The sequence below is a fragment of the Nelumbo lutea genome, chromosome 2 (assembly GCF_056320005.1).
Source record: "Nelumbo lutea isolate HS-2025 chromosome 2, American lotus-T2T, whole genome shotgun sequence".
Lineage (NCBI taxonomy): Eukaryota > Viridiplantae > Streptophyta > Magnoliopsida > Proteales > Nelumbonaceae > Nelumbo > Nelumbo lutea.
In genome coordinates, this window is record NC_142685.1 from 53,565,861 (window position 1) to 53,710,039 (window position 144,179).

At 40.2% G+C, this 144,179-nt stretch overlaps 4 protein-coding genes, 1 long non-coding RNA gene, 1 other non-coding gene and 1 pseudogene across 8 annotated transcripts; 2 read left to right on the forward strand and 5 right to left on the reverse strand.

Moving 5' to 3' along the window:
- Positions 1–1,034: 1,034 nt before the first annotated feature.
- LOC148870742 (protein GRAVITROPIC IN THE LIGHT 1-like) lies at positions 1,035–17,235 on the reverse strand. 2 transcript variants are annotated; one of them, XM_088970250.1, is made up of 4 exons: positions 17,041–17,235; positions 3,470–3,601; positions 2,495–3,168; positions 1,035–2,092 (listed from the first exon to the last, which is right to left on the reverse strand). In XM_088970250.1, the coding sequence occupies exons 1-4, from the start codon at positions 17,091–17,093 to the stop codon at positions 1,323–1,325; spliced, it is 1,629 nt and encodes a 542-aa protein (XP_088826376.1). In that variant the 5' UTR covers positions 17,094–17,235; the 3' UTR covers positions 1,035–1,322. The 2 variants fall into 2 exon arrangements, with proteins under 2 accessions (XP_088826376.1, XP_088826375.1); XM_088970249.1 differs by lacking the exon at positions 17,041–17,235 and adding an exon at positions 10,339–10,547.
- Positions 17,236–39,519: 22,284 nt separating this feature from the next.
- On the reverse strand, positions 39,520–50,174 carry LOC148870743 (protein GRAVITROPIC IN THE LIGHT 1-like). The gene is made up of 4 exons (XM_088970251.1): positions 50,012–50,174; positions 43,510–43,641; positions 41,102–41,763; positions 39,520–40,626 (listed from the first exon to the last, which is right to left on the reverse strand). Exons 1-4 carry the CDS (start codon positions 50,068–50,070, stop codon positions 39,872–39,874), a joined length of 1,608 nt encoding a protein of 535 aa, XP_088826377.1. The 5' UTR covers positions 50,071–50,174; the 3' UTR covers positions 39,520–39,871.
- Positions 50,175–82,818: 32,644 nt separating this feature from the next.
- On the reverse strand, positions 82,819–83,307 carry LOC148870744 (uncharacterized). Its single transcript, XR_016107392.1, has 3 exons — positions 83,263–83,307; positions 83,091–83,181; positions 82,819–82,853 (listed from the first exon to the last, which is right to left on the reverse strand). It is a non-coding gene; the product is annotated as an uncharacterized LOC148870744 (long non-coding RNA).
- Positions 83,308–83,956: 649 nt separating this feature from the next.
- LOC148870745 (tubby-like F-box protein 5) lies at positions 83,957–85,519 on the reverse strand (annotated as a pseudogene).
- Positions 85,520–93,207: 7,688 nt separating this feature from the next.
- LOC148870746 (acetyl-coenzyme A carboxylase carboxyl transferase subunit alpha, chloroplastic-like) lies at positions 93,208–113,839 on the forward strand. 2 transcript variants are annotated; one of them, XM_088968280.1, is made up of 12 exons: positions 93,208–93,950; positions 94,095–94,503; positions 94,608–94,682; positions 95,270–95,377; positions 95,498–95,658; positions 95,852–95,966; positions 96,056–96,210; positions 96,723–96,774; positions 96,869–96,937; positions 97,380–97,457; positions 97,545–98,724; positions 113,299–113,839. In XM_088968280.1, the coding sequence occupies exons 2-11, from the start codon at positions 94,174–94,176 to the stop codon at positions 98,721–98,723; spliced, it is 2,322 nt and encodes a 773-aa protein (XP_088824406.1). In that variant the 5' UTR covers positions 93,208–93,950; positions 94,095–94,173; the 3' UTR covers position 98,724; positions 113,299–113,839. The 2 variants fall into 2 exon arrangements, with proteins under 2 accessions (XP_088824406.1, XP_088824407.1); XM_088968281.1 differs by having other exon boundaries at positions 113,314–113,839.
- A 5,657-nt stretch (positions 113,840–119,496) lies between these two features.
- DET2 (3-oxo-5-alpha-steroid 4-dehydrogenase family protein) lies at positions 119,497–120,379 on the reverse strand. Its single transcript, XM_088967889.1, has one exon. The coding sequence runs from the start codon at positions 120,336–120,338 to the stop codon at positions 119,526–119,528; it is 813 nt and encodes a 270-aa protein (XP_088824015.1). The 5' UTR covers positions 120,339–120,379; the 3' UTR covers positions 119,497–119,525.
- A 191-nt stretch (positions 120,380–120,570) lies between these two features.
- On the forward strand, positions 120,571–120,642 carry TRNAT-CGU (transfer RNA threonine (anticodon CGU)). The gene has a single exon. It is a non-coding gene; the product is annotated as a tRNA-Thr (tRNA).
- Positions 120,643–144,179: the final 23,537 nt, after the last annotated feature.

The following is a 144,179-nucleotide window of genomic DNA, read 5'->3' on the forward strand; positions in this document are numbered from 1 at the left end:
TATATATACATCATATATTATATAAAATTTATGGGGGATTTTGATTAATTAAAACCCTTCTGGTACCTATCTTCCGGACAGCATAAGTTTTTCTTTATGTATATGCATTTTTATATATCTGTATTTCGGGCTGGACCGCTGGACCAGACCAGGGTTCTAGGCCAGCTTACAAATAATCACCCATACCAAAAGTGATGGTTTGGAGAGGGCAATTTCTAATCTAGAATTTGTAAACAATTACCATGGCATAGGCCGTAGTACGACCATATATATAATTATACAGGAAAAGTACACTGCAGTATTCATCTCAACAGAATTGGGCAATAAGATCCTCCGATCATAGTTTACAACGTCCTTTTATTGGGAAAATCTCGAGAATTTAACGGGGGATTTGATTTTTATTAGGAAAAGGAATGCCACTAAGGGTTTGCCACATATCCAACATGTACAAACTACATCCCATCATGGATTTCCTCACGACCACAAGGTTTTGGGTTTGATTGACGTGCTCGAGTGTCCATCCGATCGCCTTTGGGGTGCCTCATCTCAGATTGTTGTGACTAAAAAAGACTTCAATCATCTATAAATAGGTGTCGTTGATACCGGGGTCTTACTATTTGTTACAACATGATTTATTATTTTGTGTCCATCGCAAGGTAATAATAATATATTAGATTTATCTCAGTTGGTCGGCGATGTCATTTTATGTCCGTCGCGAGTCTTAAGCAACACTCATTGCTCATCGCAAGTATATATGTGACTCTATTAAGATACCTTCATAAGGACCACGTGTACTTACAACATGGTAACCCGCAAAGTCATGCCATACCAGTCCCATAGGCCCAATTTACACCTCTACATCATATGGTCCGCCCAGCCCAATGTTGGCGGTACGATACAACAATCCGGGTTGTCCCGTGGCAGAAAAATATCTGGTTAACAATTAATCAGGAACCGGCAGAAATGGGTCCGGATCGACCATTTTCAATCCAGATAATCTGTGTTTTTAAACACTGTTACTCTGGTACTACTAATTAAGTAGTGAATATAAATAAGATTCCGATTCAAACATATGTTCAAAGTTCAAGTATCAAACCCCAGTTCACAATAGATACATAGAACCATAGAAGACGACGAAGCAACGACCAAACTCATACTGTACGACAAAACTATGTCTGTCTTAAATGTCTATTACACACCGTACACTTAGTTTCAACAACAGTCGTCATACGGATGAGGGATGCCCCGGCAGCGAAAGGAACGAGTGCGCCATGAGTATGGGCACACTGACCACCTCACCTCCCAAGTCCCAATCTCAACTCTCAAGCCCTGGGGACGAGATAAACCCTGGCCTTGATAACCGAACCATTGCCAAGCTTGAACCCAGGAGTAACCGGAAATCCCACCACTGAATCCACCGGCACTCGTCCGCCGGTAAATTTTATTACACTCTCCATGTACTGAGGGTGATACTCAGATCCTCCCGTTGCCTGAAAATGACATGGTGGCGGCTCCAGTGCGAAGGCCAGCAGGTGAAGTAGCCAAACCGCCTTTGCCAGGCCCAAGAACTCTCCATAAAACTCACTCCTCGGGTGGTTTCCGGCAATGATCAAACGACGCTGCTCTAAGTCTCCGAAAAGAGATTCCTCCATCTTGGGGTGAACGATGGAGAGGTACTTCTTGGAGCAGAATTTACCGAATGGGCAAGTTGGCAAGATGCCTAGGAGCTCCGTCGGGTCCATAGCCTTCATGTCACGAAACTGAGCGAAGCAGTCTCGCCGGAACTGCTCGGGGTGGATAAGCGATGAGAGGCTGCCGTCCATGTAGAAGGTCTCGTGGTCGAATCCGTGGAAGATTTTCCGGCACACGTAGGACTCGAGCGCGTACTTGGCGTGATGGGCTTCGACAATGGCGGTGGTGTGGTCTTCGATGGCGTTGGGGTTGGTGGCAACTTCGATAGATCGGACGGCGGCGGCGATGTCCCAGTGAGCAGACCGCATGAGCGACATGAGGAGAGCCGTAAAGGATTTACATGTCTCTTTCACCTGGCTCATTGTTGATTCGAACAGCTCCGGCCCGGGCGCTGTTGCAACTGCAATCAGTGGTCGGAGAAAAAGGTCCGTCAGTCATTTGGAAATGACCAAAATACCCTCGAGGAGCATCTATGTAGGGGGAGGGCAACAACAACAGGCTGTCTGCTTCCAGCTTCATAGTCTTACACGTGGTTCACGCACGTGGCATGTCCAGCAATCATGATGCTTGGCCTTTATCACAACCGTCCGAAAAGATGACAAGACAGATGGTCAATGTGACCAACGGGGATGAGGAAAGGTAGGGCATACCACATCAAACTGGTTTGCCACGTGGTAATTTTAAGCTCAGGGAGAAGTAAATTTCATCCTACTGACTTTACTGGGGTCACACACGACTGACAACAAAGATGAGGTTATTTTCGTGATTTTATAAATCGAGAGGGAGAGATTGTGGGGTTTACCTTGACCTTGACTGCAACTGACTTTCCTCTTGGACTGAAATGAGTGAAACCTCCCTTTCTTCCCGCTACCAGTCGTAGCGACGTTTCGGAGCTTCTCCTTCAAGTTCTCCACCTCCACCTCTTTGGCCTTCACCTCTTTCTTAAGCTCCTCCACTGCAGCCTCGTACGGCGCCACCGCATCCCTCAGCGAAACCAGCCCCAGCGGTCCTCCTTTTCCGCCTCCTCTTACCCTCCTCCGGAACTTCTCTTTCAGACCGACGAGTCTCCTCAGCTCCGCCACCACCGCCACGTCTGCCACCCTCATCTTCTCCGGATCCCAAGGACAATGCGCCTCCTGCAAGCTAACATAAGCCCTCTTTACAGCCGACACCGCTTCGAATACCTCCCCCATTAGCATCTCCATCTCCGTCACCTTCTCCAAGCTCACCACCTTACTCTTCTCATCCCAGACCTTATATCCTTCTTCTTCCTCTTCTTCCTCCACATCTTCTTCGCCGAACGGTTCGACCTCACCGTCTTCATATTCACTCTGATCGTCCAGGTCTTCTACTACGTCCCGCCCTCGGGCTAGTGGATGGAGCAAACAAGAAGCCGCCACTCGTTGAATCAGATCAGAGAAATTGGAGACCTTAGTCGCCATTTCAGGTTTTTTCTTCACTTTGATCTCTTCGTTTCTGTAAAAAGAGTTGGGAAAAAAGAGGAATATGATATGAAAAAGGATTTTTATTCAGTTTCAACTTTCAATTAATAAATGTTCAGACCAAAACCAAATTGTCAGTACTCAGGAACGTTGTGGGCACTGGGCGGTGGGCACGCAGAGGATAATAAATTAATAAGATCTCCAACTCCAAGAGGGGTTTAAGTAATCCAAAAAATAAAGGTGAAAAGCCCATCATGTTTCTTTTTAAAATAAATTTGCAATTAAGCTGGAGTTCTGACTTTGTATTCTAATGGAGAAAGGGTGGAGGAGCTGACCTTAGCTTGCTCTCAGACCGTAATGAGAATCTTGGAGGGTTTTCCGTCGACTTCCTGTTAAACGGAATGGACTGTGGGGCCTGTGGGTCTTTGGTTTCCTTTTCGATGCTCCTGCGCTCCACCTTCTTCTGCCTGGAGAACCAGAAAACCGCTGTTACTTTATTGCTTGAATCCGACAGTTTCGTGTCGGGAAACCGCTGTTGTACCAGTACTGGCTACTGATACTGAGAACGGAAAACCACTTTGTATGTGTGGATTTCAACTTTCTACATTCAACGTCCGATCAAGTGGGCTTTATTTTACCGTATAAAGAAGAGACTCAGGACCTCAGAGTTTGGGGAGTGAATTAAAAAAGTTCAACATTTATTGGAAAGCTCATCCATTACCAATCACGTGGCAAACCGCAAATCATGCATATTGGGGAGAGAGAGAGAGAGAGAGAGAGAAGGCACCGGTTTTGTATGTCGGGCATACTCAGATATCCAAGCATGGATCTGGGCCCACAGAAGTCCTTACGTACGCAAAAAGTCCACGGACTTTGGTGGTCTAGCCCATGGATCCATTGGTGTGGAAGTAGGAGTCTGAAGGGACAAAGAATGGCCCACCAGCACTTTGGCCATGTTGTTAATATTCCGTGAGTTTTTTTTTTTGAATGTATATTCCGTGAGTTAACTAATTACAAACTGCGTAATTAAACATTTCTAAAATCCAAATTGCCCTTATCATTTTTTAGAAAATTAATAAAATTAAAAAGAAAGGAAAATAAAAAAAGAAGTTTGAGAAAAAAGTCAAAAACAAGAAATACAACAACAAAAAAGAAAAAGAGAAAAATAAAATAAAATAAATTATAAACGTACAGTAAATTGTAAAAAATATATATAACAAAAAATAGAGGAAAATACAAAATTCCAAAAAAGGCAACAAAAAACTGTGGATAAAGAAAAAACGATAAAAGCACAGAAAAATAGAAAAAAAATACAGAACTTCAAAATTCAAATGGGCAATTTCGCAATTTTATCTATACCATCAAGCCCTTCAAGTTTCAACGACAGTGACAGTCTATAATTTACCTAAAAATAAGGGAAATTTACAAGTGATATCCAAGCATGGACTACGCCCACGGCCCACACGCTAGTTCTTACAAATGCAAAAGGTCAAAGACTTTGGTCTAGCCCTTGGATCCATTGGTGTGGAACAAAGAATGGGAACGGACCACGAATGGCCCACCAACACCAATAATAATATGGAACAAGTAGAGGAGAAATGGGCATCAACAATTAATAGAAATCGTACTATTCCAAACATTAGGTATAGCCAAACTATTTAGGTTATCAAATGTCATCTAACTTCCAAGATAAACATACGTGTCCAGCCAAAATATTTGGTAAAAAGAAGTAACTCTAGTGGACCTTTTCGTCAGAGCATATGTGAAGACGAGGGTACTAGAGTCCAGAAAAGCGACTTTGTGCTTTCTTGCTTGGTCTCGTTAAGTAAGTAGTGTGGCCGTTTTCTCATGAAACAAATCAACAATGTTATGCCACTGTTATATATTGGCTATCACGCTTTACAGGTTGATTGGTCTTTTTTTTTTTTTTTTTTTTTTTTCTGTTTGGTACCATGTCTTTTCTTTTCTTTTTTTTTTTTTTTGGAAAGAAGTACTATGTCTTTTCGGTATCATAGTTTTGAGCAATTTCTTATTTGGTGGCAATGATTCAAGTAAACGTGGTTGTATTAATTTACCGTGGTTTATTTGAAAGTAACTTCTGGAATCGGGTGAAAACAACTTTCTTATATTTATTGTTCTTAGAGGTTTTTTTTTTGGGAGAAGTACCAATCAGCTCAGATAAGAATTTACTAGGCCCAAAGTACAGGGGAATGCATCCTGACCGTATGCCAAATTTATGGGCAGGATGTGGTTTATAGGGGGTAGAGGGCTAATTGGGGGGGGGGGGGGGGGCTGGAATTCAGAATTCTGTATCATGTGTTTTCCTACTTTTCCCGTTTTTTTTTAATCTCTTTGGTCCTATGCAGTAACTAACGGTCTTTTAAGTGTATTTAAGACTCAGTTTGAAACGATTATAAATATAAATATATGCACTGCAAATAAATACAAAATAATACAAGATATAAGGTTTTGCAATCTACAAATTTGTATCGGTATTCCTTTCAAATTGAGCCTTTGCAGTGTACATATTTATATTTGTACTCATTCCAAATTGAGCCTAAACAAAATAAACAAATCTGCATTGAGGCTGTGCACAATTGACCTATCCTTTTGATTTTTCAAGGTAAAAACATTGCCTATCAAACATTGTCTAAGATGTCTCAAGTGATGCCATTCGAGTTATTTATTTATTTATTTTTGTTTTGATTTCTCTTGAAGGGCTATGGCATGTAACCCATTCCTCAACTCATAACCCCTCAACCCAGGTATAGGTGAGATTCGACTCAAGTTTCCACTACTACCAACAGAAGACCTTCCCAACCAGCTGGTTGGTATCATTCCAGTTTCCATAACAATGGAGATATTGAGGCATGCAAAATGATTTTTCTTTTCTCATAGGAAGACATGAAGAAAGGTTAGAAGATTCAAATAAAGTCTACAAATCCAAAATACAATTCCATCGATATGGTCATGATCATGGGATTCTCCAAGGAAGGCTATGACATAGATTTAGTAGTTGTAAGTCCGAGTTATGGTGTTTCATGTTTAACCAAACCACACTGTCCCTGAAAATAATAGTGTGTACGTAGTAGCATTAGGTTGGAGCTAGACTTCCAAGAATGAGAACGGTTCATTGGATGTACAAATAAAGAGAGATTATATTATATCTGCACTTGTCTCTTTATAAAATGTTTTTTTTTTTCAAATTGAAATATTTTCAATTATTATTTCCTTCTTTTTTATGGTAAAACTTTTGTTTATCGTCTTGTATTCTATAAAACAGTTATAAGGCCAGTTAGTTATGTCGTATGGAGCAATGTGATGTGTAATTAAAAAGCAATATGCCTAAAAACTGAGTGACATAAATGCATATATTAAGATGGATGAATAGAAAAATTACAAAGGATAGGATAAAAATTGAAATCATTTGAAGGAACTTAGGAGTAATTCCCAATAAGAAATAAAATGAGAGAAAGTAGGCTAAAATGATTTTGTTATGTGCATAGAAAACCTTTAACAACATTTATATGAAGAAGTGGTCTGATGTAAATTGAAGGGGCTAGAAGTGGGGTTGTCAATGGATTGCACAACCTGTACTAGTCCCATCTTGATTCTTTAATCGAGACAAAACCATGCATATACCCAAAATCATCCCAATTAATAATTAGGATAATTGGATTTGATCTGATTAGACCCAATTATATCGACAACTATAATTAATTAAATAAAGAGAAACTAAAACTTGATTTGATAATATAATCTTAATAAAAATGACTGTAAAATAATAAATTATATTAATAATTCATGTGTTTTAATAAAAATATCTTTCTTATCTATCTAATTTACACTTTTACACAAAATATAATAAAAGTTACAAAAGAACTAGGGAGCCTTTATATATTGTTAACAAAACAATTGGTTCAGAACAAGCAAAAACAAGAATCCATCAAATTATTAATAGGACAAAGTCATTGATATAATTACTTAAGATGGTTTGGGTCTATCAGATAGAACTAACTCGTTGATATCCGTAGGGTAGGGGTAAAAAAAGGGCATGGGCCAAAGTAATAAATAATTACTTTAAGTGTTAATATTTTAGTGAATGATACATTAAATATAATAGAACGGTGAAACAAGATTCATATAGTCTGATAAGTTGGGACAAGGCTTGGATGATGATGATGATGATAATATTGTATAATTTGTTTTGATTTTATATGGCAAGGGAAATAAAAACCATACAATATATGAAATATGACTTACATATTTCATCTAAAACAATTCCATCCATCTTACATGGAAACAACTATAGACATAATGTAGAAAAAAGAAACAAAAGCACTCTGCCATATTATTCTACCATGTTGTAGCAAAAAATTGGCATACCTTTAATATTATATATTCATTATATTGACAAAAATAAATTTGATGAATAAGAATTATATTTTATTAAGGATGAAAAAGGCTAAAAATGCAAAAACAAAAAGAGCTAATTTTAGACTCATGAATTATATTAATTATTTAATAAAAACTAATAGTATAATACAAAAAAGAAACTATTAACAATTTAAAACAAATAATAAATAAAAAATTTAATTAATTAAAAATAATCAATGTTTAATTAAATAATTAAAAATAATCAATGTTTAATTAAATAATTAAAAATAATCGATGTTTAATTAAATAATTAATTATAAAGTAGTTAATAAAACAATTACTAGTAAAATATTATTAACTATTAATTAATTAATTAAAATATTAATTAAGGATTATTAGTTAATTAATTAATAATTGTTATTGGGGCTAATGTTTCCACTATTTTCCCTATTGCAAACAAACTGGAATTTGAAAATTTTCCATGCATTTCCCTTTTTCATCCCAACCCATTATTTCCCATCCCACCAAAATCTTCCCTCAAACTAAATGTATCCTTAGGCAAGCTTACTACTTACTAGACAGCTCCACTAATTCCTGCTACATGTTGAAGTCTTGTGGCCAATCTAGAACGTCCATAAGAGGCCCTCTAGATTGGCCATGGGTTCACTTGATTAGTGGTCCACATCAGTCCTATACCTTATAGTCAAGATGCGTACGTTATAAAAGCCATTCAACACTTTTTTTTTTTTTAACTTAAAAATGTTCATAATACCATTGACATGTGGTATTTTTTTGTCCTCAAATTTAGGATGAAAACGGGTAGGTTCGGGGAAGGTTTTGTAAATTCTAGATCATACCCACCTCCCTAAACCTCCCAACCCGTATCCATCCCAAAACCCATAACGGGTTGAATTTTGAGAATCCAAACCGTCCCCGAATATGAAAATGCAAAACCTTCTCTAATCCTACCCTTCTCGTATTCAAGGACAGGGGTAGGTTGGGTTTGTCATATATAAGCAATTAATAAATAAATAAAATAATACAAATAAACAACAAAATTTTCAACAATTTGATTAATACATGTGGAAAACACATAAATTATCAATTATCCTTCATATAAAATTCAAAATATTATTAAATTCCACACCTAGTACATAAAATTTATATGCATCCCAACAATATGTGGACTAGAGAGGGTCGGGTTTAGCCTAATACCGTACCCTATCCATACCTGTACTGGTTGTAGAATCCCAAAACCTGTCCTTTTGCCCCAAAGCCCATCCTTCAAGTTGAAAACCCACCATGTCGGGAGGGTACCCACTGGATAGGGTAGAAATGCCATCCTACTCAAATTATTCGAAGGGATCAAGGGTAGAAAGTAAAAGCAGCAACTTGAGAGGGCCCTTTTGGCGTGCAACACAAGTTCTGATCTAGAAGATTATTCATCGGTTGTTTAGACAAGCTCACTAAAATAACTGACTAACAGATCTGTGCAAAGGGATCTCCTGCCCACAAAAACTCTGCCACACTCTGGAAGCGTGGGCATCCAGCCACACATTGCGAACATCTCCCCCATGAATATAACATATACGTATGGGAGATATTCCCAACCTGCTGCTGGATGCCATGTGGGCAGAGTTTTTGTTGGCGGGAAATCCAGCTTAGCAGATCCATCCCAAAAAGGGAAATTAAATGAAACCAATATTTAAATTTGATAAAATCCCTTGTTTTTTGGTTTTAGAATGAAGAGAACAATGTCTTCCCTTCCTTTCCCTTTCTTTCCTTCAGTTTTTTTGTTGAAGAAAATCTGAGATGCCTAATATCCAACTCCATAATTCCCACAAGGAAAATGGTAAAACTTTCTACAAAATAGACCTTTGAGAAGTAGAGCTTTGATTTCAAAGAGAGAACTCTGATTTTCAAATAAATTGCTCTAATTATATCTGTATACATGTGGATAATATTTATGCACAAGACAGTTTAGCCTTTTGATCTACTTAATTCATCCCAACATCTAATTGAGGGTTGGACTATGATGCGAGAAAGATATTATACTGGAAAAATTTATAATTAATCAATTAACAGGCATCGCAAATAATCAATCAGGTGGGTTTTCATCAAAATTCATTGGGATTTGATTGGTCAAAATCTTTTCTTTCTAGCATCATATATATATATATATATATATATATATATATAGTATTTCCCCTAATTGGGCTAGCAACATGGCATAAATACATACTAACATATTCATGCAAACAGACATATTGTATATGAAAATGGGACTTATACATCAAGTCATGGTAATATTTCACAGTAAATAATCCTTCACCCTCCTCCCCCAACCCCTCTTTCATAAACATGCTAATGCCTTGGGTTCAGGTTACCCCCAAGGCATTAACCCTAAGCCAACCCAACTTTATATAAGGTTGGCCTCTTTAAACCCTAACAGATAGCTAAAGGACAGGTCAGTGCACAAAACTCCCACAATGGGGATCTGTGGAGTGGAGGGACAGATGTACTCAGGCTTACCCCTTAAGATAGACATTAGATGTAATTTCCAAATAGTTAATCCCACCAAATCCAACCTGAAAAAACATCAAGTTAGGTTGGGTGAGTGATGGCCCAACCCAAAATTGTACCTCTAAAAAAAAGGACTGAATTTCCATGGTGGTAGGCTGTGAAACCCAACCTACGTGTCATGTGAAAGAGGGTGACACTAGGGCTGTATGTACTAAAATGCAGACTAAAATAAACCAAATCTGCATGTAAAAGCACAACAGAAGCATAAAGAAACAGTAGAAGAACGTTCTTTAGCGTAGCTTACCTCGATCTGCTCAGGAGAAGCTTGTCCACTTGAACACACACGAAGGGTGGCATTTCCATTAACGTAGTTTAATACATCAATTGTTTCTCTTTCTGATGTCCAGTATCGATCGATCGATCGATCGATCAATTTATCTTCCTGAGGAAAATGACCTATGATATCTGCTAATAAATTGGAATCTGAGTTCTGAGTTCCAGGTTTGCAATCTGGATAAGATTTGAGAGTAGACCCCGCGACACCATAAGCTGTATTTCTGTTGCCTTTCTCTTGGCGGTTGGTAGCAAAAGAAGGTCCATTTCGTCTGGAGCTGGATGAATATACTTTGAAAGAGAATGTTCACTCTGAGCTTTTTAGCGTAAAATTCTTTCTGAGAGTTGCCACTGGAAAGAAAGGATCCAGGGAGAAAAAGCTCGAGGTTTCCTTGTCGAACCGCTAATAATTGAATACTCAAAAGCGATACGAGTGGTGGTGAATGGTGATCAAGAAAAGGAAGCTTAGGTTGAGGGTTGGGTAGAATTCATCATTTCTTCGAGTTTGGCATGGGCGTTTGGAGTTTTGAATGGAGTCTGTGAGAAGATGGTTGGATCCTTAAATTCCTTACAAAAAACAGTGCCTGAAGGAGTCCAGATGAGCTGCACTTAATGGTTGTGTGAAGGCATTTTGACCAATAATAATGCCCCACGTTAGCCATGCACACGAAAGTGTGATTTTAGTGGTTGTAGGGTATTACACTTAGGTGGATGACGTGGGACATTGCTATTGGCTAAATAATCCTTAATCCCTAACCAAAGTTCTAACATCCCAACAAGTGTGTAGAGTTCACATATGCGCCCCACACCTCATCCCAAACATCTCCCATTGACAACTTCGGGAAGTGTGGGGCGTGCTTCCGTGGGGTGTCGATTTGAATTCAAGGGTGAATCGGGTGTTTCGACCTCACACTTTTTTTTTCAAAAACTGGTGACCTCATGGTGTCAATCAAAGGCCTTGCTACCCGATGAAACAGCCCCTAACATATAGTATATGTCTGGCACCAATACTGCAGATACAGCACCAGAAAACGGTGCTGCTGATATGTGGGTTGGAAGTATCGTTTTTTTATAGAATGTTGTCTTTTTTTTTTTTTTTTGTTTAGAAACGTTGCCGTTAGGTAGGATATTTTCTGAAACAACAACATTTTCTATTTGGTATCAATGTTATAAGAAACGTTTTCAGTACTTGTACTTATTATCCAATGCCACATCGTGTCCTTATCACTGCAACCTAATGCCCCTGTTGGTAGCAATAAGCTGCTTCTCCTTGTATTTCAGATTTCTAAGACATGATTTGGAGCATAATATTTTATAGAAAAACGGTTCCAAACAAATAAATGTTTCCTGGAACACTATTTTTTTCGACGTAACGCTGATGTGTCACTGTTTTATGGAGCAATGGCATCGATGCCAAACAAACCCATAATCATCAAGTGCAGCTCGCCTAGACTCAATATCGAATTCAAGACATCAATCGAGTGCTGACATGTTCTTTCAAACTGATTCAACCATGACAAACCACTGATTTTCTTTTTGAAATCGGTCCACGGGGTCTACTCATATTCATAAAAATAGTTGCAACTCTCAAAAGATGTTTGTTGATAGAAGGGTGCAACACGGCAAAAGAATCTAGAGAAGGAAATAAAAGCCCGGTGGATCTTAAGACAATGCAGTCCCGATGAGTTGGAGATAAAATTATACAATCTATCACGATTGAACACACTAATGTTTACTGTGAGCCCCATTTAGGACCCAATTGTACCGAACAAGCCCATTGGCTTATTCAGGAGCATTCTCTCCAAAGATAAGTTATAATGGTGTGGTGGCAGGTTGAATCTTCATTTCAGTTTAGCTTGATCCAACCGTCCAGTGAGTTTAGAGGCTGTTGGCCTGTTGCCAAATTGAAAAGCTTATTTCTTTGTAAAACGGCGAGGAAATAAGTCATTCAGTTAGCATATTCACCCATTATTGTTCAAGCACCCGTTAACGATACCAAGTAGCGGAAAAAATTGACTGTCTAACTTAAGTTCATATGAATTCCATACAACAGCAAAGAGCCGAAGACATGGGTATGTGAACCAACAAATCAAGAATACACACAATATAACACAGCTGCAACATGGGCTGGGTTAGTTCGAACCCGATCCAAAGTGTTAGGGTTGACCTCGACCCAACCCTAATCTTGCTCGAATCAAGACACACACAAAATACAACACTGGGCTCCAAACTCGGGTGGGTTAGTTCGAACCCAGTCCAAAGTTTTAGGGTTGGGGGTTTCAACAACTTGAATTGGGTTAGGGTTGACATCAACCCTACTTAACCTAGTTCGACTTGCACCCCTAAGTGCAGACACAAAACACACAAGTTCACTCTCCTTCTCCCTCACTCTCGGTCTTGTTCTTTGATTTTTACTCTCAGGGTTGTGTACAGGATTTTTACTTTTCAGAGATGTCATATTGGCTGTTGAGGACATTATTCAATTCTTTTAGACTTCTCTAGACCCTTCAAAGTGCAATTCTAAAACTCCTTGGATTATACAATCCAATTTTAAACAAGCATAGTAGGGTAGTCATGGAACGGGCATAGCGCCTATATATGGTAAGGGCTATATAGCCCAGGCCCTGCCCGGCCTGGAACCTGGGCCTGAATTATGAACCCAGGGCTAGGCCTACGTGGGCCTGGATCGGGTTCCAGGCCTACAATTTTAGATTATAATATGAAATGTATATCATAATACACATATATTTGTGGGCAGGGCTGCAAAATGATCATCACTAAAGCTTAGTTCATAAGTATAGATATATAAATACAGAATAAAAATAAGAAAATGCATTATTATCTATTTAATCAGAATCTTTGTCAAATTATTGTATGCTTTATGAAATAAAATATTAGAAGTACCAGACAAAAAAAAATTGTTTTTGAAAATCCAAAATTTTCAGAACATGTCTGTGGTTCCGTTTTGATAAATAAAAAATGGTATACAGCCAAGAAAATCTATTCTGCGATTTTGTTTTAAGAAACTATTGTTTTCAAACCAAAACCACAGTGCCCAATTTTCTTGAAATCATAAAAAATAAAACAGTACAGATTGGAGAACATCCCCTCAGTTTCGGTTTTAATTGATAGCAAAGTAGGCTAAATAGCAATAGTTACTCAGTTAGGAATTATGACACCACAGGTCACCATGTTTCTGCCTGCATTTGTGTATAGACATGCACATTAATAAATTGGAACCACTTGAGGACAAGGGACTGAGGATGTATAACTTGGGCAGTTTGGGCATGATTTAAAGCCAACCCAAACCCATCTCTAAGATGAGGACAATGGGCTTAAACCCTGAGTGTGCCAACTATGGCCCAACCCAAACTAAACCCAACAAAATTGGGACTGAGCTCGGGCTTAAGGGAGTTCATTTGGATTTGGGCATGGGTTGAAAACCATCTCTTATATACGAAAAGGAATATGTGTATTACAAACACTAAAAAATAGATATTATAGCATAGTTTTTTGGGCATGTAAAGTGGGCCCCAGATAAGGACGTAAATATTATTACACTCTAAAATATACATAATAGCGTAAATATGTTTTAATGCATACATAACATGAATACACTATATACATTCATGTATGGAATAAATATAGAAAACAAGGTCAAGCCCGAGTTTTCAGATCAGGTCCAACCCAAAGCCAAAAAATTTGATCCCAGACCATGCCAAAAATGGATGACTTTAGACAGTCAGACTAAGGGTCATTATTTATAGGGGGGGGGGGGTCAGCGGTCAGCCCCAGCCTAGAAATTTCTCTGCTTCACCCTAGATTTTATGCCGAGCCCACTGAACCCAGACCGACCAATACTTATTACACCTATAATACATATTACATATTTCATATTTTATATTTAAAGTCATAGGCCTGGAACCAGGCCCCTGGCCTGGGCCTGGATTATAACTCTTACCATAGGTGCTAAGCCCGGCCTATTATTATTTATTACCCCTGCTTCAGGCCATCATTGGATGAAATTGATCGTAAGAACTTACAACAATACCACCAAAAGACTTTAGGTCACTTAATCTTTTAGCCATCATCAGATCTATGGATATTTCTTTCAGCTTTGTAAAAGCTTCATTGATTTTCTTCTTCAATCGTCTCCTTGGAAAAAAATGGATAAACAAACACTAATCTATCATTTCCAATTTTATTTTCGTTTGGCTAAAGTACCTTTATAATGGCCGGTCACTCGGTCTGGGCTCTTCACCCTCTAGGGGTGCAACTCGGGCCAGCCCCAGTTGGCATTTTACACTATTTTGGGCTCTGACCTCTAAGTCAGGTCCATTCAAATTTTGATAAATGCCCAACCTGTGACTATCCAATTGCACTCCTACCCATTAAGGACAAATTGCAACTCATAGAGTAGTACGGCCCAAGACTGATTTAGACTCTTTTGCCCCAAATTCCAAGCTTTTACCCCAAACCATACAACATTTGATAACATCACACAGTTTTACAAAGGGTGAAGGAACACAGTATATGTGAAATCCACTTTGGGCTGTCTTTTGACTTTAGCCATGGTAGAGAAACCTAGTCCTATCCCTGCCCATTTTAGTGATTGGACTGGCAGAACTGCTGATGATCTTATATTCTTATGAGAAGTGTCCACATTCTCCTAAAGAAATCATATACCTACTAATTATAGATTCTTTTCCATGTGTTTAGTAAGAGTGCAAACGCTAATGAAAGTGAATTTATATTTTAGTTCAGTTTTTCAGCATAAGAATATGTTTTTGTACTGAAAATTATTTTTTTCTAACATATTTGCATTCAAAATAGGAGCAAAGTTGGCGGATAAAAGTTTAAATTTCAATTATGGAATTGGTGTTTGTGCCCATCACAATCAAATTTGTTTGGTAAGAATATAAAATTTATCAATGCAAAATTAAATTAAGTTTATATTTCATGAACGGTATATATTTGTATTAGTGTAAATACATGGAATTCTTATTTATTTGTGAGAATTAAAATGAATGGGTCCCCACCTTGGAGGTAGGAAGATGATTATTTGTTTGGGAGTGGTAGGAAGATGATGTGATCCCTACATTATATGAGAGAGAATTGAGATGGGAGGAAAGTTGTGCAAATTTTGCACTATCAATGAGTGCAAATGCAACAAAAAGTTTACTTTTTGTATCAGACAAGAGTGCAAATTATAATTACAAAATAAATGGGTGTAATATTGAACCACGTACAAAATTTATATTTGGTTCAGACACTTTAGACAAAAAAGGCCTTGGCTCCAGAACCTACTTAGAGCTCCACAACATGCATGATTAATAACTTACTCTTATTTTATTATAGTTCTAAAATCAAGAGGAATTGCCTATCTTGGCGTTGAGGGAAAATTTTCAAGGATTTCTGTGGAATTCCAAACACAGCCTTAGAGTTTTATGGGTAGAGGACAGTGGAAAGAGTTCAAACCATCCATGGTGACTGACCCCACATGTCAGATTTAGAGATGTCAAATTGTCTGGCCAGACCAATATGGTTAAATGGTTAAACCTGCCTTAATCTGATCCTATAAATGGTAATGGTTTTTTTTCTTTTTCGTTGTACAATAAAAATTGGGTTCAGGTCAGAGTCTCAATCATTGTCAGTTTGGGTATGGGGAGGGTAAAACCGACCCATATCAAGTTCAAGTTCGATACTGTGTCACAGCCATTGTGATTTGTGAATTTGTAATGTTACTCTGCTGATAGATATCACGAGAATTCTATGAAAGTTTGGTATTGACATTGAAAAATTTGTGATCACTGGGTGAGTTAGATACTCTGTATGTATATTATTCTATAATACTTCTCACCAGTAGAGCCTCAGCTGAGCATGAAGTTACTCTGCAGAAGAGAGTCATTCATCGGCTTAGACCCACTTGACAAGAACCCGTGGAGTGATTGGAGGAGGAGAGTCTCAGTTGTGATCCTAAGATTGAAGCTATTGGATTAGGATATAGCTTGGATTTCACTTTGGCTCCATTGACGTGAAGTTAAAACTTCATGGCTGCATTGGGAGGAGGAACACTCCGGCCCTCAGAGCTCAGACCGACGGGACAGGTTCACATGACATGACATGAGCTCCGTCTCTGGGAACCTCAGGTTCACTTTTGCTACGATAGTGACGCACACTGTCATGCGACCACAGTCGCAGACAATCTTTTCCCCTCCTCTAATAGGCAACGTTGCAAAATGATCGATGAATTGCACCGCTTCCTTCTTTCATTCTATCAAAATTGCTGCAACACGATTCAAATAATTTTGAATCATGTCGAACAACTTTAACTCTAAAACATAAAATCACACAATTAGGGTGATGTTTGGCATCAGCCACGGAAGAATCACTGATTATAATCCTGTTTGGTTGGTCGATTCTGCTGATTTCTGCCAAATCGGTAGAAAATCGATCCCTAGAACAACGGACGAGGAGAATCTTAATATTGTTAGAACATGTATTGTATATGATATTATCATATAGCTACCACGTAAAATGAGCTGGGGTTGAACCTAATCTCAGCTCGCATGTCCTACTATCAACCATGAATGCACAGAGAATAATCAAGAAGAAAAACTGATACAGTAATCGAAACAAGTAATTAAGTCAGTTAATTTGTGAAAAGACTTACGTGGATTTGTTGGACTGCAACATCTCCAGATTAATGCACATTCGAGGAAACATCTCGACTGTTTCGTTCCGCTCAAGACCTTAAACCAAGATCACTCTGAAATAGCTTCCGGCAGAACCACAACAGCTAGACCCTGCTAATGCCCGACGTCTGAACCAGGGGGGATTTAAAGATGTTGCCACTTGGATTGAGAACGGAGAGCTTTTGTGCTTGAAAGGTTTTGACGATGACCTGCCACGTCCCAAGTTGAGAGAAACCACTCTTTGCTGTCTCCCCCGCCGCACAGCTCCAACCGGGCCTCCTCGGCGTCTTGCTTCGTCGCTTTCTGTTTATCCACTACAAAGAAGACAACCCAGTTTTGTCCTCACCATATCCGAGGATTGATAAAGCAGAAAACAACTATTTCCTTTTATGGAACAGTAGGTTCAAAAGGACTCCGGATCTCTTGCCCACGAAAACTCTGCCCACCTCTACCCACAACATACTACCTTCGTGAATTAGAAACATCTCTCCTGTATAATACTCGATGAGATATTCTCTATGTTTGACTGCATAAACGTGAACAGACTTGTGGGCAGGAGATCCGGACTCGTTCAAAAGGCAGTAGTTAATTCCATTTCAGGGAATCGTAAGCTGAAACGTCAATCTCTTCGTCCTCTTCTTTCTTTTTCTTTTTCGGTCGATTTATCAAAATCAAAGGCTATGGACATAAGCTATATATGATTTTTTATTATTTTATTTTATTTTTCCGATTTAGAACCCATAATCTAACTGCCCACAATTTACCACTGGATACGACATTGACAGAGCTAAATGGCGGAACAGAACTCATGTAATTGATTGAGTTGAGTTGATTTATTTTTTAATAGAAATTAATTAAGCTCCAGTACCTCAGAACATACCTCCAACGTTGAGATTTTTTTTTAGGGTTTTTAGCATATGAGGGCAATTTTTTGGGGTTTAATATCAATAAAAGTAATATATTTAAAAAAAATTCAAAAATAGGTTAACTTTTTAAAAATAATATCAATAAAGGGCAAAAACACTGTTCATCATCTTCTTCTTGCCATTTCTTCACCAGAACCGTCGTCTGCTGCCGCTCGCCGCCCGCCACCGCCTACCGCCGCCTCCACCTTCGGCAATGTTGCCGGAGGTGGCGGCGGCGAAACTGGTGGTCATTCCTTTGCTTGCCGTCGCCGCCACCTCTGTCTCCACCCATCTTCGGCAACATTGCCGGAGGCGGAGGCGGAGGTGGCGTCGTTGGATAGAAAAATCACCAGCGCCGCCACCGCCACCTTTGCCCCCGCCCACCTCTAGAAATGTTGCCGGAGGTGGAGGCGAAGGTGGAGGTGGAGGTGGCGGCGGGCAGCAGCGAACAACGGTGGCGAACGATGGCTCTGGTGAACAAATGGCAAGAAGAAGAAGATGAACAATGTTTTTGCCCTTTATTGATATTATTTTTAAAAAGTTAGTCTATTTTTGAAATTTTTTATCTTCTCCTTCTTGCCATTTGTTCACTAGAACCATCGTTCGCCGCCCACCACCACCCGCCATTGCCGCCTCTGCCTCCGCCTGCGGCAATGTTGTCGAAGGTGGCGGCAACGGTGTTGGTGGTCATTCCTCTGCCCACTGCCTCCGCCACCTCTATCTCCACCCATCTTCGTCAACGTTGCTGGAGGTGGAGGCGGAGGTGGGCAAAGGTGGCGGCGTTGGACAGAGAATTCACTAGCGCTGCCGCAACCACCTCTGCCTCCGACCACCTCCAGCAACGTTGCCAGAGGTGGAGGTGGGTGGAGGAGGCGGCGGCGGTAGACGGCGGCTCTAGTGAACAAATGGCAAGAAGAAGACAAACAACATTTTTGCTATTTATTGATATTATTTTTAAATAGTTAACATATTTTTGTATTTTTTTAAATATATTACTTTTATTGATATTAAACCCCAAAAGTTGCCCTTATATGCTATTAGGTAGATTCAACGTGGGGATGATTGACTACTTGAGTTTGAGTGCAGAGTTATCCATATTCAGGGAAGTGTGAAGGAGAAAAATCAAAATTAAAATTAATTAGATATAAATTAGGTTGTAAATAAGAGAAACTAAAATTTTAATTTATTTGTAAATAAGAGAAACTAAAAGAGAGTAAATTTTAATTTATCGTTTTTAATTATTTAGGGAGAAATTAAAAATATTTAGCCCGGAAGTGATTATTCAAATAAGCATTTATTTGAGACGGATCAAACCTATAATAAGCACTTATTTGTGTTTAATAAATAAATCCAAATAATTACTAATCCCTGAAAATAAGCAATTATTCAACAAGCCCAAATACAGTCTTGGTCCGTCACATCACTTTGGAAATACTTATACTACCTTTATTTGAAATAATAAAGTGTTTTTTCATCAAATTCCAATATTTATTAAGATAAGCACTTATTTTTAAGCAAGTATCAAATAAGCACTTATTTATCAAGTAATAAATCTCAAACATGAGTTTAGTTTTTTTTTTTTCTATTTTTTTTCATTTCTTTGTGACATATATCAAAATTTCAATGTCTTTGTAGTGGTACAGGATGGTTGGGACATGGTTCACGTATGGATCAAGGTTTTTAAAACTGAACCGGACAATGAACCGGTCAGGGGTCTGGTTCCCGGGTTGAATGGTTTGGCCATTCAAATAAAATGGTGGGCAATTTTAACAAAAAAAAAATAATAATAATAATAAATGGTCAAACCATTGGACGGTTCAAAGGGTTAGACCACCTGGATCAGCAGTTTACTGACCAAGTCAATGGTTTAGGGCAAAATTTCTGGGTAAAACAGAACCAATCACCTAACTAGTTCCTGGTTTTTCCAGTCCGGCCATCCAATCAGTCCAGTTTTGAAAACCATGATATGGATGAAAGTTCAAACCAGTGCTTTCTTTCCTTTTTCTTGATTCCAACCAAGTTAGCTAACCCAGCCCACTAATTGGCTGGTTTCAATAGAAATCGTTGAATGACACATTAATGAATATTTGTAACACATTAAATCAAACTTTCGACCGATCACACTAAAATTGTTAAAATTGTTGTCACATGATATGTTTAATTTTTATTGGCTCATGTTAAGCCTAGCCCACCTGTTCAATTAAAAATATGTTTTTATTTTTTGCTGATGTAAGGATATCCAAAACAAATGAAAACAAAGCATTCACATTATAAAACACTCTTAATTGCTTTATTTCTGATTTCCATTTTTGGTTCCATTTGACAGCCTATTCTTTTTTTTTTTGACAACGGTTCATGAATCAAAGTAAACCAGACACAAAGACATGCTCCATTAATGGACAAATTAGCGGAGGGGTCACTCTAGTTTTGGTCTCTAATCAACACCTCAAGGGGGAGCATTTTCCATAAAGAAAAAGCAACCTTCATACAATTCAAATCAAGCAGCAAATTAATTAAAAAAAAAAAAAACAATTCAAGTGAGAGTCCTCTCTGATGTGTTTGTCGTCCACCACTGGTACCATGATTTGGCTTGGGTGTTTGGATGGTATCCATGATTTAAGTTGTTGGAACTTGGAATTTGGCAGAAAAAAATGGGCTAAATGTAATGACTAAAACTGAAACCAGAGAAAGAAAAAGAATGCAGAGCCCATTTGTAGTTGTGGAAAGTATTGTTTTGATAAACAATTACAGAGCACAATACAATGAAACCAATTATAAGGTGCTGAAAAACATATAGGCCCCCAACCCCATTGAGGCTCCTATCATGTCTGAATGCTGATTCAACGTACGTAACGGATGATTTAATGGTCTATTATTTGTCTATTTTCTCTTGTTATAATCAGTATTCTGTGATTTGTTGATAAGAATACAACACGGTCGATTGTTGTTTATAAAACGACATATAGCCTTCTCCAAAAGACAAATGAAAATTGGCGAGACCCATACCGATTCAGATGTCTTTGTGCTACGATATTCGGTGATGAAATGTTTTGGGTGTGGAAATCCAATGCCCGTTTATCTAGACGAGTTGCCTAGTGTACAGGAATATAATTGGAATCCTCGATCGACTGGTTGTGTGGGCATATGATAAAGAGTAAACTTGGGTCAGGTTAATTAATTTGGTTGGTTTGTTGAAGTTTGGGTTAGGGTTTTTCTTGCCCCATTTGAACCATATATGCAATTATACATACGAATATATACATATGTGTGTGAAATTTTTTGCTGCATAAGAGACATGATATTGGAAAGACTTTAACCAATTAATCCCTCCCTTCTCTCAATTTGATAAATAACCATCTAACTGGTTCCTACTTTTATAACAATAATGATTGATAGGTTATCAAGTTTTTTGGTATATATCATAATCGAACCCATGGTTTTTGAACTGTTGTGATTCAGACGGTCAGATTGTTCAGTCCGGGAACTGTTCAGGCAATCGGTTTCGTTTTATTTCAAATTCGGTCTCTGATAAAAAACAGTTAAATCAGTCAATGATTCATTAATCTGGGTGGTCGAACCATCAATCCGTTCAATAATTTTTAACTATTTTTTATTTTTATTTATTTTGTCAAAACAGTCTATCCATCTGAACTAAACAATCAAATCGTTGACCCAAAAATCAGTGGCCAAAATGATTCATCAAACCCATATTTTTTTTTAATCCGAAGCTTTACTCAAGGCGGAGGGACGATCAATAAATTTTATAAACCATTTATTTCAGTCCAAATCCAACCTAACCCGAAAAATATTGGGTTGGTCTAGGAATAAGTAGGATAGGCATGAAGACTGATCTTTTATTATTGACCCGACTTGCACTCGTAGTAATATGGATATAGAAGGTGACAATTAGATCACTGTAAACGTAGGACAGGCATCAAGACTGCTCTTTTATTATTATCTGTTTGGATCTCATCCCCAAATTTTCTGGGTTAGTTCCTAAAAGACCAAAAGAAAAAGAAGAATGCGACGTCGCAGGTTTTGGATCACACAATGTAGGTTGTTTTTCATGGAAATGATGTTTCCTGTAACCGTAGGTCCATTGTTACCCGTACAACATGTGCTCCTGTTCCTAATTTCGACCGTCTTAATGTCGTACGATCACAAAAATCTGGATTGGTTTAGTGAGTCCGGACCAGTGGCGCGGTGGCTCTGTTGACCATTAAGCCACCACTTGAGTTAATGGACCGTTTTAACACTAAAATTTATTAGGGATGTCAATGGATCAGGTTTGAACTGGACCGGTTTAAATCAAAATTAATTTGAATAGATTAAACATTAATAAGATATATTAAATTGGATTAATCTAGACTTAATGGATTAGACTTTAGACTATTTATTGGATTGGATTGGACATGATCCATTTGTAATGAATTGGAATTGGTCGAATTGAACCAATGTCCAGTCTATTGATATAATGGGTTCAGGTTTGTGTTGAACCCTTAAAAGTTCAGACATTGAATTGGACCAGTTTAGTCCATCTATAATGGATTCATACAGGACCGGATTGGACTAGACCAATATCCGGTCCATTGACAGCCCTACAATTTACTACTTCAATAAACGCAGCTGTGCAACCAAAGTGCCATACAGCTATTTTTGGAGGGCTTTTTCCATTAATTGGAGAGGCCCAGTGAAAAAAAAAAGTTTTGCAGTGGGTAAAGGAAAAGAGAAATTATATGCACCATCACTATACTAATCTCGAAGGATTAAGGGGATGTTTAGGTGCCGTTTGATTGTAATTTTTAGAGGTCTGAATCTGAAAATGTTACTTTTCAGACCTCACCCTTTGTTTGGTTGTACCTCTTAAATTGGGTCTAAAACTGATTTTCAGATCTGAAAATCATAGACCTTTGGCAAATTCTTAATGCACTCAGATGTGTTTCAGAGCCGGTCCAATGTCCAAAATATCTTTACAGTTTTTCATAAATGACCCGAATTACCCCTGATACCCCAAACCCAAAAGATTTAAACATTCGAAATCTCTTTCTCTTTGGCTCTTTCTCTCTCTCTCTCTCTCTCTCTTCACCTTGTCTTCCCACCACCACCGCTGCAACTTGCAGCGGCTCTCTCTCTCTCTCTCTCTTCACCCTATATTCCCACCACCGCCGCTCTAAAATCTCTCTCTTTCTCTCTCTCTCTCTCTCCCCGTCTTATAGATTTCCCGAAGAAAATGATACCGCTTCAACAACCTTTGGATATCGCCGTTCCGGTCAATCGCAAAAGCCAAGGCAACTTGATGTAGCCCATCCAACTCAGACATGATAGCCTTGTGGAAGAAGAGGAAGATAAGAAACAGAGATTTTAGAGCAGAATTCTTCAAGTGAGCCTCGAGTGAAGAAGGATCCACCGGATTCACGGCACTAGCCATTAAAGATAGACCTCCATCTCTATGTGGAAGGCCCATCAATGGTGTCGCCATTCACCAACAAAACCAATCTTTCCTTTCTAAAGGAAAATCAAAACAAACTTTATGAATCAGATATTCATAACCCTAGATTCAGCAAGATTGTTGTACTCTCTCTCTCTCTCTCTCTCTCTCTCTCTCTCTCTCCCCTATCTTCCCACCACCTCCACTACCATTGTCTTCTCTCTCTCACTCTCTCTCTCTTCCCTGTCTTTTCTCTCACCCTCTCTCTCTCCCTCCCTTGTCTTCCCACCACCGCCACCGCCACCGCCACTACAATAAGCAGTAGTGGTGGTTCAATACTTCGGTGAATAATAATAATGCCTCTCTTAATTATTAATTATAAATTACTTTTATTAATTATTTTAATATTTTTTATTAAACATTAATTAATTTTTTATTGAATTTACTTGTGTTATTTATTAATTAGTAATTTTTAATTATTTCATTGATTTTTAAAAATTATTTTTATTTTTATAAATTATAAATTATTTTAATATTTTTATAATCATTAATTATTTTTTTTTAATTTTAATCATTTCATCTATTAATGAGTAATTGTTAATTTATTATTTATTATTTTTATTATTTCAATATTATTTTGAGGTTGAAACTTAATTTTTATGAGATAATGTAAATTGAATTCAACATTTCCAAATTGTATGTTTTAGGGGTAAAATTATAAAATCAGTAAATTTCAGATGGTAAAGGGTTGATCCAACACAAACAAACTTATGGATTCAGATGCTCTAAAAAGTAGAAAAGCAACTATGCCTCTTTTCAGATTTCAGACACTTAATATTTTTTTCTTTTCAGATCTGAAATTTAAGATTTATCAAACGCCACCTTAGTTTCACTGCCATTTATCTAGCGTCTATTTGGCATCATTGTTGTTGCTCCAAAAAATGGTGACACATCAGCGCCACATCAGAAAAAATGGTGCTCCAAGAAACGTCTATTTGTTTGGAACCATTTTTCTATAAAAATGGTGCTCCACACCACACCTTGGAAATCAAAAAAGGCATGATTTGGAGTAATGCCAAATTTGGCGTTTCCTGGAACTGTAGCTTGTTGCAAGTTCAAATCAACCCCCCACAACGTCCCACAACACATCTCCCTCATGTATTAATGGAAACATCTCCCAATGATAATAGCATACATGATGATGTCATCATTGGGAGATGTTCCCAATACATGGAGGGGATGTGTTGTGGGATGTTGTGTGGGGCAATCTTGTGGGGGGCTGATTTGATCTCCTCGTTGTTGCCAACAAGGATATGAGGTGGCAGTGACAAGGACATGATGTGGCAGTAGATAATAGGTACCAGTGCTGAAAACATTTTCTGGAGCATTGGTACCAAATAAAAAGCGTAGTTGTTGCTCCAGAAAACGTCTTACCTTGCAACAACATTTCTGAAAAAAAAGGCACCATTTTTTCAAAAAACGGTGCTTTCAACCCACACATCAGCAATACCATTTTCTGATAGCATCGATGCCCAAACATATACCTAATAAACATTTTGTACAGTGCTTTTCTTTAAAAATGAGAAAAAAAGACATATCGTACAATGTTTTTTTGACAGGTAGGCTCCATTAGTCATCACGTGTACCAAATAGTGAAAAAAGGACTTTTCTTTTCTCCAATGGATAACTCTCACACAACTCAAGAAAAATGTTTTTTAATGACTTAAAAAAATTGAATCTCATTGGAAAACACATGTTGTGTTGAATGGCGCTAATTAACTGATAAACATCAATAAATCCAAACACCATCTATGATATTATATGCATAAAAAATAATTTAAAATGGTTAGAAAAATCCCATGGAAAACCTTACACAAAACCCCATGATGAGAATGAAATGTTTTTTAATGACTTAAAAAAATTGAATCTCATTGGAAAACACATGTTGTGTTGAATGGCGCTAATTAACTGATAAACAACAATAAATCCAAACACCATCTATGATATTATATGCATAAAAAATAATTTAAATTGGTTAGAAAGATCCCATGGAAAACCTTACACAAAACCCCATGATGAGAATGAAAACAGAGGTGTGAGAATCCTTGTTATTGTTGAGTTAGAGATGGCATGCGCCTCGTTTAGAGTTGTTGTAAGGAATACATGCTTCTTATGCTAGGGTTGCTGCAATTGGTATCCAATTATTCAAATTTGATCTGGTTAAGGATGACTTAAATTCAATCTATTTATAATTAGATTGAATAGTCCCAATCCAATACACAATCCGTTTTGAATTGTTATGGGTTTTGTGTTTATATTATAAATAGGAACGATGTCAAATTAAGTTACTTTTAATTCACTTTATTAATAATATATTAGCGGGGACCCGTGCGATACATGAGATTTATTAAGCAAAAGCTAAATAATAGAAAATGGTCATTTACTAAAATACCCCTTATAGTTCCCTGGATTTTCTAAAATCTATCCTATAATTAACATTTTATTGAAACACCACTTATAATTTGCAATGGATTTAATCAATCTTCCGTTAGATAATAGTGTTGACCCTAATGTTCATTTAAATAAGTTTAATAAAAATAAAATAAAAATAAAAATACCATTTTTGTTCTTAATAAGACACGGACAACCATTTTATTGGCTATATTTGGTCAATTTTGTTTTCTGTACAAAAAAAAAAGTGTTAAGTGTATTTTTGTAATAAAAAATCATGGGCCTAATGGCAAAACAAATACTCCTTAATGAAAGGTTGATTAAGTAAATAAGTTGTAAAATATATGAGATGTTTTAGTAAAATAAAAATTATACGATAAGTTTAAGTAAATATGTAAAACTAAGGTGCATTCTAGTAAATGACCCTAATAGAAACACATAAGAGTATACAATTGTTTTATATTTCAACTTTTTAAATAATTAATAATTATACATATTTTATATATTATTTTTAATAATTAATTCTAATTAGGTTTATTCATCAAATTGATAAAACCGACGAACCCGATCAACTCGACCCGAGTTGGTCAGTTTTCTAGTATTTTAGGTTGGCTTTGGTTAAAAAATTTCTCAATTCGACCAAGTTGGATTAGTTTCACTTTGGCCATTTGTAAATTGACCCAAACCGATGGACCTAACTATGGATATATATATATATATATATTTTTTTTTTATATTTTAAATATAATTTTTAATATGAAAAAGTGGAAAATTTCCCATATTTCTTAGTTTAAAATGTTTTATATCATAAATTTAATTTTTAAATTTATTTTTTAATAATTGCACTATAATTTTTAAAATTAAAGTAAAATTTTAAGTTTAAGTCTTTTGAACCGATTGACCAAACCAAAAAATTGAACCAAACTGATACAACTTGAGTGGGTTGGTTTTTACAAAAGGTCAGTTGGTTTCAACTGACCAACTCCCCAACTTGACCAGGTCAATTTGGTTGGCCAAGTAACCTATGACCGAACCAAACCAACTCATGAACATTCATAATCTCAACTAAATTAATAGTCTCATCTCTAATAAATAACAATAGTTTAATCTCCAATAATTATTGAAAATTTATAGCAAAAATACCCAATTATTGAAAATATATTGATAATGAAAAAAATACAATAATTACAAAAATACAATAAGTACTAAAAATATATTTACTTAGTCAATAAATAGTATAATCTTAAATAATAGTTTAATTTTTAATAAATATTAATCAATAAGTTATAACAAAAATACAATAAATACAATAAGTACAACAAATTAAATTTAAAATTTTCAATAATAGTCGTTTAATCTCCAATAATTATTGAAAGCTTTCTATTAAATAACAAAATAAAATAAATTTATACATAATCATTGAAAATACATTTATCACAAAAAACAATAAATACTTACTAAAATACAACAAATAGTAATTTTAATATACATAATTATATAATAAATACAAATTAAGAGTTCAAAATTATTAATAATAAATATTAATTTTTTTGAAAGCTATTTCTATAAATTATTACTTGATATAAGTGAAATTAGTTATTTACAATATTATGTAAAAATATTAAATTATTATTAATTTCAATATTATGTTATTATTATTTTTTCTACTTTTCAGATCTTTTTTAAATTTATTACATAATATCGTTATTTTAACTATTTAAAATCTATCTATGATAAATATTTTATTTATTTAAATTTATTACATATCATTAAATATTTGAAAAAAATTAAATTGATAATCCATAAAAACATAATTTAAATTGTTAGTACATAATTTCGTGATATATTTTATAAAAATATAAAATTATTTTTTTATGTTTTTAATAAATATTTTAAAGTTATTATATAATTTTGTTAGAATATTTAAATAATTCTTAAATTTTTTAATCCAAACTTTCTTTAGATAGATTTAGATAAAAAGTAGAGGATAGGATAAGTAGGAATTAGAGATAATTTAGGAGATAAGCTCTCTACTAAATTAGAGATAATTTTAGAAAAAGAGGGGGAGGTAGTTTAGGAGAAATTTAGGAGAAGAGATTCTTTAGGTTATTGGGATGATAGGAAAGATGAGTATTCATTACACAGCTGGGTGATAGGAAAGATGGCAAGTGAGGAGAGAACCACATATGTAGAATTATCAAAGTGCACTTGTTTAATGTTCTTCCTATTAGGAAGTGCCACCTGTCCCACAGCATGATAGATCTGTCCCTGAGTGCCCCCGCCCCTTACCACTTTTATGATGCTGGTTGATTAGTGATGGAGCGCGATCCGGCTGGTCTTAGCTGTTCGCTGCCTTGCTTTCGAACGAGGTAGCAGGGATCCTGAGACGGGAGAGATGGGAAAGCTCCGGGGGGAACCCGGTGTAGAGGCTCCGAAGCTCAAGTTAGAATCTTTCAAAAGCAAGGTAATACCAGATAGCGCAAAGTTTTTGCATACCTCTCTTATCGGGGGGCAGGGGGCTCTTATAGTCGCTTCGCGTACTCGTCCCGAGGCCCTTTTCAGATCGGGTATGATTACTCTGGCGCTTGTCAACTCGGCCGTCGTCCCTTCTGCTGAGACAGAACCGTCACTGCCTAACCATCTAACTGGAAATGGCGGCGTCAGTGGCGGTGGCAGGTGGCCGTTTAGAGTGTTGTTGCCAAAACGTCAGATCCCAAGTCAGTCAGGCATGGCGCCCTCGGGCACGGAATTCCCTGGTGCCAGGCATGGTACGACTTGTTTGGCTTTGGTGCCTAGAAGATGATGCGAAGTGCTGAGCGAGGCAGTCTTGAGCTCGGAGGTATCCCGAACTGTAACAAGGTGGGTCAGTTCGGCGAAGTCTATCCCGAGCTGTTATAAGGTGGCAGTTCGGCGAAGTCTACCCCGAGCTGTTACAAGGTGGCAGTTCGGCGAAGTCTACCCCGAGCTGTTACAAGGTAGCAGTTCGGCGAAGTCTACCCCGAGCTGTTACAAGGTTGCAGTTCGGCGAAGTCTACCCCGAGCTGTTACAAGGTGGCAGTTCGGCGAAGTCTACCCCGATCTGTTACAAGGCGGTCAGTTCGGCGAAGTCTATCCCGAGCTGTTACAAGGTGGTAGTTCGGCGAAGTCTATCCCGAGCTGTTACAAGGCGGTCAGTTCGACGAAGTCTACCCCGAGCTGTTACAAGGTAGCAGCTCGGCGAAGTCTACCCCGAGCTGTTACAAGATGGTATTTCGGCGGAGTGTGCCCTTGTTGCCGCATAGGCTTGACCCCATTTGCCGAGCTGTCGTTCCTGCCACGTGTCTCATAATAAAGAGGTCGGGCCAAATTTTCCTTCATCAATTAGTTATAAGTTTTCCGGTGTGATGTCTTTCTGGCATGAAACTGAAATTTATTTAGACCCCCTCCCCTTTGACGAAATAACATATTTTGTTTGAATCTCAGTATCCGAGTTGTAGGTTTCGAAGCATTTAGGCTAAGATTTTTGGGACACCAATTTTGATCTGATTTATAATTAAAGGAGGTGTTCGATAGTATGGTTGCCTTTGTTTTTTAAAGCAAAAATAAAAAACATGTTTGTAAAAAAGTATAATTTTTACAACTGACGTTACAGTTGTTTCTGTTTTCAAAAACAAATGAAACCAACAATATTGAACATTATTGTCGAACACCCTAAGCAATTCATTTTATATAGAAAAATAAGACCCACAAAAAGTAACCCTTTAAAACAAGGTTTTTAAAATTGAACTGGATGATAAATCATTCAGGGGTCCGGTTTTTGGGTCGAATGGTCTGACCGTTTGAACAAAATAAATGGCCTGTTCTAACAAAAAATAAAAAAATAAAAAATGGCCAAAATAATTGGACTATTTGAAAGGTTCAACTGCCTGAGTCAGCCAAAAGACGGTTTTAGGATAAAACGGAAATAATCAGGTGACCGGTTTCCAGTTTTTCGGTATGACCGTCTGGTCTGGTTTCAAAAACATGCTTTAAAGCCTCTATGCTGTTTTTTTTTTTTTTTTTTTTAATTTGAGTTAAGAAACTAAAGTTGAAGTTAATTTGTAAAAGACATCTCAATTGGAATTAACCATTAATAAAAAGAACAATTTGATTGCTAAAATGAGACCCTTATAGGAGGCTAGCCATGTTGTTTTGAAGAAAACCTCTTATATGAGAGCTTTTTTTAATGGGAGAAATTTCTTTTTGGCTGTCCAAGTTTCACATCCTGGGCTGTCAACAGATTCTCTCTCCCCTACGACGTGTTAGTTTCTAACTTTCATACAATCTCTAAGCTGAATGACTGGATGAAGTGATGTATAATGCCGGGAGATCCCCATTGACAGCGGAATAAGTTGTCAAATGTGCACAGCTGAAGTTTTCTCATTTTAACTTACTGTAAGCAAGGGTATGTGCCATGGCGAGTAAATATACAGGTCAAAAACCAAAACTCCAAAAGGATGAAAATACATTTTTTGAAATTTTCTATTATTTTTCCTTAAACCTTATTATTTGGATTTAAAGACTGAATATCTTTTATTAAATAAAAATTATTATTTGGATTTAAAGACTGAATATCTTTTATTAAATAAAAATTATTAAAACAATGGAAATATCTATTACGCCAGAAAGATATGGTTTAGAAGAGGTTTGACAGATCAAAATACCTTACGAATTTTGATGAATACCACCTGATTGGTCACCTCCAATTAATTGGCTTTAAGTTTTTTTGATATCATGTCTTCTAGTTTTAGTATTACAGTTGAACCCTAAAACATTTGAAATTTTGAACAACTGTCATTTATAAGTATTAACCATGGTTTTTAAAACTGGATCCAACCGGATGGTTGGACCGGAAAAATCGGGAATTGGTTCATTTTTTTCAAAAACTGGATTTTCCCCCAAAACTGTTGATTTCAATCAACGAACAGTTGAATCGGGTGGTTAATTATTCGAACCATTTGAACAATTTTGACCGTTTTTTATTTTTTTTGAATATTTTATTTTTTATCAGAACGGACCAAGTGTTTGGTCGAACGGACCGGACCCCTGACTGATTTGGTCACTGGGTCGGTTTTAAAAACCATGGTATTAACCTTAATATACAGTGATAGTAATAAAATTTTGTGACTTTTATTACCTGCACGAAAAATTAATCAAGACAAATAATAGTATCATATACTGTAAATATACTAGCAAATGACTACATGTAGGCTGTATTCTTATTTGTATCTGATTTTGGAGACAAGATTAGATTAATGTGTAGTTGAAAAACAAATTTAAATATTATATAGAAGCATTAATGTATGCAAAGGCTTGACAGCCTTTGTGTGTGCTTTTGTTGAGTTTTTTTAATTAAGGAAACTAGATTAAATTTAATCTATTATCAAAGGATATATATATGAACTCCATACTAGAAATAAATTTAATCTATTATCAAAGGATATATATATGAACTCCATACTAGAAATAAATTTAATCTATTATCAAAGGATATATATATGAACTCCATACTAGAAATAAATTTAAGCATAGTAGTTGCACTATGCTTTTGTTGAGTTTTTTTAATTAAAATTATCAAAGGATATATATATGAACTACATACTAGAAATAAATTAGGAGAGGGGTGGAATGTTCTGATTGTTGATGTATATATATATATGAACTCCATACTAGAAATAAATTAGGAGAGGGGTGGAATGTTCTGATTGTTGATGTGCTAATAGATACAAAATATGAAGAAAAGTGGTGGTGCCGACAGTAGTGACTGGTGATGAAGTGATGCCAAAAGATAATAACATTGACAAAAGGATGAATCAATAGTATCAATGGTACTCTATTGACCTATGTCTTTGTTACTGAAATTGATTTTTAAAAGTCATAGTGCAACTACTACATAAAAAGTGCATAAATCATAGAAGAAGCGCTTTAGAAAAAGTTACTTGTTTAAATGTGGCCGTTTTATCCTTCAGACCTGGATGAAGAAGTCCGGACGACTTATGGTGGTGTCAGTATGCTGTGGACTGTAAGCTATATTCCCAATTAGATCTGAACTGCTGTCTTTTTGCTCGTGTATTATGCACTCTGGTGCGAGCATCAACTCATTAACCTTTTATTAAAAAGGAGAAAAAGAAACTTCACCTCATCTTTTCCTTTTTCATATCTCTTCTTTCAATCTCATACAATTACCTCTTTTCTCCCTTCTTTCAAACTTGAAACTCAATTCCAAGTTTGTCAAGGAAATGCAAGGGGAAATATATCAAATCTATGAGATTTAAGAATCCGTTTGTTTCACAGTTGAAGTTGAAATTGAAACCTTTTAGAATCATTATCGGAATGATTTATTCCTATAATCTGTTTAGTTCAGACAGGAATAAAAATCAGCAGGAATGAGATTTCATTCCCAAGGGAGGGGCAGGGAATGACCATTCCCTTAACTCCATCAATCACCACTCCCACCTCCCTATCTCTCTTCAATGATTTTGGATTTCTTTTTCACACCCACCTTATAACACGTTGCAAGCTACATATTGAAAGTATGTTTTTTTTAATGGAGAGATGTTTCCAATGCATGGCTGCACCTGCAAATGCTATGAGGAAGAATTTCCTCTTCAATCCTCACCCGGAACCCACTTGATATAGACCAACAGCTTAAAACCTTTCTCACTGCGTGAGGATGGTGTGTCTCTAATAAATCTGGCTTCCATGTCATGTCCGAAAGGTTTTAACAAATGGAATCAATTTAGAAAAGTTGAAGCTTCACGAGGAGGAATTTGCGCACCAATAACAGGTAAGAAGTTGTCAGGGTGTACTACTGCCTATCTTCGTCCTACACCCATGCTTCTTGGTTCTTTGCTCTCTCCCTCAATATCCCCACTTAGTTTTTTCTAGATATTAACAGATCAGGTTTGATATGGGGTTGCCTCCACACTAACAGAACCCTTCAATGCGTTTACCTGAATCCAATCTGACCCGACTTAACAAAATACAATTCCCAAACCTGCCCTGACCCTAAAGCATTCAGTCCAATACTAATCCAATCTGACTCACAAATTATTAATTTATAAATTTTATAGGGTTTGACTATGATACGAAAAGATTTGATATTGAAAATTTTCTGACCAATCAATTAGAATTATAAATGTGGCATCCAATCAAGTGTCATCAAAATTTATGGGTGGATTTTGATTGATCAAAATTCTTTTGATACTATGTCTTTTCCTCATGGTTTTTTAAAAAATTAAAAAACGGTCAAAACTGTTCGAACGATTTAAACAATTAACTAATCGGTTCAGCGGTTTATTGACCAAAATCAATGATTTTAAGGAAAACAGAACCGGTCACCCGGTTTTTCCGGTCCGATGTCCGGTTTTGAAAACCATGCTTTCTTGATTTTATGATTATTCTTTCATTTTTTCTGCTTTTCCTTTTACACTTAATTATTAATAGTCTTTTAATTACATTTTTTTATAATACATGTTGGAAACTCAAGAATCATTAAAGGGGTTTTTCTTTGGCATCATGAAGGCATTTCAAATTCCATCTCACATAGCTAAAATAACACTGGGTAGCAATGGCTGTATTGGGGACCAATGTCCAATTAAATATAAGAAAAGTTAATGAAAGTGATAGATTACTTATTTCTACCAATTATAGTTTTATATGTAAGACTAAGAATAGTTAAATAACAGACTCGTCTTCTTGGGTTTGTGTTTATGTGTATCATGACCCAGTGGGTCAGGATAATGAAATCTGAACCTGACTTGGGTTGAAGCACCGAAAGTGAAACCCTAATTTGACCCTACATCCGAATACCCCTGCCCCGAACCCGACCTATCAGCCGGATTTATCATCTAACTCCACCCATTATTGACAACCCTATCTCTTGCACTCCACTTGAGAATGCCCCGGATTATAATAACCAGAAGAGATAGGTCATGGCCATCTTCATCATGTCTGGACTGGCTATGATAAAGCTAATCACCAGATCCGCCGTCGAATTTCATCAACATGTCTACAAGTCAAGATCCTCGAGAGGAGATCTCCAATACCTAAAGAAAGATTTCTCATGAAGCTCTTGTATTTTTCTCTCTATTGATGCATTGTGCAGTAATGAATGTGTGAGACTTCTAAATGAAATTGTTTTGACAGTAGGGGTGTCAATTGGATCAGATTTGATCTAATTCGATTCAGTCCAATATGAGTCCAATACAAATGGATTGGGTTCAATCCAATTTAATGAATACTTTGGATCATTTTGAACTTGTCCAATTCAATATTTGGACCATCCAATCTCTTCATTCTGATTTTAATTTAAATTTATTTCAATCCAAACCTAGTCTTTTGACACCTGTATTCTTATCTTCTATTAATGGATCATATATTGGTTCAATTTGACCCAATCCAATATAAATCTATTATGGATGGATAATGTCCAATCCAATAAATACTTTGGACTGATACATTAATATTCAATATGTCTTATTGGTCTGTCTAATCCATCCAAATTGATTTTGATTTGAACGAGGTCCAACCTGAAACCAGTCTATTCACACCCCTAGTCAGTAGTCCAATATTGTAAATAATATATGTCAGTGATGAATAACTTTACCTGAGAGTAATTTCTTAAACTTACTTATCGGGGCTGTTTTATAAGATGGAAAACCACACTTTCTTACTTTTCTACAGATGATCATTTGACTGAACAGTAGAAAAGTAATTCTGAAACCAAACTCCCCTTAAATCAAACCTTTGGAGGATATCTTACAAATCAAGCATGGACCTCTCTATGGACATGGTTGTGGGAATCCACTTTCATGCATGCAGTAGGTTTGGGGTTTGAGACATGGGATCTTTCATTTGTTTACTCAAGTGGAGAGGGGGTCACGTTGAAATTTTATTAACTATAAACAAATAGCTCTCCCTTTCAAACTCAGTCCATCCCCTTATAAACAATTAATTCAAAGAGATACAAAAGCACTACACATCGACAAAACGAGACAATCCAAATCTAAGCTAGTCCATGCCGAACGCTGTAGTTTGTCCACTTAGATCTAGGCAGATGACCTAATAGTTTAGATGTTCACTTGATGTCCTTAATAAGAGAAGGATCAAACCTGCGGAGTTGTAGGGTTTTCATGGTATGGCCAATGAGTCATACTTGCACCCTGCTTTGGCCTCATCCCTGAGTCCCCTGTAATGTGTATACTATGTAATACCGAAAGAAGACAAGAAACTCCTTGTTAATGCAAACAGCTTTTTTCACAGCTAATTAAGGGTCCGTTTGATTTGCAGGAATAGGGATCTGGAATCGGAATTGGAATGGGCTATTCCAATTCCAACTGTTTGATTGGACGGAATTGAAATCCCATTCTTATTCTTATTGGAATGACATTCACTCATTTGAAGGAATGGCCATTCCTTGCCTCTCCCTTGGGAATGAAATTCCATTCCTGCTGATTTTAATTCTCATTTCCATTCCTATCTAAATCAAAAAGACTATGAAAATGGACCATTTCGATTCCGATTCCGACTACGAACCAAATGGACCCCAAATTCTTCTTATGATCGCCAAATAGTCATATGATAAGGATAATGCAGTTATCCATATTATACTTGATATAGAAAAAATGAAGATTATTAAAAAGAAGAATTAAAAATATAATGCAAGACTACTAAGGAGCCAAGTTTTACAGGTCGAAAACATTCTCTGTCTAGTTATTCAAAATAGTAAGATTGATCCCTTTCGTCACTTATTGGTTTCAAAGTCCCTTTCAAAATTCATCATGTTGATTTATTGTTGGATCATTTTGTTATGGGAATATACTGATTTTCTTGTTGGTCTTTGTTTGATTACATTGTTCTTCTGTAATCAAATATACTAATTTGCCAAATGTATTTGGATAAGTTGGGATTTTTTTATTTGACAATATAATATTTTTCTCTCTTGAACCTTCGATTTTAGATTGTATTGTATGTAGTGGGATAACCTTCGAATAAGATTAATAAATAAAAGTAAAGCAACTTATTAAAAGCGTATCTCAAATTGTCTTACCATAGTATTACGTGCATTCTTTTAAGGCTATGTTTGTTTGCGGTGCAAATTTTATTTGCATTAGTTTAAATGTGTAGGAGTGCAAATGCTAAGTGTAAGTTTTGGTTCACTTTTGCTTTAGATTTGCCTTTGTTTTGTTTGTCTTTAAGAAGTAAAATGGTATGGTCCCAATTTATTTTAAAGTAGTAAAGTAGGAAGCAAATCAACATGGTTTCCACCTTATATGAGAAAGAATTAAGGTAGGAGTAAGTGGCGCCAATTTTATATCATTTTTGCATATGCAAAATATGCATTGCCAATGGGCACAAGTGAGACACAGAGCAAATTTTATATTAGGTAAGACCACAAGGCTATCTTTGGTTTGAAGGAAAAGGTTTGTAAAGGTTTCCCTACCTTTCCCTGCATTTTCCTTCAAACCAAACATAGCCTAACAGTGCAAATGATTGACACAAATAAACAGATGCAAAACTGAAGTGGGTGCAAAATTTTCTATTGGAAAATGAAGTACTTTGGGTAGAAAGTACTTTCCTTTCTCCTTTTTAATTCTTCTTCTTCTTCTTCTTCTTCTTCATCAAAAAAAAAAGAAGTGGTAGACAATAAAGGGATCTTTGCTTCACTCTTAGGTCATCTATAGGGGTGCAATAATTAGGGTAAGCCCAAATCGAGCTTGAACTGACCTGACCTGCAATTTTACACAGATTGGGATTGGATTTTTAGGCCTTTAGTTAGGACTAAGCCCAAAAGTTTGGTATTTTTCTTTTATTTTTGGGAAATTGTCTTAAAACTCACCATGAGTTTTCAGCAATTCTCTTAAACTCACCACAACTTTTCAAAATGTCTAAAACTCACCATGTCACTAACTCGACACTAAACAGACTAACGGTGTTAATATATTATCATTTTAGCCTTCATAGAAAAATATAAAATATATACATATATATAGGAAAAATTGTAGAAAAAACACCAAAAATTATAGAAGGACACAGAAATTGCAAATAAATAACAAAAAATACAGGAAAATTTATAGATTGTAGAAAATAGAAAATGTAAAAAAAAAACAGAAATTATAAAAAACATTGGAAATTATAACAAAACACTAAAAGTGCAAAAAAATGAAAACTGAAAAAGACCATTTTTCTCTAACTCGCCATTCAAGGGTAATTTGGTCATGAAAATTGTTATTTATGCTGATGTGGACACCTTTATTAAGAGGCATTAACAGTGCACTAACGGAAGGTGAGTTTTGGAAAATAAAAGCTTGACGACATGATGAGTTTTAGACATTTTGAAAAGTTATAATTAATTTAAGAGAAATGCTGAAAACTCATACTGAATTTTAGACAGTTTCCCTTTATTTTTTAGTCGGCCTTGAGCCTAGCTCTTAGGTAGTTTGGACCTAGTTTCACTATGCAATACATATATGAAAGCACAAATATATATTTTTGTATGCATACCTTGTTTTTCATAAACCATATATATATATATATGCATACACGCATACATATACACACATTTGACTGCATCAATTTTCAGTTAGGCCCGGGCCTGGAATTGATAGTTTGGGTTTGACTTTAGACTCAAGTGGAGCTCTATCAAATTCTTAAAATTGGGCCTAGGTTAAGAAGCTGACACCCAGCCCAGCTTCTCTGACTTGCAGTCTTGCACCCCTAGTAATCTATGAGTTAGTCTGCTTGTCTAAAGTGACCAAAATCGTGGGCAAATGGCATATTAGAGCCACATCTATTGAATCTAGTTCTCTAAACCACCTATAAATTCGGGCCCAATATCAAGAGTTGGCAGTTGGCACATATGCTGTCATTTTCATGAACTGTGGATATTTGTATTCATGATGAACTGTGGGCTGTATTTATTTATTTATTTTTAAATATTGTAAGGTATCACTCATTAAGAAAAGAACATATAAAATGTATACTGAGAATAGCATTCAAGCCATTGGCACAATGACACTACACACTAGCCAAAACCCCAGTAAAGGGCCTAAGTCAAACCTCCAAGAAATGGGCCCAGGCCCTTTAGGTAACAAATAAACCCAAAACACCAAACCTTTGACCAAAGTAGAGCAAGAAACCACACAAAACCCTTATAAGCTCTAACTCACTGTGCAAGCAACTAAACACAGCGAGGAAACATGCGGAAGAATCAGCCAACACGCACAGACCTTCCCCTGCCTCTTCTGCAGTTCTGCCCCTCCCAGAACTCTTGGCCCTTGGGTATAGCCGTATAGGTTTCACCACTGTCATGTCATAAAATTCCGCAAGCGTTCTGGACTTTGGACAACTTTTCGCGTAATCCAGACTAACAAAAGAGTTACTGAACTAGCGCTATCTCACTCCACTCCAAACGTTCTCTGAGCAGTAGAAGCTAGGTCTGTCCCGGATACGATTTTTCGATCAATAAATCCAATGTCCGTCCTGAATACGGAGGTTAAGATCAACCAAGGAACATCCGTACGAGACACGGTGATTCAGTCATGATCACATCGATCAATTTTGATCGCGGTCCATGAATAATAAAGCTTCACAAGACTATCCATTACCCTCATCGGCCCAGGCCGAGGCCTCAACATGAAACACTTGGTGCCCATGGCCTCAGCCTCAAGGGTAGGGAGGGGGTAATTGATATGAGTATATTTGGTCAGTTCATCGGATCCTAACATGTTTCTTAAGGGTATTTGAGTAATTTCTGCCTTTAGCGATTTGAAGAGCTTTTAATGCGGGTGCACGTCCTAGGCACATTTACTCCTAGGCCAATGATACGAGGTCATGGCCGACCGATCCCTCTCCAGATCCCCCTACGTGACCATGATGCATGGGACAGTTACACATTATGTATTGCTCCCCCTCCAGGTGGCTCTTACCATAAAAGGGACATTACAACTAAGGGTAGGCATGTATACTTGGGCTATCACTTATACTCTTGTGGTGATCTCTACTCTCTTTGATCCCTCAACTAACTTGACCATTGGAGTCCTTACCCCTAGAAACACTCCCGGACCTCTGACGTCTTTTCATTCTTAGCAAGTGGGACCATCAGCCTTTGGACCTCGAAAATTACTCAACTACCCTCAACCCCAAATTTGGTAGCATCAAATCACTTAATTTAATATTTCAATGTATATAATAAGTAATGTGAACCATAATATTTACAAAATTTAAAATATTTTTAAAGAACATATTCCATTTCTTGAATGATGAAAAAGTTCTACAAATAGACCCTAGAACCTTGAAAGGTTAAATTTCAGATTTTACCTTCAAACTAAACTTAACCAATTCATGCTCACCCCTAATTTTTAGGATTTCAGGTTTTACCTCCAAACTAAAGTTAACCAATTCATGCTCACCCTTAATTTTTAGGAGGTAAGATTCTTTACAATGTTTACTTGATCAAACCCACTTTGAATACAGGTGCCAATACCTACTATAATCCACAATATTTTTTATTTTAATTTTATTTTGATATAGAATAGCTTCCAAAAGATAATTTAATTGGAATTATATATATATATGTGTGTGTTTTAATTTGAACTAGTCAAGTGATAAAACTAGTTAGTGATCATATCATTTTACAAACGAGTCTGAGAACATTAGTCACTACTGATCATTTAACCAATATTATTAGATAGGGCCCTTAGATCAGCCTCAGTTGATAAAATCATTGATGCAATTATTACCTACCAGAGATACCATTTCCCTCTAAGCATAATTTATAGAAACTCCTACTACCTAGAGTTCTGCTACAGTAGGAAAAAGTATAACATAATCTATAATAATTTGTAACATGACTTCTCACTTCCTGAGTCAACTCACTGACTCCCTAGTTGACTCTACTTTCCACCTTGTCGAGCCGAGTCAAAAACCTGAGCCGGTTACCTATGCAACACTGAACCATCGGACCAATTCCAAATTCCGAGCTGTCTAGACTCTAGTCTCTGGATATCACGTTCTGGGGACAAGATACACCTCAGCCTTTATGATCGAACCGTCTCCAAGCTTGAACCCAGGAGTAACCGGAAATCCTACGATCCAATCACGCGGCACCCGCTGGCCGGAAAACTCGATGACACTCTCCATGTACAGAGGATGAAATTTAGCTCCTCTGGTTGCCTGGAAATGGCATGGAGCCGGCTCGAGAGCGAAGGCCAGCAAGTGAAGCAACCAAACCGCCTTCGCCATTGCCAAGAACTCTTCGTAAAACTCACTCCTCGGGTGATTGCCCGTCGAAATCACTCGACGCTGCTCAAAATGTCCGAACAGAGACTCCTCCATCTTGGGGTGAACGAGAGAGAGGAACTTCATAGAGCAAAATTTGCCAAAGCCACAAGTGGGAAATATGCTCAGGAGCTCAACCGGGTCCGTGGCCTTCATATCTCGGAACTGAGCCAAACAGTCTCGGCGGAACTGGTCGGGGTGGAGAAATGAAGGGACGTTGTTGTCCATGTAGAACGTCTCGTGGTCGAAACCGTAAAACATTTTCCGGCACACATAGGACTCCAGTGCGTAGCTGGCGTGATGAGCTTTGACGATGCTAGTGGTGTTTGGGCTGGTGGCCTGTTCGATGGATCGGACGGCTGCCGCAATGTCCCAGTGAGCGGACTGCATGAGGGAGAGGAGGAGCGCCGTGAATGACTGATAATTGTCTTTCACCTGCCTCATTGTTGCTTCGAACAGTTCCACACTAGGCGCCACCCCAACTGCAGGTCGTTTGGTTCGAGAGAAATGCGTTGTCAGTCAAGTATGAACTAAGGTTGCGTTTGGACAAGGTTTGAAGATTTGTGCATTCAAAGTCCAAAAGCACAAAAAGTAAATTGTGTTTTACTTTTGGTTCAATTTTGTTTTTTCACAATCCCAAAGCTCAAAAGCAAAAGCTTACAGGATGAAATTATGTTGAGATCAAAGTGCTTAATCCAACACTGTTCTGACGAGTAAAACAGGCCAGAAAAAGCCCAAATTCCAGATCCGAGTGCAGCTTACAATTATAACGCACTCAAATGTATTTAGGCTTGTGAGTGCTCCAATGTGGTGGTCAGCCAAACACTAATAAAAGCGCTTTTTTCAAAAGCCTAGATCAAAATGTTGCCTTTTCAATTCATAAGCCCTTTTAGAGGGAAAAAAAACACTCCCAAACACATCCTCATTGTTGTAATATTAGAAAAAAGAGAATGGTACCTTGACTATGAATGCAACTGACTTTCCTCTTAGACTGCAACGAGTGAAACCTCCCTTTCTTTCCACCGTTGCGCCGCTTCTCCTTCAAGTTACCCACCTCTCTCTCTCTGGTCTCCACCTGTTTCTTAAGTTCCCACATTGCAGACTCGTATGGCGCTATAGCCTCCTGCAGGGAAACTTGGCCAAGCAATCCTCCTTTTCCAGCTCTACTTAACCTCTTCTGAAACTCCTCTTTCAACCTAATGAGTCTCCTCAGCTCCGCCACCACCACCACGTCTGCCATCTTCAACTTCTTGGGATCCCACGGACACTGAGCCTCTTCTAAGCTTTTGTACGCGTTCCTCAAAGCGGCCACCGTTTCGAATACCTCTCCCATCAACACATCCATTTCCTTCATCCTCTCCAAGCTCACCAACAACTCAGTATTCTCTTCCCAAACCCTAAGCCCCGCTTCTGATTCATCTTCATCTGTATACGCTTCGCCACCTGTTTCAACTTCACCTTCCTTGTATACAATCCTATCTTCCAACCCTGCTCCTGCTTTGCGCCCTCTGTTGGGTGGACGATGAAAGCAAGAAGATGCGGCTCGGTGAATCAGATCAGAAAAGTTAGAGGCTTTGGCCGCCGGCTCTGACTTTTTCTTCGCTTTAATACCTTCAGTCCTGAAGAATGAAATCATTTGAAAAATCACACATACACAAACACATCCGTCTGTGGTCTGCTACTCTGCTACGTAAAAATTCTAGTCTGGGTGCATGGGTACAATCACCACCGTCAATGTGGAATACTGTACTGTGGGGCCCAGGTTTCTGATGATTTCCTTTAGATGTTGATATTGCTTGAAGCGAAAATTGACGATTTCTTGGTTAGAGTTTGTGGCAATCACGTATTGATTAAAACTGATTACAATGTATTGAATATTTTTCCAAGATCATATGGTTAAAATTCCTTTAATCATGCGGATTTTGGTATAAGTAATCTCTATGGTGGGATCAATTAATTACGGGGTGTTTGGAAAGGCTTTTTATACGATCTTTCGGGTTTTCCAGTATTTAGAGGACTAAAATTTGGCATTTTCATGTTTGGCAATGAAAGACGGGCAGCTAGAACAGGTATGGAATTGCCCCAAAAAGTTCATGGAAAAACTAAAATGGATGAAAATCCTCTATACTTGGTTCTATTTGGTAAATCTTTTTAGAAAAATTTTCCAGCATCATGGATGGCCAAAAGATGTATTGAATTTTTCAAAATTTAGCAATTTTAGGGCCCGCTTAATCCTTACAGTCAAAAGACGCATTAAGCTTTTGTATTAAGATCTGAGCAGCCCAAAGCACGTTTGGTAGATGTGCATCTTTCTATGCGAGATTAAAACTCGAAAGACGCTAGAAGTTTCATTTGGACCTTCCTAAAATCAGTCCAAAATGGGCTTTTCGTGTGTTTGAAGCGTTCCGTCTTTTGGCAGTTAAATCTTCCGCGTGCCAAATGAAAATAGACAAAAAATCGATCCTTTTAACTTGTAAATAGCTGAAAGATTGCACGAAAAGACGTGCCAAACACAGCCTTAGTTTTTTTGGGTCTTTTTGCACAAACGCATGCTAGTCTTATCAGCTTTTCATTACCAAAAAAGAAAAAAATAATAATTTTCGATTTTCCAAGCTTATGGAACCCTAAAAGACTGTTCAAAAAGACTTGTCAAACACCACCTTGAAATCTTTCATTTAATAGTTTGATAGACCACGATAGATCAAGATACTTAGGTGGCGTTTCATAAATCTGAACTCTTAAATATGAAAAGTTAAAAATATATTAAAAGTGTTTGAAATCTGAAAAGAGACAAGTTTTTTTTTTTTTGACTTTTTAGAGGCCCTAAATAAAGAATGCTGTTTTTGTTGGATCAAACTTTCAACATCTGAAATTCACTAATTTTACTATTTTACCCCTAAATTCGACTATTCGGTTGCAGTGGCGAGAGAAAAACAAGAAGAAAAAAGGAGAGAGAGAGAGAGAGAGAGAGAGAGAGAGAGAGAGAGAGAAGGCTGGAACTCACCGCCTCTATGTGAAGTGGAAAAGATGAACGGTGAGAAGTAGAAGTGCAATCAACATTTTCAAGGGTATTTTGGACTTTCGGCCAGATTTGAAATGCATCTAAACGCATTCAGTGCCTGACCCATGTCTTATTATTTCAAATCTGAAAATAATTTTCAAACCCAAATTCAGATATACTTCCAAACACCTCTAATGTCTGAAAATGAACATTTTCGGATTTCAGAATTCTAAAAAGTGTTATCAAACACCACCTTTTACGATAGGTATTAAAATGATATTATTCAAACCACATCATCTCAATTTAAAATTAAAATGCTATTATTCGAAATTCTAGAATGTGATAGAGAAAGAGTAGAGTTGACCTCAACTTGTCATCGGATCTTAATGGCAATCTTGTTTGGCATTCCATCGACTTCCTGCTCAACGCAATGGACTGCAGAATCTGTTCATCTTTTGTTTTCTTTTCGGTGTTCTTTCTTTCGGTCTTCTTCTGCCTGAAACCAGAGAAATTATACCAATTTTAATGCTCTAAAAAATAAAGATAATGATATAAGTGTAGCTTTTGTGGTGTAAATGTGAAATATTATCTTGACTAGCTGCAAACGGATCACATCGAATTAGATCCGGGTTTTATTTGTTTATCTTCGAATTCAGAGCATTAAATATATTGATAAATTACATTAAAAAATATTAAAATATTATATATTATTAATAAAATGAATTAAAGGTGACTTTCTTATTGTATATCATGAATTTAATATATTGAAATAATATGTATGAAACCTGAACCAATGACTCTTTAACTGATGAAGCTAGGGTGTCAATGGTCCGGTTTTGGGTTGGACCCCATCCAAATAAAAATTAATTTGGACATATAGGATGGAGATCAATCCTAGATTTAATGGTCCAAAATATTTAGTGGATTGGATTGGACCTAGTCTATCCATAATGGATTTATATTGGATTGAACCAATATCCAATTCCTTGATAGAAGATAAGAATACATGTGCCAATAGATCAGATTTGGGTTGGAACTGATCTAAAATAAAACTAATTTGAACAAATTAGACAATCAAGACATTAAATTGAACTAGTCCAAAATATTTATCATATTGGATTGAACCTGATCCATCGGTAATGGACTCATATTGGATCGGATCAATTTGGACTAAATCTTGTGCAATTGCTACCCCAATACGAAGCAATAGTTGATAGGGTCAATTCACCTTAGTCGAATATAGAGGTGCAGGATCATAATTGACTAACTGCAATATCATGGCAAGGTGAGGGACCTCATGTGCCCCCTACTTTGTTCCCATAATGCAATCCCCTTACATTAATGTGTTACATATAATAATGTCTCTTTAGTAAAAATAAATATTCACACACACCCAAAATGTATGGATACTAGCGAGTAACGACAAATATCAAAATGTTTGGATAGACTAGAAAATATATAAAAATTACATAAATAAGATATAAATACATGAAAAATGTACTTTTTAACAGGCTATATAAGAGAGATATAACAATCAACAATACCAGGAACCTAAAACGTATACATACTTATGAAATTTTATAAAAATATTTATTTAATATATTTATATAAATAATAACTTTATTCTTTCAAATAATAAATATATTTTCATTTTTTAACATATAATTGTAAAATAAAACATCATTTTAGGTGGATAAAAAATTATATTTATAATTTTCAAATTTTTCTAAAGTTTAAAAGTGATAAATATACAATTTTGTCAAACAAGACACTGATATGCTTCCACATTGTTGTGTATCATACCATATCCACAAATATAACACAATACAATCTGATATAGAGGTATATTGTATCAATACACATGAAATGCACGTAAACCTTGTCCCATATCGGGAGTATTATATCATTCCTTTAAACCTTTGGTGGCCCGATAATTGAGATGGTCAATTAGGCATGGTTATGGAGACAAAGGATGAAATGCACGTAAAGGTAGGCTTTATATGGCAAGGCCATTGGGCCTCATGTACAACCTACTTGCCCCCAGCCATTAATGCTTTTAATGTGTAATATGTAATAAAAAACAGTAAAAAAATACATGTGTATATATACTTATGCATCTCTCTAAATAGTCATCACCGTACAAGGTTAAGGTGGAGGCATGTTAGACACACACGTGCCCACGTAGAGATTGGTGTTGAGATTCAAAACAACACTCAGGGTCCATTTGCAGGAATAATGGTCTAGAATCAGAATTTGAATAGACCCTCAGATGCTTCTCATGAGATCCGAAATCCTATTCCCATCCTGGTGGAATGGCATTCTCCCTTTTGAAAGAATGGTCATTCCTTCCCCTATTCCCCTTCCTTTGGGAATGAAAAGACATTCAAGCTGATTCCAATTCTGATTCTGACTATAAACCAAGCAGACCCTCAGATGCTTATCATGAGAATATAAGCATATGCTTTATTGGCCAATTCAAACAGACCCTTAGATGTTCCTAAGGTAGGGCTGCAATGGCAAATTGGTACAGTAATGAAAGTGTTTTATTGGTAGTAGATCCCTACCAACACCCACTTAAGGTTTGTCTGAGCTTTTGCTAGCTAGCTAATAAAAGAAGCTTTAACAGCATATAAATGACCAACATTTTTCACTAAACATCGCTAACAGTAATGTCAAAAGCCCAGTCGATCAATTTGGTCTCTCCCCATTTTTCTCCAAAACAACGTTAAAGCTCATTTAAAATGTCACCAACTGAACGTGGCTTTTAGCTAGAAAGCTGCTATACTAATGAGTCCGGATCTACTGATCACATATATCACAAGACGTACGCCACAACTACACATCCGGAACATCTAATGACAGAAAAAAGTGCAAGAATTAATTTGTGATCAGAGGATCGAGATTATACTTCTCATTCCTATGTATTGTAGTTGTACATATAGTATAGTCTAAAAGAATTGAGATTTAAATATAAATATTTTCATTAAAATATATTGAATCAATGTTTTATTAGTAACCCATCTAATGAGGGCAGATTTAACCCTCCATTGACATCATGACACATAGCATATTAGAACAGTTGGACTACATCCCAATATCACCTAGGCGACAACTTGCCTTAGCCAAAATGGGGTCCTAGCTAGCGACCTACCTCTGCCGCCGACCTGGTGATTTGCCTCTACCGCCGACCTAGCGACCTACTTCTACCGCCAACCTGGCAACCTACCTCTCTAGAAGCTTTCCAGTTGTCTCCTAACCTTTCGAGATTATGCCGCGTACTCGTAGGATTTATCCTTATCCCACCTGAATCAGAGGGAAACGGTAAGCCTTATTAACTGGCACGTTATCCTCATTCCAAAGTGGAATAGATCCCTATGTCGTGGGCCAAGGATTTTGAGAGCATTTTACGAGACCCACAGTAGCCCAACTACATAAGGGCATCAGCCCCTGAGACCTAGATAGATGCACAACTTTTAGTTCTCGTAGCTCTCCAGCTCTCTCACATTTGACTATCTTAAAATCTTTGATTCACTAACTTAAGCATCAGAGTGCCCACCTCTCTAGAAGCTTTCCAGTTGTCTCCTAACCTTTCGAGATTATGCCGCGTACTCGTAGGATTTATCCTTATCCCACCTGAATCAGAGGGAAACGGTAAGCCTTATTAACTGGCACGTTATCCTCATTCCAAAGTGGAATAGATCCCTATGTCGTGGGCCGAGGATTTTGAGAGCATTTTACGAGACCCACAGTAGCCCAACTACATAAGGGCATCATCCCCTGAGACCTAGATAGATGCACAAGTTTTAGTTCTCGTAGCTCTCCAGCTCTCTCACATTTGACTATCTTAAAATCTTTGATTCACTAACTTAAGCATCAGAGTGCCCACCCTGAGTAAAACTGCCCAGGCATTCTGACATTGTTTCCTTGCGGGTCGCATTAGAGCCACCTCTCTAGATCGTCACCCCTCATCTAGACATCAGAGCCACCTCTCCAGCTTGTCACCATTCAGCTAGGCATTAGAGCCACCTCTCCATTTCGTCACCATTCAGTTAGGCATCGGAGCCACCTCTCCATCTCATCCCCATTCAGATAGACATCAGAACCACCTCTCCAGCTCGTCACTACTCTGCTAGGCATCAGAGCCATCTCTCCAGCTCATCACTATTCAGTTAAGCATCAGAGCACATCTCCAGTTTGTCACCATTTAGGTAGGCATCTAAGCCACCTTCCAGATAAGAACCATTCAGATAGGCGTCCAAGCCACATTCCAAGTAGGGATTATTTAGCCAGGCATCCGAGTCACCTGCTAGCCGGGAACTGCTAAAATGCGCATCATCACCATCTAAAAAGCACAACGACTTAAAAAGAATGTACTTTCTGCATCTAAGGCTATCAATGAGTCGGGCTTGACCCAATAGATCAAATGAAACCGAATCGATTGTTTCAGTTTTGGTTCCAAAATTTAAATCAATGCATTGGTTCCAATTCATTTTCTTGATATATATATATATATATATATATATATATATATATATATATATATATATATATATATATATATAATATTTTCAGTAGATTTATTATAATTGGGTCCATTAAATTTGACCCAATGAACTGAAAACCAATGAATTTGGTTCTAAATCTATAATTACAAATCCTATAGGGGCTGGTTCTGTTATGGGATCTTGACATTTCTTTCCGGGTCGGTTATGGTGCTACCATGTCTCCACCCAGACCTGATCCTACCCATTGGCAACCCTATCTGTATGCATTCCACTATCAAATTGAATGACTAACAAACACCCCTAAGATGGTCACTCCGTGTCCCACCAAAAATGGAGGCGGGATCTCCTGCGCTCCTCTTGGTGTGAGATGGGGTGTTTTTCTATTTATTGTTTTATACGTCATTTATCTACAACAGTCACGTCTCATATGGGTGAAGTCATTAAACGGCTGATTGCCCCTCCCATTATATTTTTATTTATTTAATACAAATATAAAAACAAAAAAGAAATTTAAAAGTAGATATGACTGATCATTTTGACAAAGAGGATAAAACAAACAACAAAAAATATTAAAGAGAAAACCCTAATTATTTTTTCAAGTTGTAGCATAAGACGAGAAGATCAAGCAAGCTAAGTGCTTCAAAAGGTGATTTAATGAATCTCTCTACAACCTTGTAATCTTCTTGACAAAATAGGAATTATAGGTGATTCTTTTCCTGATTGGTGATGTTACAATCAGTGAAAAAACGGAAATCTTGGTCCAGCCATAGATATGTGGTATCTACTGTTTCTTGCTGACTCCACTGTATCAATGAGTGACGAAAGAGCATGAGATATACATTGGCTAAGTGAGGTCTACTGATGAAAGAGGTAGGGTTTTTTTTTTCTTCAATGGTTTTACTTTTCTCAATTTTCTCTTCATCATCAGACTCATATTGGGAATTCAAACCTGCTTTCTTTCTTTCTTTCCTTTTTTTCTTTTTTATTTTTTACATTTGAAAAATGAGAAAGAGGCATAACAGAAGGAATGACCGATCTTTTGATGATTTCGCACATGTGAGACGTGGGTATTACGTGTGGCCGATGTGTTAAAAGTTGAATGGAAGAGGATCCCCTCTTACACAAGGACGAGTGCAGAAAATCCGGGCTCCCAAAAATGGAGCCTTAATCAAAGCCGCGTAAATGCAGGCTCTCCGTGGTAAGGTCAATGTCAGTGGACTATACATGGACTTGCACTGTCCACATACCCCCCATACCCCTTAGTCTCCTTATGATACGTATAAATTAATGTAAATAAATAATAATAATAATAATAATAATAATAATAATAATAATAAAAGAGATTCCCAGCCAAACATACTTGCAAGATATTCGCTAGTAACACTGCAACAACAGTCAAATGCAAGAGACAACAAAATCATATGTAAGGCAAGAAAGGAGCAAATGCTAACATCAGTGCCCGTGATCACACGACCCAATCACAAAAGAACAAGGCGCTAAAACATCAGGGTCTGCCCTGTTTAGCATCTTGTACATCTGAGCTTTATAAAGTCTGGTCATTCACCAGTCGTACGTGCCCTTGCTTTGCATGTCCACTGCAGCAGAGCATGGCATGCAGCTCTTAATCTCGTTTGAGGTAAAGCAAGTGGGAACCCCCCACCTCCTTATTTTATGTATATATCCTTGATCGATCTCCTGCAAGGCTGCAACCCCTACAATGAATTTATTTAACGCAATAATGCTTTGAAGCCAAGATAACTCAACTCAACTTGGAACTCCATCCGCCGAGTCCCTCTCTCACTCACTCAACACGTGTCTCTGGTTTCATGGATGATGGAGCATGGCTTCAAACCACCAAGAAATCATGTTTTTGATCTAGAAATGCAAGAATTAATGGATTTCTGAATTCTGTTTTCTCATTTTGGAAAAGATATAAACACTATATATACGGCTGAAAGGTTTCTCTGTGCTTTTGTTTTAAGAAAACAGCGCTTTCAAATTCCCGACCATTTTGTCCGGCGTAATTTTTTCTTAAAATCACAACAAAGAGAAAAGTTTGTGTCGAGCGCAGAGCAACCCAGATGATTAATGAAGAGAATACACGGATAATGTAATATCTAAGCTAACCTTGAGCCCATCCCCATCCTAGCTAGTTTCAGCTTCAAGGTAATTACTTTTCAAGGGCTAGGATGGATTCGCGATCGCCTGAAGAGATACAGATTGGGTTTGGGCTCAGATCATTCGAGCTTTAGTTCTTGATGAGCAGCAGCTCTATCTAGTATCTTATCTGCTTGTAGTTAATAAACAATAAGGGAGAACGGATTACAAAGTAGTATGAAATTTCTGAAAAATAAGACTTACGTAGATTTGGTTGGCTGCAGTATATGCATATCCAGATTAACGCACATTCGAGGAAACATCTTCACGGATTTCAGGAGGTGGTGCGATCCGCCACAGATCTAAAACCAGAATAATTTTGTAATAAAGTTGCACCAGAAAACCACGATATCTTGCTTGCACTCATGAGTCATGATGCCTTCTTGGTAGTATTTAAAGACGGAGTCTGAATGCTCCTCTATGACCCCAGTAACAGGAACCACTGTGTTCTCGCAAATGGGGTTGCGGCATGTCAGCAGCCTCACGTGCAACGCATGTGATTAGCTAGAGCTGATGGAGCAATTTCTCTAGTCTCTAGTTCAAAAAAGCGGAAAACCGCTTGGAGCCTCTAAAATCTTGATAGAGGACTCTGCTTTATTGTTCACGTACGGTTGTCTACGTGGGATGATCTTACTGGTCAATTTGAGGAAACACTCACAAGTCGCACAGGTATAGATAATTAGATATAACCCGAAGAGTTCAGCCAAGAGGTAGGCTCTTCAGCTCTTCTATTTGCATTTTTCTATTTATGGCGCCGATCACTTAAGTAAGCGTTTCCATTTAGGGACACCTTGATTGCCACCATTGCGTCTAGTTGGATCAGGTTGAGGTCAACCCTAACACGAATACCCCATCACCACGACACACTACATGTAAATTTGTCAACCCTAATTTAACCTAAATTATATATTTATTAAAAAAAAGAAAAAAAAACTTTACTTGATTATTGAGATCATGTGATTAAAATTGTTAATGAAAATCCTCTCTCTCTCTCAAAAACCAAAAGGTCCCACAACTAATGGTGCGCCAATAATCAACGATTGGTGTGCAAAAAGTTATATTTTTGAATTTTCCATTGTTAGCATTGCAGTTCCATTTGCACTAATGCAAAACTATGGGATTGGAAATGCAAATGAGTTCAAAGCAAATTCTGGTTTGTAGTGCAATTTTATTTGCACTAGTACAAATGCATGGGAAGTGCAAATGAAAAGCATGCAAATTCTCATTTAATTTTGTTTTGGGTTTTATTTTATTCCCTTTTATGTCTTAATTTACTTCATTTGTATTGCAATCAAACAAAATAAACTAAAATTTGAAATGAAAATAGGTCAGAATTTACCAAGGTTTTTAAAATTAGACCAGACAAGGAACTTTTATAGGGACTGGTTCTCGAGTAAAACCTTCCGACCATCCAGTTCGAACAGATGGTTCGTTCTTACTTAAAAAAATGGCCAAAAACTATTGTTTGAGTCAACGGTTTGACCACCCCAATCAACGGGTCATAGAACAAATCAACAGTCCAGTTTTGAAAGCCATGTAATTTACACTCAAATCATTTGCACTGCCATTGTTTTGCATCAATGCAAATTTATTTTTATTGCAGCTCAACACAACCTAAATAAATAAAGTAAAAAATGGTCAATAACCATTATTCAGGTCTAACAAGTCACCGATTCGACTGCTCGGTTCAGTGGATCATTGACTAAACCAATAATTTTTGGCAAAGGAATGGTTTATTGGTGAAATGGAACCAATTGTCTGAACAGTTTCCAGGCTGAATGGTCTGACTGTTCAGACCAATGGCGGTTCCAAAAAAATATGATTTGCACTGGAAATGAAGCAAAGTGAAATAAAAGTCGAAACAAAAGTGAACCAGAATTTGCAATATTTTTGTGCAATTATATACTACTGGAAGTTTGGAATAAATCTATATAGAGGGAGCAAACAAATGGAGCCTAGATATTGAATATAGATTCATTGTAGCAAATAAAACTTCTTTTGCTGGTTAGTCCATAAGTAATTTTTAAAGACAAAGTTAGAAACATCTAATGCATTAGTTTTAATGAGGTACTTTTTCAAAAAGATGCATCGATTGTATCAGTAGGGAAGCATCCAAGGCTCCGTGAAAAGAACTTAAACTGATAGTATTTTTAGATGCAGCATATTAATTTAGGACAGGTAGTGTGAATAAATTTTGGAAGTAAATAAAAAATTATTAAAAGAAGGGGTTACAGAAGCACCCATGCAACCAAAAGGGCCATCCACCAGGTGGTCATGGACCAACCATTTTGCTATATAATAGACAAAATGGCATGTGGAAATAATATGTATATAAACATGGAGCACAAGAAGACACTAATGTTTGTAGAACTTTATTGTATCAATGCTTAATGGAATAAAATAATATGTTTGGTTCAAGAAAACAAAAAGGGCTGTGTCCCATGTGTGATGTGCCCTAGTGACCCCTCAATTTTGTGACTAATTAATTATGCATACTTGTTTTTTTTTTTTCATAAGTCCTACAAATAGGGGTGTCAATTAGATTGGATTTAGTCGAATCCAATATAGCCTAATGTGAGTCCATAATACATAGAGTAGGTCCAATTCAATCCAATGAATATTTTGAACGATTTTGGGTTGATCCAATTCAATGTCTAGATTATTAATCTGTTCAAATTTATTTTAATTTAGATTGGTTCAAATCCAAACCTAGACCATTGACACTTATATTTTTATCTTCTATTAATGGATCAGATATTAGCTCAATCCAACCCTATCTACTATAAATTCATTACCAATGAACCAGGTCTAATCCAATAAACACCTTGAAACATTAAGTCTAGATTAGTCCAATTTAATATATCTTGTTGGTATATCCAATCCATTCAACCAATTGAAAACTGGTCCATTGACCGCTCTACTTAAATGCATGCATTAATTTTTAATGATTCTTTGACAGAATTAGTAAAAGAGTAAATAAATATAAAAAGAAAAAGAAAGGGTACAGACTCCAGACTGCCTCCCAAATCATTCCATCTGTTAATTTAATTTTTTAAATGCAACAGGTGAATTAGAGATGTGACTGATCACTGCAACACACTTTTATCTTTAGAATCACATGGGTTCAAAAGGGTCCGATTACAAAAAGACGAATGGTAGCGGGCCTTGGAATCACAGTGGGATAAGACGTAACAATGGACCTGCAAATGGTCCGGGTCGACCCAAAAATCCGAACCAACATTACCATATTATAGAGGGTTCGGATATGCATTTCAGTCCTGATTATAATCAAATAGCAATTACATATATAATCAAACAGGTGCGGAGTTACATTAGGGGTCCTTTGCCCTCAAAATTTTTTCCACCAAGGGTGAAGCCATGTAATAAGGTGGGGTCCTTCCCCACCTCCAAACTTATATAAATGAAAACAATTAAGCTATCTCTCTCTCTAGGGATGATCACGGATAAAGTTGGACTTTGCATCTATGGTAAGGGTTATAATTTAAATACGGATTTATATTTTTTGAATTTACCCTGTTTTTATAAGTAAGTGCAGATGATGAACTATCCAAATAAACAGCCGAAAAAACACGATACCCAACAAGTGTGTTTTGGGGTGCATATTCACACCTAGCATGTATTGGATACAGTTGCACATATAAATCGGGACAAAGAGAAAATTCCTGGCTCCGTCACTGTTCCAACATTTTATGTGTTTTTTTCATGCTTTATTTATAATAATTTCGTACAAAATATCTCAAATTGTCATTTCATTGAAAATATAGAAGATATTTGAATTTGAGAAGAAAGGCAAAAAAATAAGGGATTAAGAATTAAAATTGGGTTTCATCATGTAGACCTCAAAAGCCAAATTACTGATAGGGTCGGTTTTGGGTCTTTTACCTTACTGACCCCCTGAGGTCTATGTCAGCTAGGTTGGGATTGGGCCTGTCCCAGACCTGACCCATTTACCGCCCTACATAACACTCCTTTTAACCTCTTGTACATATGCATATTTTTTTCCCCTCTTTTCATTTGATTTGTCTATGACAGACATGACCTCTATACCTAATGGGGTGATTCGCATATCCTAATTATGGAGTATATGGACAAGGTTCAACATATATCGGTGCATATCGTTTGGACAAAGTTCAATATATATTAGAGAGATCAGAGGCCATATCGTTTGGACAAAGGTCTTTCACATGAATGGAAGATGATCACTTTAGTTTGATGTTAGATGATTCATGATAGAACTTGATTGTAAAGTATATCTTCAAGGCTCCCTTACATGAGAAATACTTGCTTACCCAAGGGATTGGACTCTGAGATAAGGCACTTTGTTAGGTAGAACCATCAAGAGTATCAAAGTCTAATTTCAATTGATTGATTAATCTTAAGGGTGTCTTTACAGATGTATAGCAATTTTTTGCAATTCAGATCTCTTACTCACAATAACCCTGCCCATGATCACTTTGTGCAATTTTTGTAGGTATGAAATCTGGATTGCAGTTTTTGCGATTTTTGGGGTGGAATTGCCAAAACCTTGGAGCCCCCATCAAGTGATTTCACATGATCATATTGGCACTCCACAGGCCCTACATGCACATCTCAGCATGCATTGTAAGCATGTTCTGTATTTGTCATGGGTAGATATTTCCCATACAGCTGGGCTGTAGGCGCTGATAAGAATTCTAATTTTACTACTTAATTTTAATGATCGTCATAAATGAATGAAATTATTAGGTGTATTTATGGGTGGATTCAAGTCAAAAGCTCGAGCTTTGAGCTAGAGACTTGACCTTAAATTCGGTTGTGAGTCAAATATTTTATAAAAATAAAAAATTATATATATATATATATATAATTTATCTTTTATTTGATATTTAAAAAATAATAATTATAATAATTAGTTATTATTATATATAAAAATAAATATATTATATATATGTATATGTATGTATATATGAAAACTTCATTAGGCTCCTGTGTCTCGTCAAATTGAACTTTATTAAACTCGAACTGGACTCAGTTAGCAAGCTAAGCTAATCAAGTTGAAACTTTATTACGCAGGCTCGTGTGTCTCGTCAAGTTGAAAAGCTCGTCTAGTTGCATTAATCAATGTGAATCAATTCTATCAAGTGGGTCCAACATGTTACATCACCAAAAGGTCAGTGACAGAGAGTGATGATGGAAGTTTGGAACAGATGGTGAATGAAATCAATTTTTCAATTTAAAAAATAACACCATATCTAATGTAGATTTCAGAATTTGGCCTCCACCCCTTGGGGGTGAAAACCGAATACTTGATTTGAAGAAATAGGGCTTTTGGAAGAGCCATAATTTTTTAGAAAAAAAAATCCTAAGTTGAGCCCACCCAAGTTGCACCCCAGTCACACTCTCACCTCCTTTATTGCCATGATAGCTGCTTAGTAGTGTTTTTTATAGTCAACTGAAGTGGTTGAACTCATTAGGGATGTTTACGGGTCAGGTTGGATTGATTTACTGCAGTTTTTCCAATTGATTCGATCTGGTCGGGTTATCTGATATAGAAACAAAAACTAATTCAGTGTTAAGTAAAATCGACCTGGTCGGTTTGAGTCAAGTTAGGTCGGTTTGGGTCGGTTTCAGTTTTAAGTTCATCATTGTGATAAAATCTTGCTAATTTTAAAAACAGTCATAAATTGAACATCGTTTCAACCATTTCTTATGATAAAATTTAATCGAAAAGTTAATCACAAAAGTTGTTCATTAATCACTATTCACTAATCCAAAGTTTCTTGCAACCATTCAAAAACTAGGTGGCTAGTGGGCTTTGGAACTTCATGTTTGAACTAGGAACTAAGTCAGTTCGGTTCGGGTCAGTTTCGATTTTCTTATGTAAAAACTGAAACCGACCCGAATCATTAGTTTAAAAATTTGCACAACCCAAAATCGACTCGTACTGATGAAAACCCGGCCGACTTAGGTTGGGTCGGTCCGAGTTGGTCAGTTTGGTCGGATTGAGCCTTCTTATAAACAGCCCTAGAACTGACTAACATTTTATCTCGTAAATAGTTGTGTATGATAAAATATGTAGAGGTATAATAGTCGGCCCAATATGCTATTCACCCACAAAATAGCTCATATAGCTTAATAACTTATTCCAAAGAGAATGCGATGCCATTCAATTCAGCCAATTCAGCCATCATCAAACTAATCCAAAGTTAATGTTAAGGACAATGGCTGGCAGGGGTACACAATTGGTACAATTTATCATCCATCCATCCATGGAGTTAACATTGGCGCCCCACAGAGCTTATGCCAAAGGCATTCCACATGTACATCTCAGTATGCATTGGGACTCATTACATAGTTGAGATGTACTGTGGGGCTCGTCTTGGGCGCGCTCTCTAGGTGCCAATATGAACTCCCATCCATGCATTGGCAAAGTCCATATAAACTACAATTTGACTGTATTAGGGGCTGCCTATACATGTTCATGGGTCGGGCTCGGGTCGGGCTTTTACTCTTCATTAATGAAAATTTGTTAGGCCTGAGTCCGAGCCTGGCCCGACCAACGAGCTTATAACTTGGGCTCGAGCCCAAGCCCGAGCCTAAAGCCCGATTGTGTTCGCCGGTGATTGTTTTCGTCGGAACTGAGTTCGTGGTGACTGTGGTCTGTGAGCTGTGAGCTGCGACCTATGATTTTAGTTTTAACAGTGATCAGTTCGCATCTGAGAGAGAGAGAGAGAGAGTGAGAACTCACCGCCGAAACCGGTGCCTATATTCGTCGCCTCGCTGTCGCCGGTGTCTGAGATTTGAGAAGAGGAACGAGAGAGTCAACGAGAGAAAGAAAGAGATAGATAGATAGATAGATAGATAGATAGATAGATGAGAGAGAGAGAGAGAGAGAGAGAGAGAGAGAGAGAGAGAGAGAGAGAGAGAGAGAGAAGGAGAGGAGTGAGGACTCATTGCCGAAGTTGTTGCGCTGGTGAACATTCGCCGCCTCGCCAGTTGTGTGGCTGCCTGAGAGTGTGAGGATGAGAACTGTGGAGGATGTGGAGATTGGAGAAGAATGGTTCGGCTAGAAAAAGGAAAGAGGCAAAGAGGTGAAAAAAAGAGGGGGTCTTCGACTAGGATTTTTAGGTTTAGTTATAGGTTGGGTTGGGCCGGGCTATTTTGGCAAATCCCGAGCCCGACTCGAATTTATTACGGGCCAGGAGGCTTTTTGGCCCGAGGTTAAGCCCACGGGCCCATATGCGTATTCAAGCCCATTCTGGGGCCGGGCCAGCCCATCGGGCCACCCGGCCCATGAACAGGTCTAGGGCTGCCAATGCTGTGGCGTGGGTGCGAGACGTTCTGTGAAGAGAAAATCCAAGATTCATGACATGTTCCGAATAGCTTTCAACGTGAATATCTCTGTACTTCTATACTTTATTTCATGGGGAGATGTTTCCAATGCAAGGGTACGAGGGTTGTTTGGACGGGCTTTGCATTTACTGAATCCGATTTCTTTTGTCCTGCCCAATTCTATTCGAACATGTCACCTTTTTCCAAATTAATTTGAAACGGGTGGACTTTTGGTTCTAACGGTAGATGGACGTCAAAATTTTATCAAAAACAATTAAACTGAGCCCACCTCTCCTTTCCGCTGATCTCTTCCCCTCCCTCCCCACCGCCCCTTCACCCTCACTTACCTCATAGCATGGAATCCATTCACCGTTGTCGGAGACGACACTGCAACTAAGCCGCTTCCATCCTTGCCGTTGATACTCTCGACTTTGCAACTGAGCTGCTTCCCATAGTGGAAGATGACTTTGCCAACCACTTCAATTTTGGTTGACAGCAATGCCTATTAAAGCTGAAATCTGATCTGGGTCCTCCATTTTTTCTAAGAACTTTCTCCAAACAAATTATCTTTTTAGGAATCTTCCACTATAAATATGGGTCAGCAATAGCAAACATAAACTGGCTCTTGACGGCAACGCCTGGTTCTGTTTGAAATATAACTGTGATCTTGCATTTCTGTGACTTTTGGATGATTAAACATGCCATGGATGAGTTCCATTTAATGGATTAACCAGGCTGAGTTATATTGTTATTGATTCTCAATAATAATCCTTATCAAGGAAATACAAAACTAGAGTGGTAATGAAGGATTATGTCATTGACCAAATAACGACAATAACAATAAACACTTCTACTACATTTATTTGGTGACTGTAGACTTGTTAATGCGGTGTAGTTAACAATTTACCATTTCTTTCAATAAACAAATGATAAATTAGATGCATGATTCAAATGTCAAAAACTTCACTATGCCAACCGTGGAAATCGTGATCAGTAATCATCTGAAGCCTGTAACTTGGACAACTTCTATGGTGTCAGATGGAAGGGTGTTTGTTTCAATCTCCAATACTTAAACCCAGAATAAAAACCAAGTATTAACGGGGACAACCAGGTCGGATCGGATCACATCCCTAAACAACAGTTTTGACCTGAACGATTTCGTTGATTATTGAAAAAAAAAACATATATAATTAGCTAAGTTTCGTGTTATTTCTATCACCGACTTGCCTGTATTTAATTTATTGGGGAGTAGTAAGGGAGTATTCCAGCAATGAAAATGAACACAATGTTGTATCAGAGTTAGAATGAATCTGATCAAATCAACTGCTAGCAAGTATACAATTTATATGTTTTTTAACTATTAACATAACATGTTAACACCGTGCCTATTCATCACATGTCCCTGTGTATTTTGAATTCAGCCACTCACTAAGGAAGAAGCCATGAGTGACAGGTTGTTCTGAAGAATAGGCTGATCTGAGTCATAATTATGTGAAACATACCTCAGCCGAGGGTATCAAGTTATCAACAGCAAGGATGGCAGTGGTGATATCTTTCACTGCAGGAAGCGGCTCAGTTGCAGCATCGGTGAATGGGTTTCAAAGTCGGTGAGGGTGATGGGGCGGTTGGGAGGGAGGGGAAGAGAGCAATGGAAATGAGAGGTAGGCTCAGTTTAATTGTTTTTGATAAAATTTTAACGTCCATCTGCCATTAGAACCAAAGTCCGTCAATTTCAAGTTAATTTGAAAATGATGATGTGTTTGAATAGAATTGGAGGGGACAAAAAATTTTCTATCCAATCTCTCACTTTGCATGCATGATGACGTGGAATAATATTATTTAATATTTTTTTATTAAACAGCCCACGTCGGGAAATCAATCAAACCCCCCATGAGTTTAGAGCAATGCCACCTGATTGGTAACCACTTTCAGGATACCAGTTGATTCATTATTATTAGTTTCCTGGTATCATGCATTTAATATGCATAGGTGTCCTCCCAGCTGTGTTTATGGCTTTTAATGTTTGATGCGAATTTAACCTGAGAAACATTATCTCTAGCCAAAATATCGTGATCCACTCATTTTTAAAATTGTTTTCAGTGCTGTGATTTTAAGAAAATCGGGCAATACAAATGCATATAGTTTTCATTGCTGTGATTTCTATTAGTGTAAAAATGCGTGCTATGATAATTATATATTGACATATGATATTTAGATTTAACTTTTGTGATCTACATAAAACCTAAGGCAAACATTAGCTTTAAGAGAGTTTATAGGAGGTTTTGGCATGTTTGGCTAATTAGTCAATCTGCTAATAAAAATATACTTCTTTTGCTAATTTAAAAATAAGATTATTTTTTAATCAAATTAAAAAACATATCTACATTACAGGAAAAAAATTGCACTCTACATACAAATTAATAAAATATATACAGTATAAATACATACAAATTAATATAAAATACAATATTTTGAACTCCACAAAATTGTATTTATACTCTTTTCAAACTGAGCTTTTATATAAAAAAATGCATCTCTATAAATTCATAATTTCATATAGCTGTCACTAAGTCAACTCTAGGTTGTAAGATGGTGATTGAATAAATTTTGCAACGATTATTAATCGATTCTATAAAATAGACCTAAAGCTAACTGAACGATTATCGATAGGAATAATGATTATATATGACATTTGTGATATAACAATTTGGAGCTTCTTATTTTTTATAATATAACCTTAATAAAAACGGCAGTGAATAGTAAAGTGTTTATATGTTGATAAAATTATATATCTTAGGGTCTGTTTGGTTTGATTCAGAATTGGAATCAAAATCCATCAAAATGGTTTATTCCTCCCACCTGTTTGGTTCAAAAGAGAATCAAATTGAATTTAGAATCAGCTGAAATAGATTCTTATTCTTAAGGGAAGGGCCAAAGGGAAAGTGAATAGCCATTCCCTCAAATGGGGGAATGGGATTTCAATTTCACCCCTATTCCCGTAAAGGAAATGGACCCTACTCTTTGTAAAACTTGTCCTTATAACAAAAGAAAAAGAATAAATAAACTGGATACCTTAATTAAATAATTAGCATAACTGATAATCAGTTAAGTTTTATAGAATAGACCCGACCCATTCACAGCTCTAAGTCTCTAAACAATTTATTTTTGTTTTTTCTCCATGTGGCTCCGTGGAGGATAGACGTGACCGGTGAGTGGTGAGTCTGGAGTGATGACTATCATCATCACAATTCACAACACCTTCGGTTGCTTTTCTAAGGAATAGATTAGATGTGATATATCAAGTTGGCCATTTGGCCCACAACACTGACGACATCAATCGTCTCATCCAGCCGTCTTCCGAACTGGGATTTATCTTTGTGCCCGTTCCTCTGCGCCCTGGAATAAAGTAGGCCAACCATGTCTGAGAACCGCACAAAACTCATGTATAGACAGATAGTAATGTCTTCTCGGTAGGTCTACTTAGAGATTGCTAGAAAGGGAGAATGGGCCTCTCTCAAATTCTCCAAGATTTTGAACAGTTGTTTGTTTGCATTGGATCCAAATACTAGCAACAAATGAAACCGAATACGTTTCGGCATGGTTGATTTGTCGATTAGCATTGGCCCGAGAGCGTGTCATCGGAGGCTCATTGACATACAATATATATATATATATATATATATATATATATATAATTAGCAACAGTTGTTTAGTTAATTGATTAAGTGTATCATTTTTTAAAATTAACTAATGCAATTGACTAATACTTTCTTTACCGTTAGCGTCCCTTAACAATCGTTAATACCAAGACCAAAAAGATTATTTTACCCTTTATAATTCTTTAAATTTTCAAAATAAAATGTAAAAAAGGAAAAAAAGAGAGAATGCATGTCCAGTCTACCTCTCTCTGATTTTCACTATATCGAAATCACGCTTTAGTTCCACCGCTGCTTTCTTCTTCTCCTGGAGACCGACCAAGAGAAAATTTGAAAGAAACATTAGGGGGGTTTCCTGGCTGTCGAAAGAAAGGGTCTAGACGAAGAGCGGCTGTGACAGTGATATTCATAAAATCATTTGGGAAGAAGAATGAGTTGAGAGTCTACAAGAAGGCGTGACAGGTAGAAGGTGCCTAGGTGCATGAAGTTGAGCTCCTAGTCGTCTTCCATGGTAAGAATACGAGTGGGCAATTGTTGTTAACGGCGGAGACTGGTTGTCGTCCCCCTTATCTTCGGCCGATATCTCTTGCTCGGGATCATCTTCATCGTTGTCGTCGATGGTAGAGACCGGTTGGTTGATAAAGACCGGTTTTAGGTAACACTACCTGAACAAAACGCTTCATTTGCACGGTTGAACCTATGATGAACTCTGCCTCTCAACGTGGGGGGCGTTTGTTCCAAGGTATGAAGAGGAGGAAGCGGGTCGTCAAGCGAATTCGTACCGAGCTGCACCTGGATGAGGAGCCCCAAGTTCCAGACCATACGCCGGAGGATCTGCCCAGGGAGCCCGAAGTGACTACACCGATGCACGAAACTGCCGGGGCGCCTTACGCTGAGACCACTCATACGGGCACTCCTGCATACTCAAGTGCTCCTGCTCACTCCGGGTCTGCTCATACGCGGGCTGGGTCCTCAGGCTCGGGAGCTCAAGGGGAGTTTAGGAGCGTGTTTACGCCGAACTACGCTCTTTAGAAGAGTAGGGATGCTACTTTCCCTGAGGAGGTCGCGACGTGGACCGATCTTCCCTTGAATCAGGTCGCTTGCTGCACCGTAAAACAAGCCATGGTGGTAAATTAGATTCCGTCTTCCTTTTTTATTCTGTTGCTTCTGCTGTGATTTGCTCACTTGTTTCTTTTGGTAGGTGAATTCTTCAATTCATGCCTTAGCGGCCCAAGTGGAGAGGAGCTCGCGACAGGCGCGAGCTGCTGAGGCTGCCGCTCATGCTGCTAAAGAAGCTTTCCGTGCTGCAGAGGCAAATAACCGAGCTATTGAGGCGGCTGCTTACGCTGCTGAATAGGCTGCTCGCGTCGCGATGGCCAGGCAGGCGAGGTCTCAGCGTGACGCCGAGGCCATGGGGGTAGTTGTCAAGCATATGGCGGACTTGAAGTTGGATTTGCAGCATCAAGTCGAATATCTTCAAGAGGACATCAGGGAGAGAACACAGATTTTTTCCCAAGGCATTGAAGACGCCAAGAAGAAGGCAGTTGAAGACTACATTGCCTCTCCGCGTTTTGACGATCTAATGGTGGATTCATACAGGAGGGGGGTTCAAGTTGAGCCGGTGGATGATCCGGAATACGTACCCCGACCTCGATGTAAGTGCCATATCCACTTCGCGTATAACTCAGGAGATGGCCAATGCTGCCAATGGCGAGCCGGACTCTGAAGGAGAGGCAGGGCCTTCGGGTGTTGTTGAAGTGCCTTCCGATGGCGAAGAAATGGCTCCGGGCATGTAAATTTTTTTTTTCTGATGGCCAATGTACTGTTTCTTGCAATGGAATATATGTCTTTTTCCCCGTGTTCTTCTTCCCCGAACTGATTCTTTGTCTGCCACTTTGTCCGGGTTATTATATTCCCGCGGTCTATTCTGCCGCGAACTGGTTTTTTTGCCGAGCTAATAATATGCTCTTCTTTGCTTGTTTACGCCGAGGTTCCTCTTTGCATCGTGGCACATAGGACCTGATTTCGTCCACTTCACTTGGTGGTTTATAGGTAGTATCGCCTTAAGTTCACGATGTTCCACGCTCGAGGTACTCGTTTGCCTTCCAAGGTTTCGAGTTCGTATGCCCCCCCCCCCCCCCGAGCGTTCTTTTTACTTTATAGGGCCCTTCCCAATTAGGTCCAAGCTTGCCCACACCGGGTTCGGGCACCATAATCTTACGAAGGACCAGGTCGCCGACTCGGAAGCTTCGTTGCTTTACTCTGCTATTGTAGTAGCGAGCTACCTGCTGCTGGTATGCCGCTGTTCGGATGTGCGCGAGGTCCCTTACCTCATCCAGTAGGTCAAGGTTGGTACGTAACTCGTCTCCGTTCGTTCGATCGTCGTATGTTTCTAATCGCAATGTTGGTATTTCGATTTCCGCCGGGATCACTGCTTTGGTGCTGTAGGTGAGGTTGAAGGGGGTTTCTCCCGTGGTGGTTTTGTCGGCAGTTTGGTGAGCCCATAAGACACTTGGTAGCTCTTCGGCCCACAATCCCTTAGCTCGATCCAGATGTGCTTTCAGTCCGCGCAGGATGGCTCTGTTCATTACTTCCGCCTGACCGTTTGCCTGCGGGTGCGCGACTGACGTGAAGTTTTGCCGAATCCCCATGTTCTGGCACCACTCTTGGAACTTGATATCCTCGAACTGCTTGCCGTTGTCGGAGATTAGTACCCGAGGTAACCCGAACCGACATACTATGTTCTTCCAAAAGAAATTCTGTATGCTTCGAGTCGTGACAGTTGACAGAGGTTCGGCTTCTATCCACTTCGTAAAGTAATCTACTGCAACAACTAGGAATTTTCTTCCACCTGTTGCTGGCGGGAATGGCCCCAGGAGGTCGATGCCCCATTGTGCAAAGGGCCATAAGCTGGCGAGGTATTTGAGGTCGGAGGCAGGTTGATGGTGGATATTGGCGGGCTTCTAACACCTGTCACATTTTCTTACGAGCTCAACAGCTTCTGCCTTCACCGTTGGCCAGTAGTATCCTTGTCGAAGTGCTTTTTGGGCGAGTGCTCTGCCCCCCAAGTGTCCGCCGCACAGGCCTTCATGAGTGTCGCGGAGTACGAACTCGACTTCAGCAGGTCGCAGGCAACGCAAGTAGGGGAGCGTGTAGGACCGTCGGTATAACCGTTCGTCTATTATGACGTATTTGGCTGCCTGGCGCTGCACCCTCTTGGCCGCACTGCGTTCTGCAGGGAGGGTTCCGTCAATCAAGAAGCTCGCGAGTGGGTCGATCCAGCTCGGCTCTGCCTCCAAGACGGGAGCGACCTCCTCTGTCCCCCCGAGAATACTAGACCGAGGTAGGTCCTCTATGTACACAGTTCTCATATTGTTGTGACTTGTACTGGCTAACCGGGACAGGGCGTCGGCCTCAGTGTTCTCTGACCTCGGGATTTGCCTGATGATGTGTGTCTGGAAGTTGAGCAGGGCTTCTTTTACTTTGGCCAAATATGCGATCATGGAGAGCTCGCGTGCTTCGTACTCGCCGGTAACTTGGTTGACCACGAGCTGAGAATCGCTACAGATGACCAAGTGTTTTGCCTTTACCTTTCGGGCTAGGTCCAGCCCGGCGATCAGTGCTTCATACTCGGCCTCGTTGTTGGATGCTGCGAACTCAAAGCGTAGTGCGTATTCTAATTTTGTGCCGCCCGGGCCGCACAAGACTTCCAGCTCCGCTGCCTTGCCGGTTCAAGGAACCATCCACGTGAAGGATCCAGGGCTCCTCATCCCAGTTCGCGCTTCGCCTGACCAGGCGAGATGCCACACTGGCTGCTACTTCATGGGGTTCGGACTCTATGGGCTCGGGATCTTCGGGTCCGCCTGAACTGGGGACCTCGAGCTCGACCTGTGGGGCTTCGTGGATGAAAGTGCACTCGGCGATAAAATCTGCCAAAGCTTGGGCCTTAATAGCGGTTCTCGGTTTGTACTGGAGGTCGTACTCGCTGAGTTCGATGGCCCATTTCATCATTCGACCGGAAACCTCCGGTTTGAGTAAAACTTGTCTAAGAGGTTTGTCAGTCAGGACGATGACAGTGTGAGCCTTGAAGTATGGGCGGAGTTTCCGAGCTACTGTTACTAGGGCGTATGCTAGTTTTTCTATCTCTGGGTACCTTGCCTCTGCTCCCTACAAAATTTTACTAACAGAATAGATGGGTCGCTGGACCCGGTCTGTTTCTTTTATTAGTACCGAACTGACCACCTCGTCGCTTGCCGAGAGGTACAGTTGTAAGACCTCGCCCACCTCGGGTCGGGCTAAGGTTGGCACACTAGCGAGGTAACCTTTTAGTTCGTCGAACGCGATCTGGCAGTCCTGGGTCCACTCGAACCCTTTGCCTTTGATTGCCTCAAAGAAGGGTAGGCAGCGCTCTGCTGATTTGGACATGAAGCGGCTTAGAGCGGCTATGCGGCCGTTTAGTCTCTAAACCACTTTTACTTTCCGAGGTGGTCTCATATCTAGAATGGCTTTTATTTTGTCCGGGTTGGCCTCAATACCGCGCCGATTGACAATGTACCCTAGGAACTTGCCCGAGGTGACGCCGAAGACACATTTGTTGGGGTTCAATTTCATGCTAAACTGACGCAGGATTTGGAAAACAGAATCTAAGTCTTGTATTAATTCTTGTGAAAACTGAGTCTTGATGACCATGTCGTCTACATAGCGCTCTATCTTCGTACCAATCAGGGGCCAAAATAGCCTATTTACAAGTCTTTGGAAAGTCGCCCGGCATTTTTTAGTCCGAAGGGAATGACCTTGTAGCAATGCAGGCCGAACTCGGTTATGAAGCTGGTTTTTTCCTCATCGGATGGGTCCATCCTAACTTGGTTGTAGCCCGAGTAGGCGTCCAGGAAGCTTAGCAACTCATTTCCCGAGGTCGCGTCCACTAGGCGGTCAATTCTGGGGAGGGGGAAGCAGTCTTTTGGGCAAGCTCGGTTCAGGTCGGTATAGTCGACGCACATGCGCCACTTGCCGCTTGCCTTTTTTACCAACACCGGGTTGGCCACCCAGATCGGGTAATGGACTTCCCTTATGAAGTTTGCTGCGAGGAGCTTCTCGACCTCCTCGTCGACCGCTCTCCAACGTTCTGGGGCTAAGTTGCGTTTCTTCTGTCTAACGGGTCAGACTACAGGGTCAGTATTAAGTTTGTGAGTTATCAGTCCGAGGCTAATGCCGGACATGTCGGCCGCGGACTAGGCAAAAATATCTAAATTTTGAAGTAAAAAACTCACCAGTTCGGTTCGTAGGGGATCCTCGATGGAAGCTCCGATGCTTAGTGTGCGAGCTGGGTCCGTAGCTGAAGTCGGGATTGCGACAGTTTCCTCCGTGGGTGAAGCTCGTTCCTCACCTTGCTCCGCAGGCCGCTCCAGTTCGAGGTCGTCGGCCGCCTTGGTTTTTCCCTTCAGGGCGGCAACATAACACTTGCGGGACTCGAGCTGGTCACCCCGCGCTACCCCTACACCGAAGTCCGTAGGGAACTTCATGGCCAAATAGTAGGTGGAGACCGCCACCCATAGGATATGCGTGATCGGCCGCCCTATTATGGCATTGTATGGGGAGGGGGTCGCGACTACTAGGAAATCATGGTTGAGTCTGACTGCACAAGGCCATGTGCCGACTTCCACAGGGACGGCTACTTTTCCGAGGGGCCTGACTTCCTCTCCGCTGAAACCCACCAGGGGAGTGTTCGCGGGCTTCAGCTCGCTCCTCTGTAACTGCAGCTGGTCAAATGCTGATTTGAAGATGATGTCCGCTGAGCTGCCCGAATCTACAAGTACGCGCTTGACCTCGAAGTCGTTGATCCTTAGTTTAATGACAAGCGCGTCATCATGGGGGTAGTGGACCCCTCGCGCGTCGTCCTCCGTGAAGAAGATTGGTTCTTCGGTCTTTGGTCTCTTTGGGGTGTTCTGTTCTTCGAGGGCCGCTTCGCGAACTGAAGTCCGGGCTACTGCCGAGGTACACCCCGCTACCACCGAACCTCCCACTATTACATGGATGGTTCCCCGAACTGGCCTCTCTTCCGGAGGCTGCTTCTGCAACGGTTTGGCAGGTCTGTTGCTAGACTCGGGGGCATCCTTTTCGTGCTCCCCTTGCCGACCTGCCTTATTGTTATTATTGTTGTGCTGTACAAAGTTTCTCAAGTATCCGCGACGGATGAGCCCCTCTATCTCGTCTCGGAGGTTATTACACTGTTCGGTGCTATGACCATGGTCTCTATGGAAACTACAATACAAATTCTTATTTCTCTCATTCGGATTTCCCTTCAGGCGAGGTGGCCACTTAACGTACGGGGCGTCTTTGATCGTCTTTAAGATCTCCGTCCGCCTCGTGTTTAACGGCGTGTAGTCCGTCCGATCTGCTAGGGGGGCCCGGAATGACCGGTTCGGCTTCGGCTCCCGGGTCGGGTTTTTTCTAATCACCGGGTTGGAGAGCTCGCCTTCTCTCTTTCTTTTCTCGTTCCCGCCTTCGGTTCATTGGTTGATTTCTTCCTCTGTCCTCATGAACTTATCCGCGAGTTTGAGGAATTCGGCCACGGTTGCGGGCTGGTTGGCCACCATGTGCCATTTGAATTCTTTGTGCGTCACCCCTCTTTTGGCCGCCGCGAGCTGCACTGCGGGGTCCAACCGCGGTATCTGCAAGCATGCTTCGTTGAATCGCTTGACGTAGCCCCGAATGGATTCTCTTTCTCGTTGGACTACTCCGAAGATGCTTTCCTCTGTTCTAGGGCACCGTTGGCTGGTGACGAAGTGTGTGGTGAAGACCTGCACGAACTGGGCCCAGCACTTTATCGACCCGGGGGCCAGGTTCCTGTACCAAGTGCGGGCTACCCCCCTGAGGGTGGTGGTAAAGGCCACGCACATGCATGATTCGCTGGCCCTGGCGAGGTGCATTTGGGATTGAAAGGCGTCAACGTGGTCGTTGGGGTCAAAGGACCCGTCGTACTTGTCCAAAGGTGGGAGCTTGAAATCTCTAGGTAAGAGGACCACCAGGAGTTCCGATGCGAGGGGGGAAGGAACCGAGAGAACCGGGGCAGCCCCTACCTCGTCCGAGCTCTGTCTTTGCCTCTGAATTCTGACAAGGCACGGGTGGTGGTTCGACGACTTCGCCGGTGCCTTCGCTGTTCAGCGGGCCTTGTACTGGCGCTGCTGGCCTCCGTGTTACCGAGCTCGATGGACCGGGAATGCTGGTAGTCTGCCGCCAGGGCGCCGAATCAGTTTTCAGTTCGCGGGAGCTCGGGCTTGGAGCGTCGGGGTGCCGACCTCGTGGGTGAGGTTCTCGACCCGCCTGCGGGTTGCGAGGCGGGGACGACATTTTTCTCTCTTCGGCCAGGGAACGAGGCCTGGCTGTTAGGGTGGTTCTGGGGCCAGGAGGCCTTCACCTGGTGGGGGCGTCCATCCTGCGGTAGTCAGTTCGGCGAGGTGTATCCCGAGCTGTTACAAAGTGGGTCAGTTCGGCGAAGTGTATCCCGAGCTGTTACAAAGTGGGTCAGTTCAGTGAAGTGTATCCCGAGCTGTTACAAAGTGGGTCAGTTCAGTGAAGTGTATCCCGAGCTGTTACAAAGTGGGTCAGTTCGGCGAAGTGTATCCTGAGCTGTTACAAAGGGTGAGTTCGGGCCCCCGGTAGTGAGTTCAGTTCACTCGTGTCCCCTTGTTCCTGCCTAGGCTTGGCCCCTTTTGCCGAGCTGTTGTTTCTGCCACATGTCACGTAATAGAGAGGTCGGGCCAAATCTTCCTTCATCAAAAATGAAATACATAACTTAGAATTGGCCAAAAATAAAATATAAAAAATAATAATAAACAATTCAACTTTTGGGTTAAATGTGTTAACTTTTAATGTCATAAATAAATAATAAAAATTAAGAAAATATAAAAATATAAAAAAGTACATAAATTTTTCCAAAAGAAAACATTCAAGCACATATATAATATTATATATTTATCATATTAAACATAAAATAAGTGTGCCATATCAGAATTATTTTTACACACAAAACTACAAAAAAAATTGTAGAAAAATTGAACGCATCTATAATTCTATATTTACACTACTAATAAAAATATGAATAAGATTGTGAAACTTTTTTTATGAAAATATTCAATTTTGAATTTAATCCTTATTTAATTGTAAGGTATAAATTGTAAACTGAAATACTGCTTTTCACCACATTCTTTTCCCTCTATTTAAGTCTTGCGTTATTAATGAACAAAGAGAAAGATACACCAAAAAGATAAAACATTACAAAAAAAGAATCAACCCAAGTAGATAGTCTTATCAATGATACTTGAAATTTCACAACTCGATCCAATTATAACAAAGTTGGATGAGGTGTTTATAAAATTAGATTTCAATTTTGCAATCTGCATTCAATTAATAATAAAAAATACATAAAATTTACAAAGCATTTTGGATATTATTATTATTATTATTATTATTATTATTATTATTATTATTATTATTATTATTATTATTATCATCATCATCACCATCATCACCATCATCATCATCTAGAATTATAATATGCAAAGCATGTGCTCACTTATTAGTAATCATAAAAGGCTCAATGCCCTCTCAATTCAAGGAGAACAAAAATAGTTGAAGTGGTTCAACAAAACGACTTATTATTTTATTTTTTAATGAATAAATTATTAATTAAATGAATTATTTATTAGAGAAGTTTTGATGGTCCATTTGGTTTTGCAGTTGGAATTGGAACAATTTATTCCTTCAATGAGAATTAGAATATAATCAGCTAAAATGGATTCTTATTGCCAAGGAAGGGGAATGGGTATTTGGAACTTGGCTTAAGTCGGTGCACAGCCTTTATGGTCTTGCTTAAGGCTGTTTGAACGGTGTTCAAATGGGCCTTGCACCAACCGAAGCCGATTACTTGTATTTGAGTCATTCTCTCAACATAAATTGTTATGTCGTATGATAGTTCTATATAGGGTATTTTAAGCGTTTATTTTTTATTTCATTGAATGGTTTCAAGAAAAAAGTCAAATGATCTTTTTCATGTTTGTTGTTAGGAAAAGTGTTTTTGTTCTACATGCATGGTGTTGGTGCCTATCGCTCTGTTTGATTTGTGGGATGATTTGGGTGGGATGGAATGGGAAAATATAAAAATTTAAGTTTCCATTGTTTGGTTTTATTGGGATGGGATGGGATGAGAAAATGTAAAAAGGGGGAGAAGTTTATGAAGGAATTCACTATTTGCCCTTGTCCTCCTCTCGACCGAACAGAGCGGCGACTAGGAAGAGAAGCGGCGGATCTGAACCAATCTCTCGCCTCCCTCTCCCACTCTCTCTCCTTGATCTTCCCCTCTTCCCTTGTTTTCTCTCTCACTTCGTTTCGCCACCGCTGCTGCAAGTTGTAGCGGTGATAGATCTGTGCGTCGCCTCTCTAATCTCTCTCTCTCTCTCTCTCTTCATCTTCTTCTTCTTTTGCTTCTTTTTCTTCTTCACTTTTCGTCTCCACTACTCTGTCACCACCAAACCAAAAATGGCGAGAGCGGTGACAGCATGCCAGTGGATTCCTTTGTAAGTTTCCATTCAACGTCGACTTCTTCTATCCGAACGGGGACGTTGCTTTGAATTTTGGACGTTGGGATGGACTTTTGCCATTGTGTCGATTCCCCTATGCTAGCAGTGGCACTAGTGTCGAACACCTGTACTGGTGCCGTTGAACATGACTATGTTGCCGGATTTCTCTATTAATGTACATTGGACCTTCAGTATGGTCATTTTACAGGAGGAGGGAGATGGAAACTCGAGTTTTCTCATCGAAGTCGCACTGTTTTGGTGCAACCCAGATTCCATGATTTTGGGATCTCGCATCCCACTTTTTTCTCATCTCATCCCCCTCTTTCCCTCAAAGCACATATTAAAAAAGGGAATATTTTTGGAATATTCCCATTTTCTCATCTCCATCCCACAAACCAAACGGAGCCTATATTTTTGATATCAAACAATGCTTTAACTGAATTGCTTGATAAAAAATGACAAAACAAAAACAACTGGTTAATTTTATTTTTGAAAACAAAAGCAACTGCCACATCAGCAAATTTAAATTGTTTTTGTCGACATGACAGTTATTTAGGCAATGTTTTGTATGGCTCCCGTTTATTTGATAAATGGTGCCATGTCATTGCTAAATCAGCATTTATCCCATCATGCTGATCCATACGTATAAACATTTACAAAAGTAAGTCTTGATTTATGTGTACACCAACCATTGGGGGAAGCTTCATTTTAACGCTTCCCCCAATGATTGAACATTTGTTCACTGTTCCGCTGATATAACAGTTAGTTATCAATAAATGATTTATCAAATACTTTTCTTGATTTTGAAAACAAATCAAATCTAAACATTTATTTAATAAAGGAAAGCTATCCCAGATGCATAATTTTGTTTTTAAAAACAAAAAAAAAAAATCATATTGTCGAACACCCCTAATAGTTAATATATTTGAGTTTCACACAGAGTGACTTTTTGTTGGGGATTTGATGGATATCAACAGATCCCTGATAGGAAAAATTCACCTGGAGTGAGTTGAATATATATTGCTGAATAATATAACATGCGACTATATATGCGATTTGAATTTACATGTTGTCATGTTGAACTTCAATTAGGGGATTTGCCGGATCCTGCTAATATGTAATCAGCAGATCCCGGCGCCCTAACGCTTATGAAATGGCCCCATACAACTATAAATGCCTTGAGTATCTCCAACTTGCCTAAAAAGAAACAAAAACAGATTGTATTCATTCAATGAGCCCCATACAGCACTGCCTTAATGAGAAGACAGCAACTGCTATAGCGTCCAACTTGTGGCTTATGTTGCCTTTCAACAAGAAAGTTGTAGCTTATATTTGGAGTTTTGTTTAAATCTTTGCCAAAGGCCAAATGATATATACAAAAGCATTCTGGAGAAAATTTTCACAGAACAGTTAAGTTGATCTAATTATGCTGATTGTATTGATGGACACATTTTTGGATCAATTGAGCACTAGTTTTCAATCCTCCATGCATGCAAAACTGGCAGTTGAGGCAGCTCATTCACTTTTTCAGATAAAACACACCTGCTTCAAATTATAAACCCAACAACCCAACCAAATGATTCTATCTTGTAGCATTTTTTTAATCTTATTTTTAAAACACCTCCCTTCTCTGAAATGACCTCTCAAATGAGATGAGTGGGAAATTATACAACCAGGAGAAATGGACAACGAGCAAAAGTTGAGATGAAGGGTTAGGAAATTTTTCTTTGGGGCCAACTTTATAAAAACTTCTAAACCATGGAGCTTATTTGTACCATCATAAGCCTTGTTTTGGATTTTATTTTCAAAAGTACTGTAACTTAGGTTAGGTTGGGTTTAATTTGGAACCTGATCCATAGTGTCTTTTGGCAAGTCTTTTTTGAAAGATCTTTCGGCAGACCTAACAGCCAAAAGACGATGCAATCTTTTGCATTAAGACCTTAGTAGCTTGAAGACCCTTTGCACTAGTATAAATGCATGGATAAAAAAGGGCAAATCTTTTAAAGAAATACCAAGGTTTAGGAAATTGACTAACTCTACCCTTATTGCTTACATATTGTCTTAGAATACCCCTAAGTTTTCTGACAATTACCATCACGTTAAATATTGACGAAAAAAGGAAAAATGTCAAATTTACCTTCCATTATTTCTCAAATTCTCAAAACAAAACCCAACTGATAAAAAATTTTTCATCTGACTCTAGTTTACAGGTGTTGCAGTATCTATTCAAGCATGGACCATCGGCCCATGTAACAGACTTGTGAATTCCATGTGGTTGCAATGAAGCATCGATTTTACATTGAGAGGGCTACGACGTGCACTATACAGCCATCATTCGGTTGTTAACAAATAACAAACACAGGGAGTCAATTTAGATAACGAGACCTTAGACTTTGGGAAGATTGGTGATGGTGCACGACTTGGTGGCTCTCACATGTCAGATGACTTGGATGTCTAATCAAATGCTTGCCTTGTCAGTGGCTGAGCTGAATTTGGGTTGAGCTAAAGCTAGTCGAGCTGTGCTATTCTAAAAGAAAAAGAGTTAGAGTGTGGGTTATTTGTACCCAAGGTGAGCACTCCGATGCTTAAGTCAACGAATAATTTTTTAGGGGTTCTTGAGAATTTAGAGAGTGCGAGAGCTTAATCGCACGTACCTCTTCAGGTGAACATGAGTCCTTTATATAGGTATGGTGATCAGAGAGATGGCATCGGTTATGTAATTTGTGTGGGGGGGTTGAGGTTCATCCGATTAAATCTGATGCACGAGAAGCGGGTAGACTGGCCTAACAGTCGACTCATTAATACTCTAGAGACCCCGATCTGGCAATGGATCTATGCAACAAGTCAGCAAGTTTCCTTGTAGGTCATTGGTGGCACTTCCCATAGCTTGATCAGTTTGAAAGTAGGTCACTCCTAGCTCGGGAGGCCTATTAGTCCTGCCAAGCCAAAGTACTCCAAGTCGGCCTATACAAGGTGCTTACGAGCTGACTTGCCAAGGTGATCTGCATACTCAACGCCAAGATGTCATTTGGATGCCATGTGTCATGATGTCATTCGGATGACCAAATTATCCCTCATCAATTGGTAAATTGGGGAAGAAGGTGTATGATCGTCCGGGCTGGAAGTGGGTGCACACTTTCTAGCCTATTTCTCTCCAACTCCTTTCTGGGAAAGGAATTTGGACCTCTCCCCCTTGCTCTCTCTCTCTCTCTCTATGGTGATGTAAGGGGAAAGAGTTGGATTAAAATGTACCAAAATCAGAGAATAGAGCAAGAATTTTATCTTGGGATTGACCGGATTCTAGGAGAAGGATGAAATGGTTTTCTCGTTTCTATTTTAACCGTTTTTGGTGTGCATACCTTATAATGAGATGAAATTGTAAAATGCATTTACAAAATTTCTTGTTTGTCTGCATTTTCCAGATTTTCGTTTCTGGAGTTTTTTTTTTTTTTTTTTGTTCAGATTTGAAGGTTAAACCCATTTTCAGCAGTGGGTTGCATTTCTGAAATATGGGTGTGTGTGTATTTGTGATAGATTGTTCGCAGAGAGGGGGATCTTCTTTTCAGGGTCCGATTCCATTCCTTTGACTATGTTTGGTTTGAAGGAAAATGTAACAAAACTTACACAAGGTTTGTAAAGGCTTTCTTACCTTTCCTTTCCTTTCACTATTTTTTCCTTCAAACCAAGCATAGTAAGGAGGAAAAGATGAAAGTCTGTCATTCTCATGTGTGGATATATGAAGAACAATTCGACATGGCCTGAGTTTGATGACGTGGATGGGTGTTTATGAAGCAGATCAGACACCACGGAATGAAACACAAAGACTGGAAGGAAAAACCAGTCAATGGATGTTTACTAGGAGAGAAAAACCAGTTAATGAGAGGAAATTGTAAAATGGTTTTACAAAATTTCTTGTTTGTCTGCATTTTCTAGATTTTCGTTTCTGGAGTTTTTTGTTCACATATTGTCCTACAAGTAATGTGAAGTTTTTGAGCCATACACAGGGGAACTCAATCTCTGTGCAATTTTTTGTCTTTAGACTCCCTTTTCCCTGTAGAACTCATAAACCCTTAATTTTTTGATATTATCATCTGTATGGTTTCTCTCTATGAAAAGTTTTATGGTTTTAGATTGAGAGAGATTAACGAACGTGGCGGCAATGATTAATCTGAAGAAGCATGGAATGCGATTCGAGATCACCTGCTACAAGAACATGGAGAGGGGTAGGCGTCTGAACTTGTCATGCCACCAATGGTGGAAGAGGAAGTAGGCTGATGGAGAAGAAGAGACTAAAGAAGATGTCGTTGGTGAGGTAAAAAGAGTGAGAGGTAAAAGGGTATTTTAGGAATTTTAAAAATATATCAATCACGTGATATCATATGTTACAGAGTGTAACAGAAAATTAACGGTAGGGGAGGTTTTAGATAATTATCAAAAAACTTGGAAATATTTTAAGAAATTTGTCCTAAAAAATGCAAATTCTCATTTAATTTTGTTTTAGATTTTACTTAATTTTGCTTCACATCTTAATTTACTTAATTTATACTGCAATCAAACAAAATAAGCTAAATTTTAAGAAAAAAAAATAGATCAGAAATTATACTCAAATCATTTGCGCTGTCATAATTTTACATCACTACAAATTTTTTTGCATTGCAATCAAATACAGTCTAAGATTCAGTTTGTAATTCAAATTTCATTTATATCGGTGGAAATGCACGGGAGTGCAAATAGACTGAGTGTAAATTTTGACTTTTCTTTATGTTCTTTGTTTGTGAGAAATAACGAAGATGGTGGTGCAAATTTTGTATCAGGTTTTTGGAAGCAAAACTTGCACTGCCAATGAGCACAGATGAGACAAAAAAAAAAAACAAATTTTGTAGCTGAAAATGAACTATCACTGTAGTGGTATAAGTTGAGTACCCCATTCAAAGAATTTATACTGCATCTAGTACAGGCCCTTAAACTGGGCCCATTCAAAATGTTAAGAAATTGCACTTTTAAGGGTCACTTGACCTAAATAAGGAATCACTTGTTAGGGTTGGGTGGGTGGGGGGACATTGGATTGGGATACTCTATGAGATGTGACCTGCCAAAGAAGCCCTCGTCAAGTCTTAAAATGAAATACACTGAAAGATGAGGCTCTCCTCTCCCATTCAATCAAGATTTTGGCAATGTTTATAAAATTGACTCGGAATTGAAATAGTTCTGGCCACTGGTTTTTGGGTTGATGGTTTTTGGATTGATAATTTGATCATTTGGTTTAAATAGACAGTTCATTCAGACAAAAATTAAAAAATAATTAAAATAAAAATGGTCAAAACCATTGAACAGGTTAAATGTATCGACAGTTCAACCGCCCGGGTCAATAGATCATTGACCGATTCAACGATTTTTGGCTAAGAACCAGATTTAAGATAAAAGAGAACTGATTACCTGAACGATTCTCAAGCCAAACAATCCGATCACCCAAATCAACGACAGTTCAAAAACCATGGATTTTGGTTCTACTGTGATTTGGTGTGCGGGATTACTAACGTTACAACTTCCAAGATACTACTGACCTTTTACAGAATGAAAGAGGGAAATATAAGAAAAAATTAAATATTTTTATTAACACGAACAAGGCTTTTCAGCAATATAAATTTGTTTGCAATGGTATAAATGAATAGTACAAAAAAAAAAAAGAAGAATGTAAATCCTGGTTCACTTTAGCTTTGGGTTTTACTTCATCTTGCTTTTTATTTAATTTACTTGGTTTAAACTGCAAATAAAAAGAAAGAGTTCTTAACGAAAATGTCTTGAGAGTGAGTCGCTACCCGCAAATTTTCTCAGCATGCTGCTTGGATCCTCCAAGTGGGGCATTTTTGCCAACGGTGACCTAACAAGCCACAGTAGGCACATATGTTGGTAATAGCTTCATAACAATAACGGATCCATGTGTTTTTTCCCATCCACAGTGACAATCATGCCTAGGAATAAACCCAAAACTCATAAAATATATTTATTTAGGAGTGGATTGATATGGGATATGAGGAATGCAGAGGAGCACAAAAAGAATGTCATTAATCTAGCACGATTAATCCATCACATGTGCTGCTACCTAGCCCCAAGCCCAGTTATACAGCCCTCCCACCCATACTTTTTGCATTCTCATTTAATTTTAGCTGCGCAATTCAAGATGTTCATCGATGGGTCTTTTAATCCATCATCTGGTATGGCAGGAACAGGAGCTTGGATTCTCTCAGCAAATGATAATGAGGTCTTCTCAGGCAGTAGAAGGATTACAGTTGCAAATTCCCTTCAAGCCAAATGGTGGGCCTTCTTACATGTCATTCAATATGCCATAAAGTTGAAGATGAAGAGACCGGCTATCTTTTCTAACTCAGAAAGCGTGGTAAACACCATTTATATGGATAATGAAATGGAGTGGCAAGTTTAAGCTATCAAGCAAAAAATTCTACATAAATAGAAGTATGAATAGGGCTGTGCATGAACTTGCTTATAATACATGTAAATATAACATCGTAATTGGAAGTATGAACAGCCATAGTATGATATAAGTAATAGAAACTTTCTGAGGATTATAAAAAAAAAAAAAAAAAAAGTGGGGAGCTAAAAGATTGGGGTTGAATTCTTCACCTTGGAATTCAATTTGGGGAGCTAAAAGATGGGCAAGAACCCCATCAAATATCTCTTGGCTGGCATCGTATGGAAAAGATATCGCCATCATTAATTCATTATCCTATTAGAGTATCATGCATGCATATGGCTTATAGTTGACCTGCTCAAGAGGCCCACAGAGTACTCCGGGACAATGGATGTAAGAGGGTTTATTACTGAGGAGAGGAAAAAGATTAACCGATTAAGGTAACCGACTAACCATTAAATTCCTGTTTGACATTCATTTTTTTAATTTCAAAATTTAGGTAAAATATAAAAACCTCCCCTCCTCGGTTTTCTGGCAGTCATATAAACCTCCCCTACTGTAACAAAAATCTCCCTTATAATTTTGAAGAAAGGTCTCCCTTTGTTTGACTTGTCAATAAACCCCGACATTAATTGCATGTCTATCTCTTATCAATAAATGATAATACCGCCGCAACGGACAAACCTCAAGGAAAACCCCATAACCAAAGTGAGATCGTCAAAAATAAATATGTTATAATTCAATTAAATTGTTTTCTTTGCCCATGTATAAAGTGTTGGGGGCTTTACAACAATAAACACAGTATAAAATTATAAAGTATTTGAAATAGTAAATGCGAGAAATATAATAATAGTAAAAATTATAAAATTCAAGTAAATACAAATAAAACAAACACCACAAAGAATATAAAGATTTACTTCGACCTTACTGCTTGCATCCATAGAAGAGACTAAATATGTTTTTCACTGTAAAAGAAAACTAAGAAATAATAAACCAACCCTTAACCTTTATATAATTATTCTCCCTTTTCTCTCAACCCGAAAACTAAAAATAAAAGAAAAAACTTACTCTCACACTAAAATCACTCTGTTTTTAGAAATGGTAATTTTACCTATAAAACCGGGTCTCCAATCCGATCCGCCCCGAACAGGACAGATTTTCCCCGATCACAAATGCATAGAGACCGGGAACGGGGCGGGGATGGGGTCTGCCTATAAATCCCCAAACCCGCCCCGACATTTGGAAGCCGCCATCACCGTCCACATCTGGGGGGCAGGTGTTTGTTTGTTAGCGCCTCTTTATCTGAGAAAGGAAAGACACCTATGAAGTCACCACATAATAAAGGAAATGTGTTTACAAAGGCTTTGCTCATCTATGGAGCCTCTGTTCCGCAGAATTGTATGTCGGGCCTTTTTTTACTTTAAGCTAGAAAAGTGCTTTTATTGTTCAAATGAATAGATTCTTTTAATTCATTATTTCGTGAATGGTTAAGCTGCCCGAGAATAATATGATATCATTTGAAGCGCATTGAATATGTTACAATTATGTCCTCCTGCATATATCAAAAAATTAGAAATGGACATTTTGTGGAAGAGAATGAATTCATTCTTTGTGCTTTTGATTGCTAGAACCACCAAAGTTTTCTGATATGAGTTTGTGGTATAGGAATGTTAAGTCATTTGGAAAATGATGTGATGAAGTAGCTGTGAATTCACTGGTGCACCTTTTATGATCAAACTTATAATTTATAGATGGCACCTTTAAGAATTCCAAAATACTCTTTCTCATAAATTTGCTTAATCCGTGTTAGAAAATAAAATCGCATCTTATATAGCACTTTTTGATCAACGTTAGAATTTATTCCTTCTTCTTTAGTTTAGTTAAACAGCTACATGACTGTGGTCACAAAATTCTGGATTGATGATTAGCTATCAGTTTGTATTAAAAGAGACTTTGGACTTGAGAGAAGAGGACATTTCTTCCAATTCTCTACATGCTAATACTGAGAGGTCTATAGTTCAAACTTAGAAGCATTGAGAGCTTCCTCTGATTTCAGAAATATTGATTCTGTCTAGTATTTACAGTGGAAGAATGTTTTTCATGGTACCTACCTCTACTACTGACGCTGCGAGAGATATAGGTGCAACATACATATAGGCTACCCACTACCTAAGCATGACATTTTGTCATGCAGGCTACAAACTTATACTTTAATAATCTCCTACTGAATGTGTTCATTTTTTTTTCTTGGTTAAATAACAGAAAAAATATATATATCTTAATTTTTTATTGCTGATGTTGCATTTTTCTGTGTTTTCCACATTTGGCAGAGCTCCATTTTTTGCTGCTTCAAGAAATTCTCTTGGATGTGAAATTCAAAGTGATTGTTTTTTCTACTGATTTCTGAGGAATTGGGCACTCCAAAGTGACTGGCATACATTTGGTTTTTCCTCAAGTTTTGTTTTCTGGAGAATGCTTGTCATCTCTCTAGATCTGCTGGTGGACATGAGTCGTCCCGAAAATGTTGGACAGAAGCAGATAGTCCCCTGTCTACTTGTTTGTTTTGTGAATTGTGATGCCACTGTTCAATGGCTGTTATTTTCCTCTTGCTTTTTCTTTATTTTCCTAAGTCATTTTGAGTCATTTTGGAATAATAGTATATACAGTAATGAGTAATGTGATCATTTTTAATTTGATTTTTTAATGCTATTCAATACCCAATTGTATCTAAACTGGATTCGAAGCTGAATAAGTGAACATAAACAACTCAAATTTGGAAGTTGGAGTTGGATACAATCATCGGGGCGGGGAAATATTGGGGATTACCCGTCCTCAGAGATCATTGCTTGCGGGGTGGGTACATGTCCGGGATTCCCCATCCCCGATGGGGCCGGGGATACTCGCCCCATTACCATCCCTATCTGTATTTTTCTCTTACACCTCTCCAAAAAAGGCCTTAATTATACATACAAAAAAAAAAAAAACTTTTATATGTAAAACTTCTTTGACCTAAAGAGGGATCACACCAACTGTTAGATTAAAATTAATCTAGCAGTTACAAAACAAGACACAATCCCAACATAAATTTCAAATTATGCACACTCAAGAATCAGGATCTCCAAAATTGACTTAATACTAGCTCGGATAATTTAAAGGGTAAAACTTATATTTAAAAAATAAATGCTTTACATCATTTTTTCACCAATGAAAACCTAATGGAAGGGAGGTGATTGTACATTTTTTTCAAACTAGAGGGGAGGTTTTTATTATAATTAAAATATAGGAAAGGTTTGTATTGTTGTCGAAAAATCCATGGGAGGTTTTTATATTTTATCCTCAAAATTTTCATCCAATTTACAATGGAAAAAAAATGTGCTAATGATTCAACGGTTTCAATGTGCTCATTCATCTCACTATAAGAGTGGGGAGCCCGGATATCTTAGCCACACATGGAGAAAATCTCATCCTTTGCATAGTATTATGCAGGGGGAGATGTTCCGAGTTCATGGGGGGTGGTGTATTGTGGGTAGGCGTGGGCAGGGTTCTCATGGGCAGGAGATCCGGGCTCAAGAGTGGGAGCCACCATACACAAAATAAAAGGGTCTTTTTTTTATAAATATTGCCACCTCAAGAATTTTTTATGAGGTTGTACGGCTGAGAACTAAAAGGTGAGGGAATCTATCCCAATATATATAGGGTATTAATTGAACCAATCTGATCGATTTTTTAAATATTCAAACTGAAACCAAATCGATGCAATCGGTTAACCGGTGCAATCGGTTAATTGTGGTTCGGTTTTTCAGTTTTTTTATGCAGTTAAAAAAAACTAAAATCGTCTGTGGTTGTTGTCAATGCCGGACTAATTGGTGTCGGTGGTTGCTATCGAAGCCAGACTAGTTGGTGTCGGTGTTGCCGCTTGTCGGAGACACAGAGAGTCTGAGAACTTGTCGGAGACGCAGAGAGAAGAGGTGAGAGAAAGAAAAGAGAGATACAAAGATCAGCCCTTACTTGTCGGCAAGGCGGCAACAGCCAGTGTTGCCGCTTGGTGTTGTCGTGTTGGTGGTTGGCGCGGGCCGTGCGGCCGTATAGAGTGGAGAATAAGAATAGTATAAGAAGAAGAAGAAGATTGGAAGAGAAGAGAAAACAGAGAGAGAGAAAATATTCAAAAAAGTCTACACTCGCAGTATGAGGAAAAGACAAGAAAAATAAACAATTGATTATTGGCAGAACTTTCAATGAAATTTTCGATTTTCAATGACGGTAGAACTTTCAATAACCGCCGGTTTTTTTAAACTGAAATCAAACAAAAATTAGCGGTTTTTTAAGAATATTGAACCGAAACCAAACCAACCGGTTCGGTTAATCGATTTTTCAGTTTTTCTTGCTCACCCTTATCTAGGACAATACATTTAAAAAACCAATAAAAATTTATAAGAGAAGCAAAACATTTTAGTTTGGAAAGACAACAAGTATAGAATGGAAAACCTTACTATTTTTGTATTATTTTATATGTATTTACACTATACATATTTATATTTATATTCTTTCAAAATGAGCCCCTAAGATGTTTGGACACAAATAACGTGGGGGTGGATTTGAACCAAGCCAAGCCGAATACTTGGCTATTTGAGATCAGCTCGTCAAAACAATATTAGGCTCGAGTCCGAGCTCAATTCAAGTTAAAAACTTGAACTCAAATTCGACTCAACTTAAAAGCTCGCACATTCGAGCTCGACTATAAGCCAAGCTTCCTATAAAAAAATATTTACATACAAAATATTAAGAATTATAAAAGTTATTTAGTATCATAAGTATAACAAATAAAAATATTATATATAATATTTATTACTACATATAAAAAATAAAAATATAATTTGTTTATTATCATATATAAAAATAAAAATATTATTATACATATAATAAAAATTATATATATGTACATAGGTACGTACATATGTATGTATATATGTATGTATGATTAGGTTTGATTATGCTAGCGAACCTAACAAGCCAAGCTTCATTGGGCTTGAGCTTAGCTCAATTAGGAAACGAGTCTATATGTCAAACTCGAGCTTAGCTCAATTAGTCAGTACAAGAAAAATGAAAGTCTTAAAAACTGCCGCTGAATGTTTTACCAGCAGTCAGCAAACTGCCGCTAAAACAATTGTCGCTAAAAGTTTTAGCAGCAGTTTCCTGACTGCCGGTGAAGCTTAAAAACTGCCGATAAAGATGCACCAACTGCCGCTAAAACTATTATATAGATATTTTTTCACACCTGCCCAAATAACCTGAAATTTGTTTAAAATAACCTATAATTATTTTTTAATTACTAAACAAGATTTTAATTTGCTCCAAATAACCAATTTTATATTCAATCATCCAAATTGAAATGAAATAAAAAATACAAAAATACAAATTCCATTAACAAAAAGAAATAACAAATGCAATGGCCACTGTTATATGCACCAGAAGACCATATAATTACAATAAATTTAAAAAAGAAAAAAGAATTACTTCTTCAGAAGTAAATTCTTTGGCACTTCATCACTGTATATGTAAGGTTTGGTAAGACTATTTGATATCTGATGGTCGACTTTGCCCAGCAGGGAAACGAATCTGGTGTCTCTCACCAGTAAAGAATCTACTGTCTGTTGGGCCCCGCCCAAGAATTCCAGAAGCATTTGATTGATGTAACCGATTACCATTGCTGAGAGGTTGGTACGAGGACTGGACATTAACATCATTTCTTCTTCTCCGTTTCCAAGCTTCTGACTTTCCAGTATCCTGCTCTTTGTGAAATGCTTGTGAAGGTTGGTGCGATGCAAACTTCATGTACCCTCTAGGCATATCATTACTGTGGCTGAACGAGGGGCACTGACTGGGATCACTATCTCTGTCCATGGGGCCAGAAACAGAACCATTGAGGTGGGAGGGCCCCACCCCTGCCACAGCATTCTGCTCCTGTTTAAGTTTAGAATAAATCTGATGCAGTCTCTCACCAGACAAATTAGAAATGGAGGAAACATAATTCCACAATCGCATAGTCATCCCTGTAAACAAAAAGAATCTCCATTAAGTTGGTCTACTTGTTTGGATTTCAATAAGAAGGCCAAATAAAATAAAGAACTAAGGTTGGAGCTGAGAGACCGGGAAAGCACACTTTAACTCGATCAACAATAATAATCAAACTACTATGATAAAGCTAAACATGCATGTATGTTTTATAAATCGTTTAGAACCAAAGTCAACTGTGAAAGAATGTAAGAGGATGAGAACCAATTACGTACTAGATTGCTTATATGACTCCTCATGTTCCTGTACAATTTCATCTATCTTTCTGCCAAGAAGTTGTAGATAATTCCGAATTTTGGAAAGCACCTGAACAGATAAAAAGTTATAATATCATGCTAAAATGTGAAAACAGTAATACAATAAAATATGCAACTAACAAGAATTAACCTTTTCCTTGGGAAGATCTGCACTGGTATATTGCAACCTCTGAAGACATTTCAGTGTCTTTTGCTCATCAATCATGACATCTGCACACCACTCCATCCATTTTTCTTCATTGAATTGATACAGCTCAGTATCAGACATCTATCCCTACTCCTTGGCAATAAATTCAACTTTTTTATCTTTCTGAGGTGTGTCATTGTTTGTACAGATGTTAGATTTGGGTGAACTTTATTTTCCTTTCAAGTCCCTGAAGTGAGTTTTTGAAATTTTCAGAATATTGTCCCCTTCAGTTTTAGAACCCTTACGTCCTGCTTTAGCCTTTGAATTCTTTCCACCAACAGTTGCAAATTCCTGGTATAACAAGCAACTCAATAATCAGTACATGTGCCTACATATCAATGTAGAAACTTTTAATATCAAGTAAAATTGGTATGATAGAATTTCCTCAAATTTAAAGAAATAAAATAATTTGATATGGATGGTAACTACAAACTCCTGAGGAAGTGTTACAGGTTAACTCCCACCCACAGACTGCAACCCAGAAAACAATAATTTATTGCTCAACTTGCCCTCTTAAAAACTAAAGTCCTCACAACTAAGGTACTCGGATATGACAAGTGGCAGACACAAAAGGACTTCCATTTACAACCACCTTTCATGGAAGTACCATAGCAATGATCTATAACACGAATTGGGATCATTCGTAGACTGGTTTAGTGTCAAAGCTGCTCAAGCATATTGCAAAGGATTGGAAGGCAGAGAGTGGGTAGCAATAATCCATAGTGAAGATGCCTTTGCCAATCTTTCCAAACTGTAGTATTACCTTTTCCTGCTCTGCTAATAAGACATTGTGGGAAGGATCAACAGATGCCACGAGCTGGAAATTCTTAACAGAGGCCACCGTCACATGCCCTCTGAAATTTAAACACCAACCTTGCAGCTGTTATGGCCAGCAAGCTTATGTTACTCAGATTCTGTGAGGACACGGCTGTATATGGTATTGGATACATATTTCATTTAAAGCTCAAGTATCTAATACAATGTGGCTCCCTTCTACATACATCCAAGTATCATAGCAGCAAATGCAAATTTTGCTTCAGAGCTTTTTTCTTTTACTTACAAAATGAAGGTATTTGCAACTTAAGGAAAATTAAGAGTTATTGTCTTGCAACCAACTTTAAGATCCAACTTAACCAGCAATTATTCTATCAAGTCAGATTTGTTAGTTTCCACAGATCACTGAGATGGCAAGCTGAAATGCTAAATTCAAAGTTGTAGTTTAACGGTGGTCAAAACAAGCTATTTATGATCAGGTTCTGTTGACCTCTAAATGATCTAGATTCTAATTTATATTTCAGAAATAATCAGGTTTGATGTTAATAATAATTATTTCAGGGGCCTGATGAAGGCACATCTCCAGTCAAAGGGCAAAAGAATTTTGTTTTTTTTTTTTAATGGGTCTCAGCATGTCTTTGGGAGCTCAATTTAGTGTGTGCTGCACTGTAGCATTCATTGCTACCATTCATCGAAAACATAGAAGCAACAAAAGATCAAGTATTTAGGACAAAGAACTTTCTAACTTCTTAGAAAGAGAAAAAATGTTATATGAATGAATATTGGTTTTTGCTTTTATACCCAAATTTTCACCTCTAAGAGAATCAAATTATGCTGAATTCATATTTTTTTCACCCCAAACATATAAATTAGGGGTCTGAAAATAAAACAAATATTGTATTGATATTTTCTTTTTCTAGTCTAACAAGCAAGGGGAAAGTGGAACTAGACAGCCAATTTGCACATGAGCAAGTCAGATGTGGCTGCACTAAAGCTGTGGAAATAAGCACCCAAGCAATATTGAATTAATTACATTGAAATTTTTGTTGGATTAACAATTCAAAGTTTCAAACAATGACCAACAAAAGAAATATAATACGACAATAAAAATAATGTCTTAGGAAATGAAAAAATTTGCAAAACAAAACATATACCAAGGCAAAGACCAAGATAGAGCCTATAAGTAGAAGTTGATCTGTCCCTCCTTATAAAGCACTGAACGAGCGAGTCACGGGCCCGGGCTATTCAAAGTTGAAGCAATGACAACCAAAAAAAAGAAAATTAGTAGAGAAAATAGAGAGCAAATGAATATTATCTAAAGAGAGAGAGAGAGAGAGAGAGAGAGAGAGAGGCATAAAAACTGCTTTAATGAGATAGGGAAGGTAACCTTTTTGCATTTCTCAAGAGTCTTGACAATCTCTCTCATGACCTACAAACAGATGCACAAACAACGACACTTCTCCTCGCAGGCCACGATGTCTTGCTATCCTCCACTCTCTGGATCACATCCATAAATAACTCCAGATGCAGGTTAACCCACGGGCCCTATTCAATCAAATCTGTTTGGAACCATGACACATCAGGGCTAATATGCGATCTCCTGTGGCTGCCCACATCCTTTCCTTCTCCCCCTCTCCTCGATTTGCATGAAATCCCGTCCCTCATCTCCCTGAGCTCCTGAACAAAGTTTTTGAACAGCATCGTAACCAAATAGATTCTTCTTTCATTGGTTATAAGATAATCAGACAAACAAAAATGAGAAAATAGAGGATTAGTGAGGTCAATCTGGGACAAAGAAAACAACATTGTTTAGTTCAGAAAAAATGATAAACTAAACAGTTGGTGTTTTCTCGTTTCGACTTACCTAGAGTATACGGTGCAAATGTTTTTACATCTCAATCGAAATTTGATGGGCTCAAACTAAACGGAGAAATCTAACATCTCGGAAGAATCATTAAACCTATTACCATATTGAGAGCGAGGGAGAGCGTGAAAGGAATGAATGATTGTGTGTGTGAGAGAGAGAGAGAGAGAGAGGACGGGAGTGGCGTGAATATTTTCAGCGGGCGAGAGAGGGCGGGAGGAATCTTTTAGCAGCAATCGTTTGGACTCTAGCGACAGTTTTAATCAACTGCCGCTAAAAATCCATCTTTCTAGCGGCAATCACCAAATTTTCGGGTCAAAAACTGCTGCTAGAACTCTATTTTCTTGTAGTGAATAAACGAGTCTATATATCGGGCTCGAGCTCAGCTCAATTAGTAAGTGAGTGTATATATTGGGCTCGAGCTTAGCTCGACTAGTAAATAAGTCTATATATCGGGCTCGAGTTCAACTCAATTAGTAAACGAGTCTATATATTGGGCTCAAGCTTGACGAAACTCAATTTAAACCAAGCCGAATCGAACTTTTTCACGAGTTGAGCTCAAATAGCTCATGAAAAACTTGATTTGTGAAAAGCTCAATTCTTTTAGGGGGTATTGTATAATGTGAATTGTTTTTCTTGTTGCCGGTTTAAAAAACAAATCAAAATGATCTTGTTTGAAAACAAATTATTTCTTAAAACAAAAACACAAGAAACATGTTATTGGTTGTGTTCATGTTTTTTATTTTTGAAATTGAAACAAAAAACATGTTTTCATCTGATTATTCAACATTATGTTCTACAAATCATATAATTTCTATACTAGAAAATTTGATTTTTTTTAAACCAATATTTTGTTAATTTCAAAACATGTATTATTTTTCAAAACAAAACCAATTTATTTTTCACGTTGAAAATGAAAACAGAATTCAAAAACATATTTTTGTTTTTATTTTTTATTTTTTTGGCTGATATAGGCATGTAGCGGTTCTAAAAATAAATAAAAACAAAAATATTCATATCGTAGAACGCTCCCTTATTGAATGAAAATTCCGACTGAAGGCTGAAGAAAAAGTCATATACTCATATTTGTTGAGAAAGGGATCTATCATCAGATTAATTAGCTGGAAAGGGGCAAATAACTTTGGATTCAACGTCAACCTTTCCAACAGATTTTTGGGAATTGGGATTGAATATGGTGTTACGCCAAGGTTTTTATATCTTTTTAAGGGAAAATGTATGATGTGAAAAAGATATGATATGAAAATAGTTTTGACCTTGAAATGATAAATAATACCTTATTCGCTATCATGTTTATTATTCTAGTTTATTGATCGGTTGTTTTTAACATATCATATCTTTTTCATACCATAGTTGAACCCTTTTTCATATCATAATTGTACAAAAAAAATCAAGAACCCTTATATGAGATTGGAATCTATTTTTTGTTGAGTGTGTAGAAGATGTTTTAGATGTGCAACCAAAGACAGACTATTATTGTCAGCGCATTGTATACCGCCAGGACAGACTGTTAGGTCAGTGTGAGGCGTGTTCTGTAAGGAGAAGATCCCACTCCTTTATATGATCTAGTGCTACATATAAAGCAGTCTGCAGATGTCCCTTTATGAGATCCCACCTCCACTTAAAATCTATATAAACTTATAAAACTACTATCGATACCACATGCAATGCACTACTTTATGTATTCTCAGCCTTGTGATGAATTGGAATCTACTCTTCACACCCACTTCCCATGTATTGGGCACATTTCCTGTGAATAATAACATATAAATATGGGAGATGTTCCCAATGCATGATGGGATGTGCATGTGAGGTCAGTGTAAGGTGTCATGTGTGAGGAGTAGATCCAGTCTTTCTTATGATGAAAAATTCAAATTTACCCACCATAGATTGAGTCCAAAAAATGTTCCACATGCACATCTCAGCATACATTCAAAACATCTTTCGTGAGAGATGTCAGATATGTGAAGACTGTGACGAGATATCAGATATGTGAACAGTGATAACGTTGGAATGTGTTGGTAAACACTTTGCCCCAAGGCCCCTAACATGGGAGGTTGGGCTCTGCTACAAACAAAACGTGAATAATGTGCTATGCAACCCAGTCAAGAGTGAACACGTCATTGATTTGTAACATTTTCTTTATTTTTTAACTGGGTTTTGTAGCCTTTTGTAGTTTGTACAAGGTCAGCTATTAAGCCTCAGCAATTGTCCCAATAAGAAAACCCCTTAATGGTTTGTAACATTTAGCTTTAGAGTATCAATTATTATTTGATTAGATAAAATAGTACTTATATATATAATATATGAGGTACAGTCAGGGAATACAACTTGAATTTTTCTTAATCAATAACTTGACTAGCTGCAATAATCCTATTTTAGTCGGGGCTAAATAAGACTTGGGTTGAAAATACCTATTTCTAATTAAAAAATTAAATTGAATTAGATTGAGACATCCAGCATCTTGTCACAACTGTCAACAACACCTGATTTTGTATATAAAACATTAATACGGAAGAGGAGAGATATCTGCATCTAACGGATTGTTGTCGGCATCGTAAAGAGTGATATTGAATATCAAAATAATGAGGAGGGGCGAGAGAGTAAAATGAACAAGCTTGGGGTGGAAGAAAAGTGAGATGGAATTTGACATGTGGCGGTTATGTCCAGAAGGGCTAAGCTCTTTATTGTCTAGTACATCCAACGGTGGATTCTTCTACAGTGTTGGTACTAGCCAACAACAACTGTGTGATTGATTGTAAATCCAATGTTCTACATTAAGCTAGTGGTAGGGAAGTGATCCTAACTGTAAATGTGGATTCGGAGTGAAGAATCAAAAAAGATGAGATTGAATAAAAGTAGAGTGGGAGAGAAGGCAAAAACAGAGCAGGAGAGGAGAAGGTAGAGGTGAGAATAAGTAAAAGCTGATTTTTTTTTCTCCGACCTTCTTTTGTAAACTTTTTCGGAAGAGTTTGACACTACAATTTGGAGTTTTCTTCCACTGAATCCAACAATGAATGGATTGTCGAGAAGGAGACAAAGGAGCAACAATCTGAGGGATTCGCCTAGTTCAGAGCAACAATCTGTCTTTGGTACTGCTTCTTTGACATTTTAATATTCATTGGTTCATCAGGAGAGAGAGTAGAATCTCATACCAGATATTCCACAGAGAAGCAACGGCATCAGCGAGAGATGGAGCAAATGGAAAAGGATTATACGTTAGAGTGGGAGGAGTTCTATTTCGATGGTAGAAACATGTAAGTCAATAATTTCTCTGTATTTTTTTACATTGATTATCGATGTAAAAGGATTATCAATAAATATATACTCTATCCAAACGCCTGTAAAATCAAACCCGGATATAAAATTTACTCCAATTTGATTTTGCACCTCTAACAAACGCAGCCTTAGGGGAAAGTGCTCGCTCTTTTCTAATCTTTAGAAAAGATGATTTTGGGGTGGCAAAGTTTACGGGCGCGTAAAGATGTTTTTGGCAGAGGCGCTTCTGGTAGAAAAGTGCTTGCTCTTTTCTAAACTTTACAATTTGGTTTTAAAATTATGGGCCCTAGACCAAGTAATCAGTGTATTACAGAGGCTAAGCACTTCATGAGAGTTTATGAAAAGGGAGGGAATGAAAACTTGATAAGGAGCAGTTTTGTAGAGGTAGCTAGTAGCATTCTTAACATTCCTTTAGCCATGGCCTGTTTACCTTGTGGCTAAACACATAGTAGTTGACAATTATGCGGAGATTGAGAATTCTAGGTTGGGTCAAACTACAATGAAATTAGGCCATTTGAAGGATTTTCGGAAAGTTTAAATAGACCCCAAAATTTAAATTTTTACAGAAATATTGCTAGAATGGTGGGAGAATGAAAGAAAATCCTGTCAACAAAAGGAATTTTATGATCTGGCTTGTGCCTGGTCTGCCTAAATGGAGAGGAGTCAATTCTCCATGATTTACCATTTTGTGAGCGTGGTAAAGCTGCCTAGTCGTTTGTTTGTTGTTCTATTTTTCCTCTTTATACTAAAAGAATGTTGGTATATGTATGAATGGCATGCTTTGATTTCACATCGTCCTTTTGAATGTGATGACAAAAATTAGAAAATGAAAAGAAACAAAATTATAGATGAAACACATTTTAAATGTGGATATGTTACATGTGCATCTATGTATCTATCCTTTTCTGTTTATGCATGTGAAGAGGCCGGATTTCCTACACTTTGGTGTGAGATAGAGTGCACTTCCATTCAAATTTTAACACGGCATTCATATACTAACTCTGATTTAGCATGTATAAATGCATTAACGGTATAATTGTATCTCTCCGTTATCTTTTTTTTTTATTTATTTAAAATAACATAAAAATAAAATTAGAAAATAGATAAGACTTAACCGCTCAATTTGACGGTGTGGAAAAATAAAATAGGAAAAATCATCCAAGTAAAAACCCTTACCCTTCCTAAGGTTGAAGAAAATTTCAGCCCACAATCGAACTAGGCATAGGGGTGATCGTTTCAGCCCAGCTCGCACAAGCCTGGCCTGGAAATTCCGGGCTTGGGCCTGGGTTTTGTGTTCAGACCCGGGCTCACATTAGGCCCACAAGTTTTAGGGCCAAGCTTGGGCTTAATACTTCAAGCCCAGCCCAGCCCGCATACATTTAAAATTACACATTTTGTGTATAATGTATACATATGTATACATGCTATTTTATATTATATTATATTTTTTATATATAAATATTATAACATGATATATATAATTTATATTATATGTAATATTTTATATTACATAATGTATAAAATAAGTTTATATGCATGTTATGTCATTTAATATATAGATATATAATATTTTATATATGAGTGACATTGGCCCGGAATCAAGCCTGACCCAACCCGGGCCCATATAGACTTGGGCTAAAGTTTATGCTTCAAGCTCAGAACCCCGGGCCAGACCGGGCCTGGGCCTAAGCTATAGCCCTTATCATAAGTACAAAGCTCAACTCGGGCCCGGTCCATGATCACCCCTAACTAGGTGATAAAAAAGAATTAAGAAAGAATTGGAGGAAATCCAAATTCGAACCGAATGGTTTAAACCATTTATTCCTACTTTTTCTTTAATTTTCTTATATATGAAAATATATATGCGAACACATGACGTTGCAGACTGGGCATTTAATAGGCTTAGCACATGCGAATTCTGACGTGCATCGTTTTGATTGGGAGTGCACCCCAGCATATACGAAAGTGAGTGCAAGAGACCCAACCACGTATGTAAAATACTAATGTAGGGACATGTGCTATGAATTTGTGCAAAAGTGCAAGGTAAAGATATAAGTTAAGAATACATTAATGTTTTAAAAGCCGACTCGAAAATATTGTGGGACTGCTTGGATCAACGAGTTATTGCAGTAAAACAGAACTAATTGCCTAGATGATTTCCGAATCAACGATTATTTAAAAACATTGCAATACATTATTAAATTTAGCTTTTATAACCTACGCCAAAATCAAAACAAGTATCCACTTTATATGTAATATATGTTTTTCCATTACCAAAAAAAGAGTACAATATGTTTGTCACGTGGAACAACGAATAGGCAAGAGGGAACAAACAAAGAAAAAGAGTTAATTCATCCAAATCTAGCTATGCTAATTAAAATCGTAATCATTTGGGCAGTTAGGATCGTAAATTAATTGTATTTAAATTGGATAGAAGTGCCTTGCTTTCTGGCTGTCCTGTAAGGATAGCCTCTAAGCTGTATTTGGTGACAACTCCGAAAGGGGCAAAACAACTATTTATCAGTCATTTTTAGTACTGTGTGCAAGGTTTTTAAAACTTAATCGGACAATGAACCAGTCAGGGGTTCAGTTCTCGGGTCGAAGGTCTGATCGTTCGAATCAAATGAACTGTCCATTCTAACAAAAATATAAAAAACAAATTAATTTTTTTTTTAATAAAATAAAAACTGGTCAAATTATTGAACGATTCAAAAGCCTAAGTCAGCAGTTTACTGACCAAATCAACAATTTTTGAGAAAATAACAGTTCTGAGGTAAAACGGAACTGGTTCTGGTCTGACCGTCCAGTCCAATCCATTTTTGAAAACCATGACTGTGTGTTTCAATCTATTTAAATAATTTATCCAAAGCAGCTGAACTTAGTTGAATCTTTAACTCGGACCTCCCAAACAGGCCCTAATATGTTTGTAACTGTGAACTTGAGAGCAGATGGACAATGTTTGGATAAAAAACTGCAAATAGAGTTGGACTAAGGTTGGATTGATGGTTCAACACATGGGGTCAAGCTAGGCTTGAAGGCCCTAGAGTGAGCCTAGCCCCATCCAGCGTTGGACTCAAAAGAAAAGATGCACCCATTTATAAGGGGAATGCTATCAAGCAACAGCAAGTGCAACGACCAACGGGGATTCATATATCTCCTGCGACCGTCATTGTAGCACTCCTAATTTCTAAACCAGTGTTTGATTGTTTCATTAGAGGGCCGTAGAAGACTGCTAACTGTTAAGACCATGGTCGCAGTAGATGTGCTTTTGGCCAAGGGTGCGTCATTCATCAGGATCTCTGTATATAACATCCAGCCGTACATCAATGTCAAATTCACCAACATGTGATTGGATGCATATGCTTGCAAAGCATGTATAGAATTTTTGCTTGCAGGAGATCCTTTCACCATTCGTCACTGACCCACTGTACCTGTAGGGCATTTAAAAATTGTATTCCACTTACAGCGTTTCTTACTAGATGCTAGAGTTGCTTATAAGAGGTAAACATTGGGCCAAGCAGGCCTAAGGCCTAGACCCAGCCAAAACTACATTTTCAGTATATAATTTATACATAAAAGTGATAAAACCACATTTTAGTACATTACCTATGCCCCATTCACTGCTTGAGGCCCAGCCCGAATAGATTAGGCTGGGTTTGGGCTGAACTCGTTAAAGTCCTCATCTCAGTCCGAGCTGAAATTCTCATGGTGGGGCTGGGCCTGGGCCTGGCCAATTCCAGATAGCTGCCAACAACTAATTGATAGCTACTTAGCTAGTGTAGATGGTATGGTATGCCCCACCCGGTTTATGAGGTGAACGAGAGGCACAAGCTGCGACGGTGTTGATAGATGAAAGGATAGGCACAACCTACAGCTGTGAGTTACAACCTTACAACTCAGACGGTCTGAGCGGCTACAAGCGTACAAGTAAAGCTCAGCCCAACTATTTCACATTTCTCCAAGCTCCAAACGTTTCAGCTCATCAAAAATCATCCATTATATGGCTATTTCAAGAGAAGAGAAGACCATGATATAGAAAAAAAAAAAAAACGAAACAAAGCCCACCTAAAATCTTCCTACCATAACAAACACGTTTGACGATTTCTTCAAGACTCAAGTCAAGAGAGTGTTTGAAACTTTTGGCAACAAAAAACTCCCGAATCCGTTCACTTCTGTTCATGGAATTGGAAACGCTCTTCGTCGAGTACACCAGAAACACCTGGAAGTGTTTAGGAGGGATCCAGTTGTACGCGCGTCTGGAGAACGACACACGTGCGGATGCAGGGATTACAAAGAAGAAGCAAGCGACTACACTCAATACCCCAGGTCCCCCCAACGGCCCAACCGAAAAGCTAAAGGCTCATCAAATAAGGGCATCTTCTCCCGCATAAGAAATATCGAAAATGTTGCGCTCTCTCTCTCTCGACCATCCCAAAGTGAGGACTTAAATGGCGTTCAATGCGATGTCACGTTCGGTCTCTTGCTACCTGCCTAGTTAATTATCTTATCTAGCCGTCTCCCGGTTTTCTCTCTTTCTCTCTCTCTCTCGTTCTCCTTTACTGGTTCAGATCTTCTCTTCTTCGTTCCCCCAAGATCTCAAACACTCTGGTGCGGCCATTCTAGAGATTTTAGCTCTTCTTCTTTGAATTACGAGTTCACTCATTCTCCTACTTGTTGCAGCTTTCCATCTCTTCAGGTTTGTTGTCAGGCGATCTTAATCATTTGTTTGCTGTATTTTGAGATTGATTGGGGGTTTGGTATTCCTCCGATATGGTTTCAGTGAATTTGAGCTCCTTTTTACGAATAGCTTGTAGACATTTCTGATTTTCTCCTTTTTCAGGTTTAATATTTCGAAGCTGCCTCTGGTTGATAGAGGAGTTGGTTTGGAGATCTTTTCGTGGTGGATTTGGAGTTTGCGAATGGCTTCTGTGCCTAATTCTCTAGTTTCATCATCCGGTACTTCTGCTTCGGATCTTCTCCGAAGTTCGAGTAATGGTCTTAGTGGTGTTCCGTTGAGACTCCTTGGGCGGGCAAGGTTGGGTGTGCTCTTTACGAAGGAGTTCACTGTTACAGCAAAGATTAGGAAGGGAAAGAAGCATGATTACCCGTGGCCTGACAATCCGGATCCGAATGTCAAAGGAGGAGTTCTTAGTCATCTCTCTCATTTCAAGCCTTTGGCGGAGAAGCAGAAGTCAGTTACTTTGGATTTCGAGAAACCGCTTGTGGGTCTGGAGAAGAAGATAGAAGATGTAAACTCCACTTTTCTTTGCTACTCATACAAGACGTCTACAGCATGAATTCAAAATTTGCAGATTTCAGTTTGCTTTAAGAATTTTGCTTCTCCTGCTTGTAGGTGCGAAAGATGGCACAGGAAACTGGTTTGGATTTCAAGGATCAAATCATCTCACTGGAGAATAAGTATCGTCAGGCAAGTCGATGATATGCGTAGTTTCCGAATCATATCCAGAACAATTGTAATTTCATATTAGAGTAAAAACGAAGTCCTGAACAAGTACAACACGCAGAAAAGTGTCGAGGAAGGACATCGTGCATTTTATTAGCTGTTTGACTTTTTTTTTTTTTCTAACTTAGCTTCTTTCATCATCCATCTCATTTTCTTATTCTGAGGTTAGGTTTGGATTACTTTGAAATACTCTGGGTAGACTTCTTAGTTTGATTCTAGCAAGGTACCCAAGTTTCTCCCTTGATTAAAGATGGCACAAGCTGGTATATCACTTCTGGGCCTTATCCTCATATCTAGAATTTAAATTTATCTCTAGCCCTTGTAGGTAATCTTAATTCTGCAGTCTAAATATGATGTTCATTCTAGAAGCAATAGCGGCAAACTGGTATTTGTAGCTGCGTTTTGCACCCTTTTCTCATACATTGACAATTAAGGGTTATGTGAGAATGTCCATTCATCATGCTCTACTTGATTCTGTTCCTGTCATTTTCATTGGCAAGATACTTTCTGGACCTGAATGCTTGTCTTGGATTTTACAATGTTGGCTTCAGGCTCTAAAGGATTTATACACGCATCTGACTCCTATACAACGTGTGTATATTGCTCGACATCCTAATAGACCAACATTTCTTGACCATATATTGAATATCACTGACAAGGTATGACAATTCAAATGGGACTAGAGATTCATATCCACTTGGAAGGATTATTTCTTAGTTCTAAACTTCTAGTATGAGGAGAATTATATCAAATTGTTTCCTTTCATCTCAATTGTGTAGTGGGTGGAACTACATGGAGATCGAGCAGGTTATGATGATCCTGCTATTGTAACCGGTATTGGAACCATAGATGGTAGACCATACATGTTCATAGGTCACCAGAAGGGTAGAAACACAAAGGAGAACATTCATCGCAACTTTGGAATGCCTACTCCACATGGGTATGTTCTCTGTACATGGACGCATTATATGGAAAGTAGTTACTAGGCATGTATGGTTTTGTTGAAGGAATATTTTCTGTGGTAATGAAGATCCAAATGGTTTTAGAACTAAACACATGAGTTCTATTTAATTATATTCCATAATATTAAGAGAATCTCACCATAAATTATGATGGACTTCATCTTCAAACAGCTATAGGAAGGCTTTGCGAATGATGCGTTATGCAGATCACCATGGATTTCCTATTATCACATTCATTGACACACCAGGAGCTTTTGCAGACCTTAAATCAGAGGAGCTAGGACAAGTATGCATACATTTTACTTTCCAGACATACTTGGTTGCTGATTGTCAAATACTGTCTCAAATGATCTTTTTTGCTTGACCTGCATGCAGGGTGAGGCAATAGCACACAACTTGAGGGCTATGTTTGGTTTGAAGGTTCCAATTGTCTCTATTGTCATTGGAGAAGGCGGTTCTGGTGGCGCTTTGGCTATTGGCTGTGCTAATAAATTACTAATGCTTGAAAATGCAGTCTTCTATGTTGCAAGGTAGTTCAAAGATGTCCACTTTATGGTAATAGCTCTTCCAGACTTTATTATTGCCACTATTTATTGTGCCTATGGTGATTTAATTGAATAAACTTTATTTTCAAGTTACCTGCAAGTAATAGCTTGATCTTCTTTTCTACCGCATTTCTTCTAAAAGTGCAATATTTCTTCCCTTAATCCTTTCTATTCAGATTCGAATCTCTTTGTCTCATAATTCAGATCCTTAATTCTCTCTCTCCTTTCCACCACATTCATCCTAATTGGGGTTTCTCTTTCCTGTCCTACATTATATGTTAATCTATTTGACTTTGATAATTCTATTGCTGCAACTTACTAATGACCTTATTTAAATGTTGAACTTGAGCTTATTTCATTTGTGCTTCCATTGTTCCTTGTTATTGATTGACTTTAAACATCTTTCTGGCATCATATAATCTGTACATCAAAGTTATTCATTTTATCTGGTTGTCTACCCAGTATCCATTGATCTCACTTCCTTCTCTATGATGCAGCCCAGAAGCATGTGCAGCAATCTTGTGGAAGAGTGCCAAAGCTGCTCCACAGGTTTAGATAACCTTTAATGTTTGTCTTTGTATTTATAGCAGGCAGGCTACATTAACTTAGTTATAGTGGTTTTAAGTACGCCTCATCTTTGCAGGCAGCTGAGAAGCTGAAAATAACTGCTCCTGAGTTGGTCAAGCTGGAAATTGCAGATGGCATCATCCCTGTAATATTTTCCTCTATTTTAAACTTCTCATATTCTGATACATCCTTTCTTTTCTCTAAAAGGAGTTGGCAACCCTGATGTGTCATACTTTCAAGAAATGATTTATTAACACAAGGATAATAAATATTGATAAAAAAACACAAGGATAATAAATTTGGACATCAATACCTATCCTTCAACTGAAGCCATCTAAGCACTTAATAGATTGACATAACAAATAATATTTGAAAGATTCAAAGGCCTGCATTGTAGCAGTAGCGCTGTAGTGGGTAATGCTTTGTCGCCTGCTCATGAAGTCCAGGCTGAAAAAATCCTTAAACAGCTAGAAATGCCAAAAAGGCTGATATTGTTATATTTAAACACACTGCTATAGATGATCTCTTGCTTTTTCACATGAAACTTCCACATCATATTCATCTTATCTCATAAACTCTTTTGACAGGAACCACTAGGTGGTGCACATTCAGATCCATCTTGGACATCTCAACAGATAAAAGTTGCTATTGTTGAAACAATGGACGTATGTATCTGCCATGTTGGCTTTTTGTAGATGAACCCTACTTTCCCATTGAGATCCTAACTTGGACCATATCATCCACTTGTACAGGAGCTCCTGAAGATGGACACACCAGAGCTATTAAACCATCGTATGCTTAAGTTCCGTCAAATTGGTGTGTTTCAAGAAGGAATTCCAGTTGACCCAGAGAAGAAAGTGAACATGAAGAAGAAAGATGGACCGATTACTCAGAAGGAAGAGCATGGCAAAAGTCCAGACCTCGAATTGGAGGATGAGATTGAAAATCTGAAACAAGTTCTGAAAGCCGGGGAACCATCTTTCAAGCTTACGGAGTTGGAATTGAATGAGATGATAGAGAAACTGAAAAGGGAGGTTGATCAGGAATTTACTGTGGCAGTCAATGCCATGGGTTTGGGGGACCGGCTTGAGATGCTGCGGGAGGAGTTTGCAAAAGCAAGAAATTCACCAGACCAACTCGTTAATCAGAGTCTGAAGGACAAGATTGAGAAGCTAAAGCAGGAATTCAATCAAGGATTATCAGAGGCTCCTAACTATGCAAGCTTGAATTACAAACTTGACATGTTGAAGGAAATTTGTAAAGCAAAGAAACTCTCAGAGCAGAATGATAAAATAACAACTTTGAAACAGGAAATCAATAAGAGATTCAAAGAGGTCATGGACCGACCAGACATAAAGGAGAAACTTGAGGCACTTAAGGCTGATATTGCTAACACTGATTTGTCCACCGAGAGGGATCTGGATCAAGGGCTAAAGGCTAAAATTTTGAAGGTGAAGAAGGAAATAGAATTGGAATTGATGGATGTGCTTAAGTCTTTGAATTTGGATGTAGAGGCCATTAAATCAAAAGTTGTCAATGAGCAGACCTCATTCTTGGACTTCAAGGAAAATATAGAGGAACTGAATGATGAAATTAGAAGTAAAATAGAAGCTGCTGCCAATTCATCTGATATGAAGAACAAAATAGAACTGCTGAAGTTAGAGATGGAAATGGCAGGAAGGGATCCTGGGCCAGATTCAAAAGCTAAAATTAATGCTCTTATTCAACAAATAAAGCAAAGCCTCGCAGAGGCTGTAAGTTCCACAGAGTTGGTAGAGAAGCATGAAAAGCTAAAGAAGGAGATCACAGAGGCCATGGAATCTTCTGGAGGACCAAATGGAAGCATGAACCTGGAGGATTTGAAAGGAGGCAGTTCAGAAGATGCATCAAGATTAAAGAATAATGAAAATGCAACACACAGCATTACTTGATGTAAGTTTATCCAATCTCGTTGTTTTATAATTTCCTAAGAACTGGTACAGAATTTACCTATCCATAAAATTACCATTTGACGTAGCTAGAGTGCATTTTTCTTTGTTTAAGAACCAGCATTTGTAGATCACAGCTAAAAGTAGTTTCATTAGTGTTGTCTGGATTCATTTGATGAGGATAACCTTAAGCTTTATCTAAGTAGATATTTCCATGCCATTTTTCTATGTTATTTTTTTTTAATTTTCAGCCTGAGTTGAACTTTACCTTTCATCAGAGAGGTTCTGCCATGAGGAAATGGAAGTGGCAACCATCAGTTCTGTTTCCATTACTTCCAATAACGGTGGCAAAATTTGTTTTTACTTTTCTGGTTTTATAGCTACCTTAGCTGGTGGAGTCAGTGGATCTAGTTACCTCTGGCTTGGGATTAAATCTTGCCTTCACCTTTCCAATTTTCCATCTGCAAATTTCCCTAGCAGAAAAAGGCCCAGCCTCTATGTTGAAGCCTTTTTTGTTTTTTTCTGGTAATGCATAGGAGTCGTTCCCACAATTTTTTGCTTTCTCAAATGGAATTCCAATGTGTGCTAGTTGGATTGTTTGGTGAATGATGCAGGAAAAGTATGAACCTTACCTGACTTAACTTCAAAGTAGTCCTGCAACTTGGGCCGGGTTAGGCTGAACCCAACCTGAAAAGATTGGGTTATACAAACATGTATTCATGTATGTCAGTGCATGTATATGTACGTATACATGTTTGTGTATGCATCTATGTGTATATGCAGCTATGCCTCAACTCATTAATAAATGTATGCATATAAGGGTTGTTTGACGAATGATGCATATAAAAGTATGAGCCTGACTTAACTTTCAGGGGGAGATGTTCCCGATGTGTGCGTGCGTGTGTGTGTGAAAAAAAGATAACAGAAATTCATTACAAAGAAGAGTACATGAGATAGCAAAAAAGTTTTGATATAAACTTTGTGAAAAAGAAGAAAGAAGAAGGGAAAAGTTTCTGCTAGAAAAGAAAAGAGAAGAAATAGAAGAGAATGAGAGGAAGCCAGGAAAAATCAGATCTGGCCGCCCCTTTCTTTTTAATAATATACTCATAAAAAAGAGTATACAAGTACAAGTATGCCCTTAGTAGGTTGGCTACTTGTAAGAAGCTAAAAACCCACTTAACATAAACTAATGGGCCTAAGGCCCAATAACTTCCTAATTAAATTATGTAAATAAAAATAAATAAAGTCGGCCCAATAACTCAACACTCCCCCTCAAGTTGGGAATAAATGTCACACATTCCCAACTTGCGTAAGTCATGCTCTAGCTTGTTTCTTGCAACACCTTTTGTAAAAACATCAACAAGCTGCAAATCAGATGTGTTTTCACCGTAGCTACTGTAGCTACTGTAGCTATAGTAGTCCGAACCAGTAAGGAGAAGAAGAAAGAGAAGAGAAGAAGAAGAAGATGAAAGAACTGTCGAACTTGATAACTAAACCCTATCAGTCGACCTCTTAATAGTGATTAGGCTTCTAATTAAATGTACAAGGACTAAACTGCCCCTACTTAAGTATGGGACAGAGAACCTCTAATAAGACTGCCATATAAGCTCATAACTTAACCAAGGTGAGATGACTAATCTACCCTTATTCGGCTAACTCTGACACTCCCCCTCAAGCTGGAGAATATATATCATATAATCCCAACTTGTTACATATATAGTTCACTCTCCCTGAGCTTAAGGCTTTTGTAAACAAATCTGCCCACTGATCACCTGAGCTTACATGTTCTGTGCTTATCTCTCTGGTAAGAACCTTCTCCCTCACAAAGTGGCAATCAATGTCTATGTGCTTTGTTCTCTCATGGAAAACAGGGTTGGATGAGATATGGAGTGCAGCTTGATTGTCACAGTACAACTTCATAGGTTTATCCATGTGGAACCCGATTTCTTGTAGGAGATTCCTCAACCACACTAATTCACATGTAGTGTGTGCCATGGCTCTGTACTCGGCTTCAGCATTGCTTCTAGCCACAGCCATCTGCTTTTTACTCTTCCACGTCACAAGGTTTCCTCCAAGAAATGTGTAGTAACCTGTAGTAGATCTTCTATCAGACACAGAGCCCGCCCGATCTGCATCCGTGTACCCAACTACTTCAAGTTTTCCTCCTGGTTTATACAATAGCCCACGACCTGGAGCTCCCTTCAAATATCTTACAATTCTAAGAACTGCATCCCAGTGAGATATACGAGGGTTCTGCATAAATTGGCTCACCACACTGACTGTAAAGGAGATGTCTGGTCTCGTGATAGTCAAATAGTTCAGCTTCCCCACTAGTCGTTTATACCTTCCAGGATCATCAAATATTCCCCTTGTATCACCGCTCAACTTAACATTTGGTTCCATAGGAGTCTCAACCGGTTTTGCACCTAACAGTCCTGTTTCGTCCAATAGATCAAGAACATATTTTCTTTGGCACAGGTTTACACCTTGTCTTGCTCTAGCAACTTCTATACCCAAGAACTACTTCAATGTCCCAAGGTCTTTTGTTTGAAAATGATTTTGCAGAAAGACCTTGAGTTTGTCGATCCCCAATTTGTCACTGCCAGTTATGACAATATCATCCACATAGACCACTAATAAAATCTTTCCAGCTTCTAAGTCATAGCTGAACACTGAGTGATCAACCTGGCATTGTTTCATTCCAAAATTCTTCACCACTTCACTAAACTTCCCGAACCAAGCACGAGGCGATTGTTTCAACCCATAAATTGCCTTTTTCAGTCTGCACACCTTATCAGCCTCCCCCTGAGCAACAAACCCAGGTGGTTGCTCACCATGAAGGAAGGAATTTTTTATGTCAAGTTAAAATAAGGGCCAATCATACATAACTGCCAGGGTAATTAACACACGGACAGAGCTAATCTTAGCCACTAGAGAGAAGGTCTCCATATAGTCCACTCCATACAACTGTGAATACCCTTTAGCAACAAGTCTGGCTTTCAGACGCTCCACACTACCATCTGGCAAGTATTTAATAGTATACACCCATTTACAACCCACAACATGCTTATCAGGGGGAGGGGGAAGAGTAGTGAGCTCCCACGTGTGAGTATGTTGAAGAGCAGAGAGTTCCTCCTCCATTGCCTGCCTCCACCCAGGTGAACTAAGAGCCTCTTGGACATTGTTAGGTATGGAAATAGATGACAATAGTGAAACAAACTGGCGATGTGAGGCGGAAAGGCGAGATACTGAAACAAAATTGGAAATGGGATGGAGAGTAGAACTACGTTTACCTTTCCGTAAGGCAATGGGTAGGTCAAGTCCTGAAGGTTCAGCAACAGGAGCAACGACAGGATCCGCGGACAAGGTAGAAGCTGGAGGAGGGGCCGGTGTCGTTCGACGTGTATACACTTGCCGAATTGGTGGTCGTTCAGTAGGGATCTGTACTGGATGAGATGACGAGTCAACTCCAATAGGAACACCCGGAACGGGATCACTGACCGGAAGAGGAAGAGGAAGTAAAGGTGGAGACAAAGATGCTTCAGTTCCTGAGAAGAAGGGAACAGACTCAAAAAAGGTGACATCAGGACAAACATAGCACTTCCGAGTAATGGGATTGTAACACTTGTACCCTTTTTTAGTCCGAGAGTAGCCAAGAAAGACATACTTAATGGAGCGTGCATCCAATTTGTCTATTCCGGGACTCAGATTGTGAACAAAGCACACACAACCAAAGATACAAGGTGTTAATGGAAAGGGAAACAAGGTGGGAAACAAGATAGAGAAGGGAGACCGACCATGAAGAATAAAGGAGGGCATCCGATTAATGAGGAAACACGCAGTAAGTACAACATCACTCCAAAACCGTTTAGGAACACTCATATGATGAAGAATAGACCGAGCTGTTTCAAGGAGATGACGGTTCTTCCGTTCAGCCACCCCATTTTGTTGAGGAGTGGATGCACAAGAAGTTTGATGAATGATGCCATGCTGTTCTAAATACTGTTGAAAGGAAGTTAGAAAATATTCACGACCATTATCTGAACGAAGAACTTTGATTGGAACACCAAATTGTGTACGTATTTCAGCATGGAATTTTTGAAAAATGGAAAATAATTCACTCATTTCTTTCATTAAATAAATCCATGTCATTCTTGAACAATCATCAATAAAAGTGACAAAATACCTGTAACCATTATAAGACTATTTTGATCGAGCCCCAAACATCTGAATGAACCAAAGCAAAAGGACTCAACATACGGCTTTCAACTCTAGGACTGAAGGAAACACGACAATGTTTCCCAAACTGACACGACTCACACTGTAACACTGACAAATGACTCAAAGACGGAACTAGTACCTTGAGTGCCTTGAGAGAAGGATGTCCCAGTCGACAATGCCATTGTAGAGGAGTGAGTGAAGTCTGAAGTGCAACTGACGATCCACCACCGTCAAGGTAATACAATCCACCAGCTTCATGCCCCCCACCAATCTTCTTCCCCGTCCTGAGATCCTGAAAAAACACAAGAGGAAGGGAAAAAAGTAACAGAGCAGTTAAGAGTCTTGGTTAATTTACTAACAGACATAAGATTGAATGGAAACTTAGGAACATATAGAACAGATGATAAAGAAAGAGAAGCCATGTCAACATTGCCAACACCACAGATGGGAGAGGAGGAACTATTGGCAAGGGTAACAGTTTGAGATGTGGAAGTTTCAGAGAGAGAAGATAACACACCTGGAGTCCCGGTCATGTGATTAGAGGCTCCAGAGTCAATAATCCAATGAGAGGTTTTAGATGACAGGCAAGCTATACCTGAGTGGGCAAGAGTAGCAGTAGTGTGCTGTGAAGTGGACTGAAGGAACCGTTCATACTCATCACGCGGTACACTCACCATCTCCCTTCCGGAAACAGATGTAGATGTGGAAGGAGTTAGGTTTGCCTGTTGATTATCACTGACATCAACCCCACCAGCAATAGCATGATTGGCCCATTTAGAGGGAGGGCGGCCATGAAGATCATAACAGAAATTTACAGAATTTCCTTCCCTGCCACAATGGGTACACTTCCTTGTAGAGCTGCCTTTTTCTTTGCCACGGCCTCCCCCTGAGTCACGACCACCACTACGGCCAAATATGGAACCACCACAACCTCCTCGGGAGGCATGTCCTCCCCCTTTCGTACCATGTCCCACCTCCTCTGGCTGTTACAAAAGCCGATCTATCAAACTGTGTGGGATTCTCTATCTGTCCCAAAGAAATCCTGCGGAGCCGAGCAAACACTTCCTCAAGTGTAGGAAGGGTAGAGCCCCCCAATATTTGGGCTCTAACTGGTTCATACTCTGATTTCAACCCCACTAAGAACCTTGTGACATCTAGTTGTTCCCTCTGCTGTTGCTGAAATTTAACATCTGGAGTGAGAGGATGATAGAAATTGAGTTCATTTCTGAGGTTCTTCATACTAGCATAGTACTCTTCTAGGGTTTTATTTCCTTGTTGCTGACCAAAGTACTCCTGATAGAGCTGATATACCCTTGTAGTATTATCTTGCCCAGAATACAGCTTCTTGGCATGTTCCCATATGTCCTTAGCTGTATCTAAGAACATGAAGTTGGCACTTATTTTGGGTTCCATACTGTTCCATAGCCATGTCATGATTTGAGCATCCTCCTATTCCCAATCATCAAACCCTGGAGAGTCAGCCGGTGGTTTATCTTCTTTCACATGCTTCACTTTTCTCTTTGTCTTGAGAAAAACTTCCACCGACTTGGCCCATGGAACACAGTTCTCACCATTCAGTTTAATTAAGGTCATCTGTACACCTAGATAGTCAAAGGAAACCACCACACTAGATTTCTGATCACTACAACCATCTCCCATTGCTGCCAGGATACTCTTTCAATGCTGCCTCTAATCTGAATTCCCAATCACCAACTAAGTGCTACTGTCAAGAGTTTGATGTTCCAGAACCTACAGCAGTCCCTAAACACAATGATAGATACACACGCCTTTGTTCTTATCCACACCACTACTGATTTCACAAAAAAAAAAAACACAGACTACACCGACATTAACTCAGCACTTACTAACCACATGCAAGCTCATTTACAACTACTCAACACAAACTCAAATAGCTGTCACACCACTACTGCTGTCAAGAGTTTGTGCATTACAAGCACCACCACAACTACTTAGCAAAAACTCAACTAGCTGTCACACCACTACTGCTGTCAAGAGTTCGTGCATTACAAGCACCACCACACAGCCATAGCTGTCACACACAATACAGACCTGCTTTAACGCTTTTAAGAGGGCACCACAAGACCAACAAAAAAAAAAAAACTCAACTAGTACCATTGCATTACACCTTGCACCATTCAGCCACCTACAGTAGCAGCCCTTACACCATTTGGTCACTGTAAACACAACCTGTTCTTGGAATTTTTTCCAAGAACCAGGGCAACAACCAACTTAGTTTTCTAGGTTCTGATCAGTCTTCTCAAGTTCTTGAAGATTTTCAACCCAGAAATACCAACAACACACAGAGGAGAGATAACCAACCTTCGTTTGAGAGCTTCAGCCAACCATTCACTACTGAAGTTGTTTTCTTAGGAAAGAAGGTTCTGAGCACCAGAAAAAAACTGTGATGTTTCAGGCCTGGGACGAATCACTTTTCTCCATTGACAGCCCAGAGAAGAAAAGGAGAGAACTGAAGCACGAACTGAAGTTGTCACGAACTGAAACAGGTCACGAACTGAAGTTGTCACGCTCTGGTACCATGTTTTCACTGTAGCTACTGTAGCTACTATAGCTACAGTAGTCCGAACCAGTAAGGAGAAGAAGAAAGAGAAGAGAAGAAGAAGATGAAAGAACTGTCGAACTTGATAGCTAAACCCTATCAGTCGACCTCTTAATAGTGATTAGGCTTCTAATTAAATGTACAAGGACTAAACTGCCCCTACTTAAGTATGGGACAGAGAACCTCTAATAAGACTGCCACATAAGCTCATAACTTAACCAAGGTGAGATGACTAATCTACCCTTATTCGGCTAACTCTAACAAGATGCAACATATGGCAAGCAAACTTCCCCTGAAGTCACCATTTTTCTTATAAAATGTCTGTCCACTTCAATGTGCTTCGTCCTATCATGCTGAACTAGGTTGTGGACAATGTTAATTGTTGCTTGATTGTCACAGTATAGTATCATAGGTTCTTTTGCCTCAATCCCAATCTCTCCTAACAAGGAACGGATCCAATGAGTTCTGAAACACCATGTGCCATGGCTCTGTATTCAGCTTCTGCACTTGACCTTGCCATAACTGTCTATTTCTTACTCTTCCATGAAACTAGATTACCTCCAATAAGGTATCAATCTCACTCAGATCATTTCCTATAAATACAATGTCATCCACATACACTATCAAAACTGACACCAAAGACCCCCTCCTCTTCCCAAACAGAGTATGATCTGATTCAGTTTGAGTATAGCCAAAACCAACCAATGCTCTTCTAAACCTATCAAACCAAGCTCTGAGTGATTGTTTCAAACCATATAAAGACTTCTTCGACCTGCATACCTTTTCCCTTTTCCATATCATTGTAGAAACCAACTAGAAGATCCATATACACCTCTTCTTGCAAGCCCCCATTGAGAAAAACAATCTTCACATCAAATTGGAAGAGTGGCCAAGAGTATGTAGCTGCTAGTGATAGAAGAATCCGGACTAAACTCATCTTTGCCATTGATGCAAAAGTTTCTAAGTAATCTATGCCATAAGTCTGAGTATACCCTTTTGCAACCAGCCTTGTCTCATACCTTTCTGTACTCCCATCCACCTTGTATTTCACTATATAAACCCATCTACACCCAACTGTCTCCTTGCCTTCTAGTAGATCCACAATCTCCCACGTCTGATTCTTAATCAAAGCTTTCATTTCCTCCTGTATAGCTGTCTTCTACTCAGGTTTGGAGAGAGCCTCACTAACACCCTTGGGTATAGGCACAAGGTCGAGGGAGGAAATGAAGGAGATAGTCCATTGTGGGAGAGATAGTGTGAGATGCAATGAGTAGTACACTTTCTCTTCCTTTTTCTGAGTGCAATAGGAAGGTCAAGGTCATCTGCAATGGGGTTAGTAGTATCAATAGGAACTAAACCATCAGAAGGAAGGGGCATACCTGGATCAGTGTCAGTCGAACCTGGAGTCTCTGAGGAGTCGATGGGAAGTGATATGGGTTCTTTTGCTATGGAATCAACCTCCTTGTGCAGTTGTAGACGCTATCGTGTGAAACACTGAGAAACAGGACGCAATGGAGGTGGTAAAGTGGGTGAAATAGGTGGGTCAGACACTGGCATAGACAAAGGGGATGGAACCAGAAGTGGTATAGATTGCTCACTTCTTTCCCCAAAACACTCCCCTTGAGAAGAACCCCCGGGAAGAAATGTGTGGACTCAAAAAAGGTGACATCCATAGTAACATACCGACTCCTAGAGACTGGGTCATAGCAATAATACCCCTTTTGGTTTCCTGCATACCCAAGGAAGACACACTTCTTTGCCTTAGGATCTAGTTTTGAGTAGTGATCACCAAGAACTTGGACAAAGCATACACAACCCAACACCATTAGAGGAATTTGGAACATCTCCCCCCTTAGGAAAAAAAAGGCTGAACGGGTGCTATATCCAAGAATATGAGAAGGCACCCGATTAATCAAGAAAATTGTTGTAAGAACTGCATCACCCCAAAAATGAACTGGAACAATCGAGGTCATCATCATGCTTCTTGCAACTTCCACAATGTGTTTGTTCGTCCTTTCTGCTACACCATTCTGTTGTGGAGTGTATGAACAACTGCTTCGATGGATTACTCCATGCTTTAATAGGTATGATGCTAGGTTTTTTTTTTTTTTTTCAAAATAGTTCTTGACATTGTCTAATCTAAACACTTTTACTCATACCCCAAACTGTGCTAGCACCATCTGATGAAACTATCAAGCCAAAGATGGCACCTCATCATGGGATTTCATCAAATATAGCCAAGAATATCAAGCATAATCATCCACCAACAGAAGGAAATACCGATAGCCACCCATAGAGGGAATGCGATATGGCCCCCATACATCAGTATGAACAATATCAAAAGTAGAAGAACATCTTTTATTACTAGCTTTAAAGGAATGTCTACAATGTTTTCCAAGTTGACAACCTTCACACTCTAAACTAGATAAACTAACAGACTCAAACAACTTCGGAAAAAAGAAACACAAAGAAGAAAAAGACAAATGCCCTAACTGATTATGCCTAAGCATAATCTAACCCACTAACTCTGACTCAATACCCCTGTTGACATGATGACTGATGACTAGGAAGCGCATCAAGAAGGTAGATTCCATTCACCTCACAATCACTCCCAATCGTCCTCTTTGATTCCAAATCCTACAAAAGACAATGATTAGGAGAGAAAATCATTAAACAATTCAAGTTCTTTGTCAAACTACTAACGGATAAAAGGTTAGCACTCAATCTAGGAACATGGAGGACAGAGGGTAGGGAAATGGTATTGGTTATCTTGACAAACCCTTTCCCAGCAATGGGAACATGTGATCCATTAGCTATGGAAACTCTATCTTTGCCAAAGCAGAGGTGGTATGAGGATAAAATGGTGGAAATGTTGGTCATATGCTCTGAGGCTCTTGAATCTATAATCCTAGGTGGTCCCTCCTTAATTGTAGTGGAAACATAGTTTGCAGTGACATGTGAACTACCTGATAATGGGTTAGGGCTGACTGTATCTTTCTGGTTTAGTAATTGCCTATCTCTCTCTAATTCGGCCCTCACTGCAACTGCTGCAATAGACTCTAGAGAAGTTGTAGTAGGTGGTCCTGATAAGTCGCTGGTCACTGCCATATTCACATTTTCCTTCTTGTTTCTGAGTCAGCTCGGCACAAGGTGAGGGTAAAGCTTCTAGTAGTTACCTCTAGTATGTTTAGACTTCTTACAGTAATCACAAATCAGATCCTTCGTATCTTCCTTCCTGAGTTCATTTCCACCCTTGTCTCCACTCTGCTAACCATAGCCGACTACTCAAGGCCTGGGTTCTTCATCATCACATTCCTCCTACTCTCCTCTCCTGATACAAAGGCGTATGCCTACAAGAGAGTTATATTGTCTCTGGAAAGAATATGCTACCGTGCAATGTCATAATACTTGGGGTTAAGTCCAGCTAGAAACTCAAAAACCCTATTCTTCTCTACCAATTTCTGATAAGTTGCTGCATCCTTGCTACTTTCCCAAACCACAATCTCCAAATGGTCTATATCCTGCCATAAGGTTTTGAGGGCTAAAAAATAGATAGCAATAGATTTATCTCCCTGTCTGGCAGCAATTACCTAGTTTCTCAATCGGTAGGCTCTAGTAACATTCTCATTATGTGAATAGGTTTCTGCAACTCAATCCCAAATCTCTTTAGCTATGTTAGCCTATAAAAAGTTTTTACTTATATGGGGCAACATGGAATTGCACACCAAGTCATTACCATATAGTTCTCTTGTACCCATCGAGAGCAATTAGTTTTGGGTTTCTTTTCCTCACCGGTGACATACCCCAATTTCCCACGAGCACCAATGGCCATCTTTGCATATTGTGACCACTCTAAGTAGTTTGTACCATCTAACTTAACTGTAGTGATGGTCCCAACCCCGAAGAGGCCTCTAGCACCTCCTCCCCCTTGTCCCAACTCCATAGCCCTCCATAACTCCCAAAAAAGGTTAGGAAATCACCTTGAGATGAAAAAAGAGGTATTTATCTCCTTCATACACCTCAAACACCCTTCTGGTACCCTAGAAGCTCCTCCCTCTAAAGATTCCTTTTTTCGTGGGAGCGGGAGAAGAGAGAGAAGAAGCTGCCGCTCCCTTCAGAGGCCTCCAGAAAAGGTGGGACTTGACCACCCCCTTCAGAAAACTTCAAGGAACCCTAGAAAACTAGGGTGCCACTTCCTAGGTCAAAATTGAAGAGTCCTAAAACAGGACTCTCTCCCCTTTCTCCAGTTCTTCCTGATTTTGGTGTAAAACCCTAGACCAGCTACAAGGGATTGCAATTCAACCAAAAAAATCCAAAAACTGGGCTTACCTAAGGTTTTCGATCAGCCCTTCACCTCACCATGCAGTTGGCTGATCTGGGGCTGCATGATGGAGCAGCTCAAGAAGTCTTTAAGCCTGCTCTGATGCCAAGTAGAAAAGTTTTGATAGCTGTTTTGATATAAACTTTGTGAAAAAGAAGAAAAAAGAAGGGAAAAGTTTCTGCCAGAAAAGAAAAGAAGAAGAAATAGAAGAGAATGAGAGGAAGCCAAGAAAAGTCAAATCTGGCCGCCCCTTTCTTTTTAATTATATACTCATATTGTACAAGTAAGAAGCTAAAAACCCACTTAACATAAACTAATGGGTCTAAGACCCAATAACTTCCTAACTAAATTATGTAAATAAAAATAAATAAAGTCGGCTCAATAACTCAACAGAGATGATGTACAAAGAGGGGCAAAAATCAGCCAAAAACTACACTAGCAGAGAGAGAGCACTATAAAAACAATCTAGAAAAGCACCAGAATTTGCTAGGCCTTCCACAATTATGTTTTGTTCCCTGGGAATCCAAAACAGATTTACAACCGTAGAATTCAAAATAACTCTGGCTTCAGCCAGGTAGTCAGCTAATCTCCAAGGACCACCTTTTCTTCTAACCTCTTGATGGTGTTACCAGAATCTCCTCTAATAGTTAGGTGCAGAATACCCAAGTCTCTAGCTATATGACGGCCAGTGGACATATAATTTCTTCCTTTCTGAAGTTGACAGTCCCCATTGGTCCACTGTATGCCCAACAAACACTTCCATCTCCCCTTCTGAAAACACCACCTATTCCAGCTACACCCGGATTTCCAAAGGCACTTCCATCAAAGGGTTAACACCCCTTCCTCCCTGGTACTCATGATTTGGGAGGTGATCAAGGGACCTGGGGGAGGAGAATAGATAGTTCATTACATTTCTATGAAGATCGTTGATCGAGACAAATTTGAAAAGCTCAGAGTTGGTGGCCCACACAAAACACCTATGACCGTGACAGTCATATTTGAAATCAATTCATCTTGAGTTTTGGCCAAGTTGTCAAAGGCTCGCTTGTTTCTCTCTTCCCAGACCCCCCACATAACAGCATGAGCAATTGTTTGCCAAAAAACCTTCTCTCTTTTACTAAGCCCTTTACCTTACCATTGCCAAAGGAACTCTAAAATGTGCTCAAGAGCAACCTAACTATAACTGATTAGGTTGAGAAAGTGATGTCAAATTTCCTAGTTACCTGGCAGTGTATGAGTAGATGATTAGCTGACTCACCATCACTAAGGCAAAGGCTGCATACATGAGGAGAGGGATGTAATCTGCCTTTGTTCTTCTTCTGAAGGTGGTCGTAAGTGTTTATTCTCTTCAAACAAGCTTCCCATAGGAAGAAGCACACTTTAGGAGGAATGTGAGGGACCCAAATTTCTTTGCTGGAAACTGAGAGGTGTTCTATGCACCTGCAATAAGAACCTTAGAAAAAAAAAAAAAAAACTTAGAAGAGAACTTGCTTGTGGGGTGAATGCAAAGGTCAATGTAAACTTTGTTGATTTCCACATCCCTTGGGAGTTTGAGGTTCAGGTTCCAGCTGTTTTGACTTTTGAGGAAGTGGGGGAATAACACAAAAGGAAATAAAGGCATCTTGGTTTAGGGTAAAGTTAAATAACCAAAGAAAAGAGGCTCTCAAAGTTGAGTCTCTCCACCTCAAATCAGTCCGAATGCATCTTGGTTCCAGCTGTTTCAAGCTCAACTGTGAGCCAAGCTTCTTATAAAAAATAAAAATTATACATATAAAAATCATTTATTACCATACATATAAAAAATAAAAATATTACATGTATAATATTTATCATTATGCATATAAAAATTATTTTTATTTTATATATAAAAAATAAGAATCACAACAATTATTTATTATTATACATAAAAAATAAAAAATGTTATATATATATATATAGCTGGAGTCGAGCCTATATATTGGGCTTGAACTCGGTTTAAACTGACCCGAATCGAGCTTTTCATGAGCCGAGCTCGAATAGCTCATGAAAAGCTCGATTTTTTCCACCCCTACGCCTCATGGCGTTTTGGGGGTGCCTTGCCTGGCATATGCCTCCCAGACCTTTTAAAACACTGGAAGAAACTCAAGAGTTGCTAAAGAGTCTTCAACTTGCTTTGTTAGGCTCCTCAAGGATGCAGATGCTTCTCATCCTGTCTAAATATTTCCAATGACTTAAACGAATGTATCTTCTCCAAAAGTTCTCCCTGAGTTAAATAACCAGCACCCTTCCCCTTTTTGTGCGTTTGTGATCCCCTAAACTCCAAGTTTGAACCTTTAAAGCCTCTTGAATGAAGTTTCCCACCCATTTCACTTCCTCTCCTTTCAGGATAATCCTCGACCAGGCACCTCTACCTCTCTTTGTTATTTACCAACTCTCCTAATTGATCACCCATTGCTTACTCTAGTTCAAAAGTTTTAGAACCTATTGTCTCCAAACAATCCACCATAATTCAAAAGAAAAGGAAAAAGTGCATTACAAGAGAGAATCCTCAATCTAATTTAAACATATAGTAACAAAAATAACAAAATACGAAATGGCAAGTGACATATTTAATGAAGAAAAGATGGCTAAAAGGCTAAAAGGGAGACGAAGAGAAAGATAACTATTAAAATCTCTTGATTTTCTCCTATTTGATTTATACAATTCTTTGCTTTCGTTTTTTTGAGCCTTAAATGGGCAATTATACTTCTATTGATTCCTTCAAGTTAATCAACTAATTCCATGTTTCTAAAAAACTTTACTGATTTTTTAGAATTCCTAAATATCTTTGGCGAAATTAGCGAAATATCTCCAAGATTTCTCCATCTATACACGGCAAAATGTTCAATAATTTCAAAATTGCAAACCATGCTTGTGGATACATGTGGGTTGTGTCTTTGTGGGTAGCAGATCTGAGTTCACTAAAACTGAATCGACCACAACCGTGAGTCTAGGAAATAAAAACATTTGGCAAAAGGAAATAGAGAAGTGGGTGAACCCAAACCATGTTTCAAAATATTGATATGTATCAGTTTTCAGGGATACCAAAATGCTATATAATGCAAAGTAGGGAGATGTCTCTTGTTTAAATAATAACATTGGGTATACCTTAATGGTGGTAAGATGGGCATTGCTTGAAACTTGAAAAAGAATATTGATGTTTTTATACATTTGATACTGAAGTGTCGAGTGTATTGAGACATTGAACCATGACCTGAATCTAAGCTTGAGCCCAACCCTAAGACTTCAGGTTGGGGTTCAACAACATGGGTTACACAAGGGTTGACCTCAACCCAACCTAATCAAGCCCCATTGCACCCCTAGTTCAAAGGGTCCTTCAGTAGTTTACATTTTAAACTCAAAACGTACAATGTGGATTGTGGTGCCTTCTCTTTTGTTTCTAAAATATCTTCCATTATGCATTAATTCTGTTTCATCAGTTTTTTCTTTTCCAGATATTATTCAACAAGAGAAACAAGTGGTTGGACAATCGGTTACACACTACCTGTTGCCATCATGGTTCTTTTACTGCAATGCCAGCTTCCTTGCCATTCATTGCCAGAATCCGAGGTTATTAACATAAACACAATGCAATAGGACTTACTGCTGAATTTTCACTTGTGCCTCATATTTTGTGCCTTTATTTGTCTCGTTTTGGTAGCTATGGTATTAGATCTGTCATAGATGCACTATGTATAGACAATTAGATTTGACTGCCTCTTATAAGAAAACAAGACACTAGCTTCCAAATATCATCTATAAGAAAATGGGGCTGACCAACATCCCATCTTCTCATGGATTAATCTACGCCTGGATTCAGTTAGGGGATTGGGAGGAAAGCCCTTTTAGTATGTTTGTTTTCTACCAAATAAATCGGTATTTGGTATTGGGACTTCAAAGATTTTGTGCAGAAAACTGCATTTTGGTGTTGAAACTTGACTTGGTTGGAACTTGAAATATTGAACATTTCACTATCCCAAATTTGAAGTTTGAGATGACCTTTTTTTTTCCTGTCAAAGGTTTGCGATCACTAACCCAAATCAGAACATGGAATGTTGTTGACTTGTTTTCTCTTTTTCACACTTAAATTTAGTGCTTTTCATTCTTTTATTTATGAAAAATATTTTTGGGACTCCAGAAACCTCCCCTATGATTTCTATAAAATACTAAAAACGTTCCCTCACCTTTCTGATAAGATGCTGTGTGCCCCTCTGACTGACATGGCATGACAAAAACCACCTTCACGCATTATTATCAAAATCTAATTACAGATGACATCAAAATTGTGCCAAAATCCTAATAATGTTCCTATTTGGTTTGAAAGATCATCCTTTTCAAGTTGAAAGAAAATGACGTGTTTTGCATGTACATCACCTATTTTCTAGCTTAAAAGATCAATCACCAAATACCCCTGTTAACTGCATGCCATCTAATAAATTTTGTCCATTGAAATTTAAGACGTAAAACATTGGATTACATGCTAGCCTCTAATTGGTCCAAATTTTACATGTGGCATAGTTAGAGGATAAACATCAATATGAATGGTTTTGATATTTCTTAAAGCTATTAATTTGACTATGCCGACAACCAGGTGACTCACCCAGAAGTGGAGCATTTTTGGTATTAGATTCAAAATATTCAAAGCCCCTGCAATAGAGATGGCAATTTCAAATATATATTATATTACATATTATAAAATAATTTGAGGTAGGTTCAAAATTATAAAAAATAGGGAAATTGTCTAAAATTCACCATGTCAGTAAGTTTTTTATTTTCCAAAGCCCACCTTTTGTTAGTACCTTAACAGAGGTGTTTGTGTCAGCATAAATATCAATTTTCATGACCAAATTACCTTTGAATGGTGAGTTGGAGGAAAACTGGTCTTTTCAGTTTTCAATTTTCTTGTTTATTTTTTTTGCATTTTTAATGTTTTTTATAATTTCTGTTTTTTTACATATTTTTATTTTCTACAATCTATAAATTTTTGGTCTTTTTTCTACAATTTTTATTTTCTGATTCTGTTTTACAATTTCTATAGTTTCTATAATTTGAAAATAATTTTTTATTTTGTTTGCAATTTCTATAATTTTTATATTTTTTTGTAATTTCTATGTTTTTTATGTATTTTATATTTGAAAACATTTTTTTGTAAATTTTCCATTTTTCATGTTTAAATATTAAAATGGTAATATATTAACACCCATTGATTTACTTTACTTTGTATATATGTTATATTTTTTTATGAAGGTTAAAATGGTAATATAATAACACCCGTTAGTCTATTTAATGTTAAATTAGTGACATGGTGAGTTTTAGACATTTTGAAAGTTGTGAGTTTAAGAGAAATGCTGAAAACTCATGGTGAGTTTTAAACAATTTTCCTAAAAAATAAATTAATAAGTATACAAGTAAGAATGGTCAGGGCGGGGTGGTGTGGGGCAAAGTTGGGGATCCCCGTTTCCCGTGGGGATGGGATTGGGGTTAGGATTTTTAGCCCCGTCGGGGTTTGGGGCAGGGAATTTGAATTTGGGGTCGGGTACGGGACATGCAAAACCTTGCCCCGCCCCACCCCGTTGCCATTCCTACCCTGTAAGGACATTCTTGATATTTCCCCTATTCTGTTAAAGTTAACAGCAGAATCATTCAATATGGGGTGTTCAAGAGTTGGGAAAAAACTGAGTGGAGGTTTTGATATTTGTTAAAAACCTCAACAGAGGATTTTTCCGTTTGCTTTTTCCTCTTTTATAGTAATTACAAATTACCAACAAGTTGTACATTGCAATTCTATTTATTTACCCTTTTTTTGTGGATAAGATCCTATTATGTTATTGAAACAGATCGAATGGATTTAGATATGCTATTCTCCATTACATGATAATATTTCATTGTACTTCCTGGCTCTTTGTTTTTCTAGGTTCAATAGAGTTGTGTTTGGATAAGCTTCAGAATAAGCTCCAATTTTATGCTTTGTGCTTTAGGGCTCATAAGTATTTTGGCTTTACTCTGTTATGTTTTTAAAAGCGATTCTTACCAAAGTTTAAAAATACTTTCTGGCCCTTGTTTTTCTCCCACAACCCAAGGCTCAGAAACAAAAGCTTATCCAAATGGAGACTATGGTTTAATAATCAGTATATACACCCTTCAGTTAAAGATCAACTGGTTCAATGACCAGAAATCCTAATAATCTGGTAGGTCAATCAATTTTCCATTTCATCCAACTGACGGGAGGACTACCCTACCTCATACAAGTATGGTTTAAGAAACTGAATTTTATCGCCCAAGCAATTGACCAAAGCAGGCAAAATGGTGTAGATTTAAACTGCAGAGAGTAATCAACACGAGAGCTAGCATTTTGAACCAAAGAGTAAGGATTGGATCTCCAATTGCAATTCAAATCTCCTGCCTGCAAGAATCCTAACCATATGACACTATAGCTGTACATTGGAAAATCTGCCCATGAGTAATGGTAACATGCAAATACAGGAGATGCTCTCCACTGTAGTAAGGTTATTGTGGGTAAAAGATCTAGTCTCCTCATTGAGTCCCTCGTGTGGTATGCACTATGCACGCAAGTAGTTGAGAGTTCATCAAATCTAACCATTCAAACCCCTCTAGGTATGGCAATGGGTCAGATTTGTAACTGAAACTGGCCATTTCGAAGAGTCTGCGTTCTGTGCACCCACAGGTGCACTGGACGAATGCACCCTCCAATGAGAGACGACCTCGTTGTCTGGGCAAAATCAAGCTAACGTTAATGGGCGTTTGAACATTAGTTAAATGAATCTGGTTGAACCGGATAGAAAAAGACAAGAAATTTAAAATCATTGATTCTTTTGAATTATTTAGGATTGGGATGTGAGAATTCATTCTTACTCCTCCCCATTTTCTCCTCAGAGTCCTAACACAAAAAGCAATCCATTGGCGATTTCACTGCACAACCGACGTCCGTGAACGGAGAATCCACCGACGGCAAGAAATCATCTGGCAATAAGCATGCTTGTCTTCTTTCTATTCTTCTTCGAATCTTCTTCTCAGGAATTCTTTTTCTTCTTCTCCTCCTTCCCTGCAAACATTTTTTTTTTTGCTTTTTAATACTTCTGAAGTCGGCGTTACCCCTAAACTCCTTCCTCTCCGAAACAAACATCCGCATCCCCAAGTCAATGCTACCCTGGTCGAAGGCAACCTATCAAAACCCCAAAAACAGAACTGGATCCAGTTCTCTGTTGCTCAATCTGGTGCCCTTTGTCTAATGCAGATGAATTGAATTCCTTGTCCATTTAATGCAATTCTATGAGACTTACTGCACTGCTTTGAGAGCTGAAAACCTGGAATTTGGACTACAAAAATGAAATTGTAAAAGCAATTCTCTTACTAGAATTCCAATATTGAATGCTATTTGAGTTCATCTCATTGTAAAAATTCCAAAATAATTTTTGTATTCTCAATGCATGGTTGTTCACTGTACATGAGTTATGCCTATACAGGTTTTTTTATGAAACTAATATAACATTTTACTTTAACCTTAGAATAAAAAAATAAATAAATAAATAAATAACATGTTGATCTGCTAACCTTGAGGAGTTCAAGGAAGAACTTCAGCACCACCTCAAGCCAAGCTCTATTACTTTGTGATACAAATTAATTGCAAGTAAAAAAAATAAAATTTCGATTTTTTTACTCTTAAATTTATAGCTGCATACAAAGTTTAGAAGTTGCAAAAAAATGCCCATCTTGATTTGGTGAAACAAACCAGGCATGGAGAGCTAATTGTTCTCCTTTTGGAACTTTGATAGATTGCCTTCTATCAAGGTACCAATGATTTGGGGATGTGGTTGTTCGTTTCAGAGAAAAAGGGGTTCAGGTACCGCCAGCTTCAAAAGCATTCACAAACAACAAAAAAAAAATAATAGTATAAAAAAGTGATATTGGCATTAACTGGAAACCCCTCACAATTTCTTGTGTTAAGGGACACCAGAGTTTTGAATCCGTTGTCGTATAGTGCCGGGTACCGATGTTCCGGCGAGAGATGGTAGTTGACGGAGACGACGACGGCAGAGACAATATGCGCTATCTAACGGCAAACAAAGTTGTAGCCCTTGATGTTGTCTGCCGGTGGGTTTCAGGTTCACGGACATCTTGCCGATGAATGCTTCTAGGTTAGGGCTTGGCAGGGGAGAATCGAAAATGGGAGGAAGACCAAAAAAATCCCATGTAATTAAAATGTTTATAACTTTTTTAAGTATTTTTTGTCCTTTTATGCCTAATTCGACCGGATTTTTTCGGTTAACACTTAAAAGGTCCATTAACATTAATAACTTTTAAATATGCCGACGTGGTCGTCTCTCATTGGAGGGTGCATTCGTCCAGTGCACCCATGGATGCACAGAATGCGGACTCATTTCGAACAAGGCTTGTAACTCGCGAGATATATTCTCTTATAATAATGTTGCAACGTGGCGTATGTTGATAAATAATCCTTCCCAATAATAATGCATGAGATAAAAAAGAGATCTTTCAAGAATACGTATCGAGATAAAGAAAAGTAGTCACTGCCATTTTCTATGTGCAATGAGCATAACTTACAATGTGTTGTGATCAGCATATCTAAACTCAGGTCGGATTCTACTAGCTTAGTGATGTTCATCCGTCATTTGGCAAATTATTCCCAAATGCCAAACTAGGCCTCAACGCAACCAGTATTCTTACTACGCGTCCCAGTTCTGATCAGAATATTCCTAAACTTGCGAATTTCTAACATCACGAGAGTGAGGACCAAATCAAATCTCGGCGGCTGATCAAAATAGTCAAAAAAAAAAACTGCCCCAACTAGGGCAGGGTGAGGCAGAGCGGAGCTCAAATCTCGTGCCCACAAAAACCTACACACATAATACTGTAGTGTAGTCCTTTTGGTTCTTCAAAATAGGCACCTGGAATCGAAAGGGCCCATAATCAAGTCGTTTGGTTGATTGGAATGGGATTCCAATTCCCTTTTCTCTTACTCTGTGGTTGGTGACCAGAAGCAGTGACCAGTTCTACTCTTTGAGTAAAAATCAGAGACTCGATGTATTTGAGTAAGAAATAGAATGGAATTCTAAGGGAATGGAATAAGCGATCTTTATCCCGCAACACATACTCATACCGGTTCAACGAAATAAAAGGATGTCCCGAAACACATATTCGTAGCAGTATGGGTTGTGAACCTATTTCTTTAATTCAAGATTTCAATTTGTAATTGATTTCGTCCTGTGTCGAGTATTCATTCAGTCGGGTTCGATTTGATTTCGGGCGATTTAACGAACAGTTAATTGTCTTTTTACTTTTTTTTGTTTTGGATTTGGAGCTGGAATGATTTGAAATAACTGAATTGAGATTTCATTGCAGAGGAGAAATGGCCATTCCCATTTCGATTAACAGGTGAAAAGTAAACAAAACAGATATAATAATATTAATGGATTTTGAAAGTTGAAATTACATTATATAATTAATTTCCTCAAATCTCAGGTCAGGTATATATAAATAAATAAATTATCCCTTTAAAAAAATATTAGATGCGTCTCATCGTCAATTCGTCATCACGTCACGTATATTCGGCGGGGCATTCAAAGTTGCATTCCTCCAAGAAAACAAAACACCACTTATTTTTCATAAAATTTTATTAAAATATTTTTCAATACAGGAAAGGTATAACAGCTTTTCTAAACCTGGGATAATCCTCCCCAAACTTATCCAAGTACCAATTATGGTTTGCCCGTGCCCTAGGCACCAAGTTGGCGTAAGTGTACAAGAAAAACCCAAGCCCAGCCCAGGCCCACGTCATCACCGTCCATCCCACCCATTCCACCACCTCCCCCATGTAATTGGGACAACTCACCACCTCAAACCATCCTCCCCTCGGTATCTTATACCCTCCGCCCTCCCTCTTCAACGCCATCAACGCCGAATCTGACCGCACGTTCACCGCCATACCGCTCAAGAATAGTGCCAGCCCCACCGAAAACCGCCCCCAAAACCACCAACCGCTCTCGTGCTCGTAATCCGCGTAATGCGATACCCATCTCATCTGCAAGTAGGAGTTGAGGACGTTGAATGCGAAGGCCATCAGCGCGATGGAGATGGGAAAACCGATAGCAACGGTCCCGGTTTTCCGGCTGGGAGTTTTCAGGAGGCGAAGCGGGTAGATGCACGTGCGGTGGATGTAGTGAAAGAGGAAGACGGAGAGCAGGGCTAGGGCTCTGGGGTTGGAACGATTTCGGCCGAGGAAGAAGACGAGGAGACTGAGCCAGACGGTGGGACTCTCCATCAGGAACCAGGCCAACGGCGGGGATAAAGTGGGGCCCCACCCAGCACGGTGGTGCTTGCCATATGGGGCTTGGAGGAATCGGAGAGATATGAAGGTGGGAGGAGTGATGAGGTAGAGTGTGAGCAGAGAGTAGCGGAACAGATTTAGGTCTGAGTTTGGTGATGGTGATACCATTTCCATTTTGGTTGCAGATGAGTGGGTAGGTTGTAAGGTGTAGCCATTTGTATTTATATATATATATATATATATATATATATAAAGGTCTACGAGATTGCATTTATGCACCCGAGCACTTGACCGTCGGATCTGATCTAGGGAAAAAACGACAAAGATCTCTCGTGGTTAGTCCCAATGTCCCCTATTGGGATGTGACACTTGTTTGTGTTTCTCTGTCACAATTGTTAATATTAATGTTTCCGTAGCATAGTGGTAGTGCGTTCGCTTCGTAAGCGAAAGGTCGCGAGTTCGATCCTCGCCGGGAGCTTCGTCATTGTCATCAATCTTTCTTATACGTGTATTTTTTGTTTTCGTTTGGTTTCTTAAGCTTTCGTTTTTCTACAAATTTCTGCGTGCCAAAAGTGATTGCAAAATAGATCTAGCATCCGGACCCGTGCAATGTACGGATTCTATTAAACTAAATTGAAGCATGAGTCTTATGACATTTTTTATTTGGGTAGAGCAAGTTCTATACTTCTATTCAATCCAAACATTATTTTTAGGTGACTTATTTATCTCTGATTAATTTTATATGCTCTTTTACTTTAAAATTTATCTATGATTAATTATTATCTACTCGATAATGGTACTTATACGGCTAGTGGATTGATTTTAGTTATAATAATTTTATATTTTTATGAAAAATTAAAAGGGTAAAATTTCTTAATCTATTATTATGGTCTAGATAATTGACTAATTGTATCCTTATTGTTTGAAAATTGATTAACACTATCCTTATTATTTCTAACAATTGATTAACTCTTTTTTTATAATCTATGCACATGTGACCCTACGTGACTTGTATAATTTTTTTTAAAACCCAATATTACTCTGTCTAAGCCCCCACTCTCTCTCTTCTTATACCTCCCCCTCCCCCTCCGCCTCTGGCTCAGTCACTGTTTCAAATGAAGTATAAGATTCTGTTGCTTCTTTTTTACCAACGGCACAGATGGAATTGCTGCTGTGAAAAAGTGCCGCTTGTCACCTTCTGTTTCAAGGCCAAAGATGGTGAATTCGATTGCACCTTTCAAAGCAGAAGCTCCAGAAAGTGCAACACGAGATCTAACCTGTTGAATAGATTATACTTCCATGGCTGCTTGCTCATGAATTGGGAGTTGGGACCTTCAAAATATCCTACCCAACTACCCATGAGCGGCAAATACAGAAGGAAAGAGGAGAAAGGAAAGAAAGAAATAACCAAAGCGTACGGAAACTATCCATTCTTATCACCATCCAAAGCCAAAATTATCTGCTAAACCTTCCTAAACAGTCTACAACAATAGATCCGCATCGCAATAAAAATTGATCAAAACAGACTGCTATTTCTTGAAAACTACCGGCACAATAAGTAGATCGACCATTGACAGAGGACCAAACCGAGACCGAGACCGAGACCGAGACCGAGACAGAAACAGAGGTTACAGAGCCTATTTGTTCAAACGTGGCCAGCGCTCATTCGCTGCTTGTGGGGTGTTCCACACGAGCTCAACGAGGTACAGAGTTACCATGCTGTGGGGTGTTCCGCGCGAAAGAAAGTGGCTGACGCTCTGTAACTTCCCTGCTGCTGTGGGGTGTTCACCACGAGCTCCTAAGGTTACAGTTAACAAACGTACCTTCTCACGGTCACCCACTTCAATCGTCCTCTCCTGGAGCATCATCAAAAGTCATGCTTTCAAGCCTTCATCTTAGACCTCCCCTCTGCCTCTGTCTCTCTCTCTCAACCTCTGCTCTCCGATCTCTCTCAACCTCTGTTCTCAGACCTCCCTTTTTGCTCTCCGGTCTTTCGGTATATTATTTTGTAATTTTAGTTTTGATTGGGCTCCATCAAAGTGCAGTATGGATTCTTGTTGCACGTTTAAGTTGTTTTATTTTGAAATTTTGATGAAGAATAAAGGGCAAAATAATCTTTTTAGTCTTCCTTTAACGGGTGTTAATGATAAAGGAAGTATTAGTCAATTGTCAGAAATAAAAAAGGGTAGTGTTAATTAATTTTCAAACATTTAATATACACTTAGTCAATTAACTAAACTATAAGGGTAGTTTAAAAAAATTGCTCAAACTAAAAAACTCAAAGAGAAGGAGAAATGCAGCAAAGTGCCTCCTTAAAACAACCATAGCTCATGAAAATGCAGTTGGACACTTTCCCTTTTAATATATAGATATAGATTCTCATGACTTTAGATGTGCCACCAACAAGTACTATCCAAAAAGTGGATATTTGTCCCCTTATAACTTGAAAATCCTCTTTTAGACACCTCGCACCACTAATTGACACCCCTTAAAGACTTTAATTACCCTTAAACCCTAGCCTATCAAATTTCATCTCAATGCTCGACCATTTGCCCTTAAGATTCTTTTTTAGCCATTCTCATTGTTCAAGAATCATGATCTCATAAAATCCCCTAGATGTAGCCACTCTCTTTTTTAGCCATTCTCTTCAGATGCATTTGACCCTATCGACCCCTCGAAAACCTCACCGTTCTAAATTTCACCTAAAAACTCCATTCCTAACCTTCAAACCAAGAAAAATTTTATTTCGCAAGCTGTTATTTGTTTGCCCAACTCTCTCATGATGCAGCATCAACACAGCAACCCTCCTTAAGTGAATCATGACCACCCAAAAGCTGCTTACCCGTGGATCAGAATATTCTCTTATCACAGCATTTGTTAGAACCCCCACCAAAACTTCAAAATAACTATCACACCCTTCACACATCTTCCTTCCTAGAATCTCCTCCAAATTTACCTCATTTGGATTTTTTTACCCCTGAAAATCATCAAAATACCCAAATACCCCCACACACTTTTCTTTCTAGAATACCCCCAAATTTATCTTGTTCGAAACTTTTTACCCTAAAAACCATCAAAATACCCCCACACATCTTTCTTCCCAAAGTACCCCAAATTTACCTCATTTGGATCTTCTTACCCCTAAAATCAATCAGAATACCCTAAATGCCCTCACAACACCTTCCTTCCCAGAATACCTCCAAAATCACACCTTTTGGACTATCTTACCCCTAAAATTTTTCAAAATACCCCCCCACATCTTCATACCTAAAATACCTAGAAATTAACTTCTTTTGGACCTTTCTACCCCACAAACATCAAAATTGCCCAAACTACCCCTACTTGAACCCTATAAATAGGGGATGGTAAGGGGAACCCAAGGCATCGAATCAGCCTAGGGACACGGGCCCTTCCCCCTCTCTCTTAAAACTCATGCCACATCATCATAATCCTATTTTTTTATTCAAACTCTTTTTCCCTTTTTTGTCGAAAAGGAAAGGAAGGGTTTTTTCTATTTCGAGACCGTCCTTCTCCTTCGTTCTTTCCCAAGAGGGAAAGATAGGAAGAGCTCGACGTTACAGTAGAGGAGAGGTCACCATGGACAAGCTTTGACCACTATGAGTGGAATCTCTCCCACCTCTGGTCGTTCTTGCTCATTGTTCACAGTGCCCCCAATCCCTAGCATCTTAAAACTCCAAAGCCGACAGTTCAAGAGATTGAGATTCAAACACTGTGAGACTCTTCGAAGCCCTTGGTGTTCACGGCATCCTTAGGCGGTGATTTAGCGCGATCTGGCTGCTCCCAGCTGGAGGTGACATGGCTTTCAGATGGACGGCGGATTGAACCTGCAAGGATATCAGAGAACCTCGGGATGCTAACCCGGCGATGTCGCTCTGATGCTTAAGTCAGTAGGCCTAATAGCGAGCTGAAATTGCTTTGAAAATGAGAGGGCTTGAGAGCAGAAAATTACGCATACCTTGCACCCCTAGGGGGTGGAGCCTTTATATAATGGAGTCCTCACGGGTTTCGTAGAGTTGTTTCGGAATCCTCATCACGATGAAATCCATTTCCGCGATAATGGGAGATAGTGTTGCTAACTGATAAGGTTTATCGAGTCCGCCCAAATCGGTCGGGGGAGATAACATTGGCTGTTACGCTGTGTGATCCCGTGAAGCCCGGGAACCGTCAAAGGGATTTTTGAGATCCTCACAATGGCACGTCAGTCCAAGTCGATAGTCTTCTAGATGTGGCCGAGGTGGGTGCCTTGATCCAAGTCGATAGTCAGATCGAAGCTACTTCGGGTCTGGAAATGGTCCATTGCCCTTCTGAGGTGTAGCCCCTCTGGGAGGCACGAGAGGCCTCTGGAAACCTGGCATCCCCCTCGGCCCATCGAAAATGACAATGGATAGGCTCCAGGCCTTAATAGCTCGGTACAATCTCCTGAACAACCTCATTTATAGTCTTCCACTAGGCAACTTTACCTGGGAACATGATCACAATGAGATCGTGATCTTTGAGGAGTAGCTTGTAGCTGGTCTTCGTCTTCCGTTGCACCCTTAGATCATAGAAGTCTTGAAACTCTTTAACATCACTATAGACCAACTACACCCGAACTCAATCCACAACGTAGTAGGGACCATCTCGCTGTTTTTTTTTACTATAACCTTCCCCTTGACCTCGATACCTTTTCTTCGATCCTCTCCATTAAGAAGAACAACTCTTGTGTCCTTCCCGAGCATAGGCGGACCTATTACCTGTCTCCTCGTCCGGGTCACAAGCTTTTGCACGGGCTCCCAAATAGGGTCTCGGCCTGGAAGAGAGGTTATTTCGTGGTCCGTAATACTGAGGGATGGCCCTTCCCAACCCATTGGAGGGTGGCCATTCAGGATCCCAGTGTCAGACTGGACCTGAAAACAAGGGAACTGATCTAATCTTGGGCAGAGCTCAGCCTCAACTTCGCGGACTACGTGGTTGAAGACAAGCTCGTGTAGGCTAGCCTGAGTCCTGGTAGGTCATCTTTGTTTGTGTTTTTACTTTATTTCTGATAATGTTGCTAATGTTCTGCTTTTGTTGCAGCTCCCATGAAGCTTGTCACGGATCAACTCCTTGGTCGGATGAAAGGGAAGAAGAAGTGACCTGCCAAAAGAGCTCGTGTCGAGTCACCATAGGCTACTGTGCCTGAGTCTGAATAGTCCCCCAATGTGCAACCTCCGGTAATCGATCTGACTCAGGAGAAACCAGGGAAGGCCTCCCCGCCTTGCGCGCCCGAGGAGGCATCTTCAAAGCCCGCTCCTGCAACTGCCGCATCTTCGGGCAGTGAGGAAACAGTTCGAGGCATCTTGACTCCAAAATATAGCCTGCTCAAGAGCAAAAGTATGGTGTACACCGAAGAGGTTGCTAGCTGGGCCAAACTATCGGTCGCTCAGCTCAGAGCTCGAGTGGCTACTCACTGCATGGTGGTAAGTTTCGTCTTGAGTTCTTCAATTTCGTGTTTAAGACTTCTCTGATACTAATTGTGGTTCTCTTGGTAGGTGAGCTCCGTTGTGCACGCATTGTCGTACTAGTCCAAGCTACACTTGAAGCGGGTTCTTGCGGATGAGTCCTTGTCTCGTGAATCTCACTCCGAGTTGAAGCTCGTAACGAGATCAACCAACTAAAGAATGATGCACGGGCTCAGAAGGAGCTCATTTCATTGCTAATGTCCGAGAAGGCAGCACTAATGTCCAAGAGGGCAACGCTGGAGCGGGAGGTAGAAAACCTCGAGGCCCATGTCAGGGAACGAACCGAGGTACTCCTTCAGGTGGTGGAAGAATCCAAAGCAAAGGCTGTTGAAGAGTACAAGAGCTAGGAGGACTTCTAAGGAGAGTTGATGGAAGCCCGGCAGAAGGTTACCGCAAGGGCTTCAAGCTCAATAGGTGGTTGATCAGGCGCGAGTTCCCATAGCTCGATCTGAGCGCTATCACCACCTCAAGGGTTACAAATGAAATGGCCATCGAAGCCGCTGAAGACCTGGACTCTGAGGCAGAGACTAACGATGAGCCGGTTGACATCGGAGAGGTTGGTGTTGACAAAAGGGTTGATCTTCCTGCTGAGGCCACAGACGAGGGCAAAGAGCATTAAGTCTTCCTTGTAAATCCTAGGCCTGCGAGCTCGGCTTAGAGTAGAGAATTCTCTCTCTCTCTCTCTCTCTCTCTCTCTCTCTCTCTCTCTCTCTCTCTCTCTCTCTCTCTCTCTCTCTCTTAACGAGCTCTTCACATCAATGAAATACACTTTTTTGCCTAAATGCGCTAAGTATAAATCACTCTCTAACTAACGAACTAACTCAATAAGTATAGGTTACCCCGAACTGTTAAGCTACTGAGCTGGACTACAAGTAGGGGTAACTTCACACAATGTACCCAAGGTGCATGGACATTGTAGGGTATCTACACTACCTATCTGCGTGCGGCCTATTTGGTGATGTTAGTTGTCCCTTTGCTGTCTTCAACTTTTTCATTGTATGCCGAGGTGGTTTAGACATCGTAAGGTTTATACCCAAACTATTTGTACCTTAGGCATGAAAATGAGTTGTCCATGCCGAAGTGGCGATTAGGTCGTGTCTGCCCATGCCGTAGAGGTGACTGGGACTTGTATGCCCATGCCAAGGAGGTGGCTAGGACTTATGAGGTGCCGAGGTCTTTTGTCAGCTCGACACCTTAACCCTTAGGCTTTGAGAGTGACTCACAGTCCGCTCTTGATTTTGCCCATGCTGAAGAGGCGGCTGGGTCTTGTATGCCCATGCCAAGGAGGTGACTGGGACTTATGAGGTGTCGAGGTCTTTTATCAACACGTCACTTTTAGTCTTTGGACTTTTGGGAGTGACTCGTAGTCCTCTCTCCAGTTTGGCAATCACAGGTAGTATCGCCTTAGGGTGTCGATATTCCATGCTCAAGGTACCTATTTTTCTTCTAAGGTTTAGAGTTCATACGTACCTTTCCCGAGTACCCGTCTTACTCGGTATGGACCTTCCCAGTTCGGTCTGAGCTTACTGACACTAGGCTTAGGTACCATGACTTTTCTGAGGACCAGGTCACTGACACGGAAATGTCATTTCTTGACTTGGGCGTTATAGTATCGAGCCACCCTTTGCTGGTAGGCTGCAGTCCGAATGTATGCTAGGTCCCGTACTTCTTCCACCAGGTTGAGGTTGGTATGGAGCTCATCGCCGTTCGCTTCTTCATCCTATGCCTCCAGGCGTAATGTAGGTACCTCGATCTCGGCTGGGATCACCGCTTCCGTTCCATAGGTGAAGTTGAAGGGGGTTTCACCTGTGGTGGTCTTAACGGTGGTTCAGTAAGCCCAAAGTACAATAGGCAGCTTATCTACCCATAGTCTCTTGGCTCGGGCTAAGCGGGCCTTTAGTCCACAGAGTATAACTCTGTTCATGACTTCTGCATGCCCGTTTGCCTGAGGGTGTGCCACTGAAGTGGAGTTCTGTTGTATCCCCATCTCGGTGCACTAACTCTAGAACTTGATATCTTCGAACTGCTTTCCACTGTTAGAGATAAGCACTCGAGGTAGCCCAAACTAGCATACTATATTCCTCCAAAAGAAGTTTTGTATGCTTTGGGTTGTGATTGTTGCTAGGGGTTCCGCCTCTACCCACTTCATGAAGTAGCCCACCACTACTACCAGGAATCTCCTCTGTCCTGTCTTGGAAGGAACAGGCCAAGAATGTCGATTCCCCACTGTGTGAAGGACCACAGGCTGGTGAGATACTTCAGGTCGGCGGCAAGTCGGTGGTGGATGTTGGTGTGCCTTTGGCATTTATCACACTTCTTGACAAGCTCGAGTGTGTTTGCCTTCATTGTGGGCCAGTAGTACCCTTGTCGAAGGGCGAGAGCCCTGTCCCCCAAGTGTCCGCCACACAGGCCTTCATGAGTGTCACGGAGAACAAGCTTGGCCTTTGAGGGTCGCAAGCAGCACAAGTAGGGGAGCATGTAGGATCTCCGATACAACCATCCATCTATCATGACATACTTGGCTGCTTGGCGCTCTACCCCACTGGCCGCATTGTGGTCTATAGGAAGGGTCCTGTGAAGCAGGTAACTCGCGAGTGGTTCAATCCAACTTGGCTCTACTTGTGCAATAGGAGCAACCTCTTCTGCCCCCCCCCCCCAAAGAATGCTGGGCTGAGGTAGGTTCTCTAGATACACGACCCTCGTGGTGTTGCTGCTCATGCTAGCTAACCGGGACAAGGCATCGGCCTCAATGTTCTCATACCTTAGAATCTCCCTAATTAAATATGACTGAAAGCTGCGTAGAACTTCCCTGACCTTAGCGAGATAAGCAGCCATGGTGGGGTCGCGAGCTTCATAATCACCGATGACTTGGTTGACCATGAGTTGGGAGTCACTACAGATGATGATGTGTTTTGCTTGTACTCCGTTCGCTAGAGTGAGCCCGGCTATCAGTGCTTCGTACTCCGCTTCGTTATTGGATGCTACAAACTCGAACCGAAGTGCGTACTCCAGCTTCACCCCGCTCGGACTATATAGAATAATGTCGGCTCCGATTCCTTGTTCATTAGATGAGTCGTCTACGTGGAGGATTCAGGGATCCTCATCCTAGGTCAACCTTTCTCTAACCGGGATTGTTGCCACACTGGTTGAAGCTTCCTCTTTGCATGGAAGCTCGACCAATTCAAGGCGAACTCGAACCGAAGTGCGTACTCCAGCTTCATCCTGCTCGGACTGTACAGAATAATGTTGGCTCCGCTTCATTGTTGATTAGATGAGTCGTCTACGTGGAGGATCCAGCACTCCTCGTCCCAGGTCGGCCTTGCTCTAACCGGGACAGGTGCCGCACTGGTTGAAGCTTCCTCTTTGCACTCAAGCTCGATCAATTCAAGGACTGCGGTGTTGAAGGTGCACTATGCAACGAAATCGGCCAAGGCTTGGGCCTTAATCGCTGTCCAAGGCTCATACCGGATGTCGTACTTGTTGAGTTCGATGGCCCACTTTGTCAGTCTTCCAAATAACTCGAGCTTGAGTAAGATTTGCCTCAGAGGATTATTGGTGAGGACGACGACGGTGTGGGCTTGGAAGTACGGACGAAGCTTCCGAGCTGCTATGACCAACGCGTATGCCAGTTTCTTGATCTTTGTGTACCTTGTTTCGACATCCTGCAAAACTTTGCTAACATAGTAGATAGGTCCTTGGAACCAATCTACTTCCTTTATCAGTACCGAGCTGACTACCTCATCACTCATGGAGAGGTATAGCTTTAAAACATCTCCCTCCTCGGGTTGGGTTAGAACTGGGATGCTAGCTAGGTACAAGCGTTCTTAATTGCCTTGAAAAAAGGCAGGTAGCGATCTGCCGACTTAGACATGAAGCGGCTCAGAGCGGCTATACGACCGTTCAGCCTCTGAACCTCCTTCAATTTACGAGGTGGCCTCATATCTAGGATGGCATTTATTTTTTCAGGGTTGGCTTCGATGCCACGTCGGTTGACTATGTAAATCATTTATTAGACAATTTGAAAACTGGGTCTTAACCACCATATTGTCTACATAGCACTCAACCTTATTGCCGATCAACGGCTCAAATAGTCTATTTACAAGTCTTTGGAAGGTCGCCCTGGCATTTTTTAGCCCAAAGGGCATGACCTTGTAACAGTACAATCCTAGTTCGGTTATGAATGCCATTTTTTCTTCCTCTGTAGGGTCCATCCGGATCTGGTTGTATCCTGAGTACGCATCCAGGAAACTCAGCAACTCGTGCCCTGAGGTCGCGTCCACTAGACGGTCGATCTTAGGGAGTGGGAAATAATCTTTCGGGTAAGCTTGATTCAGGCTGGTATAATCAATGCACATGCGCCATTTACTGTTGGCCTTTTTTTATCAGAACTAGGTTAGCCACCCAGCTCGGGTAATGGACCACTTTGATGAAATCGGTTGCAAGGAGTTTCCTGACCTCCTCATCGACTATCCTCCATCTCTCCAAGACGAGGTTGCACTTTTTTTGTCTAATTGCCCTGACTAAAGGATCAACATTCAACTTGTAAGTTATAATTCTAGGGTCTATTCCGGGCATCTCTGTCGCGGACCATGCAAATACGTCTAAATTTTTAAGTAAAAAACATACTAGCTGAGAACGGAATAGTTCCTTGATCGATGTGCCAATCTAGAGAGTTCTGGTTGGATCTTCTTTCGAGACTGGGATGTGGACTGTCTCTTCAATTGGCACAACTCGCTCCTTGGGATACTCCACGGGTTGCTCGAGCTCGATATCAATCGCTATCTTGGCCTTCCCCTTGAGAGCGGTGACATAGCACTTGCGATACTCGAGCTGGTGGCCTCGCACTACCCCTACTCCATAGTCCGTAGGGAACTTCAAGGCCAGGTAGTAGGTGGAAACCACTACGCGAAGTGGGTGGGTAATAGGCCGACCTACTATGGCATTGTTTAGGAAGGGAGTCACGACCACCAGGAATGTATGCTCGAATCTTGCAATGTTGGGCCATGTGTCGACTTCTATGGGTACTGAGACTCGACCTAGCGGTCTGATCTCTTCTCCGCTGAAGCCCACCAAGGTGTATCTGTTGGCTTGAGATTGCCTTCCTGGAACTTGAGCTTGTCGAATACATCCTTGAATAGGATGTTAGCAGAAATGCCTGAATCAACCAGGATGCGCTTCACCTCGAAGTCATTGATCCTCATCTTTATGACTAGGGCATCGTCATGGGGATACTGAACCCCGCGCGCATCATCCTCTGTAAAGAATATTGGATCTTTGAGCCTAGGTCACTTCGGTGGATTCTGCTCCTCACGTTCCAGTTCGTGAACCGAGGCTTTCCCTGCTGGTGAGGTGCAGCCCGCGACAATGGACCCGCCATTAATCATATTGATTACTTTGTGGACCGGTCTCTCTTCGGGCAGTTTCCTCTATGACTGCTCACTCTGTCTGTTGTTGGACTCAAGAACATTTCTCCTTTGCTCCCCTTGCCGATCTGCCTAGAAATGACAATAAACATTTTTGTTCCTAGTGGTGGGATCTTTATGGAAATGACAATAAACATTTATGTTCCTAGTGGTGGGTCTCCCCTCAACCGAGGTGGCCACTTCACATAAGAGGCGTCCTTTATCTCCATGAGGATTTCTCCCTACTTCATGTTGAGGGGCGTGTAGCTCGTCCTTTCAACCGGAGGAGTTCGGGAACTCTAATCTGACTTGTTTCCTCCCCTAGTTGGGGACTTGCTTTTTCTTCTTTTGCTGCCACCGTTGTTTGGGTTATCATCCTCCCTTTTTCTCTTCTTCGCTGGGGCTTTAGTCTTTTGGTCCATCTCCTCTTCAGTCCCGATGAACTGATCGGTGAGCTTGAGGAATTCAGTGATGTCTTTGGGCTTTTTGCCACTACGTGCCACTTGAATTCCCTGTGGGTAATACCTTTCTTTGCTGCCGTGAGTCTTATAGCGGGATCGAGGTTGGGGATCTGCAAACAAGTGTCGTTGAAGCATTTGATGTAGCTTCGAATCGACTCTCCTTCCCTTTGAACTATGTTGAGGAGGCTTTCTTGTGACATCGGACACTTCTTACTGGTGATGAAATAAGAGGTAAGCATCTGCACAAACTGCGCCCAACTCTTGATCGTCCCGGGTGTGAGGTTCCTGTACCATGTGCGAGCTACTCCTTTGAAGGTTGATGAGGGCGGATTTGGCCCTCTAGTGAAATTATGACACTTGGCACCTCATGCCAACTAAGTGCAGCCTCTTGACAACTAGGTAGCTCGCCACTTAGGACTGCTCGGCACTTACAAGCAGCCTGGCGTCTTACAAAGAGCTCGCCACTTAGGGGTAGCTCGACACTTACAGGCAGCCTGGCGTCTTACGAAGATCTCGCCACTTAGGGGCAGCTCGGCACTTACAGGCAGTCTGGCGTCTTATGAAGAGCTCTCCACTTAGGGGCAGCTTGGCACCTACAGATAGCCTAGCGTCCTACGAAGAGCTTAGCAGCTCAGCATAGGTAGCTCGCCACTTAGGGGTAGCTTGGTGTATCGCAAGAAGATCTCCCGCCTGACAACCGTACCTAATAGATCCGGAGACCTGCACCCACATCTCTCGCCAGGCAGTGCCATGCCTACCAACCCTGAGAGCTGTCCCTTGCTTGGCAGAGTCGTACCCTACAACATCTGCTTGCACCCGCCACTTGAGATCTGGCAGTAACAACTGCTGCAGAGAGACAGAGGCGGTTATGCCTGACTTGGTTGAGGCGATTATGCCTGATGTGACGGGGCACCACTATATAAGGACTCCGACCCCCAAAGACAAGGGGAGGGAATGGAAAAATGGAGGTAATCCCTGCTCTCTAGCTCTCTCATTTCTCTCCAAGCTCTCCGCAATCAGAATGCTAACTTAGGCATCAGAGAGTCTCTGCCGGGTAAATGCCCCCGGGTCCTCTGATTTAGTTCTGGCGGTTCCTCAAATCCTGCCACCTACAAAGAGGAGGAAAAGATGGAGTTCTTGCAGGTCTCTCAACTCCCGTCGCCTACAAAGGAGAGGAGATCACCTCATGCAGAGGGCAGTCGGGTTGCACTACACCATGGAGCTCCACCACCCTCTGAGTTATAGGCCGCCTAGGAGCAGATCAAATGACGAGTCCATCCAAGAAGCTCACCACTAGGGAGCTCATCACCAGGTAGCTCACCACCAGAGAGCTCGTCACCAGAGAGCTCGTCACCAGGTAGCTCACCACAAGGGAGCTCATCACCAGGTAGCTCACCACCAGAGAGCTCGTCACCAGGTAGCTCACCACCAGGGAGCTCGTCACCAAGTAGCTCACCACCAGGCAGTTCGCCACCAGGGAGCTAGGCATAGCTCTCCCCCAGGCAGTTCGCCATCAGGGAGCTAGGCACAGCTCTCCTCCAGGCAGTTCACCACCAAGGAGCTAGGCACAGCTCTCCCTCAGGCAGTTCTCCAGCAAGGAACTCCACCATCCTCTCTTGGGAGCAGGTCAAGTGACAAGGTACTTAGCAAAAAATAAAAAAAAAATTGGTACGTGACCAGGACTGGTTACATCAAAGGTCGTACAGAAGGCAACTCACATGCAAGATTCATCAGCCCCGGCTAGGTGCATCTGGGACTAGAAGGAGTCTACATGGTCATTTGGGTCGAATGACCCATCATACTTATCCAGTGGAGGTACTTTGAAGTCTTTCGGCATCGGGGTTGCGAAGAGCTCGGAGGACAAAGGAGATGACCCAGAGAGGAGAGTGGTCTTCGTGGCTACCGAGCCCACCTCCTCTTTATCTTTAGGCTGCTCGGGCTGACTAGGTCCAGCGAGCTGGCTTCGAGCTACTGCTCGACGTGCCTTAGGACGCCGCCTTTGCTGCTTCATGACTGGCTTTTTATTGGTGCTGCTGACCTCCGTGTTGTCAGGCAATGTCCTGGAAAAGAGTGGTCTGGACTGCTGATGCTGGCTGTTGTGGACAGGGACCTCGTTTGGAGTCCGTGGCCAGAACCTCAAATCGGTTCCCTACAAGCAAAACTTCAAGTTGCGAGGGCTGAGGTGAAGTAGCTCTGGTGGGCTGAGTGTCTCTCGATCTGTTCACTTGCTGCAAGGCAAGAGGAGTAACTTGTCATTCCCTCCTGCCGAGGGATGAGACTGGCTCCCGAGAGGATTCTAGATCTGGGAAGTCTCTCCCCGGTGAGGAGGGCGATTGTTCTAACGGCGATACTTGTTCTGGTGTGCTGTCGGATGCCAAGGTGGGGCCGACTGTTGATTCTGCTGTAGCGGTGGTGAATGATGCTGGTAGATGTGGTGCAAAACCTGCTGTTGGTAATGTTGAAATTGCTGGACCTGTTGCATTTGGCTTTGAATAGCCCGCACGCAGTGTACCAGGTCGTCGAGCTGATGTTGTTCGACTCCAGGGGGAACCACAGATGGTTCAGCAAAAGCTGCACCCACTACAGGAGGAAGTGGGGCATTCACGGGCACAGTTGCTTGAGGCACAGTCAGCGTTGGGATCCCACCCGCGGAGAGCGGTATGGTGAACTGATCGATGCACACAGATGGGATCTAAGGTTGCCCCCAGGAGATGTTCATTTCACCATTCTCTTAGGCATTGCTGGAGGATGCCATTGATTCTGAGCTTGAGATCTTTGGTGGAAAGAGGCTTCTAGTAGCGTTCCCATAGACGATGCCAATTGATTTAGTGCGATCTGACTGCTCCCAGTTAGAGGTGACCTAGCTTCCAGATGGATGGCAGACTGAACCTGCAAGGATATCAGAGAACCCCGGTGAGGTCACTCCGATGCTTAAGTCATTAGGCTAATAGTGAGCTGAAATTGCTTTGAAAATGAGAGGACTTGAGAGCAGAAAATCACACATACCTTGCACCCCTGGGGGTAGAGCCTTTGTATAATGGAGTCCTCGTGGGTCTAATGGAGTAGTTCCGGAATCCTCATCACGATGAGATCCGTTTCCGCGATAATGGGAGATAATGTTGCTAACTGATAAGGTTTATCAAGTCCGCCCGAATCAGTCGGGGGAGATAACGCTGGCTATTACGCGGCGTGATCCCGTGAAGCTCGGGAACCGTCGGAGGGATTTTAGGGATCCTCACAGTGGCACGTCGGTATCCCCGAGCTAACGCCTTTAAGTCTCGAACTGAACTGAATGTCGAAGTGCCTTAGCATCTGATGTAGCGCGATCCGGGCACTCCTAGCTGACTGCTAACTGGCTCCTTGTTGGCAACAAACGACACTTGAGAAGATGAAAGGAAGGATTCCTAGGGATTTACCCGATGGGAATACTCCGATGCTTAAATTAGTACTGTGTATGGGAAGTAAAGAGAAAACGAAGGCTAAGAGTGGACGTCGCGCTTTATCACTATATTCGTGTGATTAGAGGGTTTTTTCTCTAGAAGAAGTTTCTCCTCTACCCTGAGGGCTTTTAAAGGGGCGCTTTGGTGAGATCGGGCATAACTGCCACTAGGCCCCTGCCACAGTCGTTACTTGCCAGGGCTGCACAGGTAGCTGTTGTGACGTACTCCTTGCCCGGGTAAGTGACACGTCTCCAAAGTGACAGGCATGCCTCCACCTGCTGAGAGACGTGGGCGCAGACTGTCAAAAGGACAGGGACTGCACCGTTAGTTAGGGACATGGCGCAGTCTGACTGGCACGGCCTATTAAATAGAAGCTTCCTGAGGACTGCTCGTGCAGCCCATTCACGAACTACTTTGCAGCGAGCTTGGAATACATCAGGAGTACCCTTAGTAAAACTAGTCCTTGGGAAGACTTGTCTGTTTCGGAGCTCAGGCGAGCTGACTTTCTTAACTCACAAGTTAAAGTTGCCTTCGAATATCCCTTTTGAGGTAGCTCGGGGAACCTGGAGCTTGCGTCGTGGCGAGCTCCGCCTTTTGCATGCCACGATGTAGCGAGCTACTTTATGGGCTCGTCTCATAGGTCAGGTCAAATCGTCCTTCATCAGTTGCCCCCCACTCCTCGGGCTAAGAGTATCGCCTTAGCGCGGGGAGTTTATGAAGCGCGATGGACTGATTTGACCAAAATTCAAACTTGATTGACTATCCACATTAAATGCATTTGCAGGAATCAAGAGATCTTCTGACTTCTCTGACTTTTCGGATTCCGAAAACATGCTAAGGTGGCCTTTAATTCCGAACATCATGCAGCTGCGACTACCTTAATCGTGGAAGATGTGCCGCCGATCGCCTTCGGTTTTCAGAAGGCGTGCGGTCAGGGCGCCCGCGGACCATTGGATCTGCTTTGATCCGGACTGTCAGTTTGAAAGGATGGGTACTATAAATAGGGGGCCCCTCGGTCCCTATCTCCTTCCACGCCGTCTTGTTGTCTTTGGATTCTGAGGTCGCGTACTTCTCCTAGTCTACTCGAGTTCTCAATCTGCTCCGTTCCGTCTACTCTGGTGAGTCCCAACCGCCATCAGCCATGTCCGGGTACCCACGTCATACCTATCACAGGGGCGATAGCCAGGATGATGATGCTCCCTCGAGCTCGGGAGGACCCTGGGAGCGGATCCCGGAGGCTCGGGAGGCCTCTGGCGTCGTGGCGTCTACTTCTAGGGGGAGGGAGCCTGATACCTTTGGCCCTTCCTTAATGACAGTGGAGAGACTTAGGTCTCTAATCCGCTACTTTTGCCTCCCTGTGGACTTGGCTTACAACCTCCCTATCGGCAACTTTCCTTGGGAGCATGGCCCCAATGACATAGTAATCTTTCAGGAACAACTCGAGGCTGGCTTGCATCTCCCTCTGCGCCCCTTGATAGTGGAGGTGTTAAATCACTTCAACGTCACTATTGACCAGCTTCAACCCAACGTCGTTCGAAACATGGTTGGGACTATATCCCTGTGTCATGAGTATTGCATCCCTTTGGACCTTGATATTTTTGTCTCTATCCTTTGTATAAGGAACGCTGCTCTTGGGGTTCCTCCGGAGAGGTGCTTTTATTACCTCTCTCCACGTCATGGCTATAAGCTCTTGTACGAGCTGTCGAATAAGATTCCCACCTGAAAGCGGGACTACTTTGTGGTCCGTAACCCCGAGGGGTGGCCCTTTCCCACTGCTTGGAGGGGCGCCATCTAAGACCCCGGGTCTGAGCTGGACCCTAAGACTCGAAAAACGATGTTATCCTGGGCATCGGTAGGCTTCCTTTGCTCAGACTACTTGGCCGAGGAGAAGCTCGTGCAGGTAGGCTTGAGCCCGGGTAGGTCGGCCTTTTAGGTCGCGTAGTGTCTTGGGATTACTGTGTACACATGTATTTTGTTTCTTGTTGGACTAATATCTTGTGGTCTTTTGGCAGCCATTATGTATAGTGCCGATTCGCGCCGCCTTCTCTCGGGCAGCCAGAGACGCCAGATGAAGAGGACACGCCCCAACCGGACCCCTCCTTCAAGAAGCACTAAGTTTGGGTCTACCGAGTCGGTCCTACCCTCTCCTCCACCTGAGGTTCCGATGCCCCCTCCTGAGGGGACTAGTGGGATTAACCCTGGAGGAAGCGAGCTCCCTCAGCTGGGGGAGGTACCCTTTAACCCCCTTCAGCCTCGTCCTTGCCCCCGGTTCCCAGTGGGAAAATGGGAAGGGGTAAATGATTACTTGGTAGCTTGTCGGAGGAGTCGGAAGGCGATCAACAACGACGAGATCGCCCAGTGGGGAAACATGGAGCCCAGGGATCTCCCCGCATTCGCCTCTGCCCACTACATGGTGGTAAGTGGTCTTTTTCCTTTTTTCTCTCTTGTTTTGCCCTTTTTCACTGTCTTTTGATCTTACTTTTTGTCGATAGGTAAATTCTATCATCCATGCCATGGCTCTCCAGATGCGCATCCATCGCGTCGATGCCCTCGACCAGCGTGATGCCAACCAGAAGCTCCAAGTCGAGCTCGACCGGATCTAGGGCGAGCTCCATCACACCCGTAAGGGGAGCGAGTCTCAGGAGCTGCTCATCCATGACTAGGAGGCTCAAATCGCTCAGCTTACTGAGGAGAGCGTATGCTATAGGGAGGAATTGTCGAGGATGGCGGGGGAGAGGGAGCTCCTCAAGCAACAGGTGCGGGAGTTGGAGTCCACTCTTCTAAATCGAACCCGAAACTTTGATCAGATGGTGGAGGCTAAGCGAGAGAAAGTGGTTTGTGATTTTAAAGACTCACAAGAGATTCATGACCTCTAGGCGGAGTATGGTTCGGGTTCATATCGCTCAGGGTTTAAGTTCTGCCAGTGGTTGGTTTGGAAGAAGTTCTTTGGGCTCAACCTCGACGGCATTACAATGAAGGGTCTGTCCCCTGAGATAGCAGACCAAGCGGATGAAGAGGAGCCTGACTCTCCGGAGGATGAGGAGGCGGATCCTTGAGGTGGCGTTTCTCTGGGCTTCTGTGGCTTTTGGGTGCCATAAACCCGGTCTTTCAGAAGTTTTCAGTTGGGCGGTTGTGCCCTATGATGATCAAACCTTTCCCGAGCTCCCTTTATTTTTACTAAAGCGATCTCATCATTTGAGCTATTAAAGTTACATACTCGAAATAGGGCACTTCGGTAGGCGTTATCCCGATTTATCACGTTTAAGGCCCCTGTGATATACCGCGGAGTGATTACTACGTATGTCCGAACTAAGCACTGGTTGGTTATTCCTTAGTTCGACCAACGTATTGAGACGAGCTATGCTTCGCAGGGTTTGAACCTGAGTTGCTTACGCGCAAAAGGCACTCCAACAAGTGGCCCGTGGCCCACTCGTGGAGTTTGCCCATACCATAGAGGCAGTTGGGTCCTGTTGTGTCGAGGTCATATTAGCTCGGTATTCTGGCCCTTAGGCTTTGGGAGGGACCCGTAGTCCGCTCCTGGATTTCTCTTAGGCCGAAGTGGCAACTGGGGTCTTCTTGTGCCGAGGTCATGTTAGCTCAGTATTCTGGCCCTTAGGCTTTGGGAGGGACCCATAGTCCACTCTTGGATTTCTCCCAGGCCGAAGTGGCAACTGGGGTCTTCTTGTGCCATGTTAGCTCGGTATTCTGGCCCTTAGGCTTTGGGAGTAGCTCGAGGCCTACTCGATTCTTACAGGTAATATTGCCTTAGGTAGACAATATTTCATGTTCGAGGTACTTGTTTCCCTTTGAGGGTTTCGAGCTCGTATGGTCCTTCCCGGAGCACTCGTTTCACTCGGTAAGGACCTTCCCAGTTGGACCCGAGCTTGCTAGCGCCGGGCTCAAGCACCATAACTTTACGAAGGGCCAGGTCGCCAACGCGGAGATTTTGCCTCTTGACTCTGGCGTTATTGTACCGAGCTACTCTCTGCTAGTAGGTTGCGGTCCTAATGTACGTGAGGTCCCTTACTTCGTCGAGTAGGTCAAGGTTGGTACGTAGCTCATCTTCGTTTGTTTGATCACTGTATGCTCCTAGGCGCAATGTAGGTACTTCGATCTCTGCAGGGATCACTGCTTCGATGCCGTAGGTGAGATTGAAGGGTGTTTCTCTAGTGGCGGTCTTCTCCGTGGTCTGATAGGCCCATAGGACACTGGGTAGTTCATCTGTCCACAATCCTTTAGCTCGGTCCAGTCGTGCCTTTACTATACGGAGGATGGCTTTGTTCATAACTTCTACCTGACCGTTTGTTTGAGCGTGCATGACTGAAGTAAAGTTCTGTTGGATCCCCATGTCTCGGCACCAGTCTTGAAATTTGATGTCCTCAAACTGTTTGCCGTTGTCGGAAATCAATACCCGATGTAATCCAAAGCGGCATACGATGTTCTTCCAAAAGAAGTTTTGGACATTTCGGGCCATTATCGTTACGAGGGGTTCGACTTTTACCCACTTGGTAAAATAGTCCACTGCTACCACTAAGAACTTCCTTCCACCCGTTGCTGGTGGGAATGGCCCGAGTAGATCGATGCCCCACTGTGCAAAGGACCACGGGCTGGTGAGATACTTGAGGTCAGCAGCGGGTTGGTGGTGAATGTTGGCATGTCTCTAGCATTTGTCACATTTTCTGATGAGCTCAATAGCGTCTACCTTCATTGTTGGCCAATAGTACCCTTGTCGGAGTGCCTTTTGGGCGAGGGCCCTACCCCCCAAGTGCCCACCGCACAGACCCTCGTGGGTGTCATAGAGTACGAGCTTGGCTTCAGTAGGTCGCAAGCAACGTAAGTAGGGGAGCGTATAAGATCTCCGATATAGTTGTTCATCTATCATGACATATTTGGCTGCCTAATGCTGCACCCTTCTAGCTGCATTGCGGTCTGCAGGGAGGGTCCCGTGTAGTAAGAAGCTCGCGAGCAGGTCAATCCAGCTCGGCTCTGCTTGAACGACGGGAGCAACCTCCTCTGCCCCCCTGAGAATGCTAGGCCGAGACAGGTCCTCTATGTACATGGTTCTTATGGTGATGTCGCTGGTGTTGGCTAACCTCGATAGGGCGTCAGCCTCAGCATTCTCTGACCTAGGGATTTATTTGATAAAGTGTGACTGGAAGTTGAGCAGGGCCTCTCTGACTTTGGCTAAGTAGGCGATCATGGTTGCCTCACGAGCTTCGTACTCGCCAGTGGCCTGGTTGACCACAAGCTGGGAGTCGCTGCAAATAACGATGTGCTTGGCTTTTACTTCTCTAGCTAGAGCTAGTCCAACTATCAATGTCTCGTACTCCACTTCATTGTTAGATGCCGCGAACTCGAAGCGTAGCATGTACACCAGCTTCATGCCAGTTGGGACGTGCATAACTATTCCGGCTCTACTGCCCTGCTGGTTTGAGGAGCCATCTACGTGAAGGATCCAAGGCTCCTCATCCCAGCCCGGGCTTGGCCGAACTAGGAGAGATGCCGCACTGGTTACTACCTCATGAGGCTCAGACTCGACCGGCCTGGGAGCTTCGGGCTCACCTGAGTTGGGAGCCTCGCGCTCAACCGGTCTAGGGGCTTCAGAGCTGAATGTGCATTCGACGATGAAATCTGCTAAGGCTTGGGCCTTAATGGCAGTTTGCAGCTTGTATTGGAGATCATACTCGCTGAGCTCAACGGCCCACTTCGTCAACCGACTAGATACAGTGGGCTTAAGTAAGACTTGCCTTATAGGTTTGTCAGTAAGAATGATAACAGTGTGAGCCTGGAAGTACGGGCGGAGCTTCCGAGCTGCAATTACCAGTGCGTACGCTAGCTTTTCTATCTCCGCGTTTCTCATCTCTGCTTCATGTAATACTTTACTAACATAATAGATAGGTCATTGGACCCGATCTACTTCCTTTATTAGTACTGAACTAACAAATTCGTCGCTCACCAAGAGGTACAGTTCTAAAATGTCACCCTCTTCAGGCCGGGTTAAAATCGGCACACTAGCGAGGTATTTCTTGAGCTCGTCGAATGCGAGCTGACAGTCTCGGGTCCACTCGAACCCTTTGCTCTTGATTGCCTTAAAAAATGGCAAACAGCAGTCCACCGATTTGGACATGAAGCGGCTCAGGGCGGCTATGCGGCCATTCAACCTCTGAACCTCCTTCAACTTACGGGGTGGTTTCATGTCTAAGATGGCCTTAACCTTATCCGGGTTGGCTTCAATGTCGCATCAGTTAATGATGTATCCTAGGAATTTACCTGAGGTCACACCAAACACACACTTGTTTAGGTTTAATCTCATATTAAACTTATGTAAAATTTCAAAAATAGAATGCAAGTCTTGTACTAATTCATGTGATAATTGAGTTTTGACGACCATGTCGCCTACATAACATTCTACTTTTATGCCGATTAACGGCACAAACAATTTATTTACAAGCCTTTGAAAGGTTGCCCCTGCGTTTTTCAACCCGAAGGGCATAACCTTGTAATAGTATAGGCCGAACTCCGTGATGAAGGCAGTTTTTTCTTCATCTATAGGGTCCATCTTGATCTGGCTATAGCCCAAATAGGCGTCCAAGAAACTTAGCAACTCATGCCCTGAGGTCGCGTCCACCAAACGGTCGATTCAGGGGAGCGGGAAGCAGTCTTTCGGGCAAGCCCGGTTCAACTCAGTGTAGTCGACGCACATGCACCACTTGCCGTTGGCCTTCCTTAACATGACAGGGTTGGCTACCCAGCTCGGGTATTGGACTTCTCTTATGAAGTTCGCTGCGAGGAGCTTCTCGACTTCCTCGTCGACCACTTTCCACCGTTCCAGGGATATGTTGCGTTTCTTCTGTCTAATGGGCCTAACTACAGGATCAGTGTTCAGATTATGAGTTATGAGTTCGAGGTCTATATTGGGCATTTCTGCCATGGACCATGCAAAAATATCTAAATTTTGAAGTAAAAAACTTACCAGTTCAGATCGTAGGGGCTCCTAGACAGAAGTGTCGATCTGAAGCATCCAAGCTGGGTCTGCTATCGAGGTCGGTACCACGACTGTTTCTTCCGTGGGCGCGGCTCGCTCTTCGCCTTGCTCTGTGGGTCATTCCAGTACAAGGTCATCGGCCACCTTGGTTTTCCCCTTTAGGGCAGCAACGTAGCATCTGCGGGACTCGAGCTAGCCACCCCACGCTACTCCCACACCGAAGTCTGTTGGAAACTTCATAGCCAAGTGGTAAGTGGAGACTACCGCCCGTAGGACATGGGTGATCGGTCGACCTACTATGGCATTGTAGGGAGAGGGGGTCGCTACCACTAGGAAGTTGTGTTCGAATCTTACCACACAAGGCCATGTGCCGATCTCTACAGGTATTGTCATTTTCCTAAGGGGCCAGACTTCTTCTCCGCTGAAGCCTACCAAAGGAGTGTCTGCGGGCTTCAGGTCGCTTCTCTGCAACTAGAGTTGTTCAAATGCAGCTTTGAAGAGTATGTCGGTCGAGCTGCCCGAGTCGACGAGTATGCTCTTGACCTCAAAGTCGTTGATTCTTAGTTTCATTACGAGCACGTCGTCGTGGGGGTAATGGATTCCTCGCGCATCATCTTCTGTGAAGAAAATCAACTCTTCTATTCTCGGGCGCTTTGGGGGGTTCTGCTCATCCCGGGTGGCCTCACGAACCAATGTTCGAGCTACTGCTGAGGTACAACCTGTAATGACCAAACCTCCCACTATCATGTGGATGGTCCCCCGAACTGGCCTCTCCTCTAGAGGCTGCTTCTGCGGTTGTTCGGTCGGCCTGCTGCTGGGCTCAGGAGCATCTTTATCGTGCTCCCTTTGCCGACCTGCTCTATTACTATTATTATTATTATTATTATTTTGTACAAAGTTTCTCAAATATCCACGACGGATGAGCTCCTCTATCTCGTCGCGGAGGTTTTTACAACTCTTGGTACTGTGACCGTGATCTTTGTGGAAACTGCAATACAGGTTCTTATTTCTTTCATTGGGATTCCCCCTCAAACGGGGTGGCCACTTCACGTACAGGGCGTCATTGATCGCCATCAAGATCTCGGCCCACTTCACGTTCAGTGGGGTGTAATCAGCTCGGTCTAGTGCAGGAGCTCGGAACAATTAACCTGGCTTTGCCCCCCGAACTGATTCCTTTTTTCTTCGGGTGTCCCCTTAACTGGAAGGCTCTCCTTCTCTCTTTCTTTTTTCGGGTGCACCCTCGCCCTTTTGGTTGATCTCCTCTTCAGTGGCTATGAACTTATCTGCAAGCTTTAGGAACTCGGTTATGGTCGCGGGTTGGTTGACGACTATGTGCCACTGAACTCTTTGTGCATCACGCCCTTCTTGGTTGTTGCAAGGTGTACGGCAGGGTCCAAGCGCGGTATCTGCATACAAGCATCGTTGAACCGCTTGATATAGCTTCGGATGGACTCTCCCTCTCTTTATGCTACGTTGAAGATGCTTTCTTTAGTTCGCGGGCACCATTTGTTGGTGACAAAGTGGGACATGAAGGCTTGTGCAAACTGCGTCCAACTTCTTATTGACCCGGGTGCCAAGTTCTAGTACCACGTTCAGGCCGCTCCCCTAAAAGTAGTGGAGAAGGCCATGCACATGCATGACTCACTGGCTCGCGCCAGGTGCATCTGTGACTGAAAGGCATCTACATGATCATTCGGGTCGAACGACCCGTCATACTTGTCAAGAGGGGGGAGCTTGAAATCCTTGGGCATCGGGACCGCCAAGAGTTTGGAAGATAGGGGGGACGAAACGGAGAGGAGGGTAGCTTTGGCTTCGGCCGAACCTACCTCTTCTTTGCCCATGAGCTCGGGCAAATCGCGGGTGACAAACCGACGAGTTCAGCGACGGCGGCTCTACTTCTTGATGAGCTCGGCGTTTGTGCTGCTCACCTCCGCGCTGTCCAGAATGGTTTGCACCAGGAGTAGCCCGGTCTACTGGTGATGGCTACGGACATAAGGGGCTTGCTTGGAGTCTGTCACTAGGATCTTGAACCGGTTTTCAAGGATTGGGGTTCCAAACTTCGACTGTCGAGGCAACATAGACCTGCCGAGCCGGGGTCCCCCGACCTGTCCGCCCACGGCGAGATCAGGGTAGCCAGTCTCTCCCGTCTCCTATGGGGGGAGGCCTGGTTTTTTGGGAGATTTTGGGGGGCCTCTCCTTGGTCGGAGTGCTTGCTCTGGCGGCGAG

Excerpts from the sequence above, each read along its gene's own strand:
- LOC148870746 (XM_088968280.1), top strand. The coding sequence starts at position 94,174 with ATGGCTTCTGTGCCTAATTCTCTAGTTTCATCATCCGGTACTTCTGCT. Across the intron at positions 94,504-94,607 it reads TGGAGAAGAAGATAGAAGAT|GTGCGAAAGATGGCACAGGA; the intron begins GTAAACTCCACT and ends TCCTGCTTGTAG. Across the intron at positions 96,775-96,868 it reads GTGCCAAAGCTGCTCCACAG|GCAGCTGAGAAGCTGAAAAT; the intron begins GTTTAGATAACC and ends TCATCTTTGCAG.
- DET2 (XM_088967889.1), bottom strand. The coding sequence starts at position 120,338 with ATGGAAATGGTATCACCATCACCAAACTCAGACCTAAATCTGTTCCGC.
- LOC148870742 (XM_088970249.1), bottom strand. The coding sequence starts at position 10,397 with ATGGAAATGCCACCCTTCGTGTGTGTTCAAGTGGACAAGCTTCTCCTG. Across the intron at positions 3,169-3,469 it reads CGGTCTGAGAGCAAGCTAAG|AAACGAAGAGATCAAAGTGA; the intron begins GTCAGCTCCTCC and ends CTCTTTTTACAG. Across the intron at positions 2,093-2,494 it reads CAGTTGCAGTCAAGGTCAAG|TTGCAACAGCGCCCGGGCCG; the intron begins GTAAACCCCACA and ends CACTGATTGCAG.
- LOC148870743 (XM_088970251.1), bottom strand. The coding sequence starts at position 50,070 with ATGTTTCCTCGAATGTGCGTTAATCTGGATATGCATATACTGCAGCCA. Across the intron at positions 43,642-50,011 it reads CTGCAGCCAACCAAATCTAC|GCAGAAGAAGACCGAAAGAA; the intron begins GTAAGTCTTATT and ends CTCTGGTTTCAG. Across the intron at positions 40,627-41,101 it reads CAGTTGCATTCATAGTCAAG|TTGGGGTGGCGCCTAGTGTG; the intron begins GTACCATTCTCT and ends AACGACCTGCAG.